Below are 144,179 nucleotides of genomic sequence, written 5' to 3' on the forward strand. Positions count from 1 at the left end.
GAGGGGAAAAGCCAAGCTCAGAGAGGTTAAGTTACGTTCCCAAGGTCCCACAGCTAGGATTCTGGGGTGGAGATATTGGGACTCAAGCCCAGGGGTGCCAGACGCAACGTTCACACTCACGGTTCCTCCCAGACATCTGGAGAAGCTGACACCCCCCAGCCTGCAGGACCAGCCCCTGCTCCCCCAGTGCAGCGCTGCCGTCTGAGCCCAGCCTCGCCCACCTGCACCCCTCGCCTTGACCTCCTCGGGCAGTGCTTCTCCACAGAGCAGGTACTGCCCCAAAGGAACACTCTGGAAACTTGTTGGAGCACTTTTGCTTTTCACGAAGATTTGGGGGAGCACTATTGCATTTCGTGAGTGAGGGCCAGAGACGCCCAGACATACAGGGACACTCAGGACCGTCCACCACAGTTAAGTGACTCAGGTCCCAGGTGACTCACATGTCCTGCTGCAAGTCCATATGGGTGAAAACCCAGCTCATAAATTATCTGGGCCTAGACCCTCCCAGTCCCACACTGTTTTATTTCATATAAAAACACCATTGCCCCCCAAGGGTTTAATCCCCACTGAATTTTCTATGAGTCAAGTGCCATGTAATCAGAGGGAGATTTGTATTTTGCTGTTTTGGAACTTCACCAGGCATGATCCACCACTGCAGAAAATCATACAGCTGTAGTGACTCTGGCCGTAGTACCGAACGGCTGACACAGCGGGGGTGCGGGGCGCAGAGATTCTCAGGCTGGTCCCACATCTGAAGGCGACGCTGCACCTTCTAACAGGCCAGGGCGTTTATACACTAAAAGAAACATTATTTTCTTATAATTTACTTTTATTTCTCATCCAGACTATGGTTAGAGCATTATTTTGTTTTTTACAGAATTTTGTGGGTGGGTTATAGTCACTATAAATTTCACTTCAGGGCAGTAAGGGGCACGTAAAATATTTACATTATCAAAAAGACTCTAATAGGTCTGAGAATTTTTGTGTTGACTTTGGGTCCTGGAGGATTCAGTCTCACGGGTCCATCAACATCTTCAAGTAGTAAGTTGACCTTGAAATAGGCTTTGTGTCACTGGTCGTGATTCACCTGTCTGCCTCTCCCACTGGACTGAAAGGGCCTTGGGCGTTGGGGGGGGGCTTAATCATCTCTGCCCGCCCCCCCCCATGATGCCCAGTCCTAGGTTGGGGACTCAGGAGGCCCCCGTGGGACCCGCCATTGCCTTCCTTCCCCCGAGGTGCTCAGCGCCTGGAGCGGCTCCTCCCACGAGGAGCTAGATCTGACTGGGGCAACTCCTTGAGTGGAGGGACAGACGCTGTCCTGGTGGATTTCCGTCATCTTCGGGGTTGGAGGAGCTGCTGGGGGATGCGGGAAGCCTCTCTCTCTGTCTTTGCTCTTCCAGAAACGCCACCATCTCCAATCAGAGTGTTAATCAGTAACAGTCCCACCCGGGAGCACACTTTGGAATAGCAAATATTTACTGCAGGCTTTCAGCTGCAAACCCTAACCTCTGTCTCTGCTCTGAATGAAGGACTTTCCCAGGCACCAGGGGGCCGCTCACTGGTAAGAGCCAGCGGGTTAAAGGAGACCTTCAAAGTGTCTAACAGCGAGGGATGGGGAGAGATGTTCTCTTCATCTGTGGGTGGGTTCCAATGTGCAGGGTGGGTGTCTGGGCTGCGCTGGGCCCTCACTCCTGGGTGCGAGGGGACAGGGGTGGGGTGAGAGGCGGGTTATAGACACAGGGGGCTTCCTCTGCAGGGAAGAGGCTCTTAAGGCTTGAGATTTCATGCCCACCACACTCACTGTGCAAGCCACACTCAAGTCCCTGGCTTTCTTTCCAGGGACCGCCCTGCCCAAATGAGCCCGCTGTCCCTCCTAGAGCTGGGGCGTGGGGTCTGCTCCAGGTACCTCCAGGGCTGAGAAATGGCAGGCGAGTGGTTGATATCTTATCGCTCGGGTTCCATTTAGGATGATGCACCCTTGGTGGCACCTAGTGTTTGAGGGGGTGCCCCCTGCCTATATCCTGTTCCATCAGTGGATGAACAGAGACCTCAGGGGACACAGGACCGTCCAGTAGGCAGCGTGCAGTGGCGCCCGCGTATTCCTGGGCTGCACACTGCACTGAAGGAGGAGCCTCAGGTGAGACTCAGCAATCGGAAGGGGTGACATCTATGGTGGGCCGGGATCATTTCCTGATGACTCTCACAGAGAGAGGCGACTCTGAATTCGGGAGTAGCCTGTGTAGGATTAAATTATTAATTTACAAAGTAGTGCTAAATACTGTAAGGTAGTGAAGGCATGAAGCTGGGCTCGTTGGTACACTGCAGGACGAGCTCACCCAGCATTTACAGCACTGAGTGACCGAGTGCACCCGGGCTTGCCATTCCGAATCGGACAGGATCCCTGAACACTGACGTTTAGGAAACTGAGGAAGGTAGTGCTGCTCGGGCTGTGGGGGAGTGAGGCCCTGAATTCTAAGGTGCTGTTTAGCATAAGCAAGGAGCAATGCACTGAGTCCCAGGACTGGGTGTGGTTTCCTACGAGGCACAGACGAGGACCCAGCCCCCGCATCAGGGAGCAGAGGCCTGGAACTTCACCCTGTCACCTTTTGCTCCAGGTGGCCTGGTTCAGAATGAGGGTCTCTGCCGATGGGAACTGCACCCTCTCCCTTCCCCACTGTACCGGGTGGGGCCAGGAGAGAGTGAGGGTGCATGTTGGTGACCTGCCCAGCCGCTTCTGGGACACAGGTCGGGAGCTGGCCGCTGAACACCAGGAACTGAGTGTGCAGACAGCCCCGGGCACAGCCCAGCCCACAGGTCTTCATTCAGCCGGAAAACGTGCGGGCGCTGAGGAGCAGGCTGTGCCGGGGACGCGAGGGAGCCGGGAGAAGTGGCGGGGCGGGCGCAGCTAGTGGTGAGGAGCATGGGGTTTGGAGACCCACTGCCGGCGCTGGAAGGCTGGCTCCACTGGCATGTGTGACCTGGGGCGGCGGGAGCGAGGACGCACTTCACAGGTGCCTGTGAGGAGCAGATGAGACGGTCCAGGTGCAGCCGAGCCCAGGCGTCGGGCAGGATGAACCGGCTGGTCGTCTGCATCTATGGAGGCAGCTCCAGGTCTAGTGAAGGAAGGGGCCTGCAACGGGCCCCGGGGCGGGGTGGGTGCTGCAGGAGAGGGGCAGGGGGGACTTCCATCAGCACAGCAGGCCGTCTCAGCGCTGTCCCTTTTCCTTGCTCTGATGGCCACCCAGACCCCCCAAATCCCCAGCCAAACACGCGCCCAGACCCAGGCCCCACAGCCCGGCGTGGACGGGCTGCTGTCCGGCCCGATGATCAAGAGCGATGAATGAAGCAGATCAACGAAAGGTCTGTGAGGACCTCCCGACTCCAGCCCTGCTCTGACCCGCCCGCAGTCAGGGCCGGCCCAGGACACACGCTCTTTAATCCCCTCCCCTTCTGGGAGTCAGTGGAACGAGTGGAGAAGTTGGGGAGACCAGGAGCCGCCCGAGGGTCTGGCGGGGTGGGAACCGGGGGAGGTGTGGCTCTGTGGATTAATGCGCCTCCTCCTCGGGGAACAAAGGCCTCCGCTCCTCGCTCCGGGTCTCCCTGAGGCAGGGCTCGGCTGCGTGAGTCCGGAGACAGCCCCCGGCCCCCCAGGAAGGAAGCGGGGTCACTGGCAGAATTGTACCAGGACACAGCGGGGAGGCATCGCATCAGGCACTAAACACCACCTCTGCCCTCTTTCCTCCCGAGGAGTCTCGCCGCTGAAGGGAAGCGCCCCGTGGCCTCCGCGGCTGCCCACATGAAGGCCGTGCTGAGCCTCCTGCTCCCCTGCCTCCTGGCCCCGCTGTGGCTGGTGTCCGGCTCGGCCCCTCGGCCCCCGTCGCCACAGGCCCAGACAGGGCTGGAGACTCCGCAGACCCCCACTACCCAGAACCAGACCAGCGAGGGCATGCGGGCTCCGGAGGAGGAGGAGGAGGACTTGCTGGTGGTGGAGGTGGGGAAGGAGGAGGAGGAGGAGGAGGAGGAGGAGCCCTGGCTGATGGCCAGCAGGCAGCAGCTCTCTGAGACCACCTCCAACTTCGGGTTCAGCCTGCTGCGCAAGATCTCCATGAGGCATGACAGCAACGTGGTCTTCTCCCCGCTCGGCCCGTCCTCGACTGTGGCAGCCTTGATGCTGGCGGCCAGAGGGCAGACCAAAGCGCAGCTGGAGAGTGGGCTCCACCTGCAGGTCCCGGACCAGACCAGCACCCTGCGCGTGCCTGCCCTCTTGAAGCAGCTCAGAGAGAGCCTCTCCCGCAACCAGGAGCTGGGCCTCGCCCAGGGGAGCTTTGCCTTCATCCACAAGGATTTTGATGTCAAAGAGACCTTCCTCAATTTTTCCAAGAGGTATTTCGGTACAGAGTGTGTGACTATGAATTTCCGCAATGCCTCACAGGCCACAGGGCTCATGAATGATTACATTAACAAGGAGACTCAGGGGAAGATCCCCAAACTCTTCAATGAGATTCATCCTGACACCAAATTAATTCTTGTGGATTACATCTCGCTCAAAGGTACCTCGATAACGTTCTGCTTTCCCAAAGCCACGGCCTCTGCGTCTGTCTCTTCCATTCCTCTGTTTGGCCCGTGTATGCTTAATGCCAGATGCTTTTCTGTGAGCATGTTTTCAGGTTCCACAAACAGACTGAAACATGTAGGATGTTCCAGGCACAGTGCTAGACGAAGTTTTCATTCAGCACTGGTGACCCCATGTGCTGGTAGTCATTACAGTATTCCAAGCACCTCCACCCAGCTCCCCTCTGACATTCTGACACAGCGAATCTTCTGGGTCATTTTAAAAAAAAAAAGGCCTACCTTCTGGGAGATTTAGGGGTACATCTTTGCTCCTTCACTCTCTACTTTTGTGACCTGGGGCAAGTGACAGTGTCTTGTCCTCAGATTCTTAATATAGAAAATGGGGATACTCCCTCCTACCGTACATATGAAAGTGAGGCTTAGGGAGGTTAGCTTGATCAAGGTCATATGATAAAGGGCAGAGGCCAGACTCAAAGGAGGAGCTCCTGACACCCTCATCCCAGGTTCTTTCCATCTGCCTGGCTAATGGAGCACTGGACTTGTGTGGCCACCACTGTAACAGAAAGGTGACACTAGGCCACTTGCAAAGTCCAGGAGGAGGACGTGCTTCCAGTCAGTCAGGCCACACACCCAGGGCAGACGTCTGTGTAGAGTCCTGCGCCCACACGCTGGTGGCCTCCTGTGGATCATGTGGTATTTGTCAGCAAGGGACCCATCCCTTCCCTCAGAACCACCCTACGCAGCGAGACCGTCCTTACTTCTGCCACAGTGGACTGTTTGCACACGGGGGAGCCCTAGACAGAGTGGCGGTCAAACGGGAGGGAGAGGCCCAAAGTCTTCTCTTGGCTGGAGCTAACCGCCAGGGAGCGAGTGCAGAAGGCCCTGGGTCCTTAGAGCATGGGCTGGAATCAGCGCATCTGTTCGGGTCCAGAACAACGAGGGAGCCAGGGATCCTTAGGAGACTCCTCTTTGCTTTTGTGTGTGATTCCAACAGGGCCTGCAGGTGGATGGGGTTTTACCAGCTGGGAGAGAGGCCTGGCAAAGGCTGATCTTTGGGGGATTAATTTTGCTTGCCCGAGCCGTGGTCAAAACCAACGCGATAGAGGAATGCCTTTCCTAGTGGGGCAGGAAGGGGGATGGAACCCTGGCGCTCGATTATTTTAGCAGGAACGATGCTTTCGAGGAGGGCGGTTTCCACAACGAGTTCTTTTCTCACCCATTCAGGGACGTGGCTGACCCCTTTTGACCCTCTCCTTACTGAGAGGGACACTTTCCACCTGGACAAGTACAAGGCGGTGAAGGTGCCCATGATGTACAAGGTGGGCATGTTTGCCTCCACCTTTGATAAGAATTTTCATTGCCACGTCCTCAAACTGCCCTACCGAGGGAACGCCACCATGCTGGTGGTCCTCATGGAGAAAATAGGTGACCACCTCACTCTGGAAGACTATCTGACTGCAGACCTGGTGGACACGTGGCTCAGAAACATGAAAACCAGGTACGGCTCTTCCCCTCGCCCGACCCAAGCTCAGCCTTCCCGTCCTAATGAGCACTTATGCCCGTCTAATTGCGTGGTTCTAATGCCCGTCTCCCTCATGAGCTGTGGGCTCCCCGAGGGCGGGGGCTGCATCTGTCCTGTGTCCCACTCTTTCCCAGCGTCTATCACAGCGCCTGGCTCGTTCTTTCACTCAGCCAGCATTTAATAATGTTCTCCCACGTGCCAGGCACTGTGATAATACACAGTGCTTACATCGTGTACGCTTATATCACGGGGCTTACATTCTCGAGAAGGGAGACAAACAAGTCACAGGGCAGGGAAGGGACAGACAGTGCCAGCAGGGCACAGGTGGATGCCAGGGAAGGCCTCACTGAGAAGGTAGCGGTAAGCAAACACCAGAAGAAGGAGGATGACTGTGTGGCTGTCTTGGGGGGAGAGGAGAGTTACAGGCACGAGTGTGAAGGTTCTGGGATGGGAGTGTGCTTGCTGAGCTGGAGGAACAGCAAGGAGGTCGGTGAGGCTGCAGCGGTTGGAGATGAGGTCACAGAGGAACCAGCAGCCCAGGCATCTAGGACCATATGTCTCAGGCCCCGGAAAAGACTTGGGCTTTTCCTGAGGGAGGTGAGAAGGCACTGGAGCCAGGCAGAGGAGCACACAGTCTGACCTGTGTTTTAAAGGGCCGCACAAGCCCCTGAGCTTGGAAAAGACGCTAGGGGGACGAGGGAGGAAGCAAGGAGACCAGTCAGGTTGTCACTGTGACCATCCAGACCAGCGTGCTGCTGCTCGGGCAGTGTGGTGGAGTGGAGGTGATGAAGAGCAGTTGCCCTGGATCTATTAGGAAGCTAGAGGGAGCAGGCTTTGCTAGTGGACTGGATGTGGGGGAGAGAGAGAAAGAGGGGAGGCAAAGATGATTGCAAAGTTTTTGGCCTTAACAACTTGCCATTTACCAAAATGGGGAGACTGTGGGAGGAACAAGTCTGGTGGCAACTTCAAAAGTTCAGTCTGAAACATTTGGCTCAGAAATACCTATTAGGGGGCCTGCTGGTGGCACAAGCGGTTAAGTGCACGTGCTCTGCTGCAGTGGCCCGAGGTTCGCCGGTTCGGATCCCGGGCGCGCACCAATGCACCTCTTGGCAAGCCATGCTGTGGCGGTGTCCCATATAAAGTGGAGGAAGATGGGCACAGATGTTAGCCCAGGGCCAGTCTTCCTCAGCCAAAAAAAAAAAAAAAAAAAACAGAAAAAAATAATACCTCTTGGACATCCGGGGGAGATGTCAGGAAGGTAGCTGGATCTGGAGGTGAAGTTCACGCTGTAGACATAAATTTAGGAGTCATCAGCATATAGACAGCCAGCCCTGGTGGTCTAGTGGTTAACATTTGGGGCTGTCGCCACTATGGCCTGGGTTCGTTTCCCGGTCAAGAACCACACCACCGGTCTGTCGGTTGTCATAGTGTGGCAGCTGCGTGTTGCTGTGATGCTGAAAGCTGTGCCACTGGTATTTCAAATACCAGCAGGGTCCCCAGTGGAGGACAGGTTTAAGCGGAGCTTCCAGACTAAGACAGACTAGGAAGAAGGACCTGGCCACCCACTTCTGAAAAAATTGGCCATGAACATCCTGTGAATAGCAGGGAGCACTGTCTGATACAGCGCCGGAAGGTGAGAGGATGGCACAAAAAGACCGGGCAGGGTCCCGCTCTGCTGTCCACAGGCTCATGAGGAGTCAGAATCCACTCGATGGCACTAATAACATAGAAATGGAATGGAGAAGCATGAGACTGGACGACATGACCCGGGGAGGGGGCTGTGCATAGAGACAAGAGTCAGAAGCCCAGAGCAGGCACTTAAATGTCTGTTGAATAAATTAATCCACCTCCTGGGGTACAAGGAAGTGAGCAACAATAAGAATTCACAGCTCTGCCTTCTGAATCCTGTCACTGGAGAAGTTGGCGCAGAGACAGTCCAGCAGAGGGGCCCCAGTGTTAGTTTTCTCTTCATTATTCTTCAATTTTTCTTCAGATCCTTAGCGCCTAGCAAAGGACCTCAAACATGATACGCCCTCAACAAATGTTTGACTGGGTCAATAAATTTATAAATCAATCTTCAAGACATGTCCTCAGTTATATTCCAGTCTGACAGCCTGGCCCAACTCCGTGCATGAGAGAGAATGAAGGGTGATGAAGTCAGCAAAAGGAAATTAATATGCATGAAGCCCCTTCTATACACCAGACGTTGCTCTGGGTACTCATGTATTTTTTCATTTAATCCTCTGAACAACCCTGTGAAATTGGTATTGATTGGCATTTTTGGCTACACTTCACCGATTAAGAAATTGGGACTTCTTAAAGACGAATTTAGTATCAATTAGCAGTTTTCATCCTTTTTATTTTTAAGCCACAGAACTCATCTCTCCAAACAGTATTTTCAAAAGAGAGCTCCAATATATATAAAATCAATAACATCAGAGTTTCTCTGGCTAAAGAGAGGTGGGGGCTGAAAATTGCCTTCACTTGCATCGCCCTGTCCATCCCCAGACTCCTAAGTGTCTCCTGGAACCTGGGGGTCTGCAGAATGCAGGGACTGAAAACAGCCATCATCCAGGAGTCTGGAGGATGCTGGACGCAGCTATTTGTTTGGTTTGGTTGTTTTTAAAACGTAGGGAAATGGATGCAAAGCACGGCATTCTTTGCTAAAGAAAGTGTGAGTCATTGGCTGGGAAACAAAACTGGTTCACTGAGACTGAAGTAATACATATTTGATAAGCCAGAACTATTTGCTCCGAGCTAGACCATTCCAGAAGAATGGAATGAGCTATACATACCTCCATTGAGGGAGATGCAGTAATGGAAATAATCTTTGGGGAAGGAAAAAAAGAAAGTGTGATCTTTTGACTGTTCAGAATCTATGGCTTTTATCTGCATTTCACCATTCTATGTACTTGTACCACAGAAAAATGGAAGTTTTCTTTCCAAAGTTCAAGTTAGATCAGAAATATGAGATGCAGGAACTGCTCAAGCAGATGGAAATCAGAAGAGTCTTCTCACCCTGGGCTGACCTGAGTGAGCTCTCAGTTACTAGGAGGAATCTCCAAGTGTCCAAGGTGAGTCAAGGTCTTCCATCAGGGCCCAAAGCCTAGGTATGAAATGGGACCCAAACCAACACACAGTTTTGCAAACCATTTAACGTTGATAAAATACCAAGTTATAGTAGAAAATTAGGTTTAAAATCCAAAAGTCGTGAAGTAGCACCTAGCTTGAATGTTTTAAGAATGCTGAGCTACTTTTATTAAAACATTTGTTCAACTAATTTAATTTCTCTTATGTAGAGCTCTCCCTCTTCTCTCCCAAGGCTCTCCTGACATGGAATTGGTTCACAGATTCTTTTAAAATTTCATGAAATTACACCACTTTCAAGATGAAAGAAACCCCTAGGTCATCTGGCCCAACTTTCCACCCCTTGTGGAAATCTCCTTTATAATATCCCTACAAAATAGCACTCTAGTGTTTTTCTTTTTTTAATGCCTCCAGTGACAGAGAACTCAACACTTCTTTGAAAAGCAGCCCAACCCACAAATGGCTAAAATTGTTTTGTTTTATATACACACCTACACACACACACCTGTAACTCCTCCCCGACTGACTCAGACTCTCGGCCCTAGTGCTGCCTCTAGAGCTACTAAGAGCGAGGTCAGTCCCCTTTCACGTGGAATCCCTTCAGCTAATCCGTTTCTCAACAGAAGTGCTCCTGGTTTTGGGGAGAAGCAACCATATGTTGTTCAGAGCCGTTCTGTGCGCTGCGGGGAGCTGCTTAGCCTTCCTGCCTGTGTGCTAACACGAGCAGCAACCCCCAGTCCTTCTGACAGCCGAGGAAACGTTCCAACATTTCCAAATGGTAGCTTACAGCTCACTACGTTGCTTCTTTGCTGTGGAGTCTGGTGAATATTTTCCCATACAATTGCATTTTCCAATTCCAAGAGCGATAAAGACAGCATCCACTTAAGAGGGACCCAGTAAGGCGACCTTGGCCTGCAGTCAGGCCTCCCGTCTCAGGGAAGGTGCGACAAACACGACAATCCTGCAGACCAGCACCTGAGAGAATTTCTGCTGCGCACACGTTAACAAATGAAGAAATGTGCTGCTGTTTCACAGTTTAAATTATGAACCATTGAATATCCTCTGTCTGTTTAATAGGGGAAGTAAATTTTCACTCCAGGAAATCAGAGAGTTGCCAGGAGTGAAGACACTGATGTTTTCATTTTCCCCTCTTATAATAATTATAGAGGTACATCACTCACACCACACGAGGTCCTGGACAAAAGGGTCTCCCCAACAGGACCAGTGGCCTGAAACAGGCAACCCGAGTTCAGGAAGACTTCAGGGACCCCAGCTTACCCGGGGACTGCCTCAGGGCAGTAACAGGTGCTGGGAAGCTGCTACAGAAGACTATCCATGCCCCTGCCCCGCCTGCCTGCCGGGAGGAAGGTCCGAGTATTCAGGGCTTCCAGGCAGCCTGAAAACCTGGGAGAAGCACCAGCTCAGCTGAAGAATCAGGCGCACCAAGTCCGCGCTCAACACGTGCTCGTTGATTTGATGCATGTGTGCGTGAATTGGCCAGCCGGAGTCCCTGGGTCCACGGCGAGAATGTGTTTCACATCTGGGTGCCCGGTCTCCTGGTATTGTTTTCGACTTCTAGGGCAGTCCCTGGTGCAACCTCGGGCCCCTCCTGACCAGTAGTCAGCCCAGATGAGCCCGGTACCACTAAATCCCAGGACCAGAGCAAAAAATGTCAAGGGGCCCAATTCTCTCCTCCCCACCGCCACACCAATGGTCTCCCACACTGTTTCCTTTTCTAGGTTTTACAAAGAGCAATAATTGAGGTCAATGAAAAAGGCACTGAGGCCGCGGCAGGAACCCTGTCAGAAATTACTGCTTACTCCTTGCCTCCCATCATCAAAGTTGACCGGCCATTTCATTTCATGATCTATGAAGAAACCTCGAGAATGCTTCTATTTCTGGGCAGGGTGGTGAATCCCACTCTCCTGTGATTTACAACCTGCATAAGCACTTAGTGCTACAGCAGACGAGAACCTGAGATATTCGAACCCACATGGGATTTGGCACTGGGTGGCAGGAGAAGAGAGTGTCCCCCTTGTCCTCTGCTAGCTTGAGGTATTCTTAGATAAATCTGAGTATTAAATTCAAACTTATTTTAAGGAGATGTTTCTACACTCTGTCTGGTATTTTAAGCCTGTTTCTAAGAGTCTATCTTACTGACTGAAGACCAGCTTGGTAGACTATCTTTACCTTTCTCTGTTACTCATGTTTCTGGACTTAAAAACCCGTAGATGAGAACACTATTTCCAGATGAAGCCTTTGGGAGGAAGACATGTACACATTCTCCACGAGTCACGTGCTTCACTCTCTTTTCTTCCCTCTGGTGCAAAATAAGTGTTTTATTTTAATCTATTATAGAATCACTTCTTGCTGGCTAACATTAGAAGAAAATAGCTACAGTCAGTTCTGATCACAGCATCTGCCTCAATGCAGCCCCATCTACTCCGTGGTGCGTCAGATCATTTGGCAGAGGCATTGCCTGAGCCACAGATCATCTAGTTCAATACCTTCATTGTGCAAAGGGAAAAAACGGGGAACCAGATAGGGGCACATTATGACTTTCATGGGCCTAGGCACTTTTGCCTTAGTAGGCTCCTGCCTCCATTAAAAAAAAAAAATACGTATATTAAAAACTATATTTTATGGGGCCAGCCCGGTGCCCCAGTGGTTAAGTTTGGTGAGCTCCACTTTGGCGGCCCAGGTTCGGTTCCCAGATGCAGACCTATACCACTTGTCACCAGCCATGCTGTGGTGGTGACCCACATACAAAATAGAGGAAGACTGGCACAGATATTAGCTCAGGGCAAATCTTCCTCAAGCAAAAAGAGGAAGATTGGTGACAGATGTTAGCTCAGGGCGAATCTTCCTCAGCAAAAACAAAAAAACTATATTTTATGACTGCAGTGGTATAATGATGAATATATTCTGGATTATATTTGTCTTTATACCAATGCAGTCAAAGTATGTAACTTGCTTACTGCAAGAAGTAAAACATCTTAGTGGGCCCCTGACAGTGCTGTGGGCCTTAGGCACTGTGCATACTACACTAATGGATGAATCACACAGTACATCTCAGAGGAGGAAAACACTCGCCCAAGTTACCCAGTGTGACAAGGCCAGAGTCAGAGACCCGCCTCCCCTGACTCCAGTCCCCAAGCCCATTTCACTCTTCCTTCCTCCTATCTAAGACAGTGACTTGTTAGTATTCGATTAGTCAGGTTTGTTTGTGGGAAAATAGTAGAAAGAAACATAAAAAAAAATAAATAAATAAAATAAAAATAAGAGGGTTCAAATTACGCACTTTTAAGAGATGAAATCTAGCAAGTCTATGAGAACAACTATCTTCTGAAATAAATATGGCCCAACCCAGTTATTAAAAGGTTCATTATTACTGAAGGATTCATATAACATGCAGATCAAACTCTCCCCTCCTTTCTTTACATGCATTGCAAACAATAACAGCATAACAATTTTATCTAATACACTAAGCTTTAAGGCATAAAATGGCCCTATTCTCTACTCAAAAATTTTTTTTTAATATTTCCCCACATACGCTTGAAGAAGCTCCTAAGACGCTAGGTTTCAGATCTTCCAAGTATATAAGCACGATGAAAAAATTCAAGGTTTCAACTGAGGAGGAAAAATCTCAACAGCGTAACAAAGCTTCACTGTATTTAAGTGTCAAGTTTTAGAAACTGTGCTGACACAGACACACAGAGACACACACACACTACAACACCTGAGAATAGAGTACTGAATTAATCCAACTCATTTCATCTTCACTGTAAAACTCCTCCTCAAGCTGAAGGGCCTGTTCCACTTCACTTCAAATTATTTCACATATGCCCACTAACTGCAAGGCAGAATGGACCCATCCTTCCAGAGTAAGGTGCCTGGGCTCAGGAAGTTAAATAATGGAAATGATTCTTAAATGTGTGTGAGGTTATGGAAGAAAAACTCCAAATGCTCTTCTCTGTTAAGTAAAATCCTTTTTAGCCCTCTCTCCACTTCTGCCAGTAAAACTGAGTTCTACAAGCCTGGTTCTTTTGCTTATAATGCTAACTAGTAAAATTGTAGCACCTATCCTTGAAAAGTTTCCAGAAGTAACAAAAAGATGAAGGAGATGTCCTTATTTCCCTGCAGCTTCAGATGGAGAGAGATCTTTCTTTAAGGAATCTATTTGATAAGCTGATAAACTGAGAACTTTTACGAGAGTATCAACCTTGTCTCTTGTGTAAATCGAGATATGTGTGGATATTCATCACTGTCACTCATTTGTTTTTTTAATCTGTTTTTACATATCTGTCCTTGGAAGTATAATTTTAACAAATATATTAACAATTTTAGAAATTATCATGTTCTGTGAAAAAAAAAACTTGTACAAGTAATTTTGATTAACTGTTTTAATAGTGAGTAGAAATAAGACTACAGCTGACTTCTGTATATTCCTGAAGTTTATAAGCAGTGGCAACTTTTCTCCATCAATTGCTTTCCTCTTCCCCTGCATGCGTGATGAAAAATAAAAGCTACTAACTCTGCTAAATTTATTATTGAACAAATAAACTGAAATTCTCCATTTTGTTTAAAGCAGCAGAGTCACTGCTGACTATGATCAAAGTGCTGGGAAAACTGATGCCATTTGATGTCCCATTATACACCACAAATACTCTCGTAGACCATCATGTGTTCACTTCCATGCTAGCAATGCTAGTGGAAGACGTCACTAAAATAGTTCAGTGAAATCCACAAAGAATGTACTCAATTTATTTAGCCAGTATTGTCAAGTTTCTCATACCTGCCCAACTTTCAACTACTGACAAAATGAGTTGTTTGTTGACCAATTCCATTTACCTGATTGTCCTTAAATGAAAGATATTAAGAATCACTAAAAATAGCCAAAAAGAGGCCATATGGAAGGAAAAGGGGAAACCAATGGCATGGAAAAGTCTCAAACTGAGTAGCTGTCCCCTGAGTACTTTACATTGACGTCGGTGTGCTTCTCTTATCCATTACTTAAAAATGAACTGTCTTACTCTTTTTAATTATAGAATAAAAACTGCAGGAAAGTACTTAAAACTTTTTTCACAAACACAGGTATCTCATTAACCTATGTTTTATTTTGAGTAAATTCATTATTCATTATTTCACATTATAAAAAGTAACCACACACGCATATGCATTCACAAATTAGATCATCTTTATCATACATCAATATATTTTAAAAAACATTTTCTAATATCAATATAGTTATATGCTGATTGTATTTTGAAATAGAGAAGCTGACAATAGCTTCATACAGTATATCTCAAGAACTGACATTTTAAAATTAAGAACCGTATATGCTCCACAGGCAAATTTTGATGGAAATATTAGCATTAGTACAAATAAATGCTGTTGATATAGCTTAAGCATGATAGCTTGGAATAACAGCTGATTCAAACTAGATTCATCATTTTAAATTAAGTAAGGACAAATACAATCTAAAATGTAAACAAAGTATTTATAAAACAAATTCTTCTAGGAAATAAAGGAAATCATCAATCTATTATTTTGAAGGTAGTTGTAGCTAAAAGTTATCAGAAATCTTTGTAGAATTTTCATTGCCAGATTTAAATTTCGGAATGTCCAGGTAGAACATATTGTCACCACAACTGTAAGACTGATAAAATGGTGGATGGCTGTTTGTACCCTTCTGGGTGTGACTTTTCAATTGGGTTTGGAGATTCGTGAGAAAATGCAATGTCTGTTTTACTCCCTAGTCCCCCTCCAAGTGATTATCTAGCTAAAGCAATTTCAGTTGATTTGGACTTTCATATAATTTTTAAATGCTAAAACTCCAGAACAATTAAATAGATGGTTTCCTGCACAAATAAATGCAGACTTGTCTCTTTTGCAGTAGTTAAAGCACATACCTACAGTTGTTGTTCGTTATACTTCACTATAACATTGGAATTCTGTAATCACATTATTATTCAAGAAATATATATTATACCTCCTAGGGAAGCTAATTTCAAATATGGAAAGTTTAACAACATCGGCTGCCATCAAGTCTCTCTTTTCTATTCATTTAAAAAAACAAAAGCCCTGGCCATTGCTTCAGCCTTGTCCACCAATCACACTATCTCCAGTTGTCTTTGTTTTGCCTCCTTCATCAAGTAAATGATTTAAGGATTGGATTTTCTGGATTTTCTTTGTCCGAGGGTGAGGAGAGAAAAAGAAAGAGAGAGAAAAAAAGAAAAGAAAACATGAAAAATTTTATCCATATAATGCTTACAAAGTAAATAAGAAATAGAATCTACTTTGAATAAACCTAATATATGAGAATTCTGACTAGGTCAAAAAATGAATTACGCATTAAAGATCACTTGGAATTACCTTTAATTACCAAATCCTACGTGCATCTAACATAGCATTCAATTCAATTCATACAACTTTTCCTACATGTTTTTGTATAACCATAATGGAAATTAACACAGGCCTAAATATATCAATTGTTTGGCCTTAAAAGACATAAGATATGATGCATTCCCGTACTTCCTGAATACCAGGTGTATCATCTCTATGACACTGAAAAGTTGGAGAATGTATTGCATAGAATTTTTTTCAGAACGAAAAACTGAGATAATTAATACTTTATGAAATCCCTTCATATAGGCTTATTTTAAGTAAAAGGAGATATTTTCATTGGGATATGGCATGGCGCTGAATTGTGGATAATACTTCATAGAAACAAGACCAACGTAGACATTGGTCACCTATTCCAGTTATGCGGTACTGTGCAATCATAATAGTCCAAGTTAGAACCACACCATAGAGAAATAGAATTATGGACTTGAATATCTAGTCACATGTTAAAGAAAAAGCTGTGTTTGGGCCGGCCCTGTGGCTTGGTGGTTAAGTGCGCGCGCTGCAATGCTGGCGGCCCGGGTTCGGATCCCGGGTGCACATCGAGGCACCGCTTCTCCGTCCATCCTGGGGCCGAGTCCCACATGCAGCAACTAGAAGGATGTGCAGCTATGACATACAACTATCTACTGGGGCTTTGGGGGGAAAAAATAAAATAAATAAAATCTTAAAAAAAAAAAAAAAAGAAACAGCTGTGATACCAATATTCTTCCTCCTTCAGAATATTCAGAAAAGAAACAAACTTGATGTGATATGTTAGCAGAGTGTTTCTAGTTTCATTTTTTTAACAATCAATTATATATATATATAACTGATTATATAATATATATTATATATATTGAGTAAGAGAAAATGCAGTCTGTAAAAAGGAAAAACATGCTCAACAATGAAAGGATAAAGATAGTAATCCGAAATAAAAGAGAGCCGCTATAAATATATGAGGTTTCAATGGTCTTAAAAAAATGCCTATGGCATTTAGAAAAGTAAGTTGAGAAGAGAATGAATTACATTCTGATGTTATCAAATATGTTCTTCAATAGAAGAATCCCAGGGCAATCTTTTGAGAGGAAGAGGGTCTAGGGTGACAGAGAGGAAGGATCTCAGGATGCTAGAAGGGAAAGGCATCTTAGAGGATGAACCAGGAGTCAACCTCGTCATTTTACAGATGGGCACAATGAGGCCCAGAGTTCTGAACTGAACTGTACACGGCCACTTAGCTGCTCCTAGCCCCAGGGCACAAGGCTCCAGCTCCAGGCTCTCTATAGACCATACCCTGCCCTGCCTCTGTTCTCATCACTTTTAAATGGAGCTTCCATAGTATAATCATCAGAGCAATAATTGTAGGGGCAAAGAGCATTCTCTGTAGACAAAAGTACGCTCTGTGTTAATGCTAATCTGTAATATCAATATCACCTTTTCTACCTACTGTTACTTTTTTCTATTATACTGAAGTCCTAACTCTTTCCATGAGCTCCATTCAATAAATTTCTCTGTTTTGAATGAATTTGGAATACATCTATATTTGTACATACCAGTGGCCAATTAAAATTTAGAATAAATTACAATATAGTTCAGTTCCTAAAACGGGCTCCAGTGTGGAGTTTCTGCAGAAAGATTTTTTTCTAAAAAAGATTTTATTAGAAAAGCTTCATGAATTAAGTGAAATATGTTTAAAAGAAAATCTGAATCCTGTTTAAATTCTCCTCTGATCAGAAGGTTCAGGTGTCCTGTATGAAAGAGTAAACCTGTAGCTGTAGTTTGGGCGTCCTGGCTGAACCACTTCTGCCCTGACATGATCTCTCCTCACGGTGATCTTCATGCTACCACCCTCTTAGGTGTTTAAACTAAAAGAAACAAAGGCTTCAGCAGTTCACACAAGATACAAATAGCACATAAAAAGGAACCCCAGGAGGAAAGGAGAATAGAGGCCCTTTATAAGCTCAACTTTAAGAACAAGTATAGTCTATAGAAATCTCCAGCTTACTGGACCCACACCTCTGGATTACATGCTGCAAAGTAACAGTTCTTAAGTGGCATCAGTTGTACCCATCCTTTTGAGCACTGGGCGATTACATACTGTGTACTTAAGCTAGTTAGGTACTAGCAATTATATCCAGTGTCTTCTCAGAGATAAACTCCCTGAATGCAAATATTTCATAGAAAAATAAACAGATCTCAGATATTAGTGGGAGCCATTTAGTTTCTTGTTGATTTCCTAAGGTTACAATGTCTTTGCCACATATAAATCATCTCATATAAAGTATCTAACATTACACAGGCATATGTGATAATAATCCATTTTATTTTATAACATTTCCTCATAATAGACATTTTCTGTTCTTTTGAAAGTATTTACATGGGAAGTAAAGTGCGTGGAGAAAAGAGCAGGATGGCACACTTAGCAGTACGTCACTGGGTTACTTACAAGGTAGCCTTCCGTGGTTGTGCGTCTTTACTTCCACTGCTCTTTGGATCAGCGGAGTTACCTGTCCCACGGGAGGTGCTCGGCAGGGGAATGTTAGGAGAAAAGGAAGTTGGAGCATTGTTGGCATTACGAGTCCGGAATGAATCATCTGAAAGTCACACAAGCAGAGTCAGACGTACTGAAGATACCAAGAAAGACGTTAATCTAAGAGAAGAAAGGGTCAATGATAGCTGACTTTTTTTCTTTTTAAATCAATTTTATTAAGGTATAATTTATATACAATAAGCTGCACAAATTTAGGGTTTTGACATATGTATCCACACACGAAGCCATCATCACAATCAAGAGTGAAGACACCATCACTACCAAATGCCTCCTCCTGCCCCCTTGCAGTCCCCTCCTCCACCCTCCAGGAACCACTGACCTGCCTCCTGTCACTATTGATTAGTTTGCATTTTCTAGAATTTTATATAAATGGAATCATACAGTATATATTCTTTTTAGTCGGCTTCTTTCATTCAGCATGATTACATTGAGATTCATCCATGTTGTTGTATACATCAATACTTCATTCCTTTTTATTGCTGACTAGTATTCCATCGTATGGATATGCCAAAATTTCTTCATCCATTCTCCTGTTGATAGACATTTGGATTTTTTCCAGTTTTCGACTATTACAAATAAAGCTGCTATGAACAATCGTGTGCAAGTCTGTACGTGGATATATGTTTCCATTCCTCTTCAGTAAAAGCCTAGGAGTGGAATTGCTGGACCACATAGTAACTTCATGAGAACCTGCTAAATTATTGCCCAAAGTGGTTAGCTTTTAAAATTTTAGACGTTCTAGTGGGTGTGAAGTGGTATCTCCTTGTGTTTTTTCTCCTTGTTGCTTTTAATTTGCATTTCTCTAATGATTACTGATGTGAAGCATCTTTTGATGTACTTATTTGTGTATCTTCTTTTGTGAAGTATATTTTCAAATCTTTATCCCATTTTAAAACTAGTTGTATAATTAGTTTTAATGGCCAGCCCTGGTGGTCTAGTGGTTAACACTCTCACCACCACAGCCTGGGTTCGTTTCTTGATCAGAGAACCACACTATCCGTTTGTTAGTTGTCATACTGTGGTGGCTGTGTGTTGCTGTGATGACCCACGGTAGACAGGGTGACCCATGGTGGACAGGTTTCACTGGAGCTTCAAGACTAAGACAGACTAGGAAGAAGGACCTGGCTACCCACTTCTGAAAAAATTTGCCATGAAAATCCTGTGAATAGCAGTGGAGCACTGTCTGATACAGTGCTGGAAGGTGAGAGGATTGCGCAAAAAGACTGGGCAGGGTTCCGCTCTGCTGTTCACAGGGTCACTAGGAGTTGGAATCGACTCGATGGCACTAACAACAAAACTAGTTTAAAGATTTCTTTGTATATTCTAGATACAAGTCTTTGTCAAGTATGTATAATACAAATATTTTCTCCCAATCTGCATCCCGCCTTTTATTTTTTTAATGCTCTATATCAAAGTGCAAAAGTTTTAAATTTTGATAAAGTCTAATATGTTAATTTCTTCTTTAGGGTTTGGAGAAATCTTTGTCTATTCCAAAATCAAAGACTTTCTTCTCTATTTTCTTCAGAAATGTCATAGTTTTAGCTTTTATGCTTAAGTTTATAATACATTTTGAGTTAATTTTGTGTATAGTATGAGATAAGAATTGAGGTTCAGCTTTTCAGGTATTTTTAATATGGATATCCAATTGTTCTAGCACTATTTTTTAAAAATGCTGTCTCATCACCATTGTTTTATCTTGGAGCCTTTGTTGAATATCAACTGACTATACATGTCAGTATAAGCCACACGCTCTTGATTACTGGAGCCTGATAGGAAGTATTGAAATCAGGTAGTTTAAGTTCTCTAAATTTGTTTTTCTTTTTCAAAATGGTTTTGGCTATACTCAGTTCTGTACATTTCAACATAGATTTTAGAAACAGCTTATAAATTTCTACAAAAAGACTGCTAGAATTTTGACCAGGATTGCATTAAATCTCTGGATAAATTTAAAAAGAATTGACATCATAACAAAATTAAGTTCTCCAATCCATAAACATGGTATATCTCCTCATTTATCTAGGTCTTCTTTAACTTCATTCAGCAATGTTTTGAATTTTTTTGTGTACATACAGCACATATTTTGTTAAATTTACCCATGAGCACTTAATGTTTTTAAAGTTATTGTAAATGTTATTTTTTAAAATAGACTTTATTTTTTAAAATACTTTAGGTTTATAGAAAAATTGAGAAGATAGTACAAAGAATCTCCATCTACCCCCTCACCCAGTTTCCCCTATTATTAACACTTACATTAGTGCACTATATTTGTTATAATCAATGAGCCAATAGTGATACATTATTATTAACTAAAATCCATAGTATTCACATTTTCCTAGTTTTTACCTAAATGTCTGTCTCTGTCTCAGGATCCCATCTAGCATACCACATTACATTTACCTGTCAGGTCTCCGTACGCTCTCCCTGTCTGTGATAGTTCCTTAGCCTTTCCTTGTTTCTCATGACCTTAACAGTTTTGAGGGGTACTGGTCAAATATTTTGTAGGATGCCCCTCTATTAGAATTTATTGGATGCTTTTCTACAATTAGACTAGGGTTATGGGTTTGAGGGAGGAAGACAGAGGTAAAGTGAGATTTTCATCACATCATATTGAGGGTACACGTTATGACATTTTTATCACATTTTATGTATTTTATTTTATTGCTTCATGACAGATCACTAGAAATGGGATTTTTTAAGTCCAAGAGTATTTTTAAAAAGTAAGATTCCTGATGAACTTTACCCAACTGCCTTCTAAAAAGTTCCATGGATTTTCACACCCACTAACAATGGATACGCTGCAGTTCGTTTCCCTGAATCCTTCCTAGCACTCTCTTTCTATTTCCTCCAGTCTGCTGAGCCCACATAGCCTTGGATGGAATGCTGTAGCTGACGACAGGCCTAGGTCACCAAACAGAAATGATGGCTTCACGTTAAGTGAAAAGTACTCAGTTCGACCTTCTAAGCTATGACTGCTCTTTCCTTTCCGTTTCACTTAGCACCACTCTCCTACACTCACCGCACGCTCAGCCAAACCGGCCTGCTGGTGCTCCCTGAAGACACCGCCACCCACTCCTGTTTATGACACATACTCTGCACGGGGTGCTATTCCACACTCGTCCCTGCCTCTCAAAATCCTAGCACACCTGAAGGTTCATCTCAATGACACAATCGTCTTGACGCCTGTCTTAAGTCCCACAAGTAAATAAAATCTCTTCTCCATGTGAACACCTAATCCATTGTTAGGAGACATTTTGCTCCCATTTTCTCTTCATAGATCAGATGTGTAATTGTATAGTGACATTTTCCTCAGTCTACTTCATTAAGTAATAAATAATAATAACCTAGGAGATATTTCATTCAACCTATATTCTCTGTCCCCCAAATAGAGACGGGGATAGAGTATTTTCCAAATATTTTAGTAAAAGATTTACTCTTATAAAATACATGCTTTTTTTTAAGACTTTAGATGTTAAATTTTAGGATCTGTACATCATAAACACTCTCTTGATTCCTAAGGTGACAGGAGGTAGCAAAGTAAAAACTAAAGAAATTAATGCACATAATTAAAACTTTTAAAAACCAGTTCTGAATCAATATTCTTAATGATTTGGGCAAAGAAATTTCTTGGCAAGAATTGTTACAAGTTCATGAATAAATATGCTCATTTATAGCTGGGTGAAATCATCTCCAAGAGGCCACATGGGACCCATCCAAGTTTGAAGAACCCCTCACGGACATCTATAATCATTTGTACCATTAGCTCCAAATTGAGCTAATTCAAACTGACTTTCCATACACATTTACAATTTTTAAAGGCACTCTATATTGTAAATAAAATTCTCAAACCCTGAAATGTTCCCTAAAGAATTCACCATTTGGTTGAAATAAAAGTAATCAACAGTTTTACTATTTATAGCCCTCACTTCAAGAAATGTTGATAACTTCAGTTCAACAACTGTTATCAAATTCTTTCAGGTTTCTTCTGATAGTCAGTCTACCTTGGAGAACTGCTCTATATACTCTATATGAATGTCAGTGGTTTAATATTAGAAAGATTTTCTCTTCTGGCAAATGAAAACTCACTGTTTATAGAATAGCCAATGAGTTCATATATATTCTTCATGAGAATAGTAAGAAAACAATAAGAGGTGAGAGGAAGAAAGAAGACTCAAAATGTAATCTAAAAAGGAAATGTAACTAAACTTTTAAAAATTTCAGAACTTTGAGTAGATTTGCTATTATTTACACTAAAAAATTACCATAGATCAATATTACAATTTTCAACTAATATTTCCAAGGCAAAAAGTTAAAAATATCCTTACAGCCACTAGCAATTTTTAGTAGTATATTTTCTCTTATTCATAGTATAATTCTATGTTGTATTACGTAAGCCAGAGGTCAGGAAACTACAGCCTGTGGGCCAAATCTTGCCTGCTGCCTGGTTTTGTAAATAAAGTTTTATTGGAACACAACCACACCTACTCGTTACATATGGTCTATGGCTGCTTTTACTCAACAACAGAGCTGAGTAATTGTGACAGAAACCAATTTGCCCAACAAAGTCTAAAATATTTACTATCTGGCCCTTTGAGAAAAAGTTTGTTGACCCCTGGTATAAACTTTCAAATCTATAATATTGTAAATTTTAGCTTCATATGATCCATGGTGATCCCTACTGTTTTTAACTTCCTTAAAAATTACTGCAAGAACTTGCAGTCCGTGCCTTAGCAGGTCCTCAGACACGGTAAGACCTATCCTGTCACCATCCTTTTTCTCTTCTAAAAGTAGGGAACTCTGCATCTTGATACAGTGAAAACAAAATAGTATAGTCAAGTATCTTCTCAATTGCTAGGAAAAAGTTTAATTTTTTAGGTATTTGATAAAGATATAAATTTAGGAAAAACATTGTATCTAGAAATAAAGAAATAGGTCATTTAAAGAAAATCATATTTTATCAAACTTAGCAAATTTTTGAAGAGCTCAGATTTTTACTTACCAGTTAGTGATATCATAGAAGTCTTTGCTGAGACAGGAGGAGTATATGTTGCTGCAGAACTTTTACTAGAAAAGAACATGATTTAGCTTAAAATACAAGAACATGCTTCTCTCAATCCCAGTCATCCAGCACTTGGTCTTTTCTAATATTGTTTTAGTCCTTTCCTCTACCTCTTATGAAACATGCTTGCGACTTTTTTTTTTTTTTTTTTTTTGTGAGGAGGTCAGCCCTGAGCTAACATCCGCCAATCCTCCTCTTTTTTTGCTGAGGAAGACGGCCCTGGGCTAACATCGGTGCCCATCTTCCTCCACTTTATATGGGACGCCGCCACAGCATGGCTTACCAAGCAGTACTTCGGTGCGCGCCCGGGATCCGAACCAGCGAACCCCGGGCCGCCGCAGCGGAGCGCGCGCACTTAACTGCTTGCGCCACCGGGCCGGCCCCATGCTTGCGACTTTTATTTCTCATTTATTTTTTACATTCCACGCTTCACAACAATTACTCCGTCTTGTAAAAAAAAAAAAAAGTATTTCCTTGAACTTTTGCTACATCAGAATAACAGTTTTTAGCAACCTAAGTGCCCATCAAGGGACGAATGGATAAAGAAGATGTGGTATATATACACAGTGGAATACTACTCAGCCATAAGAAACGATGAAATCCAGCCATTTGTGACAACATGGATGGACATTGAGGGTATTATGCAAAGTGAAATAAGTCAGAGGGAGAAGGTCAAATACCGTATGATTTCCTTCATTAAGTAGTAGATAATAACAACAATAAACAAACACATAGAGACAGAGATTGGATTGGTGGTTACCAAAGGGGAAGCGGGGAGGGAGGGGGGCGAAAGGGATAATTCGGTACATGTGTGTGGTGATGGGTTGTAATTAGTATTTGAGTGGTGAACATGATGTAATCTATGCAGAAATAGAAGTATAATGATGTACACCTGAAATTTTTACAATGTTATAAACCAATGTTACTGCAATAAACAAAAAATTAAAAAAAAAAAAGAATAAGTTTTTCTTTTGATGCTCAGCCACGACAGGTAATAAGGATAAAGTTTTCCTGGAAATAACTTATCTTTAGTTCTAATCTCTTTTGTCCATCTTGAGGTCACCCTATTAGCTAGGAACTCCAAATAGATCTATAGATAATGTCCAAAAATATAGCTGAAAATCTAGAATAAGCTATCTTTAATGAGAGAAAAACACTTTTTTCCATAACGTTATTTTTCTTGATACTTTTTCCTGGCATGAGAATATTCACCCTAAGCTAACGTCTGTTGCCGATCTTCCTCTTTTTCCCTTCTGTCTCCCTGCAAAGCCCCGGTACACAGCTGTGTATAGTTGTCAGTTCTTCTGGTTCTTCGCTGCGAGCCACCGCCACAGCAGAGCTGTTGACAGACGAGTGGTGTGGTTCCTCATCTGGGAACCGAACCATCAAGGCTGGCTTGATAAATACTTTTAAAGACATTTAAGTTTCCTTAAAATTACTTTGTTTGTCAATTGATATGCAGTTGTTACACACTATATGTGTGCAATATATGTAAAAAATCATGGTCATTTACTTTATGCTGACTCTCTCCTAATCTTAACTGTTTATAATTCTGCCTGTGGGACCGAAGGGGAAACTAGACATTCCTCTATTTTCAGGAGAATTCTGTTGTGATCACTTTACCATAGAACCATGCCAGTGGCTTGTTTCTAGACACAAACAATATTAACAGCAAATGGATGTCCACATCCATTTAGCAAAGGGGGTATTGCATACCCATTTAGAAGTTGAGTGGCAGATGTGACATAGCACCACCTTCCTCATACAACGACACACGGATTCCATGATGTTATTATATAGTGTCATGGCAGTAGTCTTCCTAGAATGCCAGGATACCTATTCTTACGGAAACTGGTAGACTACTATTTTTTTAACAGAACAATCTTCACAAAAGAAAACTTACAAATTATTGATCCATTAAAAACTCAAAATAAATTCTGATTTTATATAATAATGTAAATATCTCACATAAAGATGCGTGACTATAAAATAAAAATTAAGTAAAACGTGAACAGCTGACAGATCATACCTACTAGCACACTTGTCTAAGTTGCCATATTTTGCATGAAAAGCTTGATTATTAAAAGACTGGCTTCGAATCAATTTGGATTTCTTGATTTCTTTGCCTAGAGTAATAAGCAGAAGGAAAAGGCAATGTTCAGTTTATCCTTAGCTGCCCCAACCCCATTCCCTCTCCAACTCCCACCATTTTCAGTAAAACACACGGTCTAGCTTCCTTTCCTTAGTGTGAGCTGACTGAGTATCTCTGATCGCTATTGCCCATTTACAACTCTGGAAACAATGAACTATAAGAGGCAAAAGGGCTTTAGAAGAATATATCTCACCTAATAGAGTGACTTTCCCTATAATTAATTTTTATAAAAGGAAAAAAAGGCGATATAAAAAGAAGTTATTTCTTACTTGTTGATGGGGTGCCAGAAGAGGGCCCGGGAACAGAAATGGGGATGCTCTTGGGCAGAGTTGTTGGTGTCTTAGTGTCTCTACCTAAAACAAACTCTGTTTTAAGTGCTATAATGTCCTCCGAATTCTTATTAATCTCTATAAACATACAAGACAACACACAGAATATGAATCACTATCCCTAGCTAGCAGCACTCTTTCCCTAATATTCTTACATATATTTACATATTTCAGTCTTAGTTATTCAGTGATCAATTTCACAATCTAATTGCTGTTATCAAACTGATCATTAGTCAGTGATCAATTTCACAATCGCATTGCTGTTATCAAACTTGAAGCTTTCCCTTGCAGCACCTCAACCTCCACACTGACCCCCACTGTTTATTCACGTATTCCTAAATCTGTACCACATTAAGCAGCCAATTTTTGAAATCAACTTTTAAGAAAAATGAAAGAATATGGAGAAATGTTCCAGATCAAATTAAAAAATCAGCATAGTCTTTCAGAGTGCCAGGATGCAACACCACTTGTGTGACTTAGTGGTGAAGACAAAGGAAAACTACTTACGTTTTTAAATAATCAGCATGGTCTTTCAGAATGCCAGGATGCAACACTACTTGTGTGACTTAGTGGTGAAGACACAGGAAAACTACTTACGTTTCTTTTCAAAGGTTTTATCACTCATGGGCTTTCCATCATTCTGTTGCTTCTCTTTCTCTAATTGTTCCTATTATTAAAACAGTATCTTAGCATTAAAGGTAAGCATAAACAGACTTAGAAAATTGTTCTAATGAGAAATTACTGTAAGCTTTACAGATACAAATATAGTTCACAAAAATGCCTAAAAGAAGTATTTTCCCCCCAAATTAGTGTGCAAAGAAGTCAAAGGTCTTTCAGATTTGTGTCCTTTTAACATCTATAGAATTGTGCCCTTGGGGGTTTGTCAAACTAAAAGAATGAGTTTAGTATCATTGTTGTAATGAGCCTTCATTTTCTAGAAAGTATTTACCAATTCTCATCAGCAAAATATCTGTTGGAATGGAAATTGGTCATTTCCATTTCTGATTGGTAAATGGCAAAATAATATTTGTCTTTAAAAAGACTGAGAGAGAAGAAAATGGTCTTTTGAATATTTTTTAAATGTTTTATTGCAGTATAATATACATACACAAAGTGCATAAATTATAAGTGCACAGCTCCCTGAATTTTCCAAAAATGAACACATCTACATAACCAGCTCCCAAATCAAGAAACAAAATGTTACCAAAACTCAGGAGTCCTTTATCCCAATAGAACAAGTAGGCAAGAAAATCAACAGACACATCAAGTTCTGAACAAACTTGGCATAACTGACATGTATAGAACACTCCACTCCACAACTGAAGAACACACATTCTTTTCAAGTGCAGATAAAAATAAAGAAAAAGATGGAGAAAGCAGACAGCAAGATAAAAATTTTCACGTAGAATTGGACCTCATAAAAAAGAACCAAATGGAAATTCTAAAACTGAAAATAAAACATGTGAAACTGGAAATAAAATATCATTAAGTGAGCTGATCAGTAGTGTTATCTATTTTCTCCATCTTTTTCTTTATTATCTTGATCACATTAATCACAGGTGCCTGAAGCCCTTATCTGCTAACTCCATTATCAGGATCAACTATGGGTCTTTTTCTAGCATCTGATTATTGTCTTGGGTTTAGGTCATTCAGTCCTAAAAATTTTGAGAGCTTGCTTATTCTCTGTAGCTTCTACCACTGGCAACCCTGAACTTTAATCTTCATCTTAGAAGACCGCTGAAATAATGCAATTTGCTTTTCAGAGGATTTCCACTTAAGTTTTTACTCTCACAGCAGAACTCTTTACAGAAAAATAGAAAATATAAAAAGAAATAAATGGAAATTCTAGAACTGAAAAATACAATATTGAAATAAAAAATTCCCTGGATAGGCTCAGCAGCAAATGGAGAGAACAGAAAAAGAGTTGGTGACATTGAAGATGGATCGACAGAAATTACTCACTCTGAATAGCATAGAGTTAAAGAAAAAAAAAAGAACAAAGCCTCATGGACCTCTGGGACAATATTCAAAGATCACACATACGTATAATTGGAGACTCAGAAGTAGAAGAGTGAGGATTGGGATAGAACACACATTTAAATAAGCAATGGCTCAAACTTTCCCAAATTTGGGGGATGATACACATTTACAGATTCAGGAAGCTCAACAAATCCAAAACAGGATAAATTTGAGGTAAATTATGCCTGAACACATCAAACTGCTAAAAACAAAAGATAAAAGAAAAAATCTTGAAAGTAGCCAGAGAAAAACAACATTACATACAGAACAACAATTCAAATGAGAGCAAATATTTTATCAGATGCTATAGAGACCAGAACACAGGCAGAAACATGTCTTTCAAGTACAGTAAGAAAAATGCAGTCAACCCAGAATTCCATATCCAAAGAAAATCCTTCAGGGGTGAAGGCAAAAGTAAGACATGTTAGATAAAGGAAAACTAAGAGAATTTGTCACAAAATATTTGCACTCCAAGAACTGCTAAAGAAAGTTCTTCAGGCTGAAAGGAAAAAAAATACCAGAAGGAAATTTGGATCCTCAGCAATGAATGAAGAGCACTGGAAATGGTACATATGAGTAAACACAGAAGTTTACTGTCTTAAGTTCCTCAAGATACAGACGACACCTTAGAGCAAAAATTATCACACTGAGTGGTGGGGTTTTCAATGCAGATATAATTCCTATACCAATCGTAACATAATGAAAGGCATGGAGTGGGTAAAGGGATCTGTATCATTGTCAAATGGAGTGGCACAATATTAACAGTAAGTAGACTATAAAAGGTTAGGGATGTATATTATAATATTTAGAGAAACCACCAAAAAACAATTTCACAAAAAAAAAAAAAAAAGAGAAAGAGAGAGCCTCAGTCACTTAAGATAAGAATGAAACAGGGGTTATCACTATAGATCCTATACACATTAAAGGATAATATAAGGATATTGTAAACAACTTTATGCCAACAAATTTGAAGCTTAGACGACATGGACAAGTTTTTTGGGGAAAAAAAGCAACTTATTAAATTGACAAAAGAAGAAATAGAAAATCTTAATAGTTTTATATCTATTAAAGTAACTGAATCAATTATCAAAATCCTTTCCAAAATAAAAACTTTGGGCCTCGATAGTTTCACTAGTGCATTCTATCAAACACTCGTGGAAACGATAAAACCAACTTTATACAAACTTTGTCAGAAAATAGAGGAAGTGGTAATATTGCCCAACTCATTTTATGAGGCCAGAATAAGGCTAATAACCAATTTAGAAGACCCCAAAAATGACAAAAAGGAAATTATAGGCCAATTTCACCATGAATCTATGAATATAGATGCAAAATTCCTTTGAAAAATTAGCCAAGAATCCAACAATAGAGAAAAGGACTATATAGTATCACCAAGTAGAGTCTATCCCCAAAATACAAGATTGGTTTACCATTTGAAAAAGCAATGTAATTCAATGTTTTAACAGAATGAGATAGAAAAACCAAACATCATTAGTAGATATGCAGAAAAAGCATTTAACAAAATTCAACAATCATGCATAAAAGCTCCCAGCAGACTAGGAATGGGAGGGAACTTCCACAATCTGATAAAGGGCATCTACATAAAGCCTGTTGGTAACATCATACCTAATAGTGAAAGATTGAACTGTTTCCCCCTAAGATTAGTAAAAAGATAAGGATGCCCACTTGCATCACTTTTATTGAACTGAAGGTCTTTTATTTTACTGGAGGTCCTGGACTTTGCAATAAGACAAAAGAAAGAAATAAAAGACATAAATATTGAATAGAAATAAGTAATCTTGCTGTACTTAAAGAGAACATAACGGCTCATCCAGAAAATCCTTCAAAATCTAAAAAACAACTTCTAGAACAAATGAGTAAACTTAGCAAGTTTGCAAGATACAAGGTTAATATACAAAGACCAATAGTATTCCGACAATAAAAAACTAGAAAGTGAAATTAAAAATTACAATTCCAGGGCCGGCCCCGTGGCTTAGTGGTTCAGTGCGCGTGCTCTGTTACTGGCGGCCCGGGGTTCGGATCCCGGGCGCGGACCGATGCACCGCTTCTCCAGCCATGCTGAGGCCACCCCCACATACAGCAACTAGAAGGATGTGCAACTATGACATACAACTATCTACTGGGCCTTTGGGGAAGAAAAGGAGGAGGATTGGCAATAGATGTTAGCTCAGAGCCAGTCTTCCTCGGCGAAAAGAGGAGGATTAGCATGGATGTTAGCTCAGGGCTGATCTTCCTCACACACACAAAAAATATATATATATTACAATTCCGTTTATAATAATGCCAAAAACATAACATACCTAGAAATAAATCTAGACTTTCTTGAACTCTACACTTAGCATTTCCAAAATTACTAAGAAAAAAGTAAAGAAGACTAAATAAACGGATGGTAGACAATGTTCATGGATTAGAAGACTCATATTGTTAAGATGGCGATTTTCCAAATTGATCTATAGATCAATTCTAATTAACACAATTCTAACAAAAATTCCAACAGGCTTTAAATAGAAATGGACAAAGTGATTCTAAACTTTATATCAAAATGCAAAGAACCTAGACTGGCCAAGGCAATTAAAAAGGAACAAAGTTGGAAAACTTACCCTACTTGATTTCGAGAATTACTATGAAGTTTACAGTGATCAAGACAGTTTGGAATTGCCAAAAAGATAAACATATAAACCAGTGGAACAGAATAGTGAGTCAAGAAATACATATACAATATAGACAATTGATATTTTTTAAAAAGGTACTAAGGCAATTTAATGGAGAAAGGAAACTGGTCAACAGCTGGTGCTACAAAAATTCAATATTCAGATAGAAAAAAATAAACATTAACTTGAAATGGATCATAGACCTAAAAGTAAAACCTGAAACTAAAATTTCTAGAAGAAAACATAGGAAAAAATTTTTGTAATTTTGGGATAGACAAAGGATTCTTGGAACAAAAAAGCATGAACTATAAGAGAACTATAAAAAGAACAAAAAAGCATGAACTAGCAATGATAAGTTGGACTTCATCAAAATTAAAAACTTCTGCTCTTCAAAAGACACCACTAAGTAAATGAAAAGATAAGCCACAGACTCCAAGAAATTATTCATAAAATGTATATCTGACAAAGGAGTTGTTTTCAGAGTGTATAAAGAACTCTTACACCTCAATAATAAGAAGATAAGCCACTTTAAAACCTGAAAACAGACTTCATCAAATAAGAGATAAGGGTGGCCAACAAACAAATAAAAAGATACCCAACACATCATTAGGCATCGGGATATGCAATTTGAAACCATAATGAGATATCATTACATACCAACCCTACTGAGGATATGGGGTAAACTGAAGCCCTCCACCACAGCCGATGGGAATATAATGCCATTCCATTTCCAAGTATTTCCGCAAAAGATATGAAAACATGTCAAGCCAAAGACTTCTTCACAAATGTTCATAGCAGCTTTATTTGTAATATCCCAAAAGTAGAAGTAACCCAAAAGTCCATTAAGAGGTGGATAAACAAATTGTGGTATATCATAATATGGACTACTACTCAGAAATAAAAAGGAATGATCTGTTGATATATACAACAACATAGATGAATCTAAAAATTATTATGTTGATGGAAAGAATCATGACAAAAAACGAGTACATAATATATGATTGAATTTATATAAATTCTAGTTGCAAACTAATTTATAGTGACAGAAGCTAGATTAGTGGTTTCTGGGGACTACTCAGAGTAGAAGATAGAGATTACCAATGGGGCAAGAGAATTTTTGAGGGAATGGAAATGTTTGGTATTTTGATTGTGGTGATGGTTTCACAGATACGTCCATATGTCAAAATTCATCAAATTGTACACTTTAAATACACGTAGTTAATTGTACGTCAATTATACTTCAATAAAGTAGTTTTTTAAAAAAGGCTCTCAAATGTACTTTTCCTTCCAGTTCACAAAAGAACAGATTTCAAAAGATCAGGATTCTTCTTTAGTCATTTTGAAGGAAAAAAGTAGTGTGAAATTGAAAGAAATCATTTATTAAGTTTAACAACAAAGCACAGTTAATATTGGTCAGAAGAGAGTATGTGAGTGTGCAGGTGAAAACATACCATTTCCAAAAGAAGCAGTTCTTCTCTTTCTTTCTCTTGATCCAACAAATCTTTTTCATAAAACTTTTTCTGAAACTAAGTTTAAAGTTTAAAATGACATTGTGAAACATTAATGGTGAGTTTCTGCCAATTTTTAAATATTCCCTTCAACATAAGGTAAAGAGAGTGTACTTACAGCATCCATAGACATTTCCATTCTGTCCAACTCTAACACAGTCTACGAAGAAAGTTTTTTAAATTATTCAACAGCAGTTAAATGAAATAAACCAATCACTTCTCAAAAAGACTATTTTCCAGTGGGAGTTCAATGAGGAGACTTCTGCACTATGGGGAAGGCTAAACCGGAAAACCTCGCAAGTTCTTCCCACTGTATTTTTAATCAACCTTTATATAGTAATACCAGGATCTATTTAAAGTTTTAAAAGTTTTTAACCTTGAGAAGAGCAAGTCTAGAGGAATATTTTAAACCACGAACACATGCAATTTAACTAATTTCTAATAACTCCCAGTGCTACTCTTTTCTGAATTTTCAGAAATACACTATAATTTTTTAATCTTTAAAAAATCTTTTAGCTAAATATATATGAAGCATGCTATCATTTGCCTCAAAATCCTTAGTTCCTTTTCACAGAAACTTTGGTCATTATGACATTCTCAATAGAAAAGACTTGGCTCTGAAAGTATTCCTCAATTTATTACTTGTCTTTCAGAATACATGAGTCTGAAACAAATTATTTCAGTCAAACACTGGTCCATCCAATCCATGTTCTGTTTCTGACAGAGGACAGTCCTTCTCCACAGGAGTAACTCGGAGAGCCAAAATAAAGAACAGTCACGTATTCACACGTCCAAAGTTATCCACTGCAAACACAATACTGAATTGAAGCTTTATTTTTATGCTGAAATTTCTACAATTTATGCCATGAAATATCCTTTTTAAATAAAATTACTTCCTGTCTTAAAAAATCAACCAGAGTAAACTATTCCATTTTTATCCCAAAGCTTTGTAGAGCTTCCTCAGAGGTTCCCATACCAATACCTCAGTTTAATAAACATTATACCATAGAATTTTCATGGGACAGACTAACTTCCTCATGTGACATGTATTCAAGATAGGAGCTGTACTCCAGAATAATCCACTGTAGATTAATAATCCCATTAATTTAATTATATCATTTTCTTCATCATATTTATGGGGTTAGCTTGTATTATGTCTTGAGCTAACAAATTCTTTCAGGAAAGTAACCCTCTCATGTTTATTATTGTGAAAGTTAACTCTCTTGCCTAAACTTCTGTAATTAAATGGTAAGGGCGGAAATATCTGGTAGAAACAAATGTATGTATGTGCATACATATATATGTTTTTAGATTTAGATATATGTCCACACTCAGTATTTCTGGTTATTTCAGTTGATGAAAGAGGAATTCACATTTCAGTAAAATAAAATTATACTAATTAATACTAAGCTATCAAATCATTTTATTAAAAAGCTCCTCATGCAACAGCTGGCAAAGATCTCAAAAAAAAAAGAAAAAATCAAAAGATTCTCTTTTTTTTTCCTCCCCATGGATGCTAAGTTATTTAAGACATTAATAAATTAATTTCCCTCACTACAAATAAATGCTTAAAAACAATGTGTCCTGAAGTTCATATTCAGATTCATAAAAGTGATCACTTTAATTTGACTTAATATTACAAAAATATTAGTTATACATATATTCAGCAAAAAGTTTTTGAAGACTACAAAGTATTTTACGATTTGGCTTCACTAACCCAAATATTTACTGTGTTAGTTTTCCAACATTCCCAACAATCCATATAATAAGATCACATGCTAAAATAAAACAAAACAAAAACCCACAAGATACAATGTTACGTTATTGAAAAAGGAATGCATTCAGGGGTGAGATCTCTATTCCAGTCCTGGCTCTGCCACTCACTCACCTGATCTCAAGCAGACACTTAGTTTTTCTAGGGCTAGAGCTTCTGCCAAGTCAAACAGATCACTGAAGGCCCTTCTGGCCTTCCCAGGGCCAAGGGTCTGTCAACTGTGACTTTCCCAATCTTACCAACACACTTTTCCTGGACTATAATCACTTATAAATAAAGTATGGTGAATGAAGTATTCACTGTTAGTTGAACAGTATTTATTGATTAGTTAAAATGTGCCAAGCACTCTCTCATAGAACCTTTGTTATTAGTAATAAAAGTGTAATGTCTAAGTGCCCTTTAGAAGGAACTTGCACATCCAGCTGTAGCACACATCAACCAAATCAGACACTAATTCTTACTACTCTAGCAACAACACAAGTATTTTAACATTTTGCTATTCTACCAAGCTAAAATAGTGAAGCTATTCACTATCTAAATGTAAGAAATGCAAATACTGTGGCAAGAGTGATACTTACTCTTTTTACAATAGCCAGTACATCTTTATCTTTTTCTTGACATAGGAGTTTTCTCACACACATTTCTAACTGCTGAAGTAGAAGCTTATCTGCAGGGATCTTCAGAGTAGACTTCACTTTGGGTAACAAGTAGCAAAGTTTCATTCTAAAATAAATAATATTTACTTTTGAGTGAATTTTAATAACTAAGAATAATAGTAGCATGAAATTGAAAGAAAATTCAAGCTTTAGATAGCCTGGGAGTCCATTTACTATGCAACAAATGTTTATGGAGTGCCTATTTGAGTCAAGTATTCAGTATTCTGGGTGCTGAGATACAACAGTGAATAAAACCAGCAAAATCCTCTGCTGTCATGGAGCTTGCATTCTAGTATGGGGTAGGAAAGAGAGAAGAAACAAATAAGTTAAATGTCTGTCCAACAGTGGTAGGTGCTGTGGAGAAAAATAAACCAGGGAAAGAAGACGGAGTAGCAGGGGAGGGGGTTACAATTTTAAAACAGGTGGTCAGAGAGGGTTTCAGTGCAGGTTTCACTGAAAAGATGACATTTAAGCAAAGACCTAAAGAAAATGAGGGACTAAGCCATGTGACTATCTGGAGAAGAGCATTACAGGCAGGGGCTGTAGTAAGTGCAAACGCCCTACAGGGGGAGCTTGCCTCACGTGTTGCCCCAAGTTAGCAAATTCGCCAAAATTGGCAAATAGGCTAGAACGGAGCAAAGGTGAGATTAGCAGGAGACCTCAGAGTGGCAACAGGAGGCCAGCTCGTGCAGGGCCTTGTAAGCCACTGTTTGGAGACTGGCTTTTCTTCTGAGTGCAATGAGAAGCCAGGGAGGGTTTTGCACAGAGGAGTGAAATGATCTGACACCGTTTTGAAAGTATCACCTGGCAACTGTGCTGAGACTAGACTGTAAGTGGTCAAGGACAGAAGGGAAACAACAGGGGAAGCTGCTGCAATACTCCAGGCAAGAGATGATGGCAGCGTGAGACAGAGTGGTAGCAGTCGAGCTGGGGAGAAGTGGTTGGCTTCTGGATATGCTCTGCAAGCAGCAGGATGTGCTGAGGGATTGGAGGTGGAGTGACAGGCAGGAGTTAAGGTTTTGAGCTGAGCCAGTGGCAAGATGAAATGGTTATTAACTGAGATGGAGAAGACTGCAGAGGGAGCAAGTGCAGATGAGGAAGATGGGGATGTAATTTTCGACAGACTAAGTCTGAGGTGCCTATTAGATATTCAATGGAAATGCTAAGTGGGCAGTGGGCTCAATGAGTCTTCTGTTCAAGGTGGATGTCCATGCTGGAGGTATACAGTCAGGAATCTTCAGCATACAAATGATACCTAAGCCATGAAACCGGAGAGATCACCAAGGGAGGAAATGTAGTTTGAGAAGATAAAAGGATACAGTCTGGGGCACCATCCCAGTCTAGACTGGGTTGATTAGGAAGCAACAAGCAGACTGAAGAACGCCAGAGAGGTGACAGGAAATCCAGGAAACCACAGAAAACCTTTCTAGGAAGAGGCAGTGCAGAAAGTGCTCTGCTTTGCTAAGCTAAAACTCTACTGCTTTGCCGGGTCTGGTTTTAGAGAGGGATGCTAGGGGCTTGTCTATTTTTTGGCTGCTGTATTCCTTCATTCATCTGAGTGTGCTCCAGATATTATTACATTTTATTTCTATGCCAAACCTTGAGACAACTAAGTCCCATTCCTAGAGTTTCCAGGATGCTTTCTCAGCTGAGCCTTCAGTTGAAGATTCTTCATATACAACAAAATTTGCTTTATATTTAACTAAAAGGGCAAAAGAAGCTCCTCCTCTAGAATTTTCAGCTCTGTACACAGCCATAATGGTCTCAAACTCATTCAGAGCTCACCACGGATACTGCTAAGCCTGGTGATGCTTTCTTTAATTAAGGGGTCCCAATTACCCCCAAAGAGAATTTTTTTAATTTCTGACAGCTGAAGAAAAGCCCATCCTCTGAATACCAATAGTCTTTTTCCAGCCTTGATATTGTCTAGACTCCATGAATTTAAATTTTAAACATTTACTTAAAGGAAAAAAAAAAATGAACAGTCTATGCACACTTCATTCTTTATAACCCAAGGCAGGTCTAGAAAAAATATATTCAGCAGAAGCTACAGAATCCATAGTAATGATATATCTCTGAGAATCCTGGGGCCATGAAATTATAAACACTTTGAGATTAGGGATCACACCTTTCTGGTAAATTAAATCCTTTATGTACATTATCTCAGGCATTTATTCCTCACAAAACCCTATGAATTAGGCACCAAGGAAATCGATGTACAGAGAGGTTTTGTAACTTGCCCAAAGACACACAGCTAGCATAGACCTGGAAATCAGCTCAGGCACTGTGGCTCCAAAAACTCTCCTCCTAACCTGCGTGATCCTACCACTCCTGCCTGCGGTGGCTGTCATTCTGCCTGCACATCTGTATAGTGTTGGGCAAAGGCTTTTGGCTCCAAAAGCCAGTTAGTATATGGTGCTGCTGGACCCATTTATTTGGCTGGCAGCTGACCAGAAAAGAGAGTGGAAACCAAGACAAATTGCTGTACAATGACCTCTTACCCCTCAAAATCACCAAAATTCATGGAGCGATATTCGATTAATCTTCACTTGGTTTTTGAGTTGGCAGGCTGCTTTCTCTTGGAGTCAATGCTATGCTATTAGTCACACTGACCTGAGCAGAGATGAGTTCAATTCCTTTCAAATAATTCTTGTCAACTGCTTGATAAGTGATAATTCATCACACTGAAAGCTGCTTTTCTAGAATCACAACTTCAATTTCCAAAATGTTAACAATGTGGTTGGATCCATTTGTTATTTATCAAGAGGTAAATTCTAACGAATTATCAACAGATTCTTTAAATTTACTTTAAATCTCAAGTCAAGGAAACCTCACCTCTGACTTACAGAGCACAGCTAAGATGCACAAAATACTGAAGCCAATGCTGTTGTGCTTCCTGTATATTCTCACACTAAAAATACAAAACAAAAACCAATCTCTAGATTTGTTCCCCTTAAATAATGCTTGCAAAATTCTCAGGTTGAACTTTTCAACATCTTTTGACAATTCTTCTTGGTGTATTTTCTCTTAACAGTAACACTATCAGTCTAGGCTTACTGCCTTGCCAATTCTTCCTGTTAAAAAGTATTAAACATGTCACCTACAATTCACATCAGCTGTTTATAAAAGATGCACATATGTCAGCATAAAACTAGGTGTGGCAAGCACATGAAAACCCAGCAGGGAGCTCTGCAGTTCTGTTCAGGGAGTCTTGGCCAGCTGACTGTGACTGTCTCTCTCCTATGGATCTGAGCTCCTCAAATTCGGAACAGAGACACAGAGCATAGAACACCGAAATCTAATGGCGGAGGGTTTAAAACTCTCTTCAACTCATTATGCAAGGTCCAAATAACTCTTAAGAAATAGTATGTGTGTACCTAACGCCACTGAACTGTACACTTAAAAATGGTTAAAAAGGTAAATTTTTTGTTATGTATCTTTACCACAATTTTTCAAAAAAGAAATAATATGCTTATTTGGGGAGGAAACAAAGGCAAAATATATTTATTCTTTTTTCCAATTTCAAGCCTGTTTCATCTAACTTCACAGTTAATTTATAAACTCCAATTAACATTCACTGTATTTCAAAAACATGGGACAGCTGAACATAGGAAAAAAGACAAGAAAAAGACTTCAAAGTAGCCCTACTTCTCTGAATAAATGGGCCCCTAAAAATGGACAGATCTTCTCCAAGCCAACTTTGAATTATTTTTTCTTTAGTCTTGAAAGATAGATAAATTAATAACATCTACTCAATCTTCTCTTGATGCCAATTGTGTATTCAAGTGGGGCGAGAAGCCTGCCAGTTTGGCTTTGACCACAGCTCTGTCAACCCAATCAACACAAGACCTGAGACAGTGTTAAAAGATATGCTTCCCAGTCCTATTAATGCTCATCAATTAAGACTACTAAGAATTTCAAACCAAGTTTAAAGTCTTTACTTGATATTTTTAATTGAATAATAAAAAGATTTCGCATATATTCATTATAGCAGATACATAAAAAATACAATTTTTAAAAATATTTTCTTGTACTGGTACCATACCTCACATTTGCTACTGGATCATGTGTCAGTTCAATAGCAGGTAGAAAGAAATATTTACAGAAAAATGATTTGGAAAAGATCTCTATAATAAATTCACAGGTATCCAAGAATCGAAGTCTATTCCAGTAACTTTTTCCTTGGCCCAGTTCTAGAAACAATAAAAAAGATTATCATGAGTTTGATATTTTGTACATGAAATTGTGTGACAAAATTAGACACACAAAATCCATGACAAGTTTCTTTATACTCCCAATTTGTTTAGCAAATACAAGAGATAAAAGAAAAAACCCATATTATATACCCCAAATTTGTAGACCCCCAAATTACCAAAATTATTCAACAGAAAAAATTGTATTAAACATTGCATTCAATTCCATAAGCATTTATTAAATACTGAATAACTATATGTACTATTTTTTGATCATCCACTATGTTCTAAGTACTTTACACATATTATCTTATTTAATTCTGAAAAGCACTCCAATGGAATAAGCATATACTTATCCTTCCTACAAGATAAAGATACTGAGATTCAGAGAAGTTCAAGTCACAGAGCTGTAAGTGCAGAGGTAGAATTCAAAACTAAGTCTGTATAACTTCACGATCTTTTAACAATCAAATTAACTGTTTTCTTCCTCTCATTTCCTTAAAAAATCTTTGAAGTGGATAAAGTCATATGTGAACATAGTATTATTGACAATAATTCAGGTCACTATTTAAAGGATAATTTTCTCCTTTACATAAATGTTCAAAAGCAAAATTCTTAATATTTAAAACCAAATAGAATCTTCTTTCAAAATAACCTATTTTAAACACGCGGTCCTACCACTGAAAAATGAAAATTGAATTAAAACAGATTAAAAAAAGAAAGATTACAAGTATACTGGGCATAATTTTTCATAAATGAAATTTTATGTACTCTAGTTTTTAAAAAGTGGCAATCCATACTTAAAATGGTAAACTCCAATAACCAGAAAATCCCATTACCTGCCTATGCTGGATAATAGAGTTTAATAAAAGCATTAAGACATTATGGTCAAAGCAAGTATACAGTAATTAACAAATTCACTAAGTATATATGCCACTAAATATGTGCCACTATTTCTAGAATTAATACTTTAACTAAAGGTTTTTGCCTTAATTTTAGCTCTTAGTACATTAAAATAAACTTGCATTTGTCAATTGGCTTAATTTTTTTAAGACATTATAAACCACCTGGGCTCACCAGATTCACATCCATATCTATCAACTCTGTTCAAGGAAAAAAAATCCTTGTTCTGTTAATATTTAAAATAGGAACATAAAATAAATGATTAGATTCATGGCTATTCTACTTATATTCTAGTTTCAAATTTTCTTTCATCAGGGTAGAAACTAGGCTTTCAACATAAGTATACGTATTTTAATTTCTCAAGTGTACAATTCACAAAAGAAGGCCTGGAGTAATTACTACTCTCATTCATCAGAGATATAATCCTGTCACAAAGATTTCTAAAACAAACCAAAAAAATAACCTATAAAACTCAAATACAAGCACACTCTAGATATTTACTAACAGCAGCCTAATTATTCACGGCAAAATGATACATTAAATAAGTCAGATCTAACTAAGGCCAACCAGTGTATTTACTTCTTTTCTTTCAAAATGAGAGACAATGATTACTTACGTTCAATTAATTTCTGAATGACTTCGTGTCTCTGTTCTTGTTTACGATTATAACGTAGAAAAACGCATAGAGTTCGGGAAGCTGCCTTTTGGACAGGTAAGACGTTCTTGAAGAAATAAGTAAGAAAGACAATTAAACCAGTTTAATAGTATATATTCTGAATAATTTGGCCCCACAAATCAATTTTAAGTTATTGGCTAAAAGTAAGAGCAGTATTGTCTGCCTCTTGAATCACTGTGTTTATATCCCTCTGGAAGCGCCTTCATAATTTAAGGTTAATATCACTCAGGCAAATCAACTAACACATCACATCACAAAGTTAATTTAATTTGGAACAGTCATTTCCTAATCATCCAGATTTGATTTATATTTGACTCTCATTTCCTTGCCACCTCATCTTAGTAACATTCTCCCCAGTACCCACTCCCTTCGCTGTTTCCTGGATGTCGTCACTCGTTTACTCAACTAACATTTGCTAGGAACATATCCTGTGTCAAGTACATCACCAAAAATGTGCCACTTCTAAGATATAAATTTAGAGATTCCACGACCAGGTATACTCTTCATCCTTCTGGCTTACTTCTGCCTCTTCAACTTCAATGTCACTCATTGAGATCCCTGGTCCATGACACAGATAGAGCTTAGAATCCAAGGGACACTATGTCAATCACTCTTACCAGTGTTCTAAACTCCTTTGTCCTTTGAATTTCTGGGCAGAAGTTTAACTCTAAATTAACTCAACCATCCATCTGTACCTGGTTTGGGCTCAAACTATTTATTAGACAAAAATCTCTCAACCAGTTATACTGTGTCCAGTGTAAATTTATGTTCACCATCTTGACTTACATATAAATATCATAATATTCAATTCTTGAAGATTCAGACTGTTATAGTGAGGATCCTTGAAATTTAAGCAGAATACAACTTAACCTTGCTGAGAGAGTATTGCCTGCTATCTCGTCTCACATTTTATACAAGCTATTTTTATTCTATTGGGTACTACTCTGTGTGATGTTTTTAATCTGTTGAATGTAAAAAGAGAATATTTACTACGAATTAGAACAGAAAATTTAAGAAATGTACATAAACAGAAATACCAGCGGAATTAAGAAAAATGAATTTTAGATAAACGAACTAAATAAAAGCATGTTACTCCTTTCTTTCATTGTGTGTATACTAGTAGAATTTCAAATGCATATATACTAGTCATATGAAAATATGTATATTTTGTACCTCATAGTGTATTATATTATACAAGGTAAGTTACCTTTTGGGCCAGAAATCAAAGATAAATTGTAATCATATCAAAAGCATATAAAAGGCAGCTTCAAGCTGTGGCAATTAGAGCACACAAATAATGACTGCAATTGATTAAAATATTATTTAATATTAAAAAAATGAGTCTAAAAAGAGAGAAAACCAAAACAATATTCATTTGTCACCACTGGAAGTGGCTACTGCACCAACTCCTAGCTCCAAAAATTGATGGAGGGAAAGAATTAAGAATTTATCCTGTCTTTACACTAGGAAATGTATTTCAGGGTAATCAAACAGCCCAAGTGGATGAAGAAAAGCTTTTCTTCACAGAAGAATGCCATCGAAAATGTAGAAGAAATGAGAGAATTTTTTAAAATCACTCTTTTGCAAGTTCTAATGAAATAACTGATTCAGGCAAGGATCATCAATGGATGCAAAAACTCACAGGTAAAAGGTTGACAGGAAACTGGTCTTCAGAGTGTTGAAGCGTCAGCTTCAAATTACATTGCAGATCACAAGGGAGAAAACATAATTTTGCAGTGGACTAGTGGAGCTGTCACCACCTGCACAACCAACTCTTAGCTCATTTACGGAGTGACAACCATCCAGATATGATGCAATATAAAATATACAGCAGCATTTATGAAGTACTCTTGCCAAATGTTTTAACCTACAACTCAGCAAGCCCCTCGATCTAACTTCCAGTTTACAACAGACTTGATGAACCAGTTAACACCATGAAGAAGCAGTCTGACAAATGCAGAGTTGCAATATTCCAGACAGCTGACTTAAGTCTGTTCCAAAATTCAACGTCATAAAAAAGTGAGTAAAGGGGGAAGAGGGAATCTGTCGTGGATTAAAAGAGAATTAAGAGATGTCACAATTAAAGGCAACATATGATCTTAATTGGATCCTACATGGAATAAAACAACTACTGTAAAATACATTTGGGGGATAACTAGTGAAACTTTAATATAGACTGGATATTAAATGGTTTTAAAGAATAATTATTCATTTTGTTAAACATAAAATTGTATTGTGATTATATAGGAGAATGTCCTTTTGTAGAGCCGAATATTGAAATTTTTAGAGATAAAATGTAATGATATCTATAACTGAAAATTCTTCAGCACAACAAAATAGAAAGAAGAATATGGCAAAATGTTAACAATCATTACATCTAGGTGATGGGTATATGAGAGTTCATTACATTTTCCCTGCCTGTCTGTATCTTTAAAATTTTTTCATAACAAAAGTAGGAAAAAAAAAAGTTAGCTTATGTCATTCCTCTCCTCAAACCCTTCCAAAGATTTCCCCTCTATCAGAGACTAGTCTAGATCCTACATCACGGCCTTCAAGCGCCTGTGTGCTGTGGACCCAGCTACCTCTCTAGCCTCCTCTCTCTCTACCACTCGCCACACTGGCTTCCCTGCTGTTCCTTACACACCCAACCAAACACACCCCGTATCATGCCTTTCATTCACTACTCCCTTTGCCTGGACCACTCGTCCTTCAGATGTCCACATGGTCATTCCTCTACTTTGTCCAAGCCTCTGCACAAAGCATACTTGATCAGCGAGGACTTTTTCCTGACCACGATATCCACAATAGCATCCTACTATCCTCCATCACTTTCTTCCCCTCTACTCTGCTTCATTGCACTTCTTATCCCTGACACACTATATATGTATGTTTGTTTACTGCCTGTCCCCGGTGAATGTAAGGTTCTATGAGAAGAGGTCCTCTGTCTCTTTCATTCACTATGGTATTCCTGGCCTCTGGAACAGTGCTTGGCAAGTACTAAGCGCTCAGTAAATTTTGTTAAATGATTGAATGAATATTATGACCATTGGGTATGGAACTAAGTATATACATCTTTCTTTTCTCCAGAGAATGTTGCAACAGAATACACGTGTCTTCTTTGATCATTGAAAATGTGTTATAATATCATGTATCTCCTTTTAAGTATGGAATTACCTCCTTGTAAAAGAAAACATAAAATAAATCTCTCAGGTTTAAAAGTGTTTTGTTCACATTCTGTGTTGTAAATCCCTTCTCTTTTTTCATACCTATTCTTTTTTTACTTAAGTTGTAAATGACACCAATAATATCATTTTTTCTCTTTCTAATCTTTGAAGCTAAAACTGACTTTAGGTTTTTGAGATGGCTACCAGATTTCATTATCTCCCTTTTATTAAGAATGAAAATTTAGAGTACTTTTTTAACAGTTTCTAAAACATACACATTATGTGGAATTTTTTTATACTTCACCAAACAGTAATAAGATGTCATTTTAAATGTACAACGAACTGTGGGTTAAATAATCCTCTCTGGAAATTTTTATGAAAAAGGTAGACAACTTACTGTATGGCGAAGTTTGAGTACAACTCCCCCCCCCCCCACCAACTCACCCCCTGCTTTTGACTCTAGTTTAAGAGCATCCATAGTAGGGCATCCATGCTTTGGTGTAACTTTATCTCTTACATAGCCACTCTTTAGGTAGTATAAAAGAAAAAGTAACAAACTAATATTAAGGGGCTTAAGGGATGCCTTGACAAAACAGCATAGTTGAGGTAGGACTGAGGCTGGGATATATAAAAGGTCTATGTCAGAGCAGGAGGTACTCTGCAGTGGAGACCACCGACCCTGACAACCTTCCTCTGGAGGAGAACTGTGTCAAGTCTGAAGTGAGTCTATTTACCCTCTCCCTGGCAGTATACAAACAAAGGTACCACCTGTTCACTCCTCTCTCCAGCTAGGTAGAAGGTGAGCAAAGTGCAGAAGCAATGGGAAAACTGAGTTCCCTCCTCAGGGACCTGGGAAGAGAACATCCTTCCAGGCAGAATGGAACAAACTCAGTTTGTTGTACTATTTCGAGACTGTGAAGAATTTGGTAACTCCAACATCAGGTGCAAGTTCAAAAGTACAATAAGATAAAAAGTGTTGGGCTCACATTTGTCATCATGATTGCGAACATTCTTTGTAAGAAACGATAGTAAATCTGATCACTTGATATGATCTGTGGCAGACAGGCATATTTCTGTAGTAGTTTCTCATGAGTTCTCCATTTTAAAGAGGCTGCAGCTCGCTGTTCGGCGGCTGTGAGTGCTGGAATCAAATCAGGCAGAGATGATAACTGAAAAAGAAATCACATCAAAAGAATCAATGATAATTAAATAAATCAATTGCAGCATTCAGTCAAATTATTCAGTCTTACAATACACTGGGGAGCGGAACACTCTTGCTCATTTCAGAACTTAGGAAGCATCTCAGTTGTCACGGAGATAATTATCTGGTGAAATCAAATACTCTTTAAAAATCCACGAGTAAAATTTATGGTTACTGGAAACAAAATTTGGAAATAGACACTGGGACTCACAACCTTTCTAATTAAAGCAAAATGTATTCTATTTCACTGTCAGCAAACTTTGACCTTCTAAATTCCTATCCTTTTGTCCTCACCAGTTGCTATTCTTGAAACAACAATTAATGCTCATCAAAACTGAAAATTTGAATGTAAACTCCAAGGACAATAAGCAAGAATCATGGTAGTATAAGAATTGCAGAGGAAATTCAAGCTGTTCAAACTCTGACAGACATTTATCGAGCACCCAATAAGCGGCAAACACTACTTCAAATGTTTTCCACGCATTCCTTCGTTGATTCCTCACAACAACGCTGCAGAGTAAGGTAACACTTACAACGTTCAGAAACTTTTTTGATACATGGCATTTACCTTGTTTTCTTGCACACTGCTTTCTCCACCAGTAGACATAAGTTCCAGGATTTCTGGAAGATGATCTATAAGAGCATCTAGTACCTTTTAATAGAGATATTGATTACTCTTATGGTGATTACTATGTTTTACTAATCTTAGATTAGTTTATTTCACATGTCGATTTCTACACAGAAATAGTGTTATTTACCAAACATTTTGGGGGTTTCTATTTTCTTACTTTGCCATCTTCTTGCTGGAAAGTCTCGGAAACATGATCAACTGCCCTGATCAAACTACCTTCGAAAAGAGATGAATATATCTGCTTCTTTTTTTTGGTTGAGGAAGATTAGCCCTGAGCTAACATCTGTGCCAGTCTTCCTCTATTTTGTACGTGGGACGCCTCCACAGCATGGCTGGCGCGTGGAGCAGGTCTGCACGCAGGATCCGAACCCACAAACCCAGGCCGCTGAAGTGGAGCAGCGCATGGAACTTGAACCACTTGGCCACGAGGCCAGTCCCATCTGCGTCTTGATATCGTTCAGTAGTCTAGATCTGAGACAGCTACTTCTACACAACAAACACGCTCAAAAACTGCCTCCCAACTTCTGAAAGGCAGTTTAAGTCAGGTAACAGGCTTGGTGATGTCTCAACGTTGATGAGTTGAGCTTCGGCAAGCTAGTAGTCATTTAGGTGAATAGGATACACTAAATATAGTATCAAAATAAAGTATTACAAAGCCTTCACAAGTATACTCCCCAAACAATGCTAAGAGGGAAAAAAAAAGATATAAAATGTGACATAACATATGAGTACAATTGTGTAAAATAAAAACTTTTATATAGAAAAAATAGAAAATGAAAAATAAAACAAAATATTAACAGTGATTGGAACTAAAAGTACTCTTGTGTCTATCTACTTTTTGGCATTTCCAAAACTTTCCTTAACAAACAAATATGCATATATACTTTAAAACCTAATACTTTTTAAAGATCTTCCAAATTTCCAGTCTGTGATACAGTGGTACATTGACTTGAAGCTTCTGGGGCTAGTCAGATGAAAGAGTTCGTGCAATTTCCAAGAAGGAGGGGAAAAAAAGGCATTGATGTATTCGGACTTTACATAAAAGAATTAAAAACCAAAGAGCAAGAAGACCTTACCTCCAGCGATTCGTCTTGTAATAATGTTATTAGTTCTTTATGTATTAAATATACTCCAGAATTCAGAAGTTTGGACACCTAAAATGTAGCAATAAAGTCTCTCAGATTTGAGACTACTAGACATACAAAGGTTATAATAATAATTTTTAAAACACATCCTTGTTAGATACTTCTTCTAAAACAAGACTGGGTTACAATATGCATATAAAATTAAATTTCTAGAAAAATTAATTGCATACATTACCAGCTTTTTAGTCTGCTTCATAACATACTGGAGTGTGTGGATATATGGGGTGGCAAGTGCAGAATGGATTTATCAGTCATAACTTTCATATCACAAGCAATAATGGATGCCTCTAGTTCACATTTTAAAGGCTTAGAGCAGCCAACAGGGTCTTTCAGGATATCCCAAGCATAGAAGCATTCATCCCAATTCAGAGATTCCCAAAAGGGCAAGTGCTATGGAAGGTCCACAGTGACACATGGATAGGGAGAATTCCTACACAAGCAAAACAGTGAAGACTTTGCCCATCAAAGACTTCAATCAGCATGAAAGGAGTTGGGAGAGTCTAGACTAATCCAGCTCCTTTGTGAACAGGGTTTTTTTCCCTCCAGACAAACACAATGGTAGATTCTCCAGTTTCTAATTCACTCTTTTTCTTTCTTTCTTTTTTTTTTTTTAACTAACTGGGCTTCTGCATAAGGTTTTATTTGAAAAAAGCGTTCCTGGATAAAGAAAATGTTTTAAAAACCTTTGTTCTACAGGGTGTTTTTGACTTGTTGAAAATATTTTCAAAATATCTTTCTGAAAAACAAGAATCAAGTCAGAACATACTAAAGTAATTATCAAAATCTAGCATTAACGCTGTTAGGAAAATTTAAATTCATCAGTGGGTTTTCATAGTTTAAAAGGCTAAACCTAGACTAACCATTTTATGGAGTATCATTATTAGCCTACCTACATAATATGATTGTGAGAATATGGAAACTAGCCAGCCAGTAAGTAAGTAGCTTGATCAATGATTTCCAAACTCATTCCCATCAGTGAAATATTTTTGTATACATATTTCAATATGTTTATTTTTATGGTGCTAACATATTATGTCCACTATGAAACATAAATTAAAATGAAATATTAAAGGGATGAGATAAAAATAAACATAAATAGAAACTCTCATATTGCATAAATATCGCATACTCAGACTCTAATCTCATGCAACCATCGCTGGAGACCACTGATCTAGACAAATACAAGCATGCATGGTAACCAAGCCTACACGCCCACTTAATGCACAATAGAGACGAATATTTCACTCAGCTGGCCAGCACCCTCTGTCCTCTCTCCTCCTCCAAAAGCATATTTCTATACTTGTATTTACCAAGATGACTTAGTTGTGCAACATTGCAATTATTTTAATTAATTATACCATTAAAAGGGAATATTTCCTAGATTTTGCACAATGAACATTTATTTCATTCATACCGGAAAAAAAATGTTATTCAAAAGAAGCAATGACTATCACCCAACAGCCAGAAGAATCTTAAGGAACATTTATAATGATGCTTTGGGTATCTTGCACACTTTAGCTAATCTAACAATGCTTTGACGTAGGAACACAGTGCAAAGAAGGGGATGAATTATGCTCACTGAGAATAAGAATATTTATCATACCTCTTACAAAGAAAGAAAATATTTTATGTCACTTATAAAGAAATTTTTATGTGACAGTTTTGAAGTTGACAAATTATAGTTTATATATTTTACTGCAACTATAGCATACACATACTTAACTGGAATCATTGAAGAAACATGCCCCAAATTTCAACCTCAAGGGTTAAAAAACTAATTACATTCTCCACAAAAGTTTAAATTCACTTTTGCTCTTAGATTACGGAGAGTTGTTGTAATAGCTGAATCTAAAAGCTATGCTCGGGGCCGGCCCTGTGGCTTAGCGGTTAAGCATGAGCGCTCCGCTGCTGGCGGTCCGGGTTCGGATCCCGGGCGCGCACCGACGCACCGCTTGTCTGGCCATGCTGAGGCGGCGTCCCACATACAGCAACTAGAAGGATATGCAACTATAACATACAACTATCCACTGGAGCTTTGGGGAAAAAAAGGAGGAGGATTGGCAATAGCTGTTAGCTCAGGGCTGGTCATTCTCAGCAAAAAGAGGAGGATTGGCATGGATGTTAGCTCAGGGCTGATCTTCCTCACAAAAAAAAAAGAAAGAAAGAAAGAAAGAAAGAAATGCAACTCTATTTAAAAAAATAAATAAATAAAAAAAATAAAAACTATGCTCATGAAACACGATTTGCAGTAAAAATAACCAATTTAAATAATCTGTCTCTCAATCTTCCATTTGTTCTTAAGTTCTTAAGTATAGGTGTAAAGTTAAATATAAATATTACAAAGCATGTAAAAACTGATTTTACTTCCAAATCTGCAACACCCACATCCACACCACAATGTCTGGCTTAAAGTAAGCCCTCAGTATAGATATATTGAATGGATGTATTAATAAATGATAAATTAATTAATATATTTATGTATTTGAATTTTGTAAATGTTCGAAAAAGAGAATTAGAGGAATTCTGAAATAAGACTTAGGACTAGAATATGAAAGAGATATGGAGCCTATATTTTACAATAAATCTGGAAACAGAAGTGTACAAAATACCAAAAAATCATCCAGTATACATAGGTAGGATTAACAACAAATGTAAAGCGGTATCACTTCTTCAGACTTACTTCATAAAAGCAAATAGCAATAGTGTATCTGACTGGTACTTCAGGGTCATGACAAAGGCAGAAGAATGTAGAATAGAGTTCCATGTGGAAGTTTTTAGGATCAACAAAAACAGTCATGGCCTGGTGGAGGTGGAAGGGAGATGATGAAGGGGAAGGAGAGAAAAACATGCATCAATACCCAAAACTATAATCATTTCACTTAAATTGAAATCATGTCCCCTGAATCATAATTTAGTTAGAAATCATATTTGAAAGATCCAAAAGCATGCATATAAATCCAATTTATACATAGAGATGAATATAAATTACACCAATATTTACTTGGTACCTCCTATTTATACCAGATGTAATGCTAAGCAGCAAGTGTCAAATATGGCAATATTTCTTAATGCTATCGATTCACAAATTTTTAAGTTACAATCAAAATTAGTCGATACAAATATATAATTTATTACCGGAAAGTTATAAGCACAGTTCTTCCGTACTGAAATATATTTCTTCTCCTGCTCTAGGATTTGGGGTGGAATCTGGTTTTCATTGTGTCCATTTTCTTCTTGCAAGCCCAATGTACAAAGTTTCTTATAAAACTCCAAAAATCTCAAGTGTTGATCTGGAGTAAAAATTCCTAAAACAAACGTAAAACATTTGCTCAACATTTTAATTGAAAAATAAAATTAAAAAGAGAAAAGCAAAGTACAATAAAAACACAAGTGGAACCAAATATTTAAATAAATGGTTAGAGACCATAAATAAAAGCAACAATGAGGAAAGAGTAACTATTATGAAGAAATCTAATGGGTCTACTCTTTTACCTTATGTTAATTTTAACAATATTTTAATTTCAATAGTCTAAACTATGCAATGCAGGAATTATGCCTGCATTAATTTCTGCAGCATGTATCATACTGTAGACCACTAATAAGTCACTACAATAATAATACTGTGGCCATTATTGCCATTTACTCATGGTAAATATTCTAAAATTGCCTGCAGAAAAGACATGCATATGTGTCTGCAGAGAAGGAGCTTAAAAATTGAATTGGAAAGATGGCAAAGTAAACTCAAAATAGTTTTGATCAATGGACTGGTTCCACATTCATTATCTTAGGAAGTTAGGAACTCATTACGTACTGCAATACATTTTTTCCACCACCCATTACAAGTCTACAATCCACATAAAAAATGTTTTACTGTGCTAGATGGTTATAACTTAATTGATGCTTACATTATTATGGTAAGCTAAGAACTGAGTAATATGTTCTAAATGCCAAGAGTCATGGGTATTATTTTACATTCCAAGCTGAAGTTCTCACATGACATATTAATTTTTCAACGAATGGTTAATAAGGGTATACTTACTAGGCACCAATAGTTAACATGCCAAGCTTCTATTATCATATACCAACTAATATATAAATACGAAATCTTCAGAAATTTAAAGGGCTATGCCTACTTCACTCTGTCATTGTTCTTGCAAACAGATTCTACCAGGGAAAAAGTCATTCCTAAATGTGTTCTAAATTATGCTACCAAAATTCTAAGATCTCTTAAGATTTTACACACGTAAAAGGATAGGTTTTACAACTGAAGAGCTGAAGTTTAGTGGCTAAGGTAGAAGAAAAAGGGAAAATCTACTTATAATCTTGAAATTCTTAGGATATATCATACCATATAGTCCGTGGCATAGTTTTCCTAAATGGAAAGATAAGGAAATAAGAATTGATTCATCTGCTTTGAAAGATTTTTCACAAAATGATTTCACTAAGGGAAGTATAGTTTGACTTCTGTCATCTGGAAAACAAAACAAAACAAAACAAAACATACTTTAGATCTAGTTGCTCACACTGCACATGTGGAAATTAACACAGATAACACAAATTCCGGAAAGAAAAATTACTATTAGCCAATAGTAATAGAAAATACCTCAAAACAACGATGTTGGAAGGTGTGTGGTGAAGAAGGGGTGAGAGGAGAGCTGAAATTATCAAAAACTTTAAAGCCAGGCTGAGGGGTTTAGACGTTACACTGCAGGCCACAGGGGATAGAATATAAAGAGTGAGTACAAATTAAAAAGCTAAGATGATTGAGGTTTTGAGTCTGAATAACTGAAAGAATCCTAATACCACTAATATAAATAGATGAGTGGCAGAAACAGAAACGTTTCTTACTCTCTTTTGCATATATCTCATACCACGCTATGGCTTAAACCCATTGTATCATTTCATTTTTGATAGAAATTAAATGAGCTTATAATATGTTCTGTATATGGAATTTCCTCACTTTTACTTCTTAGATGGCTCTTCTTTAAAAAGTTAATTGATTTTTTGAGTATGTCTGCTTAGGCTGATATATTAGCAATATTTAATTCTTGATTGTAAATATGCTCTGAATTTCCCATAGTTCTCTTAAACTTTCAGAAACGAATCACTATTTTATTAAGGGTCTGACAATACTAAGTAAAATGCTGTAACAGGCTTATTAGTATATTGTTATTACTGTTATCATCATCATATTTCACTACCACATCTGTTTTAACTAAATGATGTTCATTCAACAAACATTTATTGAATTTCTTACAGAACAAGCATTATATTAAGTAGAAGTAGAAACATGAATAATAAATGGTCTCTGAACTTGAGAAACAGACCAGCAAAGAAGCCAAACACAAAAAATATCATAAGACAATGTGATCACTATTTTAATAGTTGGTATAAGGCAGGGGTCTGCAAACGTTTTTTGTAAATGTTCTAGGCTTTGCAGTTTATCTGTCACCAAGTACTCAACTCCGTCACTGTAGTATAAAAACAGCTACAGACAATACAGAAACAAGCGGGCATGGCTATGTTCCAATAAGCTTTATTTACAAAAACAGGTGGCAGTGGGACCTGGCCTATAGGGCATTGTTTGCCAACCCTGGTATAAGGGATTTGGGAAGATGTCAGAGAACAAACTGCACTTGAACTGGACACTGAAGGACAAGCTGGCTCGCAGAAAAATAGAGGGCAGGGAGAAAACATAGGGAGAGGAAAGAGAACACGGAAAGGTTAGAGGTATGAAAGAACTGGGTACGACAAGTAACGGCAAGTGCGGCTGAAGGGGAAGACGGTAGAGATGACAACAAGGTTTCTAGTTTGGATGCCTGGGGGTGCTCCATTATTAGGACAAGGAGATTCATTCATTCGTTCGTTCATCAGGTATTGCAGTTTTCAGTCCTCTGGCTCATCCTATAGCCTAAATGATTATTCTGTAACAACCCTACGTAATTACTGTCCACATTGCAATAATCTTTAAGAGGCTCTCCTAGTTCAGTTAAAATGTTAAATCCAAGTAAATGTAATCCTATTAGTACACAATAGAGTTTTGCACCTGAGTACTTGACATTTACCTTCCAAATTTCACTCTATCAATACGGTTAACGTTTACTGATAAACTAATGTCCAACATAGGTCAAGAATGTAGTCATACACTCAGTAGGGCAGTGAATTGTCTTTGTGATTTGATTTGCACAACACTAAGAAATACCTCCTTACCCATTCCCACTCAAATACCTCATCTCAAATTTCTCTTCCCGTGGCCATGAGATTTCCAGCATTAAAATATTAAAGAGAGGAAATTAATTTAGACATTGTTTTAGTCAAGATCTATCTTAGGGTCAATTGGTTGAGCAAGTTAAAGTCTAATTACCAAGCCAAATTCTTAGGCCTCTACACACAGGTCAGTTAAATGTTGATGAGAGAAAAGGGAGAAGTGTGGAATATGTAGCAGCACTGGGGACATGAGGGTAAAAGTGGCAGCAGAGAAGGCACCAAAAGAGAAAGGACCAGAAAAAAGAAAGAACAGAAGGGAGGCTTAACATTCATCCTATAGCTTAACATAAGAAATTCAGGCCTGCATCTACCTTTACTCCTTATTAGTGACACAAAACATAAGGGAAAACACTGCTTTCAGAAGCAAAGATGTGTCCACATGAAGACTTACCTGTATCAAATATGTCAAGCAGATTAACCAAAGTTTCAAAAGCTGCAAGCCGCACACTGCTGCCTTCATCCCTAGAGAGTTCTATTAATTCAGGGAGCACCACACTTTTTGTAAGTTCTGTCCTGCACAATAAGCAATAGAAGAAAATAAAGCAAATCAATAAATCTGTAGCAAGAACTTACTAAGAACAAGTCACTGAGCTAAGTGCTGTATAAAATAGGAAAAATCATAAAGATACGGCTCCTGCTCTCCAGAAGCTTGTAGTCTGATTGGGAAAGCATGATATAAACATAAGAAACATCAATAGTCATTGCATAACTACTTAAGTCAATTCAGGTTCCCCAGTACAATATTATTATCTAAGAAATCTTAATGACTAGTTCATATTAAACTTCATTAACTATAATATAGTTTTTCATTTTAAGCAACTTCAGCAAGTGATCTAGACTAATTAGACAAACTTATCAGCAGTAATTATAGAAACCCAAACAAAATCTTTTTATCTAGATTTCAGGGGACAAATTATTTTTTCATTCACCTAAAACATGACATTACTAACATATGTAGAAGAATGATATATGACACTCAGTGTTCCTTTAAAAGAATGAAATACAATATAAATGCTTTTATAGGATATATAATATTTATAATACCATCACAAATGGCTCTCATTCAATACTTTGTTTTTGCTTATTCACCATGATAAGATGTCTTCACAATGACACACACTCTGATAAAGGGGAGGCTTATGATGTGGCCAGCTTTCTTAGGTACAAGATGGAAAATGGCATGAATTATAATTTAATAGAGTTGAAGAAAGTCAGTAAGAGCTACAGAAAACCTAAAAAATTCAGGACAGAGTACACAGACGCTAAGACAATGCTGTCAAGCAGAACTTTCTGCTATGATGGAAATATTTATAATCTGTACTGTCCAATAGGGTAGCCACATGTAGCTAATGAGCATTTAAAATGAGGTCAGTATAACTGAGGGACTGAAATTTTAATTTTATTTAATTTTACCTAATTGAAATTTAAATAGCCACGTGTGGCTAGTGGCTACCATAGAGGACAGCACAGCTCTAAGACAAGGACCTGAGCAATTGAGGGCCAAAAAATGCTGAGAAATTAATCTAGATCATACAGATACAGATGTTAGCATTACCAATAGTTCACGAACATTCATCAAATACAGGAATTAGACAGCAGAGGTGAAGAAGTAAGAGATGAGAGAATACATTCTGGCCCAACAATGCAGATTTATCATTAACTTTTCCAATTTCACGGGCAAAGATAGTATTTCACTACTGTTTTTGCAATACGTGTCTGTTCAAATGTACTGTTTACTTCTTAACTGGATTGTTTATAAGAGTTCTGCATTATTGAGCTGTAAGAGTTCTTTTTATATTCTGGATCCTAACTTGATATACGTATTGTGATTAGGTTTCCATTCTGGGAATGGAAAACTTTGTTTTGTTAACATTACTTTGTTTTGTTGACTTTTTGTTTTGAAGAGCAAAAGTTTTTTTGATGAAGTCCAATTATCACATTTTTTTTTCATGGTTCATGATTTTTATCAAAATAATCCTTGCCTACCCCAAAGTTGCAAAGATTTGCTCCTATATTTTCTTCAAGGAGCTTTATAGTTTCAGCTTTTATATTTAGATCTATGACAGATTTCAACTTAGTCTTTGTATGGTGTGAGGTGAGAGTCAATCAATGTTCATCTTTTCTCTTATGAATATCCAGTTATCCCAGTACCATGTTTTGAAAAGACTTTTCCTTTCTTCATTGAATTGCTTTGGCACTCTGCTGAAAATCAGTTGGCCACATATGTGTGGGTCTGTTTCTGGACTCTCTCTTCTGTTCCATTGATCTACACATCTATCTTTTCACCAACATTACATTCTTTTGATTACTGTAGTTTTATTGTTAAGTCTTAGAAACAGGTAACGTAAGGTCTTCGTATTTTTTTTAGATTGTTTTGGCTATTCTAGGTCATCTGCATTTCCATATAAATCTTAGAATCAGTTTTTCTACAAAACAGCCCAGTTTTGGTTGAGACTGCATTGAAATGCTAGATCGATTTGGGGAGAATTGACATTTTAACAACATTAACAGTATTAAGTACTCTCATCCACGAATATGGTGTATATCTGTTTTTTTTAAATTTCTCTCAACACTGTTCCGCAGTTTTTCAGTGTAGAAGTCTTGCACACCTTTTGTTAAATTTATTATAAATGGAATTTTTAAATTTTCATTTCCTAAATATCTTGTTAGTATATAAAAACACAACTGATTTTTGTATATTAACCTTGTATCCTGACACATCCTTAAATGCATTAGTTTTAATAGTTAACAGTGATGCCATCTACAAACAGAAATCATTCTACTTCTTCCTTTCAGATCTCTAGACTTTTTAGGTTTTTGTTTTCTTGCCTTATTTCAATAGCTAGAACCTCCAGCACAGTGCTGAACAGAAGTGATGAAAACTATCCTTGCCTAGTTCTTATCTCAGGGGAAAGCATTCAATCTCTACAATTAAGTATGATGTTAGCTATATGTTTTTCATACATGCTCTGTATCAGACTAAGGAAGTTCCCTTCACCCCTAGCTTCCTGAGAGTTCTTATGAATGGATGTCAAATTTTGTCAGATATTGTAATGGGAGGATTTTCAGGTTATCTTGTTTGCCATATCACCAGAATTAGAAGTTTCATCAACTTTTTCAAAAGTATGTTCTTTCTTTCCAATCTGAGTGCTGTACGTTCTTCCCCTCTAACACTGAAGGATCTTTTTGTAGATCCTATGTTTGTTTTTCTCTTTAGTCATCCCTGTACAACCAGAGGTCTATTCAGTACAGTTGTTTTCCTATAATGAATGTGTATGACCTCTTAACAACACTATTCACTATTAATCTGATTATTCTAAGAATTGTCCTCTTTGATCCCAAGCTGGTATACAACCCATAGTTAGCTTTCTAGTGTTCTGCAGCTTTTATTTCATATGGACATGCTAGCTTGAGGAGAAGCTCTCAATTTTGCTTCCTGATCATCTTATTAATCATCTTATTAATGAATAATAGTGCTCATTTCTAGTTAAACTAAGGTGGTCAGGAATTCTTCTCCTGCCAGCAAATACAAGATTACAAACCCTAGTCTGTACTAGTGCTGGGCCTCTCCCCAGCACTTCTCACTCTCAAATGCCCTAGAACATGACGTCCGGTACAAGAGTGGGTGGCTGCTCTCTATCAAATCAGTAGCAATCTCTTAAGTTATCTCTTCCCAATTCCTGTCACCTATCTCAGGGCTTCATCTAAGCCTTGACTGCAGAAAATTCCTCTTGGTGGCTATCAGATCTTAACAATCTTCCTAATTTCCAATGCTGAAAGAAAAAAACTGTGTACCTCTCCTTAGTTTTATATATTTATCAAAGGGAGAATAAAGAATATGAATCAGGTCTTAGTAGTTTTCAACCATCATAACACAACAGTCCTATGATTATGCTCTTAAGAGCATGTAAGAACGTGAAATTAAATAAATATGCATATAATCAAGTAAATTAGTTTGTTAAATGAATTCTAACTTAACGAGCTAAGTAGATCCTTCTAGTTTTACTTTTATAAATTAATACTTAAACAATAATCCTATATTAATTTTCAGAAGACTAATTTGAACACACTTGATCCACCCATTTTTAACAGTGGCAAAATGTCAGATGATAAGAAATAGAATACAACAAGACAACAGTATATTCCCCTAATAGGTTCTGATCTTGGTTAAGGAGCACAGATCTGGGCAAGACTGAATTAATTACAGTCCACAATGATCCAGAGTCAGCCTAGCCTAAGAAGACCTATCAGAGAGAAGCTGGTTCTGAGATCAAAATTAAGGAATTGATTACTCTGTTGAAGTCAAGCTTCCAACACAACACTTAACACCTACTCAGCAAGGGTGGCCACAGGACGGAGGACACAACGCTACCCTGAATCTGTGTGAGCTTCTAAAGTCTTCCTAAAGCCTTAAATATTAGCCCAGATTTATTAAAAAATTAACGATTGTACAAATAGCAACAACCTGATTGTCCTTGCTTGTGAAACAAAGAACCAGGTGAAATCAGCGCAACTTCTATTAAAAATGAGAGGTTCCAATGTTTTTTGTACCAATTTAGGATCCTTAGAAAGAAAAAAACTATTTCCCAAGATGGTTTTTAGATAAAACTCCCTTTAATACCATACTTACATCTTAACATGAGATCAGTTTCTATGGGTGAAGAGAAGAGACTGTCTGCTCTATGCCTGCTGTCCTTCCTGAGATTTAGTACCCAAAGGGTAAGGAGAGCACCAAAGCAGATAGTGGAAGCACAGAGTTGCAAGGGAAACAAAGAAAGACTTCCACTGAGTAATTCCATCTGAAATGACCCCATAATACAGCTGTCGGCCAAAAGAAATGCTACAGCCATAGTCCAAGCATGGTTTCTACAGCAGTCTCCCCTTATCTGCAGGGGATATGTTCCAAGACCCCCAGTGGATGCCTGAAATCGTGCATAGTTCCAAACCCTTTACATACTATGCTTTTTCCTATACATACGTACCTATGATAAAGTTTAATTTATAAATTAGGCACAATAAGAGATCAACAACAGTAACTAATAATAAAGTTGGCTTTAGGGCCGTTATTAAGTAAATAAGGGTTACTTGAACTGAAGCACTGTGATACCAAAATAGTCGATCTGATAACCCAAACAGCTACTAAGTGCCTAACAAACGGGTAGTATATACAGTGTGGATACGCTGGACAAAGGGATGATCACACCCCAGGCAGAATGGAGCAGGACGGCACGAGATTTTATCACGCTACTCAGAACAGCAGGCAATTTAAAACTTATGAATTATTTATTTCTAGAATTTTCCATTTAATATTTTCAGACCATGGTCGACTGCGGGTAACTGAAACCACATACAATGAAACCATGGATAAGGGGGGATTACTGTATTGGGACATTTTCCCTTCCTGGATCTAGGCATTTGGGATGATAACTAAGCAACTTAAGGTGACAAGGAAAAAAATTAACATTAACTGAATGCCTACCACCATGCTAAGCATCTTCACTTTTATCTCTTTTAATCCAGACACATCAGGAGGTACTTGTTGCTATGACCATTTTCAAACATCATATAAAGTTTAGCCCTTCAGTAGCATGCTTTCACAGAATACAGGAAGAGGATCTGCATGTCTGACAATCCAGAATCAAAAATGTGACGTAAGTTGTCACGTTGAAAGTATACTTACCCAACGCCCTGAGCTATATTTTCTAATTGTCGACACATACAAGATCGAACTTCATATTCTACATCTTGACAGAGTGATTTTACCAGGGGAAGTATTTCTCTTTTAATACTTAGAAGGAGAGGAAAGAAACATGCAAATGGATGAGTGTTTTAGAATAATTATTATTTTCAAACAACTACCATCAAAATCTTAGCTTAGCTTAATAATAACAAAAATACTTTAACACAAAGCTTTATAGTTTACAATGTATTTTTACATATGTTATTACATTTAGATGTTATCATCAGCTGCTTGTAAATTATATATGTCACTGGGTCTTTTTAAAATAATGGTTGATTTTGGATTGGCAGTTAAACCTCTTAGCTAAGATAAAAGGCTGTATGTAAGTGGAATATCTGATTCCAGCAACCATCAACCAAAATATTCTTCAATTTTATATTTTACTCTTGTGTCATAATTATACAACATTCCATTCTTTCCATTTGTTATTTATCATCTGGGCAGAGAGTAGCATATGAATCATAAACATTCTCCATAAAACCTCAAAATAAGATAAATTATTCAAAATAATGAATTCATAACACAGAAGAAAGCAGAAAGCATGACATCTTTATGTCATGATCACCAATTTTTGAAGTCTATAAGATAATACCATTTTATCCTCAAAACTACAGTAGGTATGTCACAGAGAAGAGTAAGACGGGAAACAGAAAAAAGTTAACCTTATTGATTTTGAAAAGCCACGAGATGAAGAAGAAAAGCATCTGCATAAGTAGACTTCTGAGAATTCTATATTCTATAAAGTTAAAACAGCTAAACTTGTATGCAGTATGGAATAAACAAATCTAATATAATTGCTAATCATACAGTCATTATACATTTTAAATCAACTTAATTGAAAAAAGTAGACAAAAAATTATATACAAATACTCACGTATGGGCATCAAATTTGTTGGTTAATTTTCCTAAAATTTTACAACTAACTAAACGAGACTGGACTGTTTGCGAAAGTTGTGCCTTGGAAACAAGTGGATTCAAAATCTAAAGAAAAAAGATTTAAAGAACAAATTAACAAATTTTTATATATTTTTGCCACAAATGTCGGCTATTTTCCTCAAAGAATATTTTAATGTACTAAATGTTTTAAAAGAACCTGAATTATAACTTGAGGTGCATGGTTGTTCATAATCTGGATCACCTTGTTTGTTTTCTGGGTTATTAAGGTAAAGATACTGATAAATTATGTAATTAAAAACAATCAGGCACAAAAAATTTCAATTAAAGTTTATGGTGAACTCTGCAATGATCTGTGTGCACATAAAGTATAATTGTGAAATACACATTTTCAAAAGAAAAAAGCAAATTAAGTAACAGACACCCTGAAACTCATTTTTATTCCATATAGATTAATTTTCATATTTATCCTAAAGGGATGCAAAACACTATAGCTTCAAATAGATTCTATTAAGTAATTCTGTCATTTGAATACAGCAAATACAGTGTCCAGTCTGACACTGTGTTCTGTATATGCTGGACACTCAAAACCTCAACAGCATGAAAGACTAAAGAACTACGAAGATCAGATTTGATTCTGGTCTCAGCTCTTTAATTTGTCCAAGTAATCTTGCTATTCCTCATCCCAAGGTTTCTGTCTACTTAAAATGGAAATTAGAATATGTCGTACTAAGATCCCTCCACGTTCTAAAATTCTACGACTCTAATAAAAGGGTCAACTGGTTTCTTCCCTCTCAACAAAGTAGCCAGAATTACTTAATGCATAATGATAAATATAATTTTAAAGTCAAAGATCTGAAGTAAAATAAAGTGTTATTTAAAATCTTAAAAATTACATATTAAATAATACATGGCATTCGAGAGTAAAAACTGCATTCTACTACATATCACTCTTCAAAAAATATAAGTAACACATGTCAACATTACATTCAACACTTAAATACGTGTAATCATCTACGTGTTTGGCATCAAGTATACAAACATCCTTATAACCGGCTAAATCATTCCATTTCAAGCAAGTATTCTGGCATTGATATAGGATCATAAACTGTACTAGAGCAAAGAAAGGACAAAGACATTTCACGAAATCCAGAGGACATTTCACTGACAGACAACTGTTTTTTCACCCATGACATATTTGAAAAGAAATATATATAAAAATAATGTGAAAAGGATGAAAAATCATTTCATTAGAGAATAAAATTCCCTTCTTATTTTCCTATTCTCTCATCTTGATTCACTAAAACTTTTAGAGAAGGGTATATTGAACAATATAAATTAAAATTAAAAAGCAAACAACAAATTGGTAAAAATATTTGCAACAAACTTAATAAAGGATTAGCAACCTCGATAGATAAATAGCACATATAAATAATGATCAAAGGATATGATCAGACAATTCCAAAAAAATGAATAATACTGATATAAATATACAAAAAAATATTCAACAGCATAATAATAAAAAAAAACTCCAATTAAAATGTAATTCCATTTTTTGCCCATCAAATTAAATTGGAATGCTGATGAAAGTCCAAGAAAACAGGCATTCTCGCATACTGCTAGCCAAGAGCCTTAAGAATATTAATGCCCGCTGATCCATGCCCTCTAGTTCCATTTTTTTGGAAGCTACAGTTAAGGAAATCATTTGAAAAACAGGAAAAGCTCTACAGAGATGTTCATTAATGCCTTATTTTGGTAGTAAAATACTGAAAACAGGCTTAAATGTTTAACAAGTAAGTAAAATGTTTTATAGCTACTACAAATAAGTTTAGTGCCAAATAAGTTTATAACAACACAGGAAAATAATGCTAAGTTAAAAACAACCATATATAAATTCAATATGATCACCAATACGGCAAACAGCAACTATATACAGGGAAAAAAATCTAAACTGAAAATATATCAGAATGTTAAAAGTGGCAAAGTACAGAACCATGATTTTTCTTCCTACTATTTTCTGTATTACTCAAATTTTCTACAATGAACATGTGTTGCTTTCAGAGTGGGGAAATAACTTTATTATTTTTTAAAATACCGTTTTTACCAAAAACAAAATTAAAAAAACCTTAGAGTGACTTACTTATTACTATTTACAAAAAAAAAAAAAATGTATTACCTCATGCCTTAGGGTTTCTTTGGGCAACACTTCTATCACAGACAGAAGAGTTTCCAGCCACGCGTTGCTGACACCTGATTGACACAGATAAAACATGCCTAATTAAATGTCTCCCTTACAAATTTAGTTTCAACTCAGCCATTAATATTTATAACAGTCTTTAATGATAAAATGGGAATAGTTATTTTTGATACTATCGTCAGAAGTTTCTCTATTTTTTATCTTGGCCAACATCTAGAAAACATTTATATCTTTAAAAATAACATTGGGGAGATATCTTTAACCCAAAGTGTGCATTTTTTTGCTGTACAATAATACTATAAACATAAATGTAAATAAAAATCTAAGAAAAAAAGTATAAATCATAAGAGGAACTAATAGGTCTTCAGCTTTCAAGGATACTGAATTTTGCAGGTTTTGTAAGGAAACAGACATGGCTATTTTCAGTCATACTAAAGACAACTCTTGGGCAGCATGGCCTCATTCAGTTATTCTTATCAGGCTAACAAGATTCACATAACATCACGGCCACATATAAGAAACAATAAATAAATATATAATTAAGCATGTCAGGCCCCTGACCTGTGTCCCTGTGCTCCAGATGTAGTAGAATTACTTGGAGGAAAGAGTGGGCATATGTATGAATTGACACTGATTCTTCCTGTAGAATGGTCAAAAATGATACCGCCGCCGTTAACTGTATCTCCACTCCTGCAACATGCAGGACTTCCTGTACAATCAGAAAGAGTTTGCTATTACATAGATGAGAGATCAGAAATTATAACTTTTAAAAATCCAAGGTCATAGAACCCAAACATAGTCATATTCCACAAAATAACTATGTATGACCTTTAAGGATATGTACTTCCTCATTACTTTATTTAAGAAAACTACATTAATCTGCTCTTGATCATTTAACTCATGAGACCACATAAAGTTTAAATGTCTTAGGAATTTATAAAATAAAATAGCATTCCATTCCTTTATTGATTGAAAATTATAAAAGTACATAAACCTTTAAATAATAGAATAGGCAGTTTTGATAGATTTCAATTTCTATTCTATTTGCATTGTACAGTTTGCCATCCTACCTAGAACAATAATGTCAAAGCTCAATCACATGTGTTTTCATCACTTGTATTTCTGCTTCAAAAAATAAACATTCTACTATAAAAAAGGAATACACTTAAGACTGCAAATGTATCTTCTCCTTTAAACAACTGACAAGAACATAAATTACCATGAAATAAATTACCATGAAGTAAATTCTTTTTAAAAGAAGGAATTTTTTAAACATAAGAATATGTTTTTAAAAATTATATTCACAGCCATCTCCATTCACCATTTAAAAAATTTTTAAATGTATATTCAAAATTAAAGCCTACATGAGAATATTAGTTTTCAACACATCAAAAAATAAAAAAAAAAATCTTTCTTATAAACCTCATCAAAGATATTACCTATACTTCTCTAGAAGAGAGAGAGAGAGAGTATATGTGGGTGTAATGTAAAGGTAGCTAAAAGTATTACTCTGTTTAATCAATTATGGCAATTATGAGAATTTCCTTTGAATGCTTATTTTACAATAATATAGTAAAGTTAATAGAACAATGTGGAACTTACAGCCATAAAACAAAGTTTCATATCTGTGATCTTAAGAAAATTAATCTTTCTGCATTATCTCCCAATATATAAAATGTGAATTATAATACCTTCTTCTTAGAGATTTAAATAATTTAAACAGAACTTTTATGACTTACCAACTTGTGCAAACTGAGCATTTAAATATTGACCATTGTACATCCAACTGTCTCCTCTCTACACGAGGCTATCTACTAGGAATCTCATCTTGTCCACACCTCAACTGATCTCTCTCCAGAACCTGCTCCCCCTCCAACCCTCATCGCTGTAAACAGTAAATGACAACTCTGGCCTTCCAGTTGTCAGCCCAAAAACTTTGGGGTCATCCTTAACTCAGCTCTCAGTCCCTACTCACCACAATCAAACGACCAATCAATCCTAATCCAGAATCTGACCACTTATTACTTCCATCACTACTACCCTGATCGAAGCCACCATCATTTCCAGCCTCAATTATTCCAATAACCGTTAACTAGTCCCTGATTCCATCATTGCCCCTCTACTATCTATTCTCTACATAGCAGCCAGAGAGAGTCTTATAAAAAATAAGCAAGATCATGTCACTTTTCTGCTCAAAACTCCCCAATGGCTTTCCTTCCCACTCAAAGGAAAAGGCCAAGTCCTTTCAATGACTTGTAAAATCTGTTCCCAATTCCCCCTTTTCCCAGATTTCCACATGGTTGGCTCCGATTTCTTTCCAGCCTCTACTCAAATATCACCTTTCCAACGAGCCCCTCCCTGATGACTCTATTTTAAATTGAAAGCCACTCCCTTGCCTCAGCTCTCACCACCCCCTTTACAGGTTTATTATCTCCATCATCCAACATCCAACACATTCATTTGTTTATGGTCTGTCTCTTACATCTAGAACATAAGCTTCATGATTGCAAGAACTTCTGTCTGTTTTGTTCACGACTGTATCCCCAGCTCCTAGCACACAGTAGGCATTCAGTAAGTAATTGCTGGATGACTGAATATCTCTTACCCTTTGACCTAAACTTTCTGCTCCTGATGCTCTCTCCCTTCACACACATTGTCCACATCTCCTAAAAAGTAGCTTCAAGAGATTTTGAGGTGAGTCCTAAAGATTAGGGATTGGCAGAATTAGACAGAAGGCAAAGCAAACATGGACCACATAGAAATGCATCCTCAGCCCTCTTTCTATCATGTCAATAAGGACATGTTCCTGCCATCTTCTACTCCAGCATCTCTGTAACCATGATTCAAACCATGTGCCCAGACTCCTTGATTCAGCACGGTGGGACCACTGCCAGTCATCGTGCTAGGAGATAACATGTCATTCTACAGCAGAAGAACAGAATCAAAGTCGTCAAGTATTTTGGTGAAGTCCAGCAAGCTTAGTAACTGGCAACTCTAAGACTTAACTTTTGTCTGCCTGATGCCAAAGCTAAGCACTGAATTCTTATGGATTCTGCACTTCCATTCATCATGTATTAAGGCAAGGCTGAAATTGATCCTAAGCCTTCATGGGGTAGTGTGGGAGCTCCAGTGGTTTTTCTGTGGCAAAGGTTTATGTGGTTTGGTTAATTCCCAGAAAAGCCACCACACATTAGGGTGGCTGATTTTTGTTTTGAGCTTTTGTATCACACACAGAAACATTATTTTACAAGTTTTTTCAACCAATAGTCAATTACATGTCTTAAGAGTTCTTGGCTGAAAGAAAAAGAGAAGGAATGATAAGGAGTAAAGCAGAAGCAGCAACTGGTCTCTGAAATCAGCCCTCCCATATCCCCTTGTTTTACTGTGTCCAAAACAAACATTTGTTCCACACTAACAATTTTGGACTTGGAAAACACTTTTAAAGGATTTGATGTGGCCAGCATACATCACTTACAGGTTTCAGAAGGCACAGCTTTTATTCAGAAACAAAGAGTACTTTGCAAAGAAATATTAAAATAAATTGGGAGGGCCACAATGCACATTCTGGTTCACGTGAGTCTGCCGGTTTATGTTCCAAGAGACGTAATTCTGCCCCCTCTTAAAGTCATTAAAGTCCCGGGTTTTGTACGTATGCAAACTTTATGCAAAAGAAGAACATGAGAAGCTCTCCAACTTCATATCTTCTTACTGTATTACTTAGTCTTGACTCCCGCAGCAACATTTGCCCCAACTATTTTGCATTTAATTTTCGAAAAATCCTCAAGTCTTATCAGGATTTGGCTTTTTCTCTTGTTGTGCTGACTTCAACATCTGGGACTGTCCACTGTTAAGAAACCAGCACAGACTAAGAGATTTTATCACTGCTAAAAATCAATTGATTCTAAACATATTTTTCTGAAACACATTACAGTAAGAGCTTGATACTTACCAGTAAGTGTTCTGCTCCACAGTCACATCTCTGGACAAACATAGTGAGATCCATACTCTCTGGGTAAATAAGTATGCATCCTCATGGACCTTGGAAGACACTGAAAAGTAAATTCCTCTATTGCTTAAGTGCATGCCTTAATGCCATTTACCGTTCCTCTTACATACTACTGTATGACTGGCATTCCAACTTGATTTCCTCAAAAATGAAATGAGATATTTTATAAATGAGTTAATGGTACATTTCCAAATTTAAAAAACGATTCCTATGCAAGGAAAGAATATGTACTAGACACTTCTGTGTTTAAATTCACACTTTAGTTAGCATGAATGGTGCAAGAAAGCATTTTGTAAAACAACATAATACAGTCCTTGCAGAGGGAAATCGTTCGGTCTCCAATAAACCCACATTATACGCATCGAGAAGCTATTTCTCTTTACAATACACAACATAGAGAAGCATTAAATAAATCATTGGCTTATTCCAAAAGAACAACTATTTTGGATTCACACATTTGGAAACTAAACCTATTGAAGAAAACTGGTAAATAGATCTACCATACCTGGTGCTGGTTAAAGGTAAACGAGTCCTAAAGTTACAAAGTATCTCTGTATATTTTTAGAGATAACATCATTGATTATTTTTAAATTAAATAACAGGGATTTAAATATTAAAATATTGAAGACCTAGGACATATAAAATATCTGGGGTTTTGAGGGTTATAAATGTGGGAATTTTTAGTAACTAACAATAACGGTGAACAGCTCTTTTCACTATAAAATTATAATGTTTATAAAAGACTTTAAAACTGAGTTAAAAATTAATAATTAGAACATGCCTTTAACAATTAACTATGATACCTCATTCTCTTCCTTATCACTGATTGTTACATTCCACACTAAAATAAAAGGTGGAGAGAACTAGTTGAGAGCACTGAAAATCAAAATCCGAGAGGGAAAATAAAGTGGAGACAGTAAACAGGAATAAAAGAGATGTCTTATCCTTCTTTAAATCTGTATTTCAGTGATTAGCAAGGTTCATGAGGAGGTACACATAAAAATACCCCTAAGATCTCTTTCCATAAAGAAAAACCAATACTAATAGTAACTATCCTATGACTATTGCAAATGTGCAATGAGGTATCTTGCCATGCAAATCACAAGAACACCAAAACAAATAAATAAATTACAAGACCATGGTTTTGAAGCTGAACTTCTAGCTGGACTACTCTGTCAAGTCATTTTTACATATAATAAATTAGAATCATGTAATTGTATGATTTTGGCTTAAAATATAAATAAAAAGCAATTTAAAACGCACAGATGTGCTTATCAAAGGAATATCTATTTACTAGATATAACAGCCGTAAGTAACCATTTCCAATGATCCATTGTAGCCATATTTAATTAAATATTTTTTGAAAAAATTATAAACTGTTTTCTGAGGAAAAAAGCAGCATTGGAAAGTACGGCAAATTTCTATAATAAGTGGAAATGGGGCTTTCTTTCTAGTCAGTCACAGTACTTTTCCCTTCTATCCTAATCTTTCTGTAAAGTAGCCCAATGAAAATATAATTCTGATAATATAATTTTAACTTCATTGACAGCTATTTATTCAGTACTAACATGAAAATAAGTGTTCTGGGAAATTGGAGAAAAGTCAAAGACACAGTTCCCTACCTTTGAGGGCCTCCTGTTGCTTATATACATTCAAACACTCAACACATATCCAGTTAGTTACGTTCAAGGCACTGTGCTAGGTGCTGGAGACAGCAATGAGCAGGACCAGCAATGCACCTGTTAATACTGTAATTAAAGCTGTGATAAGAGCTAAGGATGGGAAGCAGAGGCTGCCATAAGAACATCTACCAGGTGACCTGATCTCCTCGGAGAAGAGGGGATCACTGAGAAGTGACAACTGGCCTATGTGAAGACAAAGAAATAACTGGGATAGAGAGAGGGAGGGAAACAAGAAGAGTAAGAGAGAAAGCATTCCCAGCACTGAGAAGTAGGAAGGAGCACAGTAGACGCAGTAACTGAAGGAAGGTCGGTATGCCTAGAGCACAGAGTGACAGGAGGGGCTGAGACTGGTGAAACAGAGCCCAAATTATGCAGGGCCTTAGATGCATTAAGCAAGAGAATACTCAAATTGTAGTCTTAAATGCTTTGAAATATCATGCTGACTATAAAGATGAAAGTGAATCAGAAATCAGTGAGGTGGGGTGGAATGGGAGGGAGGGAGCAGGCGAGGATCACTTGGGAAGCTTTTACACTCACCTGAGCAAACCCTTATAGTGGCTTGGACTAGGATGGAGTTAGTGTCGTTGGAGTGAGGTGGATGGATTCAAGAAATACTTAAGACATAAAATAAACAGGATTGTGTAAGTGAGTAGTAAAAGAACAGATGGTATCAAGGATGATTCCCAAAATCCTGGCTTCTAAACCAGAAGGATAACCACTAGCACAGGGGACACTGGAGGAAGCCCAGGTGTCAAGGGGAAATATTAGGAGCTCAATTTTGGACTTGTTAACTTTGAGATGCCTTTGAGGCACCCAAGTAGAGATTAAAGACAGGGAATTGTATACACAGATCTGATGATCTGAAAAGGTATGCTATAAACAAGAGAATTTATATGGAATACATAGAATTTATAAGATGATATTTAAAGGCTTGGGTGTGGATGAGACTGCCTACAGAGAAAACACAGATTGAAAGTGGAGATCTGTTGTTATAAACATAATTTCACCCCAACAAGAGTGCTGAAGAACTCAAAGTTTAAATAAAGAGATCCATCACAAATGTTTTGGCAGAATATTTAAGTTCTGGATTATTCCTAACACATCATTAAAAAACACTCAATTGGTCTGTGTGGGTGTGAGGGTGATCACAGGGTGTGGTGGAGGGGTATGTGCAGGTATACAAACAGAAACATTTTGGGTTAATATTCTAAGATTAAATCAAAAATGAGAAAATTTGAAAAACGGGAACTTCCTCTTTCAGTAATGGCAGACTAGGTAATTCTAATCAGCTCTCCTGATGAAGATAATTTAAAAACCTGGACAAAATATAAAAATCACTTGAATAAAGGCATATGGAAACTAACAAGGTTACCCCTCCAAAACTAAAAAATTAAAAAATTACCCAGTCTAGATTACTCATTGCTAGAAAAATTATCCATCCAAGATCTAGGAGACAATGGAATTCCAGAAAGGTGAGCATGTAATTTGGGGCCCGTTTTTCCCCTGGGGCCATTTGATGATTCTACAAAAGGCTCTTGAAAGGCTGAGAGCTGAAGTGACTTTTTTGACAGCCTCACAGAGGCCCTCGTAAACCCAGCTGGGATAGGATTAGGGTAATCCCCCCTGGGATAGGATTAGGGTAATCCTGAAGGTGATGGGCCTTTGCAGGGAGAGCAGCCCAGTTTCAAATCATTCAATACCTGAAACTGGATGAAGTGAGATTTTATTGCTGGGGCAGTTAAGCAGCTGCCAGAAGAAAACATATTCCTTTCTAGAGGAAGATATCACCCTAGGCCTTGAACTATTTCTACAAATAATTCATCAAATACAAGATCAAACACACAATCAATAATATCAAGGCACATGAAGAGATAAGACAATATGAATGAGAACTAGCAGAAGCAACAGAAAATAGAAATGCACCAAAAGGAGCTCCAGGTTTTGGTGTTATCAGATACATACCTGGTTCAAGAGGATAAAAAGATACAATTGAGAATTCCAACAGAAAATTCTAAGATATTTAAAAAAAAAAAAAAAGTATGTGGTAGATTTTTAAAAGAGCTAAACAGAAACTCTAGACCAGAAAAGTATAATCAAAATCAATATTAGGTTAGACACAGATGAATTAGTGAACTGGAATATGGGTCAGGATAAAACAATTGAATGAATCACACAGAGAAAAGAATGGAAAAGAAGGTAAAAGACATAAAAGATACTATAAAAAGATCTAATATATGTGAAATTGGAGTCTAGGAGAGCAGAGAAGATTATTAGGCAGAAGTACATTTGAAAAATGTCTGAATTGGGCCGGCCCCGTGGCTTGGCGGTTAAGTGCTCGCGCTCCACTGCTGGCGGTCCGGGTTCGGATCCTGGGCGCGCACCGACGCACCGCTTCTCCGGCCATGCTGAGGCCACGTCCCACATACAGCAACTAGAAGGATGTGCAGCTATGACATACAACTATCTACTGGGGCTTTGGGGGAAAAATAAATAAATAAATAAAATTAAAAAAAAAAGAAAAATGTCTGAAAAGATAATGATCAGGTTTTTTTGGTACAGATATTCTAACAGGTGTATAGATTTATTTGCATTTATATAATGACTAATGATGTTGAATAACTTTTCTTATGCTTATTGGCCATCCACAAATCTTCTTTGGTGAAGTACCTCTTCACATTTTTGTCCATTTTTAAAAATTGTGTCATTTTCTTATTATTGAGTTTTGAGAGCTCTTTATGTATTCTGAACATGTCATTCATTAGATATGTGATTTATAAACATTTTCTCCCATTCTATAACTTGTCTTTTCATTCTCTTAACACTGTCTTCTGAAGAATAGAAGCTTTAAATTTTCATGAGGAAAAATTAATCAAATTTTTCTTCTATGGATCATGCTTTTAGCGTCATATGTACGAAACCTTTGCCTAACTCAAGGTCATGAAGATTTTCTCTTATGTTTTCTTCCAGAAGTTTTTACAATTTTAGCTTTTAACATTTAGGTTTATGATCTATTTTGAGTTATTTTTGTATATGGTACAAGGTATGACTTTTTTCCCAACTAACCCAGCACCACTTGTTGAAAAGACTACCCTCTCTACACTGAATTGCCTTTGCAACTGTGTTGAAATCGACTAGCAATGTATGTGTGGGATTTTTTTCTCTCTATATATCCCATTGATTTGTCTTTATACCAACACCACATAGTCTTAACTGCTGTAGCTGTATATTATGTCTCAAAATCAGGTAGTAAAAGTCCTCCAACTTTGTTCCTCTTTTTCAAAGTTATTTTGGCTATTCTTGGTCCTTTGTATTTTTATAGGAATTTTAGAGTTAGCTTGTCCTTTTCTACCCCACCCCCTGCCCAGACACAAAAAAAAGAGAGAGGAAAAAACCTAATGTGCTGGAATTTTGATTATTTTGCATTAAATATATAGATATGTGAGAACTCATATCTTAACAATATTGAGTCTTCTGATCCATGAACATGGTGCATCTTTCCATTCACTTAGTTCTTATATTATTTCTCTCGGCAATGTTCTACATTTTGCAGTAAACAGGTCTTACATATCATTTATCAGATGGATCCCTAAGTATTACATACTTTAATGCTCTAGCGACAGTTTAAGAAAAACTTCAATTTCCAATTGTTTGTTGCTAGTGTGTAGAAATACAATTGATTTGTATTATATCGATCTTGTATCCTGCAACCTTTCTATACTCAATTAGTAGTCCTAGTTTTTTCTTTTGTAGATTCCATCATAGATGATAATGTTATGGGACAAAAAGAGACAGTTTTACTTCTTTCTATGCAATGTGGATGTCTTTCATTTCTTTTCATTGCCTTATCGCACTGGCTAGAATGTCCAGTACAATGCCAAACAAACGTGGTTAAGAGCAGACACTCTTGGTTTGTTCCTGATCTTAAGGGAAAGCATTCGGTCTTTCACCTTTAAGTATGATTTACCTGTAGGTTTTTCACAGAAGAAACCCCTGTTTAGCCCTAGTTTGCTGAGTGGTTTTTTTGGGGTTTTTTTCCAGGAATAATTGCTGGATTTTGTCAAATACTTTTCCTAAATCTATTGAAAGGATCAGATGGTGAATTTTTTTTTTTCAGTTTGTTGATATGATGGCTTATATTGATTAGTTTTTAAATACTGAACCAACCCTAAATTCCTGAGCTAAACCCCAATTGGTCATGATGTATTATCCTTTTTATATATTGCTGGATTTGATTTTGCTGTTTTTCAGAAGATGTCTGTATCTAAGCTCATAAGCGATATACATCTATCGTTTTTTTTGTAATGTCTATGCCTCATTTGAGTATCAGGGTAATGTTAGTCTCATAGAATGACTTGTGAAGTTGTTACTTTCACCTCTACTTTCTGGAAGAATTTGTGTAGAATTGTTATTATTTCATTTACATTTACTCTAATTTTTACCATTTCTGGTGCTCTACATTGCTTCATATAAATCCAGTTTCCATCTGGTATCGCATTACTTCTGCATAAAGAACCTCCCCTGGGGCTGGCCCCATGGCTTAGCGGTTAAGTGCACGTGCTCCACTACTGGCAGCCTGGGTTCAGATCCCGGGTTCGGATTCCGGGCGTGCACTGACGCACCGCTTGTCCAGCCATGCTGAGGTGGTGTCCCACATACAGCAACTAGAAGGATGTGCAACTATGACATACAACTATCTACTGGGGCTTTGGGGATAAAAAGAGAAAAAAAAGGGGGAGGACTGGCAATAGATGTTAGCTCAGGGCTGGTCTTCCTCAGCAAAAAGAGGAGGATTGGCATGGATGTTAGCTCAGGGCTGATCTTCCTCACAAAAAAACAAACAAAAAAGAACCTCCCTTACCATTTCTTGTAGTATAAGTCTTATACAAAGAATCCTTTCAATTTCTGCTTGTCTCAAGAAAAAAATAGTATTTTGCCTTCACCCTTGAAAGATATTGTCACTGGGTATAGATTTCTTGTTAACTTGCTCTTTGCTTTCTAATACGTACTTCTAACACGACATTCCATTGTCCTCTGGTCTGCATAATTTCTGACCAGAAGTCTGCTTTAACTCACCTTTGTTCCTCTGTATGGAATCTTTCTTTCATCTCTGGTTGCTCCCAAGAATGCCTCTTATTTTTTATTTTCAGCAGTTTGATCATGATGTGCCTAGGGGTGTGTGTGTGTGTATTTATCTTGGGTTCCTCTGAGCTTCTTGGATTTTTGGTTTGTTGTTGTTCATTAATTTCAGAAAAGTCTTGGCCATTATTTCTTCAAATAGTTCTTTTTCCCTGTTCTCTCTTTTCTCATTCTGAGATGCCAATTGCACATATATTGGATCACTTCACACTGTCTCAAAGCCATTTGATGCTCTCTTCTATTTTTTTCACTCTTTTTTAACTTTGTGTTCCAATTTGGATAATTTATACCTTCAAGTTCACTGATTCTTTCCCCAGCTGTGTCCAAACTACTGATAAGCCCATCAAAGGAACGCTTTATCTCTGATATCATCCTTTTTGTTTCTAGCATTTTCATTTGATTGTTTTATAGTTTCCATCTCTCTGCTGAAATTCCCCATATATCCATGCACGTTGTTCTGAGAAAGTGGGCAGTGTTGTGTTCCCGTCCCCCAGCAGCAGCCAATCATCACCACACCTGCATCAGCAAAAGCGAATCTCTCCAGTCTCCTGCCCTGCCCCCTAAGGCAAGGAGGCCTGTGGAAAAGAGCTTGCAAGTGAGTGCAAAGTTCTCTTGTGTCTGGAGCTCTGAGTTATTTTAAACTAATATGCTAGCCCACAGTCAACCTTTAAAAACTTGTCACAATTTTAGCTGACTTTTTTCTAACAATCTTACGTGCTGGCCACTTCCTTCTATACTCTGTCAAAAGTCGGTGCCCCTGTGTCCCATCTTTCCTCAGAGCGGCTGTTGTTCGTTTGAATTCAGTTTATTTGGTTGCCTTGTGACCACCTCTGACAGGCTAAAAAGTTATGATTGCATGGATTCTGTGAATAACCCATTGTTATTAAAACAGGAGTGATCTTTTCTGGCACATTCCTACATCTGAAGTAGAAGTAGAACTGACTGCTTTGTTTTTGAGCCCTGAATATTCCTTACTTCCTTACAAGTTTAACTATGCATTTAAAAGAACACTCATTGTACTTTATCTAGAGTTTCTATATGTTCTGATTTGACAATATTTTCTAGGATATTTAGTTCACTACACTACCAAAAGGTTAGCCAATTCATAAAGTTTTTTTGTGTGTGTGAGAAAGATCAGCCCTCAGGTAACATCTGATGCCAATCCTCCTCTTTTTTTGCTGAGGAAGATTGGCCCTGAGCTAATGTCTGTGCCCATCTTCCTCTACTTTATATGGGATGCCGCCACAGCATGGCTTGACTAGTGGTGCATCAGTGCGTGTCCGGGATCCGAACCTGTGACCCTGGGCCATCAAAGCAGAGTGTGCTCACTTAACCACTTGCACCACTGGGCCAGCCCCCATAAAGTTTTAAATCAAACATTACAGACCTTTATTACAGTGAAGTATGTGAATATCTTCATTTTATAATTTTGCAAGGATTGTAAATAAAAATATCTATCTATGATCCTTTGTATCACTCAAATGACTAAAGTCAGGAACAATATTCGAGTAGTAACAGTGGTCTGATTATCCCGGAAATAAAAGATTTTCTAATTAAGAATTTCAGAATTTCCAGTTCATTTTTATTGTAAGCAGGGTAAAAATAAAAAACGATTGAATGACTAAGAAGCACAGGTGAGAACACTGGTCTCCACTAGAATTTGCTGAGAGGCAGTATTTTTAGGTCTATTAGGAATATTGGCTAATATAATATTTTATATATGCCCATTAAAAACTATATACTCAGTAAATGTTTCCATTGAATTTAATTATTATTGTAAAATAACTAACGATGCTAATCTATTTTGTCCTTAAACACAAATAGATATACATAAAAAGGAAAAGACATAACAGACATTATTTTTGAAATGCATTGTGGTTAAAGTACTTTTACTTTTGAGCTGTAAACCACAGAAGAAAGAGTACTTTGTATCATCTGTTAATGCTCTCTAATTTCTTTGGTTAACACTACTTCCCTTTTTTTTTTTCCTTAGTGAAGTAGAAAAATGGTTATATAATTTTATGCTTCCTAGTCTATAAAACTTCCTAGGAAGGTCAATTCTGACTCTCATGCTTGTTTTCCATCAACTTACATTATAGGAATTATTTCACTTTCTTCCTCACCTGCCTTCCTATCAGTGCTCCTAAATGCTTAGCCTGCCAATAGAGCACTGCTGTCTACTGTGGGCTTTTTAGGACCTGTGGGGTGTCTGGAACATTGCGTCCCGCTTATTATGTATAAAACTGTCGCTTTCACAAAATCCTTTTGCTTTTCTCAGAACTTAACTTTTAACTTATCTCAGAAAACGTCACCTACAGTGAGGAAGACAGATGCTTTTATTTTTGAGCTGCAAACCAAAGGAAAAAGCAATTTGTACTATCTGTTTATGCTCTTTAATTCCTTTAGTTAAGACTATTTCTTTTTTCCTTGGTGAACTGTAAGAATAAATTATATAATTTCATACTTCCTAGAAACCTCTCAGTAAAATATTCATAGTCAAAACACTGAATTTTTAAGCCTAGAGTTTCTCAACCGTACAATGAGAATAAATACATCATGTGGAGTTGTTAGAAGTTTAAAAGGATGGATCTAAAGTATTAAACTCTGTGCCTGGACCACAGTGAGTGTTCCTCGCATTATTACTGCTTATCCCCACATCTGTGCCACTTGAAATAGGACTTACAAAGTAAGTAAAGTTAAGCTTTTTATTCACAAATATATTTATTTACACAGTAAAGTCTTTCTATAAAAATTTTAAAATAAGATCTTTTTAAAAAAAAATGTACCCACATTCAGTAAATATAAAATACTCAAATAATCACATGGGGAGAAACATGACATTTTTCTATTATTTCCATAAATGAAAATAAAGTCACCCAAAATTAATAAAAGTAGAACTAATGAATCTTTTCAGAATCAGAAGATTGGTAAACCACATCTACTGATCTCCAATGATCAAATTTCATATTGAATAATTATGTCTCTTTTATCCTTTCCCTATTATGTATCTTTCTCCCACTCCCCCCAAAAAGGTCTCCCTAGTAACATAAATCAGCATTATATCACTCCACTGATATCCTGTTTTTACTTCTCATCCAAGAACGCCATCAGTGGATCAGGCCAATGTGTCACTGTCTTTCAAGTAAACACTTACTGTCTCAGAATATTAAGTTCAATCAATGCTCATTTTAAAAAAAAACTATTTTTGAGTACCTATTATTTGCCAAGCACTGTTCTAGGTTCTGGGGATACAGTGATAAACCAGACTGACAAAGATTCTGCCCTTGTGGAAGAAAGAGAAAAGAATGGTAGGTGATGAGGTCAGAAAACTAGATGGGGTCATTTAAGAGCACAGAAAGAAGTTTTATTCTATCTGAAATGAGAAGTTTCCTGTGGCAGCTATAATAAATTACCACAAACTGAGTGGCTTAAAACAACAGAGATTTATTCACTTACAGTTCTGGAGGCCATAAGTCCTAAATCAGTGTTGCTCAGCCAAAATCAAAGTGTTGGCAAGGCCACACTCCCTCTGGAGGCACTGGGATAGAATCTGTTCCTTGCCTCTTCCAGCTTCTGGTAGTTGCTCGCATTCCTTGCCTTGTGGCTGCATCACTCCAATCTCTGCCTCTGTCTTCACATTGCCTTCTCTTCTGTGTCTGTGTCAAATCTCCCTCTGCTTTCCTCTTATAAGGATACACGTGATGGCATTTAGGGCCTACCCAGATAACCCAGGATAATCTCCCTATCTCAAGATCCTTAACTACATCTGCAAAAACTCTTTTTCTAGATAAGGTAACATTTATAGGTTCCAGGGATTAGGACCTCATATCTTGGGAGGCCATAATTCTGTCTACCACACCACTTAAGTAATTTTCCTGGAAGAATATAAGATATGACTTATTCTTTTAAAAGAATTTTAAAGAATTTTTTCTCTCTGAGGAAAAAAAGGTAACTATGTGAGATGATGGATGTATTAATTAACTTGATTGTGGTAATCATTTCACAACATATACATATATTAAATCATCATGTTGCACACTTTAAATATATACAATTTTATTTGTCAAAAATATTTGTAGCTTGTTCCTACACAAATAAGTAAATAAATAAAAGATCTCTTTGGCTGAGTGGGCTCTAGGGAGCAAAGCAGAAGCAATACGTCCAGTGAGGAGGCTGCTATAGTAACCAGATGAGAGATGACTAAGGCTTGAGAAGTAAAATTATACATTATATATCTGTTGCAGTTATGATCAGCTAATGAGGAGGTTGTATAGTATTTAAGAGGGAGGACTCAGGAGTCAGACTTTCTGTTCAAACGTAATTATACCACTTGCCAGCTTTGTGACTTTGGGCAAGTTACTCAACTAAGCTGTGTCTTCCTCTACCAAGTGACCCTTACAGAACTGCTATGAGCATTCGAAGAGATAAAAATGTGTAAAACACTCTGCTTGATAGAGTACAGCACCTGACACACAGTAAGACCTCAATAAATGTTAGCTATAGTTATTTTTATCTGTTCCTGACATTGCACATTTTCTATTATATAATTTTATGCCATATATTTTGGTTCCCAAAATAAGTGAAGATATAACTAAAAGGATTCAGTAACTAAACAAGTAGAGACTTTTTTGCACTTCATTATAAAGGAGTCACTGATGTTACATGGTGTAATTATATCATCACCATTTTAAATTTTATATAGGATCACAATATTTTAGAAATTTATCTTGACAAACAAATTCTTTTACTTCTAGATAACCAGAAGTTCAAGTCAAATACTGAAATCTAACATCTAAGATTTCAATTTAATATATTGTGGAAAAGAATTCAAACTTAATAAAGACCAGAGAAAAAATTTATTTCTTTTTCAAAAGATACCCTAGGATTAAATCACATAACAGATATATCATAACAACTATATTTAAAAGTGTCTAGGGAATTTAAATTGGAGGTCAGAATATTTCCTTTCTGGATTCTTATTTAAATTTAACCTTGAGATGAGTGACCTAATTGCATTATCATTCATTGTCCACTGCAGATAAAATTTAGAAAGCAAACTATAGAAATACTATCGATTAGCTCAGTTCTAATCCTAACTCTGTTTCTGCCATTTCATTTTTAACCTTAAATTCCTTCATCTCTAGAAAATAGCAACCTACTTAGAAACCATTTTGCAGTTAACTGTAAGGATGAAACACAAATGCTGTAAAACAAAAATAAAAATATCACTGATGAAAGTTTTATAATACATAAGGCCATAAAAATCTCCATCATCACTTTACCTGATGTTCTTTCTAAAAGCTGCTTGTACTACTGTTATAAATGTGGTAAGAATCTTGGGAATGATTAGCTTCTTACATAAAATATTTATTGTTCATATCTTTAAATCTCTGAAAGTAAATCATTCATAGAAGATTAGTATCAGTAAGTACTCAGACTATTTTTCCCTATGGATTTAATAAACTATCAACCAAGATACCAAGATACAAAACCAGCAGAACCATATGGATGCTCAAGCCAGAATCTGCAAGCCACCTCTCACTTTCCCACATCCAATCCATTATGAAGGTCTCTTCATTCTACCTCAATGGATGTATCTCAGATATATCCACTACTCTCTACTGTCCTAATCAGCTGTCCTAATCCAAGTCACCTTCAAATATCATGAGGACTACTGCTGCAGCTTCCTAATTCTCCCACTCCAATCTACTCTGCACACAATTATCAAAATGATCACTGTAAAACGTAAAGGGGATAAGTCACTTCCCTGCTTAAAGCCTTCAAATGGCCCTTCCACTGTCCCGAGAAAGAACAAGTTTCGCATGCGCTGTCACCGGCCATCTCTCCAACCTCTCTTCAAGTCACACCCCACCCCTACCCACTGGATTCCAACCGTACATGATTCTTAGTTCCACCAAGCTCCTTCATCTTAGGGCGATCTCCTGCTCTCTCTGCCTGGATCACTCATTCTTGACTCTTCAAAAGGTTGCTCCCTCCTATCCCTTCAGTTTTCAGCTCCTCAAAGAGGCTTTCCTTGACCTCCCAATGCACAGTAGGCACCCCTGTCACTGCATCCTGTTCTTTACACTCATTCACTTGTTTAATGTCTGTTTCCCCGCTCTGGACTGTAACATCCTTGAGGGCAAGTTCTCTGTTTTGTTCACCTCTATTTTCTCAGTGCTTAGAACAGTGCCTGGCACATGGTACATATTTATGAATGAATGAGAATGCCATTATTACTAAAGGCTCACTTGTATTACAAGATTGCTCTTTTATAAAATCAACTAAGAAATTATGGCCATGGAAAAAGTGAATAAAGTGGCTATGTGCGATTTTTGTCATGGTTTTATCACTTGAAAGTAACCACTCACTGAAGCAAGGCAGAATAGAAGAATGTGCTAACGATGAGTACCAATAAATCTTAACAATATCTGAACACAGTGATTTAAAAATGATTTGCACATAAACATAGGTTTTATAATTTGGCATGGGTTGCTTAAATGTTTAGCTGCCTACATTATATAGTAAACCCTCTATAAAAGTCATTATTATTGCCCCTATAAAGTCTTTCCCATTTGCTTAATAAAAAAATCAGCATTTTTACATCAAGTCAGAATCACACAATTAAATACTCTCCTATGCTTGTTGTTTTCCATAGTCTTTAGGCCTTCCTGACACAGATTCTAATCTAGGACAGTCTTCTACCTTTTTTGTGTCTTTATTAGTACAGGGCAAGGTAAATGAGAGTCCTAAATAAACAGCTGCTTGTTGATTAACTAGAGAAATGAATGAAATCATTCAGCAATAAATAAAAGATTTCTTAATACATATTCATTAGTATACATTTTCTTTATATCCATTTATTCAGTTAATCTTCTGCATTATGGATTAATTTTAATTACTTTAAAAGCTTATTAAAATCATACCTTCTGTAACTCAGTTATATATTTTCAGCAGATACATTTGATTCTTTGTATAAATATCCTCTATATATGAATGTATAATATTCTTTATACGTTCCTATGAAATTAAGATTTTTTTGGGAGTTATTATTTAATTGACTTTACTGTAAAATCATTACAAAAAGGATTTTTTCAAAATAATTTAGAGACTTCTAAAGGTCAATACTCTCTATCCTTCATCTTTTATTCTTGCTGTATGAAACTCTGGACATTCAGCATGTTGTCTGTGGACCAGATTTAGCCTTCTCAACACAGAGTGTATAGAATGCTCAATATTTTTAGCTTTAAATCTAATTTACTTACATACAATAACTCCTTAGTCAAGAGAACCTAACCACCTGTTCCCTTCTACTGTTGTGGCACTTCCAGGTGTCATGCTATCAAGCAGTTAATATCACTGAAGTTGAACGTGAAATTAACCCTGGACTGTGGCATTGAAACTGGACTTAATTCCATTGAAACTATGGCATGATTCTGGGAAAAACAGATATGAAAAAGCTTGATTCACTTTTGAATCACATGCAATGCCAAAAGAAATATCTCAATTCATCATTGTAACCAATAAAAAAATTCATACTGCCTGCATAGAAATGTGGGCATCTAGTAAAAATGACGTGGTATTTTTAGATTTTTAGATTAGACATCCCTAATCTAAATCACAGTAACTGGAACCATGCTACATATGCCTTAAAATAAAACCTAAAGACACAATAATAATTATTGTATTTTAAACACATATAAATTAATTTAAAAATTATGGAGAAGTTACAATCAAACAAAAAGTCAAAGCAAAGTATACAAAACTCACTATTAGCAAACACGATCCCCATTAGTATGTGACCTCCCTGACTTCATTCGAAGGTAAGCTCCCTGAGGACACAGAGACTGTTGTCTGTTTTGTTCATTCACGTTCTTACAAAGAACAGCACTTTGCACACAGGTACAAATAAATAATAAATATTATGTACTAAATATTTAATATATATATTAATAATAAATATTAAATAGAGGAAAGAATGTTCTTGTAGATCAAATATTTTTGTTTATGGAAGGAAAACTAATTCTGAAGAATTTAGGAAGCAATAAAATAAATATAAAACTAAAATTGTGATGGCCACAATTCAGTTTTTATTTGATGATTCTTTAGAAGTCACCACAGGGTCATTATTAGGAATATCAGTTAAATTATATTATCAATGTTGTATATTGTAGAATACTATTAATATAGATTTAAGTCAACAGAATACCAAATAAGATAGCTATGATTTTGTAAGACTAATTAAGATTTTTTTTTGAGCTACTGAAAAGCTAATGAAATGTCTCGACTGAGAAAATGACTACAGAAATCTTTACAACTTAAGATCTGGATTTCTCCATTTCCATCAGCCAATTTCCCTAAATAGTTCCATCTTAATTAAAAATGTGGATCATAATACTTCCTCCACTCAATGATTAGATACAAAAGATCAGCCATCGAAAGCTCTGAAATTTTCTCCTGACACTGACAATATGCTACGAGAAAAAAATGGTAAACTCAAATCTCATTTTGCACTGACTTACTCTAACTTTCGGCAAGACTCTCCGAAGCGTCTCAGCAGGATTCTGTCGCATCAAAAACGGAAGATTTGCGATCACACTTGTTCCTTGGATATCTTGACCAGCACTTATGAAGAAAACAGAAATTTAAAATTTGTGATTATAAGCTGAATTCCTGGTTTACAATTATAAAAAGCAGGGTTTAACTTGAAAATGAGTACTTTTAATTATAAACACTCAGACTTCTGATAAAGTTGTAAACACATCATCTAGATATAAAAATAAAACCAGAACTGAAATTTCATTAAGTAAATATTATAACAAATGCATAAGAATATTAATTATGCTTATGTTAAGACAAGATTCTCTATCTACATACATAACTTAAGTCTAAAAGTCTTGAAGACTATTATTAAATACCTTAAAATTCTACTTTATTTTTTCCTGTGACCTACCAGTTTGCTGTACTTTATAAAAAATATAAATGGTAAAATTTCATTATGGTAAAATATTAATAATCATAACAACAGTAGGAACAGCAACAAAATCAACTACAGCAGAATCATATAACTTTCTTTCAGTACAGTGAAATTACCTGTTGGACTAGACTGACTCTGAGTTGCCAGAAACTTCTTAAAGATCTACTCAATATTCTTAAAGGTCAGTAGGGTATACTTATACAGTACCTTTTTGACATAACATTCATTAGGTCAGGAAGGCTTTACCAAAATAATCTCAGTGATACTCTCGTGGCCTAATATACCTTAGAAAAGGTGTCCAGATTCTTCTGAAAAACCATTTCCATGCAAAAAAATTCTTTGTTTTTAAAACACAAGCTAAGTGATATAAGTTGTACAAGTACTTGATATATATACATGATGCTAGTAAATGTGGCACCAACTCAGAGGGAAATTCCACCTATTATTAACTGATACCAATTTAAATGTTAATTGCTGATGCCATAATATTTATTTATCTTAATTAAAATTATTTTTACTCAGCTCTTCAAATGTAACTATTTGTTATTATATGTACGTAAGGTCATAACATTGTTCTTTAAAACGCTTTTTAAAGTATTACATATTTGCTTCAGAGTTTTACAAGTTCTGTTAATAAGAAGCATAGTCTTATTCTAAATGAAGCTACCCTGCTGTGAAGAAAGGGCTTTTTCCCCGTTGCAATATGGTAGGCTGGAACTACAGGTCAGCACAATCATTCCTCTATTCTCACCACTCTCTAAGTGAATTCTTTAAAAGAAAAAATCAAGAAGAAAAGAAGAAGGGACTGAAATAGAGGACCTATGCCAAGAAGGGGAGAAGATCAAAAAAGGGAAATTAAGGTTGCATGCAAAAATACTACCTGTAGTGGGTTTAATGGTGGCCCCCCATAAAATATGTCTACACCCTAATCCTAGAACCTGTGAATGCTGTCTTAATTTGGAACAGGATCTTGAGATGAAGAGACCATCCTGGATTATCCAAGTAGGCTATGAACCCAATAACAAGTGTCCTTAAAAGACACTCAGGGGAGAAGACAGACAGAACAGAAGGCAGTCTGACCACAGAGCAGAGACCAGAGCGATGCTGCCACAAGTCAGAGAAGGCTGACAACCACTAGAAGCTGGAAAAGGCAAAGAACAGATTCTCCTCTAGAGCCCTGCTGACACCTTGATTTCAACTCAGTGATACTGATTTCAGACTTCTGGCCTCCAGAACTGTGAGAGAATAAATTTCTGTTGTTTTAAGCCATCCAGTTTGTGGTAATTTGCTACAGCAGCCACAGGAAACAAATACACTACTAAAGAACTGAGAGAGAGAAGAAATATCTGAAAAAGTAATGTTTCATATGACAACGCCTGCCTTAAAGTAAAGGTTAAGTAAACGTCTCTTAAAAGGATGGATGAATGAATGGCTCACTGGATGAACTGATGTCAAGAATATTTAATATTGAACATTTGGTGAATTTTATTCATTAACTTCACAATTAGGGAAAAAACCAATATGATTTCTAATACCTCATAGATGTGAAGACAAAACATGACATGAAAGAAACAAAAAAAGAACAAACAGAAAACAAAAAATAAATTGGCAGATTTAAGCCCCAAAATATCAATAATTTCATTAAATATAAATGGTCTAAATACATCAATTAAAAGACAGAGATTGGTGGAGTGGATTAAAAAACATGACTCAACTAAATGCAGCCTACAAGAAACTATTTCAAATATAACAATATCAGCAGGTTTAAAGTAAAGGACAGAAAATAATATATCATAGAAACGTGAATCAAAAGAAAGTAGGAGTGGCTATATTAGTATTAGACAGAGTAGACTTCAGAGAAAAGAAAATCACGAAAGACAGACCAGGACATTATATAGTGATAGAAGAGGCAATCCACCAAGAAGACACAACAATCCTAAATGTGTATATACCAAACAGAGTTGCAAAATATGTGAAGCAAAAACTAACAAAACTCAAAGGAGAAACAGACAAATACACAGGTAGATGGAGATTTCCACACCCCTCTCTCAACAATTAATGGAACAACTAGATAGAAAATCTTCAAGGATATAGAGGAAGTCAACAACACCATCAACCAACAAGATCTAATCGACATTCATAGAACACTCCATCCAACAACAGCAGAATACACATTCTTTTCAAGTGCCCAAAGAACATATATCAAGAAAGACCATATCTTGGGGCATAAAACAAGCCTCAAAAATTTTTTAAAAATTGAAATAATACACAGAGTTTTCTCTGACCACAATGGAATCAGTAATAGAAAGGTAACAGAAAAATCTCCAAATTCTTGGAAACTAAATAACACACTTCCACATAATCCATGAGTCAAAGAGGAAGTCCCAAGGAAAATTAAAAAAATACATTGAACTGAATGAAAATGAAAATACAACACATCAAACTTTGTGGGACACACAGCTTAAGCAGTGCAGAGAAAGAAATTTATAACACTAAAGCATACATTAGAAAAGAGGAAAAATCTCAAATCAATAATCTAACTTTCCACCTCAAGAACCTAGAAGAACAAAATAATCAAAACACAAGCAGAGGAAGGAAATTATATAATAGAGAGCAGAAATTAATGAAATAGAAACATAAATAATAGAGAAAATAAATGAAACAAAGACCTGGTTCTTTTAAAGGATGCATAAAACTGACTAACCTCTAGCAAAACTGACAAAGAAAAAATGAGAGAAGACATAAATTACCAATATCAGGATTGAAACAGGGTATACCACTACAGACCCTGCAGACATCCAAAAGGATAATAAGAGAATGCTATGAATAATTCTACACACACAAATTTGACAACTTAGACAAAATGGACCAATTCCTCACAAAACACAAACTGCCACAACTCACCCAATTCGAAATGCATCATTTGAATAGTCCTACAACTATTAAGATTATTAAGAAAACTGAATTCATACTTTAAAATGCCTAAAAAAATCTCCAGGCCCAGACAGTTTCACTGAATAATTCTACCAAACATTTAATGAGGAATTAATACTATTCTACACAATCTCTTCCAGAAAACAGAAGAGAAGGGAACACTTCCTAAATCACTTTATGAAGCTGATATTGCATCGATACCAAAACCAGGCAAAGACAAAAGAAAATCTACAGAACAATATTGCTCATGAATATAGATGCAAAAATCCTTAACAAAATATTAGCAAATAAAATACAGTAATACATAAAAGGAAGAATTATCCACCATAATCAAAGGGGGTTTAGCCCAGGGATGCAAGGCTGTTTCAATATTCGAAATCAGTGTAATCCATCATATTAACAGTTAAAGAATAAAAATATCACATGATCATATCAATCAATGCAGAAAAAACATTTGACAAATTTCAACGCAAACACTGAAATTAAAAATACAATATCTTCTACAATTACTCAAAAAAAATGAAATACTAACAAAAGTAAAGGACTCATATGCTGAAAAGTACACAATGCTAATAAAAGAAATCCAAGGAGATCTAAATAATTAGAGAGACATACTTTGGTTTCAGATTTGGAAATTCAGCGTAGTCAAGATGTCAATTCTCCCAAATCGTTATATAGGTTTAACACAATGCCTATCAAAATCCCAATAAGATTTTGTAGAGACATAGACAGTATTTTTCTAAAATTTACATGGAAAGGCAACAAAGCTAGAATAGCTAAAACAATTTTGAAAAAGAAGAATAAAGTCGGAAAAATATGTCTACTCAATTTTAAGACTTATTATATAGCCACAGTAACCAAGACTGCATGGTATTGGCAGAGGGACAGACACATAAATCAATGGAACAGAAAAGAGAACCCAGAAATAGACCATAAATATGCCCAACTGAATTTTGATGGAAGTACAAAGGCAATTCAATGGGGGAAAGACAGCCTTTTCAGCAAATGGTGCTGGAGTAACTGGACACCCATAGACAAAAAAATAAAGAACCTTGACCTAAGCCTCACATTAATTCAAAATGACTCATGGACTTAAATGTAAAACATAAAACTATAAAACTCTTAGATAAAACATAGGAGAAAATCTTCTAAATCCAGGGCTAGGCAAAGAGTTTTTAAACTTGACACCAAAAGCATAATCCACAAAAGGAAAAATTGATAAGCTGGACTTAACTGAAATTAAAAACTTTGGCACTGCGAAAGACTCTGTTAAGAGGATGAAAAGACAAGCCACAGATTAGGAGAAAATATTTGCAAACTATGTGTTTGACAAAGGACTAGTATCTAGAATATAAAAAGAACTCTCAAAACTCAACAGTAATAAAGCACATAATCCAATTAGAAAATAGGCAAAAGACATGAAGAAACATTTTACTGAAGATGATAGATTGTAAATAAGCCATGAAAAGATGTTTAACATCATTAACCATTAGGTAAATGTAAAGTGAAATGACAATATCACCACACATTTATCAGAATGGCTAAAATTAAAAATAATACCACCAAGGGCTGGCCTGGTGGCGCAAGCGGTTAAGTGCGCACGCTCCGCTGCGGCGGCCCGGGGTTCGCCAGTTCAGATCCCGGGCACACACCAACGCACTGCTTGGCAAGCCATGCTGTGGCGGTGTCCCATATAAAGTGGAGGAAGATGGGCACGGATGTTAGCCCAGGGCCAGTATTCCTCAGCAAAAAAAGAGGAGGATTGGCAGATGTTAGCACAAGGCTGATCTCCTCACACACACAAAAAATAATAATAATACCACCAAAGGAAAAGAAACTGGATCACTCATTCATTGCTGGTGGAAATGTAAACTGGTACAGCCACTCTAGAAAACAATTTGTCAGTTTCTTAAAAATAAACATGCAACAACACACAATCAGCAATTGCACTCTTGGGCATTTATCCCAAATAAATGAAAACTTATGTTCACAAAAACACCTGTGGATGAATGTTTATAGCAGCTTTATTTGAACCAAAAAAATGTAAACAACATATGTCCTTAAATGGGTAAATGGTTAAACAAACTGTGGTACATCCACACCATGGAATGCTACTCAGCAATAAAAAGGAACAAAGTTTTGATAGATGCAAGAACTTGATGAATCTCCAAAGAATTATGCTGAGTGAAAAAAGCCAACCCCAAAAGGTTATATACTGTATCATTCCATTTATATAACATTCTTGAAATGACAAAACTATACAAAAGGAGAACAGATTAGTGGTTTCCAGGCTTTGTTAAGCATGAGTGTGGGGGCAGGAAGAAAATAGATGTGACTATAAAAGTGTCACATGAGGGATCCTGGGGTGATGGAAATCTTACCTATCTTGATTGTATCAATGTTAATATCCTCGTTGTGATATTGTACTATAGTCTTTCAAGACATTACTATGGGGGAAATTAGGTGAAGGGTACATGGGTACCTCCATTATTTCTTACAACTATATGTGAATCTACGATTATATCAAAATAGAAAGTTTCTGTTATAGACAGAATTTTTAAAAAACACATATGAACATCTCGATAGATGTAGAAATCTGACAAATCCAACATTCATTCATGATTTAAAAGTATCAGCAAACCCAAAATTCCTAGATAAAGAATGCCCTTCAGGTAAAGGGCATCTACGAAAAACTCAGAGCTAACATCACACTTAATGGTGAAAGAATGGATGCTTTCTCCCCAATCAGGAACAAGGCAAACACATTCACTATTACTACTTCTATTCAACATGGTGTTGGAGGTTTGAGCCAGTAAAATAAGGCAATAAAAAAATATTAAAGGGAGGCGGCCCCACGGCCTAGTGGTTAAGTTCAGCACAGTCTGCTTCAGCGGCCCAGGTTCGGTTCCTGGGCACAGACTTACACCACTGGTTGGCAGCTATGCCAGGGCGGCGACTCACATACAAAATAGAGGAAGACTGGCACAGGCGTTAGCTCAGGTTGAATCTTACTCAGCAAAAAAAAAAAAAAAAGAAAGAAAGAAAGAAAGAAATTAAAGGCTTACGGATTCCAAAGGAAGAAGTTAAACTGTCTTTATTCACAGACAACATAATTGTCTATGGCAAAAATCCTAAGAAATGCACAAAGTAGCTGGTAGAACTAATTAGTGAGTCTAGCAGTGTGGCAGGATACACAGTCAATATACAAAAGTCAACTGTATTTCCATATACCTGAAAAGAAAAATCATGAATAGTAATTTAAAAAGCAATCCAATTTACATTAACATAAGAATACGAAATATATTAGGAAAATTTGGTAAAAGATGTGTAAGATCTGTAAACCAAAAATTACAGAGCATGCTGAGAGAAATAAATAAGATCTAAATGTACGGAGAGATGCTTATCACTCAAGGATTAGAGATTTAATACTATAAAGATGTCAGTCTCCCAAACTGAAGTACAGATTCAACAAGATCTCAATCTAAATCCCCGCAGGCTTTTTGTAGAAATGAACAAGCTTATTTTAAAATTTATATGGAAATGTAAAGGATCTAGAATAGCCAAAACAAATTTGAAAAAGAATAAAGTTACAGGGCTAATACTATCTCATTTCAAGACTTATTATAGAGCTACAGTAAACAACATAGTGCGGCATTGGCCACAAAAAGATACATATGTAGACATCAATGGGCAAGAATAGAGTATTCAGAAATAGACACAAACATAAATGGGCAATTGGTTTTTGACAAAGGTGATAAAATAATTCATGAGGAAATCATCATCTTTTCAACAAACGGTGCTAGAACAAATGAAGAGCGATAAGCAAAACACAATGAATCTCTCCCCGACCTGAAACAATATACGAACATTAACTCAAAGATCACAGGCCTGAAGGTAGCAGCAAATAGTATAAAACTTCTGCAGAAAAATTTAGTAGAAAATCTTAGTGACCTTGGATTTAACAAATATTTCTTAAACAGCATACAAAAGACATAAACTATAAAAGAAAAAAATCAACAAAATGAACTTCATCAAAATTAAAAACATTTGTTTTTCAAAGGCACTGTTACAAAAACGAAAAGGCAAGCCACAGACTGGCATAAATATTTGCAAAACATATATCCAACAAACAACTTGTATCTAGAATACATAAAGAACTCAAACTAAATAATAATAATAACATCCAACAAAAAATGGACAAAATATTTCAAAACTTTACCAAAGAAAACATACAAATGGCAAAGAAACACACGAAAAAGATGCTCAACAAAGTTAATCATTAGGTAAATTCAAATTACAACCGTGGTAAGATACTCCTACACACAGACTAGAATGATTGAAATTACAAAGACTGAAAATATCAAATGTTGGCAAGGATGAAGAAGAGGCACTCTCATACACTACTGACGGGAATGTAAAATGGTACTACTACTTTGGAAAAGTTTCACAATTTCTTAAAAGGTTACACACACACCTACCAAACAATCTAAACATTCCGCTCTTAGATACTAACCCAAGAGAAATGAAAGCACGTGACCACAGAAACACCTGAACACAACTATTCATCACAGCTTTGTTTGTAATAGACAAAAACTGGAAACAATCCAAATGTTCACTAACAGGTGGACAGATAAACAAATTGTGATATATCCATACAGTGGAACACTACCAGCAATAAAAAGGAATGAACTACTGATACATACAACATGGATGACCTTCAAAATAATTATGCTGAGTGAAAGAAGCCATACTAAAAAGAATATATACTACTGTATGATTCAATTTACATAAAACTAGAGAGAATGCAGACTAAACCAGAGTGACAGAAAGCAGATCAGTTGTTGCCTGGGGATGAGGGAAAAAAAAATGAAGTTGGGATTACAAAGGGGCATTAGAAAACTTTCAGGGGTGATGGATATGTTTATTATCTTGATCATGGTGAGCGTTTCATGGGCATTTACATACGTCAAAAGTAATCAGACTGCACATTTTAAATAGGTGCAGCTCGTTGTACACCAATAATACCTCAATAAATCTGTGCAAAATAAAGTATATAAATACAAAAAGGAAGACTGATAGAAGGGCATCTAGGAAGATGGCAGCAGCGGGCACACAGTTTTTGAAATTTCCTGAATTCCCCATAAAAACAGAGCAACTGGAAGAGTAAAATAAAAAGCAATACACTACACCTACACATAACTAAGTGATATGATTTCCCACACAAACGCCAAAATATATGCATGTACGGACAGCAGCTAAAACTATGAATGATTTTGTACACTCCAATAGCTGATGAGTTCACTGAGTCCATAACAATATCTGAAGGGGCTGAATCAGTCTTATCCCATGAACTCTCAAAACATCTAGAACAAAGGCCCACACTGAAGAAAAATTCTAGGAAATAGAATCTGAACTGAGCAGCACAGAAACAACAGACCACAAAGGAAAGAGGTCCAAATAAAAGTAATGTAGAGAAACAGAACCCAGAAACCTCAGAAAGTAAGACATCCTACTTTGAATACTACAAAAAAAAAAAAAAAGAGGGAGTTCTATAATCCTGAAATTAGAAAAGCTATCATGAACTACACCCCCTTCCAAGGTTTATGAAATTAATTTCACATAAAAATAAGAAATACACAAGGATCATGATCTAATTCTATATATAGTTATTAAGAGAAAAAAGAGGATAGGGAGTGAAGTAATATTCCTAAAGACAATGAAAGACAGACATGCCGACAAAACAGCTAACTATAACCTACTATTTCTCCACAAGCAAAAAAAATTAAGAAAATGTATAACATATGGAAAAAAAACACACGAATCACAGTTATGAAAACTCAGAAATAAGGTGACAGAACTCAAAGAAATGGAAGAAAATATTTCAGAAAAGACTAACTAGAAAGAACACAAGGGTGAATCAATACAATAGATAATGCCTTAAGAAAAATAAAAGGTGAAAAGAAGGAAAATTTAAAAACAAAAAAAGATTTGAGAGAAAGTAAAAAGGATTTGAGAGAAAGTGATAGATAAGCAAAGAAGACCCAACATACTTTAAATAGGAGTCCGTAAAGAAGAAAGCCAAAGCAAGGAAAGTGTTTTAAAAAAAGTTATTAAAAAAAAAAAAAAAACTTTCCTTAAATAAAAAAAGACTCAAAAGAGCATACCATATACCTGAGAAAAATCAATCTAGCATAACCAACACTAAGGCATATTATTGGACTCTAGAGAAAAAGAAAAACACTTTGGGCATCCAAGCAAAATCATCAAGTTACTTAGTAATAGAAACAAAATCAGATTGTCATTAGATGTGGACAACAATAAGATATTAGAAAAGCAAATAATAGCCTATAGGTGACACCGCTCACTATGAAAAAATACAGAAAGTGCACCTAAACTGCAATTACCATAATCTCTATCAAACACAAAATCTAAATTTAATTTCTATAATCAATTTATGTCTGGCCCTTCTCCCTCTCAGGGAGAAAAATGTATATATTACGGGTAGTGTGTTGGATATTATTGCTTAGAAGAAAATGCAACTGGGTTAACTAGTGGTTCTCAATTGGGTATGATACCCCCTCCACCAGGGGACATAGGACAATGTCTGGAGACATTTTGATCATTGCAATTTGGGAGATGCTATTGTAATCCAGTGCATAGAATCCAGGGATGTTGCTAAACATTCTACAATGCACAGAACAGCTGTCCTCAACAAAAAAGTCTAAGAAACCCTGGTTTACACAAAGTAACTATTAGTTGACCATATAAGATTACCAACATTAGATAATTATCGACCTATAACAACGCCAATTTCGTATTTTCATTGAGCTTTAGCAGAAATATATTAAGTTCAGACTTCACGGTAATGTATACAGGTTGGTAACTACAATATGCTAAAGCAGTGGTCCTCAAACTCGAGCATGTTCCAGAATCACCCTGGAGCACCTGTTCAAACAGGACCCTACCCCCAGAGATTCAGGTTCAGTAGATCCTGGTGAGGCCTAAGAACTCTTTCTAACAAGTTCCCAGGTGATGCTGATGCAGCTAGTCTGGAGACAATACTCTGAGTGCTACCATGATAGAGAAAGAGTCAGAAAAAGGAGGAGACTGCAGATTCTTCACATTTTTTAGACTACATGAGTGAAATGAGCCAAGTACACAGTAGCAGTTTGTCCAAATGAAGCAGAAGGCCCATCTGACCTTGACTGCATGTGTCACTACTTCTGTTAGTCCTAGCAACAGGGCTCCTCTTCATAACAACAACATTAAAAGTGATATGGCAAAGAATAGTTAGCAGAGGTGGAATATCATGTGGTCTACTCTAATGCACATTAGAGTATGACGAGGAGCTTGAGAAAGGGTTGTGTATCAGACAAAAGAGACATTGAGAAGAGCGGACTGGGCTCTCTATTAAAGTGGGGTACTGAGCTTGCAGGCCTGGGAATTTCTTGGGTGATGTGGACCCGCTGTTATCTCCTGCTGACTTTGGTCACAGTCGGTAAAATAAACCAAATATGCATGGATCTATGCTACCACCACTGAATGGAAGGAATCCCAAAACAATCAGCATAGGTTTAAGTCAACAATATACAATTCACTTTATTGCTGTTTGACATAGTATATGTAATTTTAAAGTAAATGTTTAATCAATGTCATATTTTATTTTTTTAACACACTAAGCTTCCTAGACTTCAAAACCTACCACTTTCAACTGAAAGGCACAAGGAACAATCATCCTGGGTACAATATGAGCTGCTCCTTTTTGCCCCAAGTGTGCTATTCTTTGGGACATGTTCTTTTTCTAGGATACTCACTCAGAAGCAAAACGGACACAGCCCACTCAGCAGATCATTCCTCCAGAACTAAAAAGAACTGGGTTAATCAACTAATCTGTACACTAGCGGCTAAAAAGGAAACAGGAAGAAAAAAAAAGACTAGTTAAATAAATGAATTTAGGACAGCTATCTTCTAAATTCTAAATTAATGTTACTAATTATTTTATTCCCCTGGGGAGATGCACCTATTTTAAAGAGCCATTTATAGTACTATCTTAAATCAGGGAAAACAAGTCAATCCACTGAAGCATTTTTTGCTATAATAAAAAGTTTCACTGTCTTCGTTGTCATCCCAGCTCCTGCCATTTTCATGGGTAATTTCATCATTCAAGTGACAACATATAGCTAGTTTTTGACCCTCTCTAATCCAATGATGTTTTATCCCCAATGCTCAACACTGTATGTATCACACTCAGTAAGGGCTCCATAAATATTTGTTGATTTAAGTTGAATTTGTCTCCACATCAGCAACCACCATCAAAGGCTGGATTCTTATCCTTACCTGGAAATGGTCCATCTCTAGAATCTCAAACTCTGTGATCTCACTTGCTGGCTATAAGCTCTTATCCGTTCTTCTATTGATAAATCCATTCTTTACCCTCATCACATTTCTAATCCCTCAGCTCCTTCTTATGCTCCAGTTTCTAATATTCCTCCTAGTCTCACTTTCTTCCTTGCCAGCCTGAACCTCCCCAACTATTACTTCAATTACACTCTCACCAATAACCTTACTTCAATTCTCCTCCTCCTAATAACAACAACAATAAGAATAATATCTAAGGGGCTGGCCTGGTGGCATAGCAGTTGAGTTTGGCACTCTCTGCTTAGGCAGCCCGAGTTCACAGGTTCAGATCCTGAGCGCTGACCTACACCAATCATCAAGCCACACTGTGGCAGTGATCCACATACAAAATAGAGGAAGATTGGCACAGAGGTTAGCTCAGGGCCAATCTTCTGCACACAAAAAGAGTAGTATCTAATATACTATATGCTAGGCACTATGCCAATAAGCACCTTACTTACAGTCATTTTATTTAATTCTCACAATATTATGAGATAGACTAGATACTATTATTAGCTCCATTTTATAGATGAGGAAATTAGATCTTAGAAAGATAACTTGCCCAAAGTTACTCAGCCTGTACAACTTCAAAACCCATGTACTACCCTGCCTCTCCTCCAACCTGTGAACCCAGCCATACCAAACCCAGCCAAGTGCTTTTTCCACCTCACTCCCTCTCCTAGGCTACGCAGCACTCGAGAAAACTGTATAACTATGCTGCTTAACGCTTTTAAAAACATACAATTTCTAAAAAAGCTGGTCCTCAATGATGCTGGAAGGAAATAAAATGATAACCAATTTGTGGGAAATCAAGAAAAGGACCAGAAATTCTTAGTATATCATATTGCCTAAAGCACTTTCAGAAACCTTATCTTGGGTCTTTAAAAATGAGGCTACCTGTGCTAGTTTATGAAATCCATGCCCTTCCCCACAAAGAAGAAGAAATTGCATGTTAGAACAGATCTAGATACTGACAGTATTGTCTTTCTCCATTCTTGTACCTTACTTCATCCTCCTAAGAGCTCAAAATCTAATGAGGAATACACACTCAGACTAAGAATTCTGACTGTATAGCAAAAAGTCCTCTCTCTTTTCCTAGCCTCAAAGTTTATTTAATTCTAAACCAATGGGAAAAGGGAGAGGGGAAGGAGCAGATGCTATTCAAAAATGACAACATAGGGGTCGGCCCAGTGGCATAGCAGTTGGGTTCGTGCGGTCTGCTTCGGCGGCCCAGGGTTTGCAGGTTCGGATCCCAGGCGCAGATCTACGCACCGGTTATCAAGCCATGCTGTGGCAGGCGTCCCACATATAAGATGGAGGAAGATGGGCACAGATGTTAGCTCAGGGCCAATCTTCCTCAGCAAAAAACAGGAGGATTGACAACAGATGTTAGCTCAGGGCTAACCTTCCTCACCAAAAAAAAAAAAAAAGGTTGACATAGCATAGTCAGTCACTACTGGAGAAATCAATCTGAGAACTCTAGTTTTGCTACTGTTTAACTATGTGCAGGATCTCAAATGATTTGTGTATACAGAGCCTGTGATCCTAATCCTAGCAGCTCTCATTTCAAAATCCAAAATATAACACAGAAGCTGCTGATACTGAGCTTGAATTTATAACAATAAAGTGGATGCCACACAGGCCTTGCTTTGAGCTCGCAATGAAAATTAACTTTACATAGTTGATATTTAATATTTCTTTACTCAAAGTAAATTATTAAACAGTTTGTTTTACTGAATAGAACAAAATGAATTAAATGACTAGCTTAGAGAATTAAAATTCCAAGAAAGACAAAACCTTCTTTTAAGACAAAGATGACTCAAGAATCTAAAGTGGAATACTGACTACCAATCCATACCATCAGTAATTTTTCAGATGTGGCGCATTTTCATACGTTAGTACTATAAAACTGAATCCTTAATAATGTTGAATCTTCAAAATGTCACCTTAAAAGGTTTATATAGTTAGTTTATATAGATATTCAACCCTCCTTATAGTCATTATGCTCAGAATCATAGAGAAACATATATTTTTTAATAGCAGCAAAGACAGAGTAAGGGAAAAGTTAACATTTAAGGGTCTACTATGTGCCAGGCAATGCATTTTACACACATTATCACATTTATCTTCACAATTTATGAGCAATATATTTCTATCCTTACTTTATAGTTGAGGAAACTGAGGTCCAGAAAAAAAAAATGCGACTTACCTAAAGTCATCCAACTACTAAAGGTTAGAGCCAGGATTCCAAGCTACAATTTCTAAACCCATAACCTAGGGCCACTATACCATCTAGTATCATAGTCCCCTCATAAGAAATGGCTGAACTAAAATGTCTACATGTCTCTAAGCCTAAAAATGTCTCTAAGTTGATAAGCCTGCAAGAGAAACATTTGCACAATTTATTTAGTAATATTCATGTTACAATAAATTCTCTTACCGATAATTTCCACTCTGTTGCTTTTACTATTCCCATGCCATGTCAACATAGCATGCAGAGGTTTCATGTTCATTGTGAAGAAGAGACAAATTCCTCTCTTGATTGAACCAAATATCCTAAGTTATATAAAAAGCATTCTCTTTTGAATGGCTCTTCAACTTTGTATATCAAAAACTGAGCTCATTTCCCCTCCCTCTTTTTACTAACACAGGTACAAACAGCTCTGTGATTCTCCAGGTACCATCTTAGAATTACTTTAACCTTTCCTTTCTCCCTCATACTCCACATCAAATATCACAACAGTACACAAGAGGAGCCTTATCCTCACTTGTTCTAATGTGGAATGAACTTATTAAGAGGCAAGCACACTTCCCACATTAGCAAATCTTTCCTTATTTTTGTTTTTGTATTGTTTATTTTGGATTTTTTCCATATTATTAACAAGATTATATTTGATGTTACCTTTGATATGTTTTTATTTTATTATACAAAGAAGTACAATTATTGTTAAAATTTAGTTTCAGTTATATATGTTAAATACACAGACACAAACACATGTGTGTATATGCCAGGTCACAACTTAAAATATATTCCTGGGGCCGTCCTGGTGGCATAGGGGGTAACTGCGCTTGCTCTGCTTCGGCAGCCCAGGGTTCGCAGGTTCGGATCCCGGGCGTGCACCGATGCACTGCTTGTGAAGCCATGCTGTGGCGGTGTCCCATATAAAGTAGAGGAAGATGGGCACAGATGTTAGCCCAGGGCAAAGCTTCCTCAGGAAAAAAAAAAAAGAGGAAGTTTGGCAACAGATATTAGCTCAGGGCTGATCTTCCTCATACAGACACGCACAAAAATATATTCCTTACTATGGGTCATGGTAAAAAACAATTGAAAACCATTACTCCATAGTATTCTGCAGAGAGTAAACGGGAAGATTACCAAGAGCCCTAAACACACAAGCTACAGCAGGAATGTTGAAAGGTATGCAAAATATGCGTTCAGGAGCAACAAACTTAGAAGATTTCTGCAAACACTGTAATCTCCCCCATTATTTTTTTTAATCAGGCTATTTCTCCATTAATGAACAGCAGTAAAAATTCTTCTAAAAATACTTTTTAAAAAAATACAGAGATATATTAGGACATAGCAGGGGAAAGGAGATAGCTAAGAAGACTGGGTTTACATAACTGCCAACCCAGTAAGAGAGAAACCCAAGAGGGAAAACAGAATAGTAAAAAGAGATAAAAGCAGGCCAAATCCCTGGCACCTACAGGAAGAAAAGATGATAAACAGCTACCATAGGAAGGGGTAGAGACTCGATCACTTAACCTATAGAAGACAGGTGGCCTGCTACGTTTAACAATTCAGGAAGTGTTTATTCAGGATGTGCTGGGTGCCAGGCACTGGTTCTGGATTCTCCAACACAATCTAATCATGCCTTACGCCTAGCCACAGAATTGTCAGACAACAAATACTGAGTGAATGCTCATCAGACATTAGACCCTGAACTAAGCCCTGGCAGGGATGTGGTGGTACACACAGACACAAGCCCTGCCCTAGTAGAGCTTCACAGTCAGGGAAGACACGCATCAAACAACAACCAACTAAACCATCATAAGTGTGCAAAGATCTATAAAGGAACAGTAGAGTTTGGAGGTAAAGGGAGGGCTTCCCTGAAGAGTTGACACCTGAAAAATGAGTAGGAATAGGCTAAAAGAGAGAGTAGAAGGAACTGTGTGTTCAAAGATCCCATGCTAGGTGGGATTTGTTCAATTGTTTAACAAAGATTTACTGAACACTTATGATTTGCCAGTCACTGTGCTCTGGAAGTAGAAAGAAAAGAATAAAAACAAAGCACTCTGATTCTGTGTATCTGAATTAGAGCGGAGAGGAAGGAATGGCTTCTTGCAGAAATAAAATCAATAGGACCTGACACAAAACTAATTACTGAGAGAAAAAGGAAGAATACAAAATTATTCCCAGGTTTCCCTCCAGTATGATTTAAAAGGATGCTCAGGCTTCAACAACAAGTGAGAGCATATTTAGATAAAAAGCGATGAATTCACAGTTTCAGGCACCGGGAGTCTGAAAAGCCAGCAAGACATTCTGGTAGAGACATCCTGGGGGAGGCAGCCAGCAAGTGTCCTGGTCCAAAGCTCGGGAGAAAAGCCAAGGCTATAGCCACAGAGTTGGAAATTACATCATGGAGACGATAACTGAAATCTAGGAGTGGATAACACGACCTAGAAAAAGAGTCCTCACAACATACAGTGGCTCCTCTCTGCTCATTTGACGGATATTACTGTACATGAGGCACCGAATCAGAAGAAGCGTAATACAAACAAATCAATTTTAAAATTTGAAAGCTCATCAGTCAACCCAAAATCAATGTGTAAGAGCTGTGTGAAATGATTCCTTTTCTCTAATGCTAATGATCGGATATACTGGAATGCTGAAGTCAAAGAGGGACCTAAAGATCGTCGTCTCTGTGACGTAACTCCCAAGTCTGTGGAAATATAACTCACCTCCTCACACTGTGACAATGAAGAAACCTACATCTACAGAGATTATGGAAGTTGTTCAAGGTCAATCGGCTAGTTATGGTCAGGGTCAGGACACTATCTCCACAACAAAACTATTGGTCCTTTAAGATATCTCAAGGGTTCCTAAAGAACTATTAATTTAAATTAATTTCACATGTCTATTTTCTTCAAGAGAAAGAAACAAACTTAATTTTTCCTGATGTCCCTTATAGTAAAAGAACTATTTTAGACATTACTATCATTATTTTTAGCAATATATGTATTATCAGTCCTCTAGTTATCTTAAAAGAAAAATATTGTCTAAGGAAATATAATTGCTAATTATACCATATGTAATTCAATGAGTAAATATTGATATATATGTAAATAATCAGTAAATTGACTTATATAAATATATAATGTAAATACATAATGATATATATATCTTACCTAAATTATATATCTCAAAATTTTAATACGTTGTACACAAGACTAGGTCCACATGCTATTTGTGTGGGAATCATGAAAAAACTAAGCAGTATAATGGACTTTTTAAATCACTATATGTAATGATTTTTATTACAAAATAATGATTTGATGAAATAACAAGTCATTCTATTCTTATTTATACACTGTTTACTTGCACAAAAGGATTTAGAGCAGCACACATGTTTAAACACGCAAAACACTGAAGATTTTAATATTTTTTAGAAAATACTAGTCAAAAGAATCAGAGCTGATTAGTTTACCCTGAGCCTTTTTTCTTTATCTAGAGATAAGTAAATATTTTTGAAGAAGTAAAGAAATGGACGTACTAATCACCCGAGGTAAGTTGATAACTGGGTTAAGTTGAGCACTGAGTTAAGTTTACAGAGTCACAATGCAAGAAAGAACCTTAATAGCATGATTAGTACATCTCCCTCACCACACTGATGGAACACAGAGAAGCTAAACGAGGTTCCTTAGGTCACGCAGCTGGTTAGTGGCTGTGCTCCACGTTTCTTAGCAACAAGGATTAAAAGAAAAACACAAGTTATATAGCTCTCACTGCCTAATAAAAAGAAATATAAAATTAGTATAGAAACTGATTATATACACGTTCCTGTATAATAAATAAAAGACTAGAGAGGAACTAATAAAATATATGCTATTTTGGAACATTAAGAAGTATTTTTCTTGAAGGAAAAAAAAGGAGGCTACATCTATTTACCCACTAGCGTACCAAAAGAAATGAGTGTTTTCCAAAGTAAAAACACTGGAATTTTGACCCTCCAGTGGGTTTCTGCTAATCAAGTATTTGAAAACTCTCTTGACTAAACAAATGTGGTTTTTTTAATGTTTATATCAGAAAACTACATAAACCTTGTGAATGTTCCTATTTTGTAAAAGAATGATTTAATCTGCTTAAATATCAGAGATGAGGAACAAGAAAAATTGAGGATACTCCTAGGCTTTTAACCCGTGACATTAAGAAGATGGTGGTGCCATTTATCTGATATAAGTAGGCAACTCACATTTGAGTAAATATCTGAAGGAAATGATAGAGCCAGCAATACAGATATCTGAGGGAAAAATAGTAAAAGCAGAAAGAACAGCAAGTGCAAAAGCCCTGAGGTAGACGTGTACTTGGTGTGTTTAATGAATAGCAAGGACAGCCGGAGTATACACCAAGCAAAGAAGGGAACAGTAGGAAATGAAATCAGAGCTGTCATGGAGAAGGAGGGGGAGGTCATAGAAATCAGACAGAGCACATTCTCAAACCATAATGAAACTGAACTAACAATCAGTAACAAAAAGATATCTGGAAAATAACCAAATATTTGGAAATCAAACAACACACTTCTAATGACTCAAAAGGCCAAGAAGGAGTCTTGAGAGAATTTCTTTAAATTTTCAATTAAATGATAAAGAAGGAGCTGGCCCGGTGGCACAGTGGTTAAGTTCGCGCGCTCTGCTTTGGCGGCCCAGGGTTTGCAGGTTCAGATCCCAGGCGCGGACCCACACACCGTTCATCAAGCCATGCTGTGGCAGCGTCCCACATACAAAATAGAGGAAGATTGTTACAGTTGTTAGCTCAGGGACAATCTTCCTCAAGCAAAAAGAGAAAGATTGGCAACAGATGTTAGCTCAGAGCCAACCCTCCTCACCAAAAAAACATAAAATAAAATAAATCATAATGAAGATAAAACATGTCAAAATTTGTGGGATGCAGCTAAAGCAGTGCCTAGAGGGAAATTTATAGCATTAACATGCATATATTAAAATAGATCAAAATCAACAACCTAAGCTTCCACCTTAAGAAACTAGAGAAAGAAGAGAAAACTAAATGCAAAGCGAGTAGAAAGAAGGAAATAATACATATTAGAACAAAAACCAATGAAATTGAAAAGAGAAAAACATTAGAGAAAAATAATGAAACCAAAACCTGGTTCTCTGAAAAGTACAATAAAACTGGCAAACCTCTAGCCATGTTAAACAAGAAAAAAAGCGAAAAGACACAAATTACCAATAACAGGAATCAAAGAAGGGACATCACTACTATTCCCACAAACATTAAAAGGGAAGAGTGGCATAGCATAATTCGATGCCTATAAATTCAATAACTTAGATGAAACAGAGTTAAGTTCTTGAAAGACAAAAACTACCAAAATTCACTCAAGAAGAAAGAGACATCAACTAGCCCTACATCTATTAAATAAATTGAATTTTTAATTAAAAACCTTTCAAAAAAGAAAATTCTAGGCCCAGATGGTTTAACTGGTGAATTCTACTTAACATTTAAGGAAGAAGTAATACCAATTCTACACAACCTCTTCTGGAAAATAGGAAACCAGTTCCCAAGGCATTTCATGAGCATTCCCCTAAAACCAAAACTAGGCAAAGATATTACAAGAAAAGAAAACTGCAGACCAATATCTTTCACTAAAATAGACGCAAAATCCTCAAAAATATTGAGGCAAGTAGAGTCCAGAAGCATATAAAAAGACTCATACATCATGACCAAGTAGATTTCATCTCAAGAATGCAAGTCTGGTTCATCATTTGAAAACTGATCCGTGTAATTCACCATATTTAAAAACTAAATAAGAAAAGCCAAATATCATACATCAATAGATTCAGAAAAAAACATTTGACAAGATTCAATACCCATTCATGATAAAAACTGTCAGCAAATTTGGAATAGAGGAAACTTCCTTAACTTATTGCTACCTATAAAAAACCTACAGCCAACATCATACTTAATGGTGAGAGACTGAATGTTTTCCCTCTAAGATCAGGAAAAGGCTGGGAGGTGGTCTCACCACTCCTACAGTGGAGGAACCTGGCAGATACTGCTTTACCAGCTGGTCAAGATTAACATCATCAGGGCCGGCCCCATGTCTTAGTGGTTAAGTGCACGCACTCCACTACTGGCGGCCCGAGGTTCGGATCCCGGGTGCGCACCGACACACCGCTTGTCTGGCCATGCTGAGGCCGCGTCCCACATACAGCAACTAGAAGGATGTGCAACTATGACATACAACTATCTACTGGGGCTTTGGGGGAAAAAACGGAGGAGGATTGGCAATAGATGTTAGCTCAGAGCCGGTCTTCCTCAGCAAAAAGAGGAGGATTATCACGGATGTTAGCTCAGGGCTGATCTTCCTCACAAAAAAAAAAAAAAAAGATTAACATCACCAGTGATAAATCATGTTGACAGCATGTACCCTGTGAAATGAAGGGATGAGAAAGGCACTTCACCTCTGTGGTATCCTTCCCAAAAGCCCATAACCTCGATCTATAAGAAAAAAAAAATCAGACAAATACAAGTTGAGGGACATTCTACAAAATACCTGCCCAGTACTCTTCAAAACTATTGAGATCACGAAAAACAAGGAAAAACTAAAAAGTGTCACAGACAAGAGGAGACTAAAGAGATATGACAACTAAATGCAATGTGGTGGCCTGGATTAGATCCTGAAACAGAAAAAAGGAGCATTAGTGAAAAACCTGGTGAAATCCAAATAAAGTCTGGAATTTAGTTAATAGTGATGTACCAATGTTAATGTCTTAATTTGGACAAATTTACCATGGTTATGTAAGATGTTAGCTTTGTGGGAAACTGGTGAAAGGTATACGGGGACTCTCTATACTATCTTTGCAACTTTTCTGGAAATCTAAAACAATTTCAAAATAAAAATTATTTTTTAAAAAATTAAAAGGGCAGAAAAAGATATACTGTGTAAACACTAATCAAAAGAAAGCTGGAATGAGCATATTAACATCAGATTAAAAAAAGAATATTTCAAGAGATAAAGACAAACATTACATAACTATAAAGAGGTTAATTCATCAAGAAAACACAGCAGTCCTAACTGTGTATGCACCCAACTACAGAAATAAAAATACATGAGCTACTAGTAAAAATGGCAGATTTGAAATAAGGAATAGATAAATTCATCATTACAGTTTAGAGACTTCAATACTCAGCTCTTTGGAGTCAATAGAACAAGTAGACAGAAAACATCCTTAGAGACGTAGAAGACCTGAAAAAGACCATCAAACAACTTGACCTAATTGACATTTATAGAACATTCAGCCAACAACAGCAGAATATACATTCTTTTCAAGTGTACGCTGACTATTCACCAAGATCAACATGTTCTGGCCAAAAAAAAACCTCAGCAAACTTAAAAGAACTGAAGTCAAGCCAAGTATGTTCTGTGATCATTACAGAATAAAACTAGCAACTAATAACAGAAGATATCTGGAAAAATCCCCCCAAAAATTGGAAAATTACGTGAGGTACACATTCTGCCCAAAACATATCCAAACCAAATCTACAACATGCAGAACTCTTTAAAGAAAATATTGTTCAACTTTGATATTTTTTACTTCAGCAAAATGAACAGTATTTTGGTTCGATGATAATATTATTGCATCCAATCTCTAATGAAACAGAGGCATTTTCTGAATTATATCTACCTCACAAATGACCTTTTTAAAAAACCTCTGAAACTGTTCACCTATCCAAGGAGTTTCTGCCCTACAAGGATGTCCATTAGCACCACCTAGTGGAAGAAATAAGAAACTGGGGTTCAACATCCTTCCCTTATCTTCCTGCTAAGAATTGAGGATAGCCTGCTGACCCAAGAGGGAACCTTAATTTCTATCAGGCCCAACCCATCATACCATTTTCAGGGAAGAGGGGGAAATGGTGCCTGAAGAACTTAAGCGATTTGAATGTGATCACAAAGATAGATCACAAAAAAATCCCCAGATTTTTACAGTAGCAAACTGGCCCTTTCTATTATACACCATAGCCATGTGCAAAAAAAAAAAAAAAAAAATAACCCCAACCCTTACCTTACACCATATACAAAATTTGACTGGAAATGGATCATAGACCTGAAATTAAGAACTAAAACCTTAAAACTTCTAAAAGGAAACACAAGAAAAAAAATCTTAATGACCTAGGATTTGGGCAAAATTTCTTAAATATAATATAAAAAGTACTAACTGTAAAGAAATAAATTAGACCTCATCAAAATTAGACCATGGCAAAGCAAAAAACCTTTGCTCTTTAAAAGATACTCTTACAAAAATTAAAAGGCAAGCCACAGACTGGGAGAAAACAGTTGCAAAACGTACATCCAACAAATCGGCAAAAGATTTGAACAGATACTTCACCAAACAAGATGTACACCTGCCTCATAAACACAAGTAAAGATGCTCAACGTCCACTGGTCATTTGGGAAATCCAAATTATAAATACAATGAAATACCACTACACTAGACCACTGGAAATACCACTAGAATGGCTTAAAAACTATCATACGAGTATCAGCGAGTGTATGGAGCAATTCCAACTCTCATACACTGCTGGTAAAAATGTACAATTGTATAATCAATTTGGAAACAGTTTAGCAGTTTCTTAAAAATGTAAACATACACCTACTATATGACCCAGCCATTCCACTCCTAGATGCTGACCAGAGAGGAAGGAAAGCACATGTCCACACAAACATTTGTACATAACTGTTTACAGCCACTTAGTTTGTAATAGCCAAAAACTGGAAATTACCCAAACGTCCATCAACTGATGAATGGATAAACAAAATGTGTTATATCCTTAAAATGGAATAATTATCAATAATAAAAAGGAATAAACTATTGATATATGCAACATCATGAATGAACTTCAAAATAATTGAGTAAAAAAAGCCAGACAAAAAGAGTAGCTACAGTATGATTCATTTCTATAAAATTCTAGAAATTGCAAACTAACCCATAGTAACATAAAGCAGATCACTGGTTGCCCGGAGTGGGGGAGGGGATCAGAGGAATGAGAGAGGATATTACAAAGGAGCACAAAGTTACTTTTGGGAGTGATGGATATGTTCATTATCTTAATTTTCATGACAGATTACAGGTATATATGTATCAAAATTCATCAAATTGTACAGTTTAAATATGTACAGGTTATTGGATGTCAATTATACCTCAATAAAACTGGAATAAGTGAAAATATATATATATATATATTCACCATGTGACCCAGCATTCCATGCTTAGGCATTTATCCAAGAGTTATGAAATCATATGTCTACATTCTAGAACAGGAAAAACTATAGTGACAAAAAGCAGATCACTGGTTGCCTAGGGTCAGGGTGGAGGATTAACTGCAAAGGGGCACCACGTGGAGAGAAAACTTGTATAACTACATGTAGTTTCTGGATGGGAATTTTCCTATACATTCAAAGTAAAATATGTTCTGAATTACGAACAGATGATTTAAATAACCAATAACAGGTATCCTTTCCTGAACACAACTCTGCACCAAGCATTGTGCCCTCTACATACTTTTCCTTTAATCTTCTTAACAACCCTACAATGCAGGTATTACTACCCCAGTTTAGATTAGGAGGCTTGGGCTCAGAGAAGTAACTTACCCACGGTCTCTCAGTAAGTAAATGAGCAAGCCTCGGCCTCCAAGAATAAATCTGGGTCTGTCTTAAAATAAAGTATTTCCAAGACAACATACTACCTTCTCAATGCCCAAAATACTTATTAATTGGGGGTGACTTCTATTCTATTGAAATTTAAGAAAAACGCATTTGCTTTCTTAAAAAAGTACTTCCTTGAACACCAGTATCTGCTGTACGATGTCAATCATTGCCTGGGAATTGCCTTACACATAATAAGTACTCAATAAATATTTTGTATGTTATAGCCTAAATTCATAAGATTTATTCTGAAGTAACTATTAGAGTTGCATTACAAATCTTTTCCATTATGAACATCTCTGATTTGGAGAAAAACATTACACTGTAAGGCACATCCATACACAAGGATATAACAGATTTTGCAGTTATTTCTGACATGAGTACCACACACTAGTATCACACAAAGATAAAGCCAAAAGCAGTGACTGTGAGGAACTAAACCTGAACACTTCCTCCATGCCTCCCACATCTGGTGACCAACACGGTCAACAAGTTACTGTAAAAACCAAAATATCTGAGTTGAAAGAGGTACAGATTTAAAGATCATTGGACTTTATTCAATGGTTTAATTCTCTTCATGTGATCCTAATTCTAAGAGAGTTATAATTTTTACCACTTGGTACAGTCAATACTTTAATTTGTAATGTGACTACCAAAAAACCACTACACAACTCAACAAGATTGAGAACCAAGCAATACAAGTCCAAATTTTTACTGGGAACTAATTAGCTACGATTTGAGACAAAATTCAATCGTCCTGTGTCTCACTTAGCTACTTCCCAAGTGTCAGTATGAACTAATTGTTTATGAAAATAAACATACACACACACACAAATATATATACATACATTTATAATATACACATACATATATATGTTCTAACATGGTTACATTGTAGTTACATAACCCATATTTTATTCAAATCTGTACAATAATTCATTTTAATATTACTTTATAGTGTTTTATCATAGAAATTTGTAGGTATTTTAAATAGGTAATCAAACAGCTGTAGATAACAAGATGACAACTGCTCAAATCTCTCATAATTGCATCATGTTATAAAGTTCTAGGTCTTTCCAATGACATTATATGGGTCACCTTTACATGGATGAAAATAGTTTACTTTTTATTTTTAAGCTTTTCCTACAGATCCCATGAGAGCATTCTGCTTTCTACTGATGTCACAGAGAAAGCCTTGTGAACTTTCAGTAAATAGGAAAAAAGAAACAGATGCCTCCCATCGCTGTCTCAAAACAAAAGACAAGAAAAAGGAGATGTGAAATAATCTCCAAACCCCTTATATTCAGAGACCTAGTACTTTTCCAAAACAGGGAATTCATGGTTTGCCAAGGACTTAAGTAGTTTCGCCTCAGTGATAATAGAAGATACCCAGCTAGAATCCATTATGTCCTTTTAATATGTGAAAGAGTGATCCCTCTATCCTAAAACATGAAAATGAAGATGCCTCCAATTTCTATGTACACAGAAATGTCTATGTGCATCGTCTTCACAGAGGATGATAATGGGCAATTTTTTAAAAAATGGGACCTCTTGGAACCATTAAAAGTGCAGCAACTGGAGGTGACACTCCTAAAATCACTTCTAACCAGGAGTCATCTAATCAGTCTAACTGTAAAAACTAATAGAAACTCTCTTTCTTGTAGAGAAATAAAAAGTTAAATCATGCACAGAAAAACAGAAACTTCTATGGGCTCTTAAGTAGACAGTTCATTATCGACATGTTAGAAACTCATGTACTAGAAAGTTTGTCACTTTTGTTTCCTAAAAAATATGGGCTAGGACAACTTATGCACTGCTAGTAGAAGTATAAATTGGTACAAGCACTTTGGACAATTATTTAGCAGTATCTTTTAAGCTGGACATATGCATATGCTATAACCTATGCATATGCATATACTATTACTCTACTTCTGTGAGGATACATAAAAGAAATGCACACATATATTCACCAAAAGACTTAATACATGAAAGCTCATAGCAGCACTATCCATAATAGCCCAAAACTGGAAACAAGCCAAATGTCCATCAACAGTAGAATGAATTGTGGTATATTCATATAATGGAATACTACACAGCAATGAGAAAGAACAATCCATTTCTCCATGCAACAATATGGACAAATCTCTTTTTAAAAAGGCTGAGCAAAAGAAGCTAAATAACAAAACAGTACCTTCCATTGTTCCTACTACATAAAGTTCAAAATCAGGCAAACTAACCTATGGTGTTAGAAGTCAGGATAGTAGGTATTCTTTGCAAGGAGTGGGAGGAACTGGACTGGGGTACAAGGGAGGCTAGTAAGCTAATACAATAGACTATGTTCTATTTCTTAATCTGGGTGCTGGTTACATGGGTATGTTCACTTGTGAAAAGACAACAAGCTGTATACTTATGATTTGTGCACATTTCTGCATATATTCAAAAAGTTTGTTTTAAAAAACAAAGAAAATATACGCTTATGAGAGTACCTCTTTAGCCGAGATTCCTAATACATTAATTTCTTTTTTTTTGTATATAACGGTGAAGGAAGAAAAGACCAGACCATGACTCAATGCAGAGATGAGAGGAGTATCATGGGTATCCAAGGACGAAGCCAGATCATCACAACGCACGCTTTGAAACGGGACGGTATCTCTCTCAACAAAGTGTTAAGACTCTCTCAGTTAAGCAAGCCTCTCCTCCTCCCTGTCAAAGGCGAGGTGACAGCTCATAGCTAACAGGTTCCTCTTCAGAAGGCCCGCAGGCTTCTGTTCTCAATAACTGAGCTGCAACCAAGAGCCAGATGTGTTTGCCCTCAGACCATTTTATCCCAATTTCACTTGATGGTGCAATTACATAATTTAATTACATATTACATAAACATATGAATGCAGAAAGAGAGTCGTTTCCACGAAAACTAAATTGAAAGTTTTAGAAAACCTCAGTAAATTGCCAAAGAAAATTGCTATTGAAGTAGGAAGAACAAGACAACTTGCAAAAGATGAGTGGAAAATCATAAAAATCTAGAACCCTGCTTTCAGACTGCTTCATAAGCATCTTTAAATTCTCATTCAACTTTAAAGAAACCTGAACTTGACACTGTAAGTGCATTATGGGGGTGATTTATGCAAGAAAGAGGATTCTGAACTGTAATCAGCAGACCTATACTCAAAGAAAAGGTAGTGGACCTACATCAAAAGATGGGCAAACAAATATATACTTTTTTCCACTAAAATGAAATGTTGAAGGTGTGTATCATTTTTATGATTCCCCATGTTAACTAATTTTTTTGGATTAACTAACCAACTATCCATCCCAATTGTGAGGGATTAAAAAGGCCTCTCCTGTACATCACCCAAGAAAACTGGGCAAGCAATATTGGCCACTCAAAACACACACATACACACACACACACACACATACTCCCCCTCTCCCTCACACACACACACACACACACACACACACTCCCCCTCTCCCACACACACACACACACACACACACATACACACAACCCCTTATACATCCGCCTCACTGAAACAGAACTAGATGACAGAAGGCATCAAAAAAAGAAATCAAGACAACAGTGAAAGTAAAAAAGTGGGGGGATATAGAAGATCTTAGAAATAAGGGCATAAAAAGGAGTTTTTCACATAGCTTTTTACATTTGCATAGCAAATAGGATAGGTATTTTTAAAGATAAAACAATCAAAAGCCAGCTAGCAAAGCTAGCCATTGGAGCTCTTCCTCACTACCTCACTGCTACCCTGCTCTCATCTTCAATGCAAGAATGAAACTGAGCAATAGCCACAGTTTACAGCACTTTTGTTGATTTCCAGATTTGGCTGCAGAAATCTCACTCTGTGATATCACTAGGGGCAGCACTTACTCCTAAAAAAAAAAAAAAGAAAGAAAAGGGAAAAGTTCCTAATCAAAGATGTACTTTATTCAAGTGTCCTTGGAAGGCAAAGTGCAAAATGTTTTAAAACTCACAGTGCAAAGTGACAAAGAGTTTAAAAGTGACTGTAAAAGTACGCAACATAAAAGTTAGGTTAGGAGGGGCCAGCCCGGTGGTGTAGTGGTTAAGTTTGCGCACTCCACTTCGGCGGCCCAGGGTTCGCAGGTTCAGATCCCAGGCGTGGACCTACACATCGCTTATCAAGCCATGCTCTGGCAGGCATCCCACATATAAAGTAGAGGAAGATGGGCACAGATATTAGCTCAGGGCCAATCTTCCTCAGCCAAAAAAAAAAAAAAGAGGAGGACTGGCAACAGATGGTAGCTCAGGGCTAACCCTCTTGACTAAAAAAAAAAAAAAAGTTAGGTTAGGTGCCTTAACCAATCAACACATTTAATGAATAACATAAATAGCAAATATTGCTTAAGATAAGTAATTTGGTAAGAAAATATAAATCTGTAAAACAGGCTGACTTTATTACCATTCAGCTCAAAAACTGTAATTTGTGAAGATCTGGTTTCTAATAAATACTATTAGCAAAGGAAGTTAATAGATATCTACCACAAACTTCAGTTGATATATATTACTTGCCTGCTGCTTTATTAAATTATTGGAAGGCAAAATTAATACTGCTATCATCTTTAAAGTTTGAAATGTACCTTGAGCACCTAAATAGCAAGGAAGTAGGAACCAGAGAAAGGAGACAGAAGGGAATTAACATTTACTGGGTAACTATTCTGTGTCAGGGGCTCTACACATAATATAACAACCTTGGCAAACAGGAATTATTTCCATTTCACAGGTGAGAAAACCAGGGCACAAGTAACTTGTCCATGGTCCCACAGATAATAAATGGTAGAGTAGTATATAACCTAAATCTGTCTGATTCTACTACCTATGATACAAAAAAAAATCAGAAGTTGCTTAATTCATCTGGCATTTTGGTCATCTTAAAATAAACAAATATACTTTATTCCATTAAGAGGTATATATATCACAGCACAGGACAAGAAAGAACCAAAACAGCAACAACACAATATATGGCTTGCCCTCCAAGAGCTAACAATCTATTAAAGAAAATGTACACACACACAAGTTAAGGAACACAAGGTAGTGATTATTTACTACTTGAGGGATACAGCCACTAAGTGATATGAGAGCCTAGAGAAGCCTGGGATCCATGTGGTTTCAGCAATCAGAAAAAGCCTTATGAAAGATGCAAGATTACAGCTGGATGCTGGGGATGGAAAATGCTGGATAGGTATAATGAAAGATATGCCAGGATGGGGAAAAGTCAACAGTTAAGGATGAGCACGATGTATCTGAGTAACAGTGAAAAGGCCAGCACAACTGCTTCAAAAAGTGAAGGACTGAGTGGAAACAACCCAAATGTCCATCAACTGATGAATGAATAAACAAAATGTGATATATACCCACACAATGGAATACTACTCAGCAATAAAAAGGAATAAAGTACTGATACATGCTACAATATGGATGAACCTTGAAAACATTACACTATGTGAAAGAAGTCAGTCACAAAAGGCTACACAGTATATAATTTCATTTACATGAAATGTCCAGAATAAGCAAATCCATAGAGATAGAAAATAGACTAGTAGTTCCCAAAGGCTGGAAAGGTTGGGAAAAGTGGGGAGTGACTGCTAGCAGGTACAGGGTTTCTTCTTGGGGTGATGATAATGTTCTAAAATTGATTGTGGTGATGGTTGCACAGGTCTGTGAATACACTCAAAACCACTGTACACTTTAAATGGGTGAACTGTATGGCATATGAACTATGTCTCAACCAAGCCATTTAAAAGTGAAGACCTGCTGAGACATCACTGCACAGCTAAGATGGAGTCGCTTATGCCAAGCTTAAGGGTCTGGAATTTATCCGGTGGGCAATTAGAGATACATGAGTAAAGACTTACCTAATGAAAACACAGTATACATACATAGGACTCTTCTCTAATAAAATTATTCACATGTTTTAAGTACATTCCTAAAATATACGCCAAAATCACAAAGAAGAGAGAGAACAGAAAAAAGATGTTGTGATACGGTTTTGACTAAACCACAAGCCGTGACTATTAGGAAAGTTGTTTTGCTTCAGTGCTAAATGCCACAGATGGGTATGTCAGCATTATATTTATGCAAAACCACAAAATCATCTGTGTCAAATCTTCAAATACCATAATGTTCTCAACTTAATTATGAAAATAGCATTAATAATTGATCTGCCATATTCTAGGATAAGATAATGAAGAGTGTAATTTGTTTTTCATTAGATGACAGTACTCTGTACATGCTGTTTTTTTAGATATTAGATTTATTTAAATGCCATTGGAACCACCACTAATATAGAGCATTTCCTACCAATGCTTAGACATTTGACTCTGAATTCTTATTTAACATAATATTCCAAAACAGTTTTAGTATAAAAATTAGAGAGCTAAAGAAACAAATCTGATATTCAAAAGCAGAGAGGAAAAAAAATCTGGATATCAAATACCTAATACAGAGGAAAAAGTAAAGCACTCAAAAATAAACCTGAAAATCAGAGGAAAAAATAAACAGGGCTCAGTATTAGGTTCTATACCACTGGGAAGTACATATGGGAAAAAAAGGAACAAATTACATTTAAAATAGCAGGTTCAATACATGAGAATAGATGAGGCTTTAACAGAGGCAAAGTTTGGAACACCTCTATAAGACAATCCTACACCCTCCCCTAAATCCCAGGGAAGAAAGAGCCTTTCAGGCAGTCTTGGTCTTATCCCTTCCAAGGCTGGCCTAAAGGGGAAATACCACTTTCCCCCAGGAGGTGGTGAGATGGTAGGAAAACAAAAGAAGAACTCAGCTAGAGAACCCATACACAACCAAACTAGTGTTCAGTCTCCTGAGGCACCTTGCAAACCTCCTTCAAGGTAGATGAGCCACAAGAAACTAAAGGAGATAGCAGATCTCTTTTAAAACTCTCTTGTCTAAGAATGAGAGGACCCATCTGTCTCTATTAGGGCTTTGTAAGTTCCAGAACTAGATGAAACTTATGTTCTGTGTCTGAGAAAAACAGACAACTTAGATGACCTGGTTTGCTAACGAACAATAAAAGCAAAATAGAAAACAAATAAGCTATCCTAAAAGAGAAGCCTTGTCACGATATCTAGAATAAAGTATCTACTGTCACAAGTAAGTAGAGCAAGACTCTCCATTTCCTAACTGGGAGCCAGCGTTTATACCCAAGAGAATGCAGCAGGAGTAAAGCAGGAACTTATTTCAAATCATTAACTACTGCATGTTACAAGAAACTTATCCAAACTTGCATCAATTGTCTACCTACTCCAAACAAAAGAACTATGGGAAAAGGCATATGTTTACAATTATTGTTCACCATGCTGGACATGTTAATTATTGAGGAATAAGTACTTCAAACATAACACAATAAAATGTCAAAATAGGTTAAACCTTAGATTATTCTCTATGCAAACACCAAAAACACATACCGTTAATTTACACATAAATAAGATAGTTTTTCTTTTAAATAAATAGGTAGAAATGATGAGAGCATGCTACCATAGATTAACAAAAGAGGAGGGGAAATGACATCAACATAAAGTCTAAGATCCAGAAACATTTTCAAGTGGTAGAATTACTGGAGAGAATGGTCCAAATTGCAAGAATGCTAAAATTCTGACTCAAATAATAACAGAACCGAAGATGCCACTAAGAGGCTACAGAATAATTAAGAAAATGGAAGTCACGGAGAGGAGATTTTTTTTTCCGCAGGATCATTCAATGAATAACAGGGGACTGGAAACATGATCTATAAAACAAGAAAGGAGAACAAGAAACTTGCCAGCAACTGAAACTGGCAAAGCAGACTTGAGCTAAGGAAATAGAGATGACAAACATCCCAGGAGGGAAATAACACCAGTTTTCAAAATCTGATTCTGAGAACCAAAGCAAAAACTAACTTGCCAAAGGCGAAAAAACATGCAAGTTAAAGAAAAATTGTAAAACCAATGTACACGAAATGCCTTAGGAGAATTTCTGTTTCTTAAGTATTTTCATAGATATGTTCCTTAATGTTCACCACATTAGCTTTTAAGAACATAAATCCACAACACAATTTTTCAAATAGTTGAGAGAAATCTTGTAAATATTTGCAATAACCATTTGCCTTAAGCAATTCTATAGAGCTTGTGATACGAAAATTAAATCAGAGTAGGCTCAACGAAATTTTAAAATCGCTCAGGCAAAATTATAAAGCTCACATTGCAAAAGTAATATAAACAGGACATCCTGAGCAACAAATTGAACTACCATCTTTGTGGATTTCTTTTTCTATACACTAAATAGCATGTAAGGTTCATACACTACAATTAACTTACAATTAATCACTGTATATTCTTAAGTCTCATCTAAACTTATTGGATATTATATGAGAACAACCAAAGCTGGAAAATTTAAAAAAAGAATGAGATTCAACTCAAAACATTAATTGTTGTTCCTCCTCCTCCAAACAATCTTCTATAAGTTAGGTATGTTATTTGATTTCGGTTCTCAAATTTATAAGTCTATGTCTAGTTCTTAATTTATAACATAATTAAGTGCTACACAGACAAAAGTACTCTGTTCAAGTGGTTAAGGAAATTTGAACATAACCATAACATGACATTTCAGAAAGCATTCATGGATGCTGCCACAGAGAAAGAGCAGGAATTTCACAGAAAGACTTCAGGAAATACCTGAGCAGATACACAGCCCTTTCAATATCACTGAGGTCTTCATCAACTGTCAGTCTTTCTATTTCTTCTGGTGTCTGTCAAGTGTAAAACACAAATCATGCACATAAATATCCATCAGGGACCCTGTATGAGTCTAGACTAATGAAGTTTCACAATTAAGCATTATTGAAAAGTAACCACGGGTCTGAGGACTCTAGGCGACTTCAACCACAGAGGTCTCTAATCGTCGGGTTTGGGTGGTAGAGTTTTGGGGGTCTGGATTTTTTTTTTTCTCTTTTTACTCTTCTAGCTTCTAGAGTGAAGCTTGAGAATCACAATTGTGGCTTCAGAATATTGCCGAAATCAATTTTATATGCATATATAAAATATATACATACTTTTTATCTCTTATACCCCAAGGCTCCAGCATTTTCCACTCCAGGACATGCTAAAAGGGGGGATGGATGAAGATGCAGCCCAGTGGGAACGAAAAAGGCGAAATCTGGAGTAGGGGGAGGGAAGGGAATAAACTCTGGGGCTGGAAGGAAATCAAAGATTCGAGATATTGCGGCAGGTGGGAGCGAGAAGAGCTCAAGGAGCTACTAAGAGGATGGCTGGGGGGTCCGCAAACTAGGTTTGCCAGCGCTGAGGGCTGGAGCCTCTGGGAGGCAGATGACTCTGCGGGGTGGGGGAGCTGGTGAAGGCTGACTCGCTCCAGGGGGGTGGGGTGCAGGGTCCCAGCCAGAGTCGCGGAGGGGCCGGGAGGAGAGGACGTGCGGTGACTCAGGATGGGGGCAAAGGGTCGGGCGGGCTTTGAAGATCGGCAGCAGGACGACTCTAGCACGGGTGCTGGTTGGGAGGGGAAGGGAGGCCGGGGCTGACTTGAGGGCAGGGGCACCGGGGCTTGCTCTCATGGGGGGAGGGGATCTGGGGTGTCTCGGGGAGAGGGGGGGAGTCGGCGCCGTGCTGACCGAGGAGTGGGACGGGGGCCAGAACCCGGGCAGCACCAGGGGGCCAAGGGGATGGGGGGAGGCGAGGACCCGGGATACGGGGCTGCGGCTGCGGGGCAGCTCCTGCAGGGCCGGGAGAAAGACGGGCCACGGCCGTCCGGCGGGGCGGCGCGGGGGGGGGGGCACTGGGCCGGCCGTTCCTGGGGGCGGGCTGGGGAAGGCGCCCGGCGACTAGGGAGCCGAGGGCGTCCGAGGGGCCGCGGGGCTGGCCCCGGGTCAGGGGAGAGGGTCCAGCCCGGGAGAACCGGCGTCGCGTCGAAGACGGGGCCCCGAGAGGAGCCGGTTTAGGGTGACACGCCGACCGGGCACTGGAGGAGGACTGAGGGGCCAGCCCGACTCTGAGGGGGTCCGGGCCGCCTCGGGGAGGGCATGGGAGGGGGTAGGGGCCCGGGCAGGCCGCCGGGCGCCTGCGGGCAGCTCCTCCTCCCCGGGGCGCACCTTGAGGCTCCGGCGGACCGGCCTCTCGATGATGGTGAGCTCCTGCAGGTCCTCCATGTAGCCGAACAGGCTGTTCTGACTGAAATCCATCGCGGCGGCGAGCGGCGGCGGATGCATGGACCGCCGGGCCCCCTCGCCGCCCGGGCCGGAGCGGCCCCGGGATGCCGGACGCGTGCAGCCCCGCGGCCGCCCACGAGCAGGACTTTCTCCCGCTCTCGGCCGCGGGAGCCGGGCGGGAGGCGAGCGGGCGGCGGGAGAAGGAGCGCGGCCGCCGAGGGGGCGGGGCGGGGCAGGCGAGGGGGCGGGGCGAGGCGCGCGGGCGGGCTGGGGGGGCGGGGCCAGGGCGGGGGAGGTGGCACAGTGCCCACCTCAGCCCCGCCCCCTCCCGGGCGCCGCGCGCACGCGGGCCGGACGCAACTGCCGCGCAACGTCGCGGCGGCCCCCACCGCCCCTCTGTCCCCGCCCCTCTCCGCCCTCAAGTCCCACTCGCCCCGCCCCCGGCAGAGCGCGCCCCACCCTGCGGCGCCTGCGCAGAGCCTTCTACCTCCCGCAGCCGGTGGAGGCGGGCTGGGGGCGGGGGTCGGGGGCGGAGAGACTGAGCCAATGAGAGAGAAAGCAAAGGAGACGGAGTGGGCTGTGGTCTTGTTTAACCCGGTACAATAACTTTCCAGTTATTCGTGGGACTGCCCACCTCAGCCCGACAGCTGCTGTCGCAGAGACCAGCCTAGCTCAGCTCCAGCCCTGGGGGAGGGGTGTATACCCAAAATAAACAATTACAACCTGGTGTGTGCCGGGGGGGGGGGGGGGCGGGGGATGGAGGATGGAGGGTGTGGGAATCCAGTCCTGGAGGGGCTCGCATTTGGGGCAGGGCAGGGGTCAGAAAAGGACTCCTGGAGGGGAAATACTTAAACTGAATCTTAAGTGATCAGTAAGAGTTTTCCGAGAGAGATAATAAGAGTAAGGTCATTTTGGATTGAAGCCTGGGCGTGTTCTGATTGTGGGACGTGCAGTAAGAGTAGAGCTCGGAGTGCTGGAAGCGAGTGCTTGGCGAGGTGGGTGGGAAAGAGGCGGGGCACTTATGGAGAAAGGCTCTGTTCTGGGCAGCCACGTTGGGTTCTTTGCTTTTGATTCTGTTAAGAAGAGAAAGCGATGGAAGGGGATTGGGGCGAGTTTTTGGAGCTCAGGGACAAGAGTTATGTTGATCTACTCTTGAGCTCGTAAGATTCAGCAAGTCCTCTCTCTTTTTTTTTTATTTTCCACTCATTCTCTCTCCACACTCCCATTTCTTTACCCTCCATTTGCACCCTCTCTCATTGTGTTTAAGATATGTCCCAGTACGTGTATATATCCTGGAAAGATATTGTTTTTAGTTTGTCTATTTTTAATATACATGAATGCTATTGTGATAGGAACTCACTCTGTTTCCTGTTTTTCGCTCAACATAATGCCTTAGAAATCTACCCATGAGACTGTATATACTAGGAGTTCATTAATGCTGACCACTGATAGTATTCGATTTGTGCATCTAACACATTTGACTTATCAATTCCTTAAATAATGGACAGTTAGGTTGCCAGCAGTTCCTCGTTGCCACAGACAATGCTGGAATGAGTATTAGACGTGTCTCTTATGGACCATAAGAAAGAAACGGAATTGCTGGGTCACGAAGTCCACAGTGCCTGGTTTCACTCTGCCATGTGGCCCTCCAGAATGGCTTTGCCAATGTGCACTCCCACCAATGGCACATGAAGATACAAAGATTCCTGTTTCCCCACTCTAGAGGCTAACATTTGGTATTATCTGATGTCCTAATTTTTATCAACTTGATATCGATAAAGTAGTATCATGCTGTGATTTTCATTTGTATTTCTTCAATGTTTAGCGATGTTAACCATTTTTCCCTATACTTAACCATGGAGATTTTTTCCTTCCAAGAATTATCTATTTACATCCTTTGCCTATTTTTCTCCTAGATTTCCTGTTATTTTTCTGAATGAATTGAAGGGGTTCATATATATTCTAAATATTAGTCTCTTGTCAGTCTTGGACATTGCAAATATCTCCCAATCTTTCACGCATCCTGTTAGCTTGGTCTTCACTATCCTACAGTGTAGGGGAAATCCTTAATTTTGATTTAGCCAAATGCATCAAATTTTACCCTTGTGGAGTGTGCTTTTTGGGTCTTGTTGAAGAATCTTTTCCTTCCCACGATCACAAAATATTCTCCTATGTTTTCCCCTGTTTAGCTTCATACTTTTACCTATCACAGTTAGGTCTTAATTCATCCAGAGTTCACCTCGCGTATAGTGCATGTAGGAATACAATACTATTTTCTCTACGTAGTAAGCCAGTTTTCTCAGCAGTACCCACCAAACAATCCATCTTTTCCCCACCGATGTGTCATGGCGTCTGTATCCTATGTCAAGTCTGCACAGACACACATCTCTGTTTCTGGCCTCTCATTGCTGTTCTATTGATCTAGACCTGTCTGTTTCTGAATCAGGGCTGAGCTGATTTAATTGCTACGGCTTTGTTATATGTCCTAATATCTGGTAGAGTGAATCTTCCCACTTCTTGCTCTCTTTTTTCCCATATTGCCTTCGAGTTCAAAGCAAAAAGAGTCGTGGGTCACCTCAAAGCTGAAATTCAGGCTTTCTGATCTCTGCTCCACTAAGGAGGTGTGAAGGGAAAATCAAAAGGGGTGGATCTTGCTGGGATGAGGATGGAGAAGAGGCAAAGATGTGGGGGAGGTGGTTTTCCCTAGCAAATACCTTGCAGCCTACCCTTTATGTCAATTTCCAGAATTCTCCTCCTTTTCCCCTTCATTTGTAACAGATACTAAATAATACTTGTAAACTTTACCCTGTTTCAGCTAAGAAGTATTATTTCATATTTGGATTTTGTAACAGCATCATTTGAGACTTGATGACATTCTTAATGAGCAATTGATTGAATATACAGATGTAACTCTGATGTTGGCTGTTATAGGCCAGGAGGTTGATGAAGGGAAAATGTTCAGTTTGATGACTGGGATCTGTTACTGCTATAGTTACCAGCCTGTGGTGGAAATAGCCCACCCCAGCCTGGCTGCCAGGAAACCTGAGGCCCAGTCCTGGCTCCGCCAGTGATATGCAGTGGAACAACGAGCCCCATTTTCCACATCTGAAGTGCTTTTTTTGCAACTTGTCTCCTTGTGCCCTTGAAGCAGCCCTGTGAAGTACAGAAGAATTGCACCACTATTGCAATTTTACAGGTAATGAAACTGAGGCTCAGAGAAGTTATGTGACTTAGGCTTGAGGACACAGCTAAGGGAAGCTAGATTTATTCATTCAACAGCAGCATAGTGGTTAAGTGCATGGACTTTGGAGCCCACCTGCTTGGGTTTGAATCCTAGCCCTGCTACTTCCTACTGTGGGCAAGGTACTTAACCTCTCTTTACTCAACTCAAGACAGGAATAATAGTAGTACTTAGCACAAAGTCTTGTTGTAAGAATTAAATGAGATAATGTACATACAATGCTTAGAGGAAATACCTGGCATCTAGCAAGTGTTCAGTGTTTTCTATTATTATCATTACCACCAGACCAGTGTTCCCCCTGTACCCAGGTTCAGAAAAGATTTAACAAATTGTGCTGGATCAATTGATTATTGTGAGAGGCAGAATAGTGCTCTCCCAAAGATGCCCATCCTAATCCCCTGAATCTGTGACTGTGTTACCTTACCTGGCAAAAGGGACTTTGAAGACGTGACTGATCTAAGGATTTTAAGGTAGGGAGAGTATCTGGCCGTTGCTGGCTTTGAATATGAAAGGAGGCCCTAGTGGGCAGCCTCTACAAGCTGGAAAAGGAGAAAAAGAAACAACTTTCCTAGAGCCTCCAGATGGGACGCAGCCTGCTGACACCTTGATTTTAGCCCAGTGAAACCCAGTTCTAACTTCCAGAACTATAAGATAATAAATTTGTGTTGTCTTAAGGCACTAGATTGGTGGTAATTGGTTACAGAGGCAATAGGAAACTAATGCAATTACCAGAGGGATCCTATTTACCCAAAAGTCAGACCCAGTCACCGTATGCTCTAAACCAGAGCTTCTCAACCTCCCTACTATATTATAAAAATGTTTAAATTAGATTTCTACCTCAGACCATACACAAAAATCGATTTTAGGTAAACAAAAAACCTAAACGTGAAAGACAAATCTTTCAAACTTATGGAAGAAAATGAAGGAGAATAGTTTTATGACATTTTCGGAATAGAAAGAGTTTTCTTAAAACTAAAAGCGCACAGTATAAAATAAAAGATTGATAAATCTAACTACTTTAAAATTAAGAACATGTACTCATTGAAAGACATCACGAAGACAGTGACAAGACAAACTATAGACTGGGAAAAGATGTTTACAACAAATTAATCAAAGAAGGATTGCTGTCCAGAATCAAGAACTCAAAAAAATCAGTAAGAAGACAAATAAATGGAAAATAGAAAAATGGTCAAAGTATATAAACAACCATTTTACAGAAGAAGAATCACCAATAAACCTATTAAAAGAAGCTCAACCTCATTACTAATCGGGAAAAAGTAAATGTACACACCCACCAAATGAACAAAAATCTAAGTGTGATCACATCAAGTGTTTGAAGGAGCAGGAGGAACACTTGGTAGTGTTGGTGGAAGCAAAAATTAGTGCAACCACTTTGGAAGCCAAGTTGGGAAATAATTTGGCATGAACTTGTAAAATGGAATTTACCTTTTCAAGGTATACACTCCACAGAAACTTGTGCACAATTGCACAAAGAGACCTGCTCAAGGAAGTTCATAGCAGTACAAATTGTCATAGCAAAATCCTGGTAACAACTCAAATGCCCATCTACAGGAGGATGGGTAAATTAATTGTATTATACTCAATCAATGGAAAACTATGACAGTGAAAATGAACCACAACTACATAAGCCGGCAAAGATAGATCTCATGAACATGGTGAACAACAAATGCAAATTGCCAAAGATTATCTACATATGATAGTATTCATATAGCATTCAAATAATATATATAATGTCCATATGTGGTTAAAATGACGGAGAATAAAAGGAGATGATAAACACAAAATTGTTAATTTTTCAATTAACAGTCAATTGTTAATCTCTAGGACTGAGATGAGATCGGGGGGGCACACAGAGGGCATTGGTGATGTGTTATTTTTTGAACTGTGTAGTGCCATGTGAGTGTTTGTTTTATTACTGTGCCTAAAATATATATATGTGTTCCATATAATGTTTTAAGCATGAAATATTTTAGAATTTTTTGATTGAGGAGATTATGAGGTTACAGTTGTAGTTTAGCCACTGCATTCATCCATTCATTCATTCAAAAAATATTTCAAGCATTCGGGCTATCTTATAGGCATTATTCAAGGTCTAGAGAGGTATGGGCAAGCCAGGTACAGGCCCTACCACCAAGGAGCACAAATCCGAGGGAGAACAGTGGAAATTGATCCAATAATCATATAATTAGACATATGACTACAAACTATGATAACTGCTGTGGAGAAAATACAGGAAGTTATGAGACTGATGGAGGAGGACCACCCCACCTACTTTTGCCTAAGTGAGAAATAAATCTTTAGGGTGTCAGGCCACTGAGATTTCATGTTTTCTGTTACTGCAGAATGACCTATCTATCCTGATTAGTAGAAGATTGTAGGGGCACAAATGTGACAACAGAGAGACCAGGTGGGAAATGATAGTAAATGGACTAGAGTCATTATGATAGAGACGGAGCACTGTGAACAGATTCAAGAGATAGTTTGGAGGTAAGTAGGGATGGGTTAGGGATGGAGGAAGTGGAGATCAGGGAGGCGGAGGGGTTAAGGATGATTTCCAAGGTTGATGCTTGTGCAGCTGGATGAACGGACACATCACCCACCCGGTGCTCATTCTATGCTTTCTTTTGTGTCTGAGTAGATGGTGACTGCTGACAACTGCCGCAGAGCTCCATCGGCAGCCTCAAGAGGACTTCCCAAAGTCTGCCCTCCAGGTCAGCAGCTGCTCCCTTCTCTTCATCTTGGGTTTGAGCAAGCTAGACAAGGTTCCTAGTGGCCCATGTCTGTTGGAATCTGCCCAGCACCTGACGCAATGGTTAGCACATAGTAAGGGCTCTGTTTGTGTTTATTGAGAAAGTAAAAAGAGAAATTGGGAAGAGGCGGGGAGGATAGAGTAGGGAGCACTAAATTGGCATAGTAGGAAATCTTCTACCACCGTGGTCCAAGCCACCATTATTTCTCTCCTGGATTAACAGAGCCTCTGCTTCTGTTCTTCCTCTTTTAAAGTCACTCCCAACACAGCCAGAGCTATCCTGTTTACCCAAAAGTCAGACCCAGTCACCTTATGCTCTAAACCAGGGCTTCTCAACCTTGTTACTATGCGGGACCCGGTAATTCTTTGTTGGGGAGGAGGAGGGACGTGCTGTCCTGGGCGTTGTAGGATATTTGGCAGCATCCTGGCCTTTACCCACTAGATGCCAGCATCCTATCCTGACCTCTCCTCACCCCCCCATTTGTGACCATCGAAAATGTCCCCTGGGGACAAAATCCCCCTCCTCCCAATTGAGAACTACTGCTCTAAACTCTGCGACAACCCACCATCTCACGCAGAGAGCGTCCTCCTGCGTCCCCGCACCTCTCTGATCTCATTGTTCCCTGCCTCACCCGCTCTGCTTTCTTCGTGCCTGCTGGACTCCTCGCTGTTCCTCGTACACTTGAGGTACGATCCCAGTCACAGCCACAGAGCCTGCCATTCCCTCTGCCTGGAATGTTCTTCCATTGGGTTTTCAGACAACTCGCTCTATCACCTCCTTCAGGGTTTTACTCAAATGTCACCTTCTCAGTGAGGGGGCTCCGGACGCCTTTTCTGAAATTAAAATCCCACTGTGTTAGTTTGCTAGGGCTGCCAGAACAAATACCACAGACTGGGTGACTTAATAACAGAAATTTATTTTCTCACAGTTCTGGAGGTGGAAGTCCAAGACCAAGGTGTCAGCAGGGTTGGTTTCTCCTGAGGCTTGCGAATGGCAGCCTTCCCACTATGTCCTCACATGGTCTTTTCTCTGTGTGTAGGCATCCCTGGTGTCTCTCTATGTGTCCTAATCTCCTCTTCTTATAAAGACACCAGTCGTGTTGGGTTAGGGCCCACCCTAATGACCTCATTTTAACTTAATCACCTCCTTAATGGCCCTATCTTTAAAGACAGTCACATTCTGAGGTACTGGGGGGGTTAGGGCTTCAACATATGAATTTTGGGGGGCACAATTCATTCCATTACACCCACCATCACTACCACTAGCACTTGTCAATCTAACATCCTGAATATTTTACTTATTTATCTCATTTCTTCTCCAGTCCTCCACTCAAATATTGTGTAGCATAAAGGCAGGGATTTTGCTCATTTCATTCACCACCACAATCCTAGTGCCTAGAATAATGCCTGGTATTAGTCAGTGCTCATTAATTATTTGTTAAAGTAATGAATAGGCATAGCTTCTCCACTAAATAGCTGTCAACTGGGGGAAATCAGTTGACTTCTCTGGGCCTCAGCTCCCTCTGTCAAATGAAGGAATTAGGCTAGATGAATAGAACGAAAATTCTGTTCTATCTGATTCTTAGTGCTGACTTAGCCCAGGTTCCCTAGAAAACAAGGCAAAGCTTAAGTGCTAACACTTCCTTGGGAGGCGCAACCCCGGTGCAGCCAGAGTGAGGGAGAGTGAAGTGAGGCGGCAAAGGATGGGAAGCAAATACACGGTTCTGGGCTGCCAGCTGGCCCCCAGTTCATAAAGAGACACAGCCAGGTCCTCAGCCCCACAGGACATCGCCTGACAGGCTGTGCAGAAGCCCCAGGCCTGGGACTGTCCATGGCAAGGAGGCATGTAAGGCTTCCTCTGCCTCCTGCCTCCCACTGGTCAAAGTTGGCTCCTTGGGGAGTGAACTCCCCAGCACCGTAATGGTCTCACCTGGCTCTTTCAACAACCTCTGAAGGAGCCAGATCCCAAGTCCTGAGGAGGAAGGCTTCATCCCAGTCAGGAAATGAGGGCAGGAGCCTGAAGAGGTTGGTCCCAGGCTGCAGAGAACTGAGAAAAGAGGGTAATCAGGGCAGCAATCTCCGGTCCCTAGGGCTGAGCAAGTGGCTCACAGCCTAGGAGACAGCTGAGACCCAGAGCATCTGAGACGGCATGAGATGTGTCTAAGACAGGAGGAGTGAGAGAAGGAATAAGTGAGGAGGGAAACAGCTGGGTGTCTGGGACAAAGGTCAGGATAGAGCTAGTGGGGAGCATTGATCAGCTCCAGCAGTCAAGGAAGAAGCTCACAAGAGCACAGCCTGGCACAGGACACTTGAGTTGGCCCCTGAGGAACTGGATAGAATTGGTCCTTTGAAGTCCTGAAGGGGACTCCACAGCTCCAGCAACCTGGCCTCATGAAACTCTTCTGGTGGGGTCCTTGAAGATGGCACCCAGCCTCACTACCTACCAGGTCAGACTCCAGGGGTCTGTGGTGATGGAGGGGACTCTGACTTCCTAGGTAGGAAGCTACTTTACTAGTAACAGGCTCTGAGTGCCCGCCTCCCCCAGTCCTCCTCCCTATTAGCCACTGCCTCAGCCCCTCTTCTGATCGTCACTTTGCAAACTCTTCCTAAACTCCAGCCGCCCCCTCAGCTGTCTGTGGAGGGGGAGAGGGCGTTCACTGCCAAGGCTCCCCTCCTCTGGAAAGGGGTGTTTTTTCTCATGTGTGGGCCATGTGTTGGGTTGTGCCTCGACTCGAGGGCAGATTCCTCCCTCCAGAGGTGATAATACATGCCAAGAGCAGATTGCACATTTGCCTCCTGGGAGGCAGTAGGCGAGGGCAGCAGAACTCAGTGTGTGAGCGTGGGGAGGGGTGTCTGCAGAACCGTGATGGGGTGATGGGCCTGGAGAGCAGGGAGCTGATGACTGTCTGACTGTCGCTTCTGGCTGTCTGCAGAGGCAGCGGGAGGCTGATTATAGGGCTGGGTCCCGCGGCCCTGGATGTGGGTGCAAGAAGCTGCGTACGCACTTGACTGTCAAGGTGGGGGTGATGGTTACCCTGCTGACCGGCTAGGAAGTGGGTTGGCCTTGCAGGCAGAAATGCTGGAAAGGAAATATAATAAGCATCGGTTAGTGCCTCTCTCCCTCCTTTCTTTTCCTTGATTGGATCACCAGTTAGAGATGGAGCCTTGTCATCATAAATGAAGGACAAATTTCAGTGGTTGGGCCCACCATATCCTGTTCTAAAGTTCCCTGTGAACACCCCACTCTACGCCTCTAAGCCCACTAACCTGGCATAGAAGACCTGGATCCTAGTCCTAACCAGCCCTGGGACCTGGGACAAGTTGCTTTCTCTCTCTATGCCTCACTCAGACCAGGCAACCTCCAAGATCCCTTCGTGTTCTGATTCCTGGGCCCCACCACCAGACATTCTCATTCAGCAGGGCTGGAGCTGTGCCTAGGAGTCTGCATTTTAGCCATTCCCCCCACTGTACCTGCGGTTCAGAACCACTGCCACTTGGCGTGGACAGCACAGGCATGGGAATCAGACAGACGCAGATTCTCGTCTCTGCTCTGCTACCTCCTTGGGCAATTTATCTATAGCCCATCTGAGCCTCAGTTTCCTCAGCCTATAGTGGGGGAAAGAAGACTGCCAGCCACAGGGCATTATTGTGAGAATCAGCTGAGATGAGGCTGTCTGTGCTTGGCGTGTGATGAGAGTCCTATAAGGGTTATACTTTTTGGCTTTTTATTCTATATGAATCTACAGTGTCTCTATTATCCTCCCCCCTTCCTAGCAGCCCCCTTCCATCTGCTCATTCTTCTCCATCATCTCCAGGCAGATCCCACATCCAGGAAAACAGTCTCTGCACTAAGCAAGGAATAGTCAGGCTAGAACTCAGGCAAAGGAGGAGGAGACAGTGCACTCACAGCTGGAGTGCTCACACCCAGTTCCAGCTCCATTTAGTCTGTTACCATGACAACTCATAGCTTACCAACCTCTGTGGGGTAAAATGACTTCCTCTAGCTTTCGGAGGCTCTGGATGTGAATGGTCATCTTACTAAGTCACCAGGAGATGGGAGGACTCCATCCCAACCACCATGTTTTCATCTCAGGACAAACTGAGGGCTTCTCCAGGATGAGGACTTAGCTGAATTTCACTTCAAAGCCCCATCACCAACACGTAGCCTGGTATACAGTAGGTACCTGAGAAATGCTGGTTGAATGAATAAATAAATGTGGTGTAAATCTGATTCTCTTGAGTCTCTTAATCAACAATGAGCTTCATTTAGGAGAGGTAAAATGAAATTAGGATGCCAGGCATCCGTCATTTGATATCTTCCCTACCTATCCCTTTTGGGCAAACTGCATTCCAGCCTTTTTTGATGGCATTTGTGTACCTTGGCATGAACACATTAATACATGGGAAAGCCCAGGGCATGCAGATATAACTCACCAGCCCCCCAAAGTTTTGAAGTAGTGTTGCCTCAACAAATTTGTTCTTCGAACCTCTTCCGAACCAGAGTGTTATTAATATATCAAATTCTTTATACCACGAAAATGAATCTTTCCCTTGCAGGGACTTGCTTCCCCCAACCATGAATTTTTCATGCCCCATCAATTCCCATCCTCCTCTCTCTTGAGGACAGACTCTCTCTAGCAAAAGATGGGATTGATGAAACTCAAATCTACTCGATATCGCAACTGATTAACAAATCTGATACAAAACAAGAGATGAAAACTCTTGGCTCAGAAGTTTTTAAAAAAATTATCTGAGAGATTAATGTATCGATTCTGTCTTCCATTACTAAACAATTGTGAGATAATAAAAAATGTATATATTGGTCTCTGCCCCCCGGTTCCCGGCACAGAGCTCCTAAAAGCCTTGTAATTTCCTAAGTGATAAGAGAACGAGGTGCATCTCTTGTACTAATATTTGTCTTTGACCCTGTCCCTGACATAGGGCTTGTAAATTCCTAAGTGATGAGAGCACTAGGAGCATCTTTTGTTCTAATGAGGTGACTTTGTGTGGGCCCCTGCATGGGGGCTAGTCTCCAGAAAGACCAGGCCATGATTAGAAGCTTGGAATTTTCAGCCCCTCCTCCCATCCTCCAGAGAGGGGAGAGGGGCTGGAAATGGAGTTAATAATTGATCATGCCTACATGAGGAAGCTTCCATAAAATCCCAATAGTAGGGGGTCCAGAGAGCTTCCAAGTTGGTGAGCAGGTGGAGCTTTGGGGAGAGTGGCATGCCCAAAACAGACATGGAAGCTCTGAGCTCCTTCTCACATGCCTTGCACTACACATCTCTTCCATCTGGCTGTTCGTCTGTACCCTTTATCACACCCTTTTTGTAATAAACCAGTAAACGTAGGTACATTGTTTTCCTGAGTTCTGTGAGCCACTCTAGTAAATTAATCAAACCCAAGGAGGGAGTCGTGGGAACATCTGATTTATAGCCAATCAGTCAGAAGCACAGGTGACAACCCAGACTTACGATTGGCATCTGAAGTGGGAGGGTGGGCAGTCTTGTGGGACTGAGCTCTTAATCTGTGAGATCTGATGCTGCCTTCAGAGAGATAGTGTCAGAATTGAGTTAAATTGTAGGATACCCAGCTGGTGTCATGGAGAATTGCCTGGTAGATGTATAGGGGAAAACCCTCCCCTACGTTGTAATTGGGTCCTAGAATCATTTCAACAATTGAGCTTTAGTTAATGAGGCCTGTGCTTAAGAAGTAACATTTGTTCATTCATTAGCCAAATATTTATTGAGTACTTACTATGTACCAGGGAATAAACAAATATCTATCGAGTACTTACTATGTACCAGGCAGGGCCAGCTTCATGGGCCTGCAGCCTGGAGGGTCACACAAAGAGGGCCCAGGGCTCAGAAGGGCCCCATGCTTGAGGTTCAATGCTCTCCTGTCACCATCTTGAAATTCCTAACTTTATTTTTGAACTTGTGTTCTGTAAGTGAAATCCAGTGGGACGCTGCATGTGCATGAGTGGAGGAGATAAGCGTAATATACGTACAAAGGCAAGCTTTCCTCCTGCATTGGTTTCTGGGGCTGGGCTTCTGTGTTAGATAGCCAGCGCAATATTTTATTTTATTTTGTAATTTGGATTTCAAAGCTATGAAGGGAAGCAGTGCCACCCAGTTGTTTCCAGCCTCATCACTCCCTGTTGGCATATACCTGGCCACAGTGCACATTTCTTTCTTATCTGTGTTTTTTACCCTGGATTTATTCATCAGTTCCTTCAACAAGCTGAGTTGAATGCTGGCTTTCAACTGTCCTGCATGCTCAGCTCTGTTTCATGAAGGAAGTGAGTCCTTTATTCAAACCCAATGTGAAAAACTTATTCGATCTAACGAAAATATTTATAAAGCATCCCTCTACTTGCCTAGACCACACTTGGAGCTAAGAGAGAATCAAGCGGTGTAAATGAGATGCAGTCCCTGCCCAGATGAGCTTATGATCTAAGAGAAGAAACAAAATATACAAACTAATAAAAAGTGCAGCTTCGTATGATGACCATCTAAGTGTTTTAAAACCAAAACCGATCGTTGTTACCCAAAAGTTACCTCCAAGGCAAAGGGGCAGGGAGAGGAGAAAGTGTGAGATATAATTTATATCCATGGGTAAACTAAATCTTTATACTACTCACTCCTTCCCCTTAAAATACAGGTAGGAGAGGAAGTAAGACCTAAGTGGGTGCTTACTGTTTGAGAAGACTGTATCAATGTATCTTTAGCCGTCAAAGATATTCCCTGAGTCATTTGGGAGGCAGGAATGAAAGTCTCCCCCTCCAAGGGAAAGAGGACAGAGGAATGGCCAAATACAGGGCACAATAGTGCAAAGACTTTTAAAGACAGCGATGTCTAATATTCAATATTAAGTTGCTGGCACTGCTGAGTTATAAAGGCCCCTCCTTTGCTGGTAAGTCTTCAATAAAATAAAACAGTGCCCCACAGACAAAGACACTGTGTCTCATGAGTGGGGCCTCTCTGCCATGAAGTATGACATTCATTTTTACATCTCCCAGTGTGTCTGGCACTTGGCAAGAAATTGATGAGTAATTATTATAAGAGAGAAAAAAATAGAAAAAACGTTTAATGAGTAGACACAAATGAGAGAGTGAACGATGGTCCACTACCGCGAGGGTTTCTTTAGCCCTCATATCCAGGTACGACTTGGAGATACAGAACGCACAGTGAGGTGCTTCCAGAGGGTGTGGGATGGATGGGGAGATGAAGAAGAGCTTCTGTTAGTTTCTATTTGGAGACCCACCTATAAATAGATGCTGTAGCCCAAAAGACTCAAAGCACCTCAGAGGTAAGCCTATGTCGGAATGGCTCTCATTCAGGATGAAACGGACTAAGCGGGTATCAAACGCTTCTACACAATTTCTCAGCAAGACTGTGCAAGGTCTTTAATGCTGCGCGCTGTGATAGCGTTTGTCTTGGCAAAGGAGCTCCAGGCAGTCCGTTGCCACCTGTTTTGCCGCAACACCTGCTAATGCTCATTCCTAACTCACGCTGGCTCACTGTTTCATGAGAGGGGGCAGCTCCGTTTCTCTCCCTGTGGCACCACAATAATTACTGAGAACAATAATTTGAACAATGAGAACTTATAATTCTCTAGTAACACACAAATGTATTGTCGTTTACAGCAAAATAATCCCCTGAGTATTGGGTAATGGAAACTATTACATTCTGCTTCAGTTTGCATGGCAAGTGCAAACCTTGGCTGTGAGTGGAATTAGAATCACTCCTCATTCATTTATTCATTCATTCAGCACATATTAATAGAATACCGGTGACATGGCAGGCAGGGTACATTGCGGGGTCTAGAGTCTGGCTTTATGCCCTCGCACACCTTGATTCAGAGGGAAGGCCTGCCAGAACAATGACCATTTGATGCTGGACTCTAGGGAAGTCATGACATATATCACAGACACCCAAGAACTCTGACTGCCATGTTTGAGGGGTTACACTGTAAGGGTTCAAGTCCCAAACTAGAAACCTCCTACATATCCCACAGACATGACACAGCATGCTGATCTGGGTCTGAATCCTAGTCCTGCCCCCAGCTAGCTGAGTGACCTGAGACATGTGTCTTCTCCTCTCAGGATCTCTACTGCAAGAAGTAAAATAGAAATAAGTTATGTCCTCTAATATCACTCAGCAACAGAAAATAGGAAGGATTGATGGATTTAGAAACTAAGACAGATCTTGAGAATGGATATTCTCTGCTACTCCAGGCAAATGGTATAACTCAAGGCGTAGCACACATTAAATGGTAAGCATAAGTAGATAAGATTAGTTCCTCTTGAAATTAGCTCCAGGGGCATAGTGGTTAAGTTCGCGCACTCCGCTTCGGTGACCCAGGGTTCATGGGTTCGGATCCTGGGTGCAGACCTACACACCACTCATCAAGCCGTGGTGTGGCAGTGTCCCACAAAATAGAGGAAGATTGGCATAGATGTTAGCTCAGGGCCAATCTTCCTCACCAAAAAAAAAAAAAATTAGCTCTAGACCCATGAAACAATTTCAAGAATATTATAGCCTTTCAAACTCTTTGTTGGGGGACCACGTTGCCATAGAATCTAGAGAAGAAATCAATGCATGCACAAAACGTCCATCTACATTCAACAGCGACCACAGCTCTTGAGACACGTGAATCCAGACACAAACAAGACCTACTTTACACAGTTTCTAGTTTGTTGCTAAGAAACCACGACTGCCTGGTATGAGTGTGTGACCACTCTGTGTCTTGTGTCAACTCATTATGCCAACAGAATTAGAGTGAACTTAACATTAGAGAATGGAATGTGGGATAGCATTTCTCATCACCTATACAGTTAGTCTATTGTTGTCTAAAGGCGTAAAGAATATTTTCCAGAACATGGTGGAAGAACAGAGAGGTCAAAGAAGAATTGAAACTTTGTAGGAGGGAGGAAGGAAATATGATTTTTCACATGACAATCCACAAAGGCCTACCAACTTGGTGGCAGCCATTCATCTTCTGTCCTTTTTCCCTTTCAAATACTGTGCTGTCATACTGGTCAAGCATAGACCCCTAGGGATTTGTGCCATGATATAAGTAGACCAGAAGAGTGAGGGGCAATATTTTCACAGTTATGGTCATCGTCACCCTAAGCCACTCCCCTCTTCGAGTTGTAGGAGAACAAAGGCTGATGGGAATATGGTGGCATTCTCCTCCCCAGGAGTGATAGGGTCAAAGGTGATCGGCGTTTCCTCCTAGTAGCCTGTCCTAGATGGCTGGGCATTCCTTAGCCTGTCAGTGGCTGCAATTTCCCAGAATTCCACAATCACCCTGGAGCCCAGAAACTCACGAGATGGTTTCTTTCTGAGCCTCTGGAGGACATTTTGTAAATCACTTCTCTTAGGAATGCAAACGATCTCAGGATAACTCCAAATTATTCAGTCCCTCTCTCAGCTGGATTTAAGTTCCTTTACCCCGTTTCATTGGGCAATCAATTTTTTCAAAACATTGATCCAAGCGATGACACAGTAGCACCAGAGAGAGCACAGGAGACAGATAAGTTAGCAAAGGACAATTCAGTGTGTGAGCAAGTGGTCAGTGTAAACACACGGAGATGTGGGGCCCCGGATAAGACACCTGTTCCTGAATGGGACAGGTGTGTGTGTCAGAGAAGAGGTCCTTGAAGAGGTGACATCTGAGGACCCGCAACTGTGGCTTCTCCACTTGAAAGCTGATACATGGCCTAAGTCATCTCTCCATCTACCCTCTGTCTAGCACAGAGCCTCACACCTGGTGGACGTGCAATAAGCACGGCCTTGGATTGTCACCTACTCAGGCATCTCAATGACACTCGACCATTCCAGCCATTGGTTTTCACCTCTCTCTAACTTGCTCATTCCTGGAGCCCTACGGTAAGTTCATTTGTGTTTGTTTAACTTTGATTTGACTATTTTATCAAAACCAAATCAAAGCCAGCTTCCAGGCTCTCACCATGTGTTGAAAGAGAAGCCCTTCCACTATGGGTCTAAGCAGAGCCCGGCACCCCTCGGCCCATTCTAGGCATCAGTGCCATGAGGCTCCTCAGACCAAGCCCGCCTGCTGGGGGTTCAGGCCAGTCAGGGGGCAGATGGCAGGGCTCTAGCTCCAGATGCTCACCATCTCCATTGTCAAAGCAACGGGGCTCCTCTCACAGCTGTGTGGGCACGCGCATGCTCATAGGTTTTGTTTGGGGGCAGCAGTTTTCCGGAAAAGTAATGCAAGTGTCAGTTAAACTCGTTAAGTCAGAAAAAGGAAAACACACCTACTTTATGTGTTAGCTACATTTTGAATGATAGCCCTTTTTAAAATACACCCGATATTAGAGAGCAAACTTCGACAATGACTGTTTAGAAGCCTCCTGTTATTAATACCTAATTTATAGAGCTGTATCACGTGTGTTCTTCAAAGTTCTGTCTGTGAGGGTAAACTGTGTACCTTGGATTTTGATCTTCCTTAATCACTGTTTTCATCGTGTCACTTTTCTGTTCAAGAACTTGGGCTGATGCCTAAGTCCCATTGAAGCTAGTCCAAAGTCTTTGCTCCCATATTTTTTATTGCAAAGTCCCTCCCCAACTTAGCCTCCTGCTCTGGCCAGGATTGTTGCCTCTGCTTATGCTCTAAACCGTGCTCATTCCTGCCTCCATACATTCGGTTATACTGTTCCCCCACCATGAACGCTCTTTCCCTTTTCTCCACTAATAGTAAAACACCTTACTCTTCAAAGTTCAATGTATGTTTGCTTTCCTCCTGGAACTGTCTTGGATAATCTTAACCCTCCTCTCCTCCTCAATCTGGATCCTTCATCATTTATGCATGTGGCCTGTTCTGGTCTTCTGTACTTCCGTGTGTTTTGTGTCTCTGTTTCAGATGTGGAAGGGAAAACATATATAATAGGAAGCTCATTGGATTTGGTTTGGGACTCAGCTTTGTCACCTATTAGCTGTGTGACCTGGGGCAAGTTACTTAACTTTTCTGGACCTCAGATACCTCATCTATTAAAAAAAAAAAACACAATAATGTGTACTTTGCAGGACTGTGGGGATTATTATTAGAGGTAATGGGCATAAACGCACCTGGTATACAGGGAGCTTAATAATGGTGGCCACCGTTGGCGTTAATGATCTCCACGGCTTCCTTCTTCTGGCCTGACCTTCTCGAAGGACGTGATTAAAGAACTGTCTGGCTGCAGCAGGGGCAGAAAAGCAGTGACTTCTTCCTGATCCCAATCCTGTCTGAACATGCAAACCGCTCCTACCTGCCTCCTCCCCTCCCTCCCGCCACACACAAAATGCCACTCGCCATTGTTGGCTCGAGGGAGAAATTGTGCATTTGGATCCAGGAGTGTTGTTTGCTCCTCCTTTCTGCCTTGGTCTGGGTGTTTCCCGTAAACGTGTCCTCTTCAAGCCACTCCCCCCTCTTCCCCCCGCCAGGGCCCAGCTCAAATCCACCTCCTCCTTCACCCCTTCAACAAAAAGTTGCTTGGGATGCCTCTGAATCCTCATCTCGCTGTACACGTCCTTTGCTCACAGCCCTGTGAAGAGTAACGGAGTTAAGCGGCGAAAAGCCCTTAGAATAATTCCTGGCGCAGAATGAGCACTCTGGACGTGTTGGCTTTTATTATTATCATCCTTGTTCTCCATCACTGACTGTGCTGGGTGCCATACGTCTGTCCATCTGTCTATCAGTCCTTGTTCCCCTCCAGACCCAGTCTCTGTCCCCAGAGGCTGACACCCAGGGACTGCAGGACCAGGCTCCCTGCATCTAGCTTCCTGTTGGGCTCGGCTAATGAGGAACCGAGAAGAGGGACGGGAGGAGGGAGGACAGTGTTGTCCCAGGGCCTTCCCTGTGGGCTGCTGAGGGCTGAGGCCACCCAAGGCCCCTCCACACAGCTTTCTTCCTCTCTGTGTTCTGATTACGGCTCCCTCCTCTCACTGCCTCAGGCTTCCTCCTGTTACCAGGCCCAAAGTACTGCATGATCCCTTTACTAAATTCTCTTGAAATTACGCAAATTGACTATGTCATCTGTTTCTTGCCAGGACCCTGTCGAGATCCCTCCTTTCTAAATATTGTATATAACCATGTTTTGTTTGGCCAAATGTCATAAGTCTGTCAGGTTCCCTGAGGCTCTTCTGGATGTACTTTTTTAAAGACTATTTTAAATATATATGTATTTTTTTTCTTTTTTTTTTTGGTGAGGAAGATTAGCCCTGAGCTAACATCCATTGCCAATCCTCCTCTTTTTGCTGAGGAAGATAAGCTCTGGGCTAACATCTGTGCCCATCTTCGTCTACTTTATATGTGGGACGCCTGCCACAGCATGGCTTGATAAGCAGCATGTAGGAACACACGTGGGATCTGAACCTGCGAACCTGGGGCCGCCGAAGCAGAGCATGCCAACTTAACCACTACGCCACTGGGCCAGCCCCAATATATGTGTATTTTTAAGATTGTTACTAGTATGAATTTGAGAATTCATACTAATTTTAAATATTTAACCTTGAGGCTCCCTGAGAATATGTCAGGGACACCTGGGGTTCGGAGGGTTCCTTGAGAATGCCATGCAGTGCCCTAAAGCAATGGGCCCTGGATGGGGATGTCTGAGGAGATGATGGGGAGGCCACTCTATGAAGGTCATGGCCTTTATGGCAGGGGCCCTTAGGAAGGATATCTTCTGCTCCTTCACAGAGACGCAGTGCCCCTTAGAGAATGAAGCAGCCTCCCCTGCCGGCTGCACTGGGCAGCAGAAAGAACAACTCACAACACCAGGGGTCTCTCTCCCCACGTTGCTCTGGACAGCAGAGCAGGAGTGTACCAGAGGGAGCCCCACAGTGCGACAGATACCCTTGACAATGGCAGCCCCAAGCCAGAATTCATTTGTTTTAAAAAAAAAAATAGAGACATTTCTTGAACCTCATTGTCGTGGCAGAGACTGTCACCTCTCCTATTTTGTAGGAGAGCCTCAAGACAACGGCTGTCCAGAACAAAGACCTTACTTCCTGGAATCTTTTTTTTTTTTTAAGTTCTTTTCTTTTTTTTTTATTCTTTTTTCTTTTTTTTTTTCTGTGAGGAGGATCAGCCCTGAGCTAACATCTGCCAATCCTCCTCTTTTTTTTGCTGAAGAAGACTAGCTCTGGGCTAACATCCGTGCCCATCTTCCTCCACTTCATATGGGATGCCGTCACAGCATGGTTTAACAAGCGGTGTGTCAGTGCGCGCCCAGGATACGAACCGGCGAACCCCGGGCTGCCGCAGCGGAGCACACGCACTTAACCTCTTGCACCACCGGGCCGGCGCCCCAGATTCTTTGCAGTTAGATGTGAGCAGAATTTCCAGGTCCTGCCCTTAAGGAAAGGGGCATGATGATAGGAATTTTTTCTTACTCAGCTCTGCTATGTGCAGCCTCTGGGGCCCATGCTCCTTCTATCCCTAGGATATTGACTTCACCTGCAGGGTCTGAGTGGGCTCCCCACTTATGTCTGCATTCCAGTGCCAGGGTTTCAGGATGGGGGATGAAAGTGACCACAAAAGGATAGGAGGAGGAGTTTATTGAGATATGGGTCTGTCCTGTATCTTGATTATGGTGGGGATTACATGAACCTATAAATGTGTTTAAATTCACAAAGCTGTACACCAAAAGGGGAAAAAAGTCAATTTTACTGTATAATTTAAAGAATAAAATTAATACACACACATATGTATTTGAGTATATGAATACGTGTGTGTGTGTACATATACTATATATACTATATATATATATATACACACACACACAGAGTATTTAGTTGTGTGCCTGATGCACAGAAAGTGATTTAGAAAAATGCTACTCAATGTGTGGTCCACAGCCCAGCAACCCACAATTATTGTTAGGGTCTGTGATGAGATAGGACCTCGTGTTAGAAGATAAATCAACTACTTTGCTAAGCACACGCTTTAGGCTGTAGCTGAATTTTCTTTTGCAAAGTAAGACTTTTCAGTGAAGTTAACAGTGTGTTGATTTCCATTATGATGAAGCTCCTTTTGTAGAAGCTGATGGGCACTTTGAGTAGCACCGCTCTAGAAAGTGTAGCTATAATAATATCTACTTTATTTATGTAAGAGCATTGTAACAACCATCACTGAAGGCAGAGACAGTGGCATTGATGTCTGAGTGGCCAGCGCTGGGCACAGGACCTGGTTGGCAGGCAGGAGATGTCAAATCAGGTTTGTTGGAGAAGAGAATGAGGCCCTGAAAGAGGGATGAGTGGCACACACGGCTCATCCACTCATTTGATTAATGAACGTTTACTGAGGAGCAGACCCATGAACAACGCACTCTAATGCAAGGCATATTGAAATGCCAGGCAGATAGTGGCCCAAGGAAAGAGCCCTGCACAGGGACCAAAATGGGTGATGACCTGCTGGAACGTGAGTCTTTCCTGATGCCAGAGATTGTGCATTTTTCCATGTGCACCCTCAGAATGAGTCCTTCTCTCCAAGACTGTGTATAGTCTGCTGCCCTGCCACCACCTGTTTTAAGTCCGGAGCCCCTTGTCCTGCTTCAGAAAAGTCAGACAAGGGGCTGGCCCCACTGTGTAGTGGTTATGTTTGGCATGCTCTGCTTCAGTAGCCTGGGTTCGTGGGTCCGGATCCCTGGCGCAGACCTACACCATCCATCGGCCATGCTGTGGCAGCCACCCACATGCAAAATAGAGGAAGATTGGCACGGATGTTAGCTCAGGGCCAATCTTCCTCAAGCAAAAAGGGGAAGATTGGCAACAGATGTCAGCTCAAGGCGTATCTTTCTCAACAGAAAAAAAAAAAAGAAATGTCAGACAGGATCTGGCCCATGACAAGGCAATGAGATGAAGCAGGTGGAAAAACTTGAGACTACAATACAGAAGCCAGCACCCTGGCCCCAACACTGCCTGCAACAAGCTGGGTGGCCTCGGGCGGGTGGCCCTGTCTATGAGCCTGTGTTTCCCCAGCTTGCCCAGAGGATGGGCTGGGCTGTCAGACTCTCTCACCTCCACCCCTCCTACCCAATATTCTCAGATTCACTGGGGCTGAAATTGTCACTCACTGATTGGCCCTTTCATCCTTCTTTTCCTGCCCAAGATCTGCAACTCTGAGTATGTTGGTGCTTTGCCAAGGGCCAACAAGCTTTGACCACAGAGAAAAGCATGTGTCTCTGCTGACGAGACATCCAGAAGCTGACGGCCAGGCCTCAACCTCCCCTCCCTTTTTGAATTCTTTGCGTGCCCTCGGTACAGTCCACGGTTCCTGGGCAAAGAAATCCATCATCTCTGCCATCACAGACTTTCTGGCAGATTGCAGCAGCCTCTATTATTTCCATTTATAATTTATACGGCCCATTTCCACTGCCAAGGACAGCCCTCAAAACAAACTTGATCCCGCACAGGGAAACCGGGAGCTCTGCCCTCTGAGATGTGTGTGCTCTCCCCCTATGGCCCTACACGACTTTTCCGAAGTCTTTCACTTTACTGGGGCACCTCCCTAGGCCAGGAACAATGGGACCTCGGAATAATAGGACAGTCACCACAATTTTAGGGCTGCTCTCGAGGCAGGGATGTGGGTGACATTCAACACATAGGATGGTTTGCAGCAGCTGCAGAGCTGTACCTGGCAGGCTAGAGCCCACAGCTTCATGCAGTTATGTCTTAGAAGTTAAGCAGCATGGTGAACCAGGCATTGGGTTCCTATCAGGAGCCTAGTTCCATTTCCTTGATATGTTTCCTGCAAACCTGTCATGCCAACACTCTGCACTTCAGCCTCCTCACCTGTAAAATATAAATGCACCAGCTCCTGCCTTGCCAACCTCACTGGATTGTGGCCAGGATCAAGAGAAATAGTACATGTAGAAGTTCTTTGTAAAACACTATATACTCTGGCTGCTCAAAGTGTGGTCCATGGACCAGCAGCATCGGCATCACCTGGGCGCTTGTTAGGAATGCAGGATCCCAGGCCCCTCTCCAGACCAAGGCCATTTGTGTGAAAAGCACTGTGATATGCATACATAAGTGTGCTATGGGGGGAAGGGATATGCAGTTTGGAGCCTGGAGCTCTTAGTTCAAATTCAGCTCTGCCACTGACTGTCTTGGCGGCTTTCGGAAAGCTGCTGGAGCCTCGTCTCCTCAACTAGAAAACAGTTTCACACTGCTGCTGTAGAAGAATGTGACATGGGGGCTGGCCTGGTGAGGTAGCCATTAAGTGCCCGTGCTCTGCTTTGGCAGCCTGGGGTTCGCAGGTTCGGATCCCAGGCGCGCACCAACGTACCGCTTGTCAAGCCATGCTGTGGCGGTGTCCCATATAAAGTAGAGGAAGATGGGCATGGATGTTAGCCCAGGTCAAAGCTTCCTCAGCAAAAAGAGGATTGGCATCAGATGTTAGCTCAGGGCTGATCTTCCTCAAAAAAAAAAAAAAAAAGAATGTGACGTGAAGAGACCAGGCAGAGGGCAGAGTGGCAGGGACACTTCCTTGGAGGGGTGAAAGGAAAGTGAGGGGTCAGGGAAGGACTCTGTAGCCAGATGGGAAATGGAGAAGATAAAATGATGGAGGAGAGCAGGAAATAGATCAGGGCTTCCTTCTGCCTGCCCCGTGTTACCTCTACCCCATCTCTTCCCCAGTCACCAAAGCCTCTTGACATGGACTCTGAGGTTAGCTGTTGACCAAGGGCAGCTGAGGAGCAGCTGCAACCTGCTTGGTTTGCAGATATCCAAAGGTCACAACCAATGCAGATGGAAAGAAAAGGTCTGGGGCTTGCAGTTATGAGGGTCCCCCATGCCTCCAGGAGTGTTGGAGGGTTTTTAGCCCATTCCCAGATCACAGAGCATCCCAGGTATCCACGTATGGTACCTGGAGCCCCAAGACTAAGCTCAGCAAGTGAATGGGGGAACCGCAGAGCAGCCCCATCCTCCAGGTTGCAAAGGGGACAGCTGAGGAGGTCCTGCAGGCTGTCTCGGAGACACCGGCTGCACATTTAATGAGTGACATTCTTATTACACAGGATTTTCTATTAAGCAACCTTCTTGATATAACTTGAAGGTGAGGGTACTTGACCTGTGTTTCAAAATTTTCCAGCAATGCTGGGAAATGGACTGCGTCACACTTGACAAAATTCCATTCAAGTAATTACCCAGGGAGAGGTATTATAATTGCACAGATGTAAGTGCTCCATTTCGTGGGTTTAAAAATACCAACTGTGCAGGGCTGTGGTAAGCATTAAATGAGATAACGTGTGGACAGCTCTTGGCACAGACTCCTTTTTAGTCTTTTCCCTGCAGTCTTGCAGATGAATTGAAAGCTTCGCTCTGGCCCAGAGGCCTCGTCCTTGGCCTCAGCCCTGGCAGCTGCATTCTAATGGCTCTGCTAATCAATGTTGCAGGTCCACGGTGATGGAGCCCCAGGCCCTGATCCTAAAAGCCCTGACTCATGGTTGGTAGAGATTTCTTTCAGAAAAAGCTCTTCTATTCTTTTTCAAGAACTACGAGCAGCTTGGCCCTCTGTGCTTTCTGCAGCCGCAACAGATCCCTCAAAGAAATCAAGTTAAAGAGGGCCTTGCAGACAGCAGCTTTAAATGCTCCTGGGTGCACATTCAAAATCAAGAGAATATTCAAGTCAATATGGAGGACAAACAGTATGTGTGGAGCACTGACCAAGGGTGGGAGATTGAATTATTGGCGCTAATTCTTCACGCCTCTCAGTATCCACACCCTTGCCATGGCCTCATTTTGGGCAGAGTAATTCCACACTTTTTGATTTGGGGCTTGACCATACGACTTGCCTTGGGCGATGGAAAGGAATAGAAGTGACAGCATGCCAGTGCCCAGCCTAGACCTTAAGAAACCTCATATGTTTCTGCCTTCACCATAAAAGAACTTCCCCTGGGGAGATGCTGCCCCATCAGGCGGACTCCAGAATGAACACACGTGGAACAGAGCCTCCCCAAGTGACCCACGGACCATCACAGAAAGTGAAAGCTGCTGTCGCTGCCAGCTTGTGGCAGAGTCACCCAGCCAAGCCCAGCCTAGATCAACAGAACCGCCCCAGCCTGTCCGCAGAGCCACAAGAAAAAAAAAAAAGAGTGTTGTTTAAGCCACTGTGTTTGGGGATAGTTTATAATGCGGCATTATTGTGGCCGTAGTGAACCAATACAACCTGTGATAGAATTGAAGAAATAAAATGGGAGGAAAAGAAATGGGGAGGGAGAAAAGAGCAGGAAAGAGAGAGGACGTGAGAGTTCCTTATACTGTTAGGTCTTTCCGACTAAAGACTGACATGGCCTGTTGCATGTTCTCAACTACAGGCACACATAGTGATAACGCACCTTGGTGTCACATAGCCCGGTCATACCAGCTGCACGTAATCTTGGGAACCAACCTAAGACCAAGCCCAGCAGGAGTGGAGTTCGCAGAGACGCAGGAAAGCAGCTGCAGAGCTAGGAACACCCAGGGAGGGGGCAACGAGGACCAGGTCTGCACTCGAGGTGAGAGAAGATCACGGACCTGAAGTTACACCCTGCTGGGACATGGGCACGGCTTTGGAAGGCAGGACAGGGCTGGTCAGAGTGTTGTCCTTGGGCCAAAGCAGGCAAGGGAGAGCCAGAATCAAGACCATTTCCAGCAAAGGGAGGCTGGCAGGGGCAAGGCGGTTGCCAGGTTTTAGGAGAGCAGGAAGGAGTCAAGTAGGCAGACAGAGTATATCAGTCAGGGTTCTCCAGCGAAACAGAACCAATAAGGTATATATATAAATATATATATGAGAAGATTTATTGTGATCATGGAGGCCAAGAAGTCCCAGGATCTGCCATTTGCAAGCTGGAGACCCAGGAGAGCTGATGATATAATTCAGCCTGACTCCAAAGGCCTGAGAACCAGGATCACCAATGTCCAGGGCCAGGAGAAGATGGATGTCTCAGCTCAGGCGGAGAGACGGAATTTGTCCTTCCTCCTCCTTTTCATTCTATTCAAGCTCTCAGTGGATTGGATGCTGCTCACCCACATTGGTGAAGGCGATCTTCTCTACTTAGTCTGTCAATTCAAATGCTAGTCTCTTCCAGAGACAGCTTCACAGACACAGCCAGAAATAATGTTTTACCAGCTACCTGGGCATCCCTTAGCCCAGCCAAGTTGACACATAAAATTAACCATCACTCCCCTAGTTTGCACCTAGGGGACCTTGGGGGGTGTGGGGTACTTGCCCATGGTAGTGGATTGAATCGTGGCCCCCAAAAGATATCTCCATGTCCTAACCCCTGGAATCTGTGAGTGTAATCTTATTTGGCAAAAACGTCTTTGCAAATATAATTGGGTTAACAATCTCAAGATGAGATGATCCTAGATTATCCAAGTGGGTCCTAAATCTAATAACAAGCGTCCTTATAAGAGACAGAAGAAGAGAAGACACAGACACAGAGGAGAAGGCCAGGCAAAGAGAGAGGCAGAGATGGGAGTGATGAAGCCACAAGCCAAGGAACATGTGGAGACACCAGAAGCTGGAAGAGGAAGATTCTCCCCTGGAGACTTCAGAGGGAGTGTGGCCCTGGCAACACCTTGATTTCAGACTTATGGCCTCTGGGACTGTAAGAGAATAAATTTATTTTTAAAGCCATGCAGTTTGTGGCGATTGTTATGGCATCCCTAGGAAACTGATAGACCATTCTACCCTGAATCACAGCACAGAATCAGCTACTGAGAGGAAAGTTCTAGTGGATGTGAAGTGGAATTCCACTGTGGCTTTATTGTACGTTTCCCAGATGACCAAAAATGTTGAGAGTCTCTTCCTGTGCTTACTGGTTATCGGTATATTTTACACTGTGAAGTGTTTGTTCAAACTTTTTGTCCCTTTTTAAATTGGGTAGTTTGTCTTTTTAATATTATGCTACACATGTTCTTTGTATATTCTGGATATAAGTCCTCTATCAAATATATGCATTATGAACATCTTTTCCAGTCTGTGGCTTGCCTTTTTATTTTCTTGATGATGTCATTAGAGCAGAAGTTTTTACTTTGATGAGCAATTTCTCATTTTCTTTTATTTATTTATTTATTTTTTTGTGAGGAAGATCGGCCCTGAGCTAACATCTGCCAATCCTCTTTTTGCTGAGGAAGACTGGCCCCGGGCTAACATCCATGCCCATCTTCCTCCACTTTATATGGGACGCCGCCACAGCGTGGCCTGCCAAGTGGTGCGTCGGTGCGCGCCCGGGTCCGAACTGGCGAACCCCGGGCCGCCACAGCGGAGCGCGTGCACTTAACCGCTTGCGCCACCTGGCCGGCTCTCTCGTTTTCTTTTAAAGTTGAGCTTTTTATGTTCTATCTAAGATATCTTTGCCTATCTCAAGGTCACAAAGGTATTCTCCTATGATTTCTTCTAAAAATTTCAGTTTTAACTTTTATTTTTGTTTTGTGTTTAAGTCTGCAATTTATACTTTGCGCATGGTATGAGGTAGAGGTCGAAGTTTGTTTTTTTCCATATGGAGTGTATTAGTTTCCTGTGGCTGCTGTAACAAATTACTATAAACTTGGTGGTTTAAAACAACAGAAAAGATTTCACTCATCGTTCTGGAGACCAGAAATCTGAAATCCGTAACACTTGGCCAAAATCAAGGTGTCAACAGGGCTGTGCTGCCTCTGGAAGCTCTAAGGGAGAATCTGTTTCTTGCCTGTTCCAGCTTCTGGAGGCTGCCAGCAGTCCATGGCTTGTAGCCACATCACTACAATCTCTGCCTCCATGGTCGCATTGCCTTTCTTCCTCTGCCTCCCTCTTATAAAGATATGTGTAATTGCATTTGGGGTCCACAGAAATAATCTAGGCTATCTCTGCATCTCAATATCCTTAACTGAATTACATTTGCAAAGACCTTTTTTGCATAAAAGGTAACATTTACAGGTTCCAGGGATTAGGACCTTATATCTTTGGGGCTATTTTTTAGCCTACTACATACATATTCAATAATTCCAGCACCAATTTTTCAAAAATCTATCTGTCCCTATTGAATTATCTTGATACCTTTGTTGAATCTCAATTAACCATGTATGTTTAGGTTTATTTATGGAATGTGTCCCATGGATCTCTTTGCCTATCCTTACACGAACACCACACTGTCTTAATTATGTAGCTTTAGTCTAAATCTTGAAATCAAGTAGGGTTAATCTTCCAACTTTGGGTTTTTTTTTTTTTTTTTGGTGAGGAAGATTGGCCCTGAGCTAACATCTGTGCCAATCTTCCTCTGTTTTTTATGCCTGAGGTGCCTCCATAGCACGGCTTAATGAGTGGTGTGTAGGTCCATGCCCGGGATCAAAACCCACAAACCCCAGGTCACCGAAGCGGAGTGCAGGAAGTTAACCACTATGCCACTGGGCCAGCCCCTCCCCAATTTTGTTTTTTTACAAAATAAGAAAATAAAAGGCTATTCTAGATCCTTTGCATTTCCATATGCATTTTGGAATCATCTTGTCAATTTCACAAAAGAAAACAAAACCTGCTGGGATTTTGATTGGATTGCATTGAATGTATAGGTCAATATGTGAAGTATTGACAACTTAATATGCAGTCTTCCAACACACAAATATGGCTTATCATTCAATTTTTTAAGGTCCCCTTTAATATCTGTTTCCAATATTTTGTAGTTCCAAAGTACCTGTCTTACACGTATTTTGATAATATATTCCTAAGTATTTGACAGTTTTGATGCTATTGTGTCATTTGAAGACTCTTGGATGCTATTGAAGTGTCATTTTAACATTTGTTGCTAGTATTTATAAATACAATTGAATTTTGCAATACTGTTAGGTTCACTTGTTAGTTCTAGTAGATTTTTGTGGATTCCTTAGGTCTTTCTACATAAACCACACTGTTGTACATGAAGAAAGTTCTACTTTTTCCTTTCTGATCTGATGCCTTTCTTCTTCATTGCACCGGGTAGGACCTCCAGCACAATACTGAACAGAACACAATGTTGGGGACAGGGGACATCCTTGCCTCCTCCCAATCTAAAGGGGAATGCACTCAATATAGCAGCATTAAGCATGATATTTGTTGTTGATTTTTTTCATAGGAAACTTTTGTAAGATTGTAGATGTTCCTTTTTATTCCTAAATTGCTTAGAATTTTTAATCAAAGCATCTCTTGAGATAAGCATATGATTTTCCTCCTTTGTTCTGTTTACGGGGTAAATTACTTGATTCATTTTCAAATGTTGAACAAACCTTATATTGCCAAGATAAACCTCACTAGGTCATGATATAGTCTCTTTCATATGTTGATAGATTTAATTTGCTAATGTTTTGATCAGAATACTTGCATCTATGTTTTTAAGGGATATTGGTCTGTAGTTTTCTTTTTCTGAAATGCTCTTGTCAGATTTTGGTATCAGGGTTATATTGACCTCATGAAGTGAATTAGAAATATCTCTCTTCCATTTTCTGAAAGAATTTGTTTAAGATTAGTAGTATTTCTTCCTTAAATATCTGATAGACTACATCGGTGAAGATATTTGGGCTTGGAATTTTCTTTGTAGGAATAATTTTAAATTAAATTTATTTACTATAGAGGGTTTTTCAGGTTTTCTATTTCTTCTTGGGTCAGTTTGTTAATTTCTCAAAGAATGTGTCCTTTTTATTTATATTGTCAAATTTACAGGCATAAAGTCGCTCATAACATTTCCTCGTTATCCTTTCAATGTTGTGATAACTACTCTTTTATTCTTGATGATGGGGGTTTTGGTTTTCTCTCATTTCTTCCTTGATCAAGGAAAATTCTACCTAGAGTTTTAAAAAGTGTTACTAAAATAAAAGTTAGGTTTGTTAATTTTTTTCTATTGTTTGTTTTCTATTTCATTGATTTCTGCTCTTATCTTTCTTTTCTTCCACTTAGTTTGGATTTAATTTGCTCTTCTTAATTTGAAACTTAGACAATTAATTTAAAATTTTTCTTCTCTTATAATATAAACATTTAAAGCCATACAAAAATATTTCTATGTACTGATTTAGTTGCATCCCACACATTTTAGTGTTTTATCTTCATTCAATTCAAAATATTTTCAAATTTCATTTGTGATTTTTCAGTTTGTTTCATAGATTATTCAGAAGTGTGTTGCTCAATTCCCATATATTTGAGGAATTTCTAGATATCTTACTGCTATTGATTACTAATTTAGTACCTCTGTGGTCAGATAACGTACTCTGTATGTTTTCAGTCTTTTGAAATTTGTTAAGACTTGTTTTATGGCCCAGTATTTGATCTATCTTGATGAATGTTCTATATACTTTTTTATACAGTCTGACAATCTCTGCTTCTTACATAAAGTGTTTAGATCCTTGATATTTAAATAATTATCAGTATGATTGGGTTTAAGACTATCATCTTGGTTTAGGTTTTCATTTGTCCCATGTATTCTTTTTCCCTTCTTTCACCCTTCTCTGCCTTATTTTGGGTGAATTAAGCATCATTTAGTATGCCATTTAGTGCATGAATTACCTTTTTACCAAAGCATGTTTGTGCTGTTCCTAGTAGTTTTTCTAGAAACTGAAACATGAATCTTTAACTTATCACATTCTATTTTTAACTAACCGTATCATACTTCACAAAC

The 144,179-nt window shown here is 39.1% G+C and overlaps 2 protein-coding genes across 10 annotated transcripts; one reads left to right on the plus strand and one right to left on the minus strand.

The window, feature by feature from the left end:
- The first annotated feature begins 1,514 nt into the window (after positions 1–1,514).
- SERPINA10 (serpin family A member 10) lies at positions 1,515–11,622 on the plus strand. 3 transcript variants are annotated; one of them, XM_058567618.1, is made up of 7 exons: positions 1,515–1,561; positions 1,967–2,137; positions 3,246–3,360; positions 3,748–4,550; positions 5,797–6,070; positions 9,018–9,168; positions 10,921–11,622. In XM_058567618.1, exons 3-7 carry the CDS (start codon positions 3,341–3,343, stop codon positions 11,110–11,112), a joined length of 1,440 nt encoding a protein of 479 aa, XP_058423601.1. In that variant the 5' UTR covers positions 1,515–1,561; positions 1,967–2,137; positions 3,246–3,340; the 3' UTR covers positions 11,113–11,622. The 3 variants fall into 3 exon arrangements, with proteins under 3 accessions (XP_058423601.1, XP_058423602.1, XP_058423603.1); XM_058567619.1 differs by lacking the exon at positions 3,246–3,360; XM_058567620.1 differs by lacking the exon at positions 3,246–3,360 and having other exon boundaries at positions 3,751–4,550.
- Positions 11,623–13,546: 1,924 nt separating this feature from the next.
- On the minus strand, positions 13,547–114,701 carry PPP4R4 (protein phosphatase 4 regulatory subunit 4). 7 transcript variants are annotated; one of them, XM_058567614.1, is made up of 25 exons: positions 113,074–113,136; positions 101,063–101,162; positions 80,640–80,742; positions 61,855–62,002; positions 61,273–61,346; positions 59,077–59,183; positions 58,143–58,250; positions 52,854–52,975; positions 50,544–50,666; positions 49,331–49,500; positions 48,876–48,995; positions 46,127–46,204; positions 44,988–45,071; positions 44,205–44,387; positions 39,995–40,100; positions 38,328–38,475; positions 34,205–34,349; positions 31,971–32,012; positions 31,796–31,870; positions 26,251–26,320; positions 25,594–25,731; positions 25,202–25,298; positions 23,113–23,177; positions 18,012–18,159; positions 13,548–15,370 (listed from the first exon to the last, which is right to left on the minus strand). In XM_058567614.1, the coding sequence occupies exons 2-25, from the start codon at positions 101,074–101,076 to the stop codon at positions 15,346–15,348; spliced, it is 2,493 nt and encodes an 830-aa protein (XP_058423597.1). In that variant the 5' UTR covers positions 101,077–101,162; positions 113,074–113,136; the 3' UTR covers positions 13,548–15,345. The 7 variants fall into 7 exon arrangements, with proteins under 7 accessions (XP_058423596.1, XP_058423598.1, XP_058423599.1 ...); XM_058567610.1 differs by lacking the exon at positions 101,063–101,162 and adding an exon at positions 114,501–114,699 and having other exon boundaries at positions 13,549–15,370; positions 113,074–113,147; XM_058567611.1 differs by lacking the exon at positions 101,063–101,162 and adding an exon at positions 114,501–114,696 and having other exon boundaries at positions 13,551–15,370; positions 25,594–25,677; positions 113,074–113,147.
- Between the last annotated feature and the right edge of the window lie 29,478 nt (positions 114,702–144,179).

Source organism: Diceros bicornis, chromosome 24 (genome assembly GCF_020826845.1).
Source record: "Diceros bicornis minor isolate mBicDic1 chromosome 24, mDicBic1.mat.cur, whole genome shotgun sequence".
Classification (NCBI taxonomy): Eukaryota; Metazoa; Chordata; class Mammalia; order Perissodactyla; family Rhinocerotidae; genus Diceros; species Diceros bicornis.

Bases quoted from the DNA above. Each gene is read 5' to 3' on its own strand.
- SERPINA10 (XM_058567618.1), top strand. From the start codon at position 3,341: ATGAAGCAGATCAACGAAAG. The intron at 4,551-5,796 runs GTACCTCGATAA...TCACCCATTCAG, and splicing joins GGATTACATCTCGCTCAAAG to GGACGTGGCTGACCCCTTTT. The intron at 6,071-9,017 runs GTACGGCTCTTC...CTTGTACCACAG, and splicing joins CTCAGAAACATGAAAACCAG to AAAAATGGAAGTTTTCTTTC.
- PPP4R4 (XM_058567610.1), bottom strand. From the start codon at position 114,617: ATGCATCCGCCGCCGCTCGCCGCCGCGATGGATTTCAGTCAGAACAGC. The intron at 50,667-52,853 runs GTAAGTCTTCAT...TTTGTTTTCCAG, and splicing joins GCTTGACATATTTGATACAG to ATGACAGAAGTCAAACTATA. The intron at 49,501-50,543 runs GTATGATATATC...CGTTTGTTTTAG, and splicing joins ACTATGCCACGGACTATATG to GAATTTTTACTCCAGATCAA.